This window comes from Aquarana catesbeiana, linkage group LG08 (assembly GCF_042186555.1).
Source record: "Aquarana catesbeiana isolate 2022-GZ linkage group LG08, ASM4218655v1, whole genome shotgun sequence".
NCBI classification, from domain to species: Eukaryota; Metazoa; Chordata; class Amphibia; order Anura; family Ranidae; genus Aquarana; species Aquarana catesbeiana.
The window spans coordinates 61,684,667-61,828,845 of record NC_133331.1 but is presented as its reverse complement, the minus strand read 5'-3'; the positions used below and the strand labels follow the sequence as shown (position 1 = coordinate 61,828,845).

Genomic DNA, 144,179 nt, shown 5'->3' with positions numbered 1-144,179 from the left:
AGGCACTGATGTTGGACAAGAAGGCCTGGCTCACAGTCTCCTCTCTAATTCATCTGAAAGGTGTTCTATCGGGTTGAGGTCAAGACTTTGTGCAGGCCAGTCAAGTTCCTCCACCCCAAACTCACTCATCCATGTTTTTGTGCAACAGTGTACAAAGCAAGATCCATAGTCATGTTGGAACAGGAAGGGGCCATCCCCAAACTGTTCCCATAAAGTTGGGAACATGAAATTGTCTTGGTATGCTGATGTCTTAAGAGTTCCCTTCACTGGAACTAAGGGGCCAAGCCCAACCCCTGAAAAACAACCCCCCTCCACCAAATGATTTTGACCAGTGCACAAAGCAAGGTCAAACATTCCCATAGACACACTCCTAAACCTTGTGGACAGCCTTCCCAGAAGAGTTGAAGCGGTTATAGCTGCAAAGGGTGGGCCAACTCAATATTAAACCCTACGGACTTATGCCCCGTACACACGGTTGGACATTGATCGGACATTCCGACAACAAAATCCATGGATTTTTTCCAACGGATGTTGACCCAAACTTGTTTTGCATACACACGGTCGCACAAAGTTGTCGGAATTTCCAATCACCAAGAACGCGGTGACGTACACCACGTACGACGAGACTAGAAAAGGCCAGTTCAGAACCAAGCGCAGCACCCTTTGGGCTCCTTTTGCTAATCTCATGTTAGTAAAAGTTTGGTGAGAGACGATTCACACTTTTTCAGACTCGTGGATTGTTTTCTGCTGTTCAGTCTGTGCTTGTGGGTTTGTATCTGCTATTCAGTGCGTGCAGCGAGTTACGCGTGACTCTTGTCATTGTGTTCTTGTTCGTTCGTTACTGTTTTTCAGGTCGCTCTTCACAGGCCTTGCTGTTCTTCAGTGCGTTCTGTTACCTCGTTCTGAGCAGCCAACCGTTTTCTAGCAATGTGGCGTATAGAGTTCGTGCTGTGCGGGGGCTTGGTGTTGGGGTCCTTACCTTGACACAAGTCCAGTCCATGAACAGGGTGGGGAGGAGTTCATGGACCAAGAATTGGTTGCTCCAGCGTGACCAGTTCTGTCATATGCCTTTGCTCCGTGAGATCCGTGAGAATAATCCTGATGATTTCAGGAACTTTCTCAGGATGACGGACCCCGTATTTCACAGTTTGTTGGCTTTGCTGACCCCTTATATTAGCAGGCAGGATACCTGCATGAGGCAAGCCATCACTCCGGAGCAGAGGCTCATCGCCACCCTGCGGTACTCGGCGATGGGGAGAAGCCTGCAGGACCTCAAGTTCTCAACAGGCATCTCCCCCCAGGCTCTGGGGATCATTATCCCAGAGACCTGTTCTGCCATCATCCAGGTCCTGCAGAAGGAGTATATTAAGGTAAGATTTTTATCCCTTAATATCACATTTTATTGTATTTAATGTTTGATAATATATTGTATTTCTTTCCTCATTCCCTAATTACCATGATTGTAATATGCTGTGAATGTCCCCTTTGTTCTCATGCATGCTTGATTTTCTGTAATTATTTTTTTCTCCTTCATACATATTTGCCTTCACTTACCTCCCCAGCATGGTCTCCTGGCCCTATATTCACCTCATGTAGTCACTTAACAATGTATTTTATCAGCTCCATAGTAGTGCTTTACCCCAAACACCCCCTAAAATTTTTTTAAATGTGATTTGTGCTTTAAATTCAGGCAGAGTGCCAGAGGCTTTTTTTGGGGGTCCCCAAATCATTTGGAACCCTCCCTCCCCCCAACTGCTAAGTCAGCTGATACCAATTCTCTATCTATCCTCAATCATCTATCTGCTGACTTTGCCAAACCCATACACACTATACCCGTCTCTTTAGCGGTCAGATTTATGGATGAATTCCCCAAAGCATGTAGTGCAAGGGCCTGCCTGTATACTTTCAATTGGTACTATTTAACCACTTGAGCCCCGGACCATTATGCTGCCTAAGGACCAGAGGTCTTTTTCCAATTTGGCACTGCGTCGCTTTAACTGCTAATTGCGCGGTCATGCAATGCTGTACCCAAACGAAATTTGCGTCCTTTTCTTCCCACAAATAGAGCTTTCTTTTGATAGTATTTGATCACCTCTGCGGTTTTTATTTTTTGCGCTATAAACGGAAAAAGACCGAAAATTTTGAAAAAAAATGATATTTTCTACTTTTTGTTATAAAAAAAATCCAATAAACTCAATTTTAGTCATACATTTAGGCCAAAATGTATTCGGCCACATGTCTTTGGTAAAAAAAATGTCAATAAGCGTATATTTATTGGTTTGCGCAAAAGTTATAGCGTCTACAAACTAGGGTACATTTTCTGGAATTTACACAGCTTTTAGTTTATGACTGCCTATGTCATTTCTTGAGGTGCTAAAATGGCAGGGCAGTACAAAACCCCCCCAAATGACCCCATTTTGGAAAGTAGACACCCCAAGGAAATTGCTGAGAGGCATGTTGAACCCATTGAATATTTATTTTTTTTGTCCCAAGTGATTGAAAAATGACAAAAAAAAAAAAAAAAAAAAATATTTACAAAAAGTCGTCACTAAATGATATATTGCTCACACAGGCCATGGGCCTATGTGGAATTGCACCCCAAAATACATTTAGCTGCTTCTCCTGAGTATGGGGATACCACATGTGTGGGACTTTTTGGGAGCCTAGCCGCGTACGGGGCCCCGAAAACCAATCACTGCCTTCAGGATTTCTAAGGGTGTAAATTTTTGCTTTCACTCTTCACTGCCTATCACAGTTTCGGAGGCCATGGAATGCCCAGGTGGCACAAAACCCCCCAAAATGACCCCATTTTGGAAAGTAGACACCCCAAGCTATTTGCTGAGAGGCATATTGAGTCCATGGAATATTTTATATTTTGACACAAGTTGCGGGAAAGTGACACTTTTTTTTTTTTTTTCTTTTTTTTTTCATAAAGTTGTCACTAAATGATATATTGCTCACACAGGCCATGGGCATATGTGGAATTGCACCCCAAAATACATTTAGCTGCTTCTCCTGAGTATGGGGATACCACATGTGTGGGACTTTTTGGGAGCCTAGCCGCGTACTGGACCCCGAAAACCAATCACTGCCTTCAGGATTTCTAAGGGTGAAAATTTTTGATTTCACTCTTTACTGCCTATCACAGTTTCGGAGGCCATGGAATGCCCAGGTGGCACAAAACCCCCCCAAATGACCCCATTTTGGAAAGTAGACACCCCAAGCTATTTGCTGAAAGGCATGGTGAGTATTTTGCAGCTCTCATTTGTTTTTGAAAATGAAGAAAGACAAGAAAAAACATTTTTTTTTTTCTTTTTTCAATTTTCAAAACTTTGTGACAAAAAGTGAGGTCTGCAAAATACTCACTATACCTCTCAGCAAATAGCTTGGGGTGTCTACTTTCCAAAATGGGGTCATTTGGGGGGGTTTTGTGCCACCTGGGCATTCCATGGCCTCCGAAACTGTGATAGGCAGTGAAGAGTGAAATCAAAAATTCACGCCCTTAGAAAGCCTGAAGGCGGTGCTTGGTTTTCGGGGTCCCGTACGCGGCTAGGCTCCCAAAAAGTCTCACACATGTGGTATCCCCATACTCAGGAGAAGCAGCAGAATGTATTTTGGGGTGTAATTTCACATATTTCCATGGCATGTTTGAGCAATATATCATTTAGTGACAACTTTGTGCAAAAAAAAAAAAAAAAAAATTTGTCTCTTTCCTGCAACTTGTGTCGCAATATAAAATATTCCATGGACTCGACATGCCTCTCAGCAAATAGCTTGGGGTGTCTACTTTCCAAAATGGGGTCATTTGGGGGGGTTTTGAACTGTCCTGGCATTTTATGCACAACATTTAGAAGCTTATGTCACACATCACCCACTCTTCTAACCACTTGAAGACAAAGCCCTTTCTGACACTTATTGTTTACATGAAAAAGTTTTTTTTTTTTGCAAAAAAATTACTTTGAACCCCCAAACATTATATATTTTTTTAAAGCAAATGCCCTACAGATTAAAATGGTGGGTGTTTCATTTTTTTTTTTCACACAGTAATTGCGCAGCGATTTTTCAAACGCATTTTTTGGGGAAAAAACACACTTTTTTTAATTTTAATGCACTAAAACACGCTATATTGCCCAAATGTTTGATGAAATAAAAAAGATGATCTTAGGCCGAGTACATGGATACCAAACATGACATGCTTTAAAATTGCGCACAAACGTGCAGTGGCAACAAAATAAATACATGTTTAAAAGCCTTCAAAAGCCTTTACAGGTTACCACTTTAGATTTACAGAGAAGGTCTACTGGAAAAATTACTGCACTCGATCTGGCCTTCGCGGTGATACCTCACATGCATGGTGCAATTGCTGTTTATGTTTGACGACAGACCGCCGCTTGCGTTCGCCTTAGCGCGAGAGCAGGGGGCGACAGGGGTGTTTTTTTTTTTTTTTTTTTTTTCTTTATTATTTTTTTGCTTTTTTAATCTTACTTTTAAACTGTTCCTTTCATATTTTTTTTTTTAATCATTTTTATTGTTATCTCGGGGAATGTAAATATCCCCTATGATAGCAATAGGTAGTGACAGGTACTCTTTTTTGAAAAAATTGTGGTCTATTAGACCCTAGATCTCTCCTCTGCCCTCAAAGCATCTGACCACACCAAGATCGGTGTGATAAAATGCTTCCCCAATTTCCCAATGGCGCTATTTACATCCGGCGAAATCTAAGTCATGAAATACTCGTAGCTTCCGGTTTCTTAGGCCATAGAGATGTTTGGAGCCACTCTGGTCTCTGATCAGCTCTATGGTCAGCTGGCTGAATCACCGGCTGCATTCTCAGGTTCCCTGTTGAGACAGGAGAGCCAGAGAAAAACACGGAAGACGGTGGGGGGGGGGCATTCCCTCCCACGGCTTGTAAAAGCAGTCTAGAGGCTAATTAGCCACTAGGATTGCTTTTACATGAAAGCCGACCGCTGGCTGAAAAGAATGATACCAAGATGATACCTAAACCTGCAGGCATCATTCTGGTATAACCACTCAAAGTCGTGAATGGCGTACCTGAAGACAAAAAAATGGTTAACAATGGTTAACAATAAAGCACAGTAAAGTGTAAATAATTACACACCTGAAAAACAAACATGATAAAACATAATAACAATAACAATAACAATAACAATAAAACATTGCAGAATAGAATACAGTAAAAAAGAGCAGAACAATAGAGAGAGAGAATAGAGAGAGAGAGAACAATAAAACAACAACTATTTTTTTTTATTTCATATTTTTTTTTTTTTTTACACTTTTTTTGTAACTAACTTTTATAACGGTAACCGGTTCCAGGTTCGGGTCTCTCAAAATGCGATGGCATCTTGGGAGACCCTGTGAAAGTGTGCCTAGTCTGTGCAATGCTGTACCCTACGCTAATACTCAACTAGTGAATGGTAGCGTTCAAAACATTCACCAATGCAAAGACCAGGATTGTCAGGACAGGAGGGACAATAATAGCGCGTGTCACGCCTATATCGGCGCTTGCTGCAGACACAACATCTTTTTTGGGGGTTCGTTGGGTAGGGGTACTCGGGAGGACATAAAAATGCCTCTCATGCAGCCGACTGCATTTCGTTGGGGATGTGAATGGGGGAAGTACGGGCGCTGCAGAAGCAGTGGGTTCCCAATTAGGATTGGCGAATGCAGCAGGAAGGGCACTATGGGCATGACGGGCCTGTGTTTGTCTTTTTGGTGGCAGCGGGACACTACTTGTGCTTGCCACCTCACCAGCTTCAACTGCACTTATGGGACTCGCCACGTCACCACGTGTTACTGCAGTGCTGGTTTGACTACGACCGGGGTGTACTAGGCCGCTGGCGCTTGCCAGTTCACCAAAACGCTACCAAAAAACGTTAGCGATCGCAGGGATCAGGCCTGACTCTGCGAACGCTGCAGTTATGCGTTTAGTGTTTTGTAAGTGTCAGTGATCGATCGATACTGCACTTGGGTGGGCTGTGCCGGGCCGGGCGGAGGGGCAAAACGCAGGTGCTAGCAGGTATCTGGGCTGATCCCGCTAACACTGCGTTTTTGGGAACCCTAAACTGCTGGGGACGCTAGTATAGATCTGATCGGATCAGATATTGATGCGATCAGATACTATACCACTAAGGGAGGTGTACGGTGCGTGCGTGGGTGTTAGCGGTACTGGCGCTAATCTGACGCTGCCTGGGGCTGGTGCTTGCCAGTTCACCAAAACGCTACAAAAAAAACTGTTAGCGATCGCAGGGATCAGGCCTGACTCTGCGAACGCTGCAGTTATGCGTTTAGTGTTTTGTAAGTGTCAGTGATCGATCGATACTGCACTTGGGTGGGCTGGGCTGGGCCGGGCGGAGGGGCAAAACGCAGGTGCTAGCAGGTATCTGGGCTGATTCCGCTAACACTGCGTTTTTGGGAACCCTAAACTGCTGGGGACGCTAGTATAGATCTGATCGGATCAGATATTGATCCGTTCAGATACTATACCACTAAGGGAGGCGTATGCTGCGTGCGTGGGTGTTAGCGGTACTGGCGCTAACCTGACGCCTGGGGCTGGTGCTTGCCAGTTCACCAAAATGCTACCAAAAAAACTGTTAGCGATCGCAGGGATCAGGCCTGACTCTGCGAACGCTGCAGTTATGCGTTTAGTGTTTTGTAAGTGACAGTGATCGATCGATACTGCACTTGGGTGGGCTGGGCCGGGCGGAGGCACAAAACGCAGGTGCTAGCAGGTATCTGGGCTGATCCCGCTAACACTGGGTTTTTGGGAACCCTAAACTGCTGGGGACGCTAGTATAGATCTGATCGGATCAGATATTGATCCGTACAGATACTATACCACTAAGGGAGGCGTATGCTGCATGTGTGGGTGTTAGCGGTACTGGCGCTAATCTGACGCTGCCTGGGGCGACGCATATCACCGCCGGGCGATCAGGGGGCTAAACCTTTATTCGGTAATAAACGGCGGGTGCCCTGACACTATAAAAAATAAACGAACTAACCAGCGTCATCCGTAACGGTTATACGGTGATCAGTGGTGAAAGGGTTAACTAGGGGGCAATCAAGGGGTTAAAACATTTATTAGGTAGTATATGGGGGTCCCTGACGCTATAAAACGCTGACGGCGAACCTAAATATTTACCTCACTAACTAGCGTCACCAGCGACACTAATACAGCGATCAGAAAAATGATCGCTTAGTGACACTGGTGACAGGGGGTGATCAAGGGGTTAAAACTTTATTAGGGGGGGTTAGGGGGGTACCCTAGACCTAAAGGGGGGTAATACTCACTGTCCCAACACTGTAACTGTCACAAACTGACACTATGCAGTAATCAGAAAAAAAAAAAAAAAAAACTGCTGGTGTCAGTTTGTGACAGGGGGGGGGGGGTGATTGGGGGGGGATCGGGGGGCGATCGGGGGGGGGATCGGGGTGTTTTGTGTGCCTGGCATGTTCTACTGTGTGTGTGTGTGTTGTGCACTCACATAGATGTCTTCTCTCCTCGGGCCGGAACGGAAAATACCGACCCGAGGGGAGATGACATCACTTCCTTTGCTGCTGTTTAGCATACAGCAGCAAAGGAGTGTTCTCATTGGCCGGCGGCGATCGCGAGGGGGGGGCCACGAACGGATGGTCTCCCCCTCATCACGGATCGCCGCTGGACAAAAGACGACCGCCTCGGGCACCGGGGGGGGGTCCGATCGGACCCCCCACCCGCGGAAGGCAAATCACGTACATGTACGTGATTTTGCCTGTCCGTGCCACTTTGCCGACGTACATCGGCGTGAGGCGGTCGTCAAGTGGTTAAAGTTTTTGTATACTATTATTATCTTGATAGGTAATAGCAGAATGTCCAAATGTGTACAGTATGTATTTATATCTTTGTATTATGACACTTCTTACCTGTCCAGTGGGCTGTCAATAGTGTAAGTAAGGAGGGGCTGGCCAAAGTAATACACATTATTTAGGCATTCATCTCTCAATGAAGTGGAGAGGGTTTCCTGTCCAAGAGCTCCCCCCCTATAATGTTAAAAATGGCCCATGAGAGGGGGGGGGGGATCTGATAGGTGTAACTTATACTTTGGTCTTTAAAAACTCCCTCAAATAAATGTTATCTTGATGTTGGCCAAGAATGTTTGTGTCTAATCTGCTTTCCCTGTTTATGTGCAAAATGACTATTTTTTTTTCTTGATTGACTCCATAGTTTCCTTCCACGCCACAGGAATGGCAGACTCTGGCTTCCCACTTTGCCCAGCGGTGGGACTTTCCTAACTGCGGAGGAGCAATTGATGGGAAACACGTCCACATCGTCCCACCACCCAACTCGGGGTCATACGATTTCAAATATAATGGGTTCAATAGTATTGTGATGTTGGCGGTGGTGTCGGCTACTTACGAGTTCCTGTATGTGGACGTGGGGAAGAATGGCCGGATGTCCGATGGTGGAGTCATCGCCCAGACGGAGTTCTACAGGCGTCTCCAGAATGGCAGCTTGGACTTGCCACCTCCAGAAGACAATGTGGAAGGACTCCCATTCGTCTTCGTTGCGGATGAAGGGTTTGTGCTGTGGGACCATCTTATGTGGCCATTCCCGATGAGGACCCTCACCCCGGACCAGAGGGTTTTTAATTATCGGCTGGCCAGAGCCAGAAGAGTGGTGAACACGTTTGGAATCATGGGCAGCCGGTTCTGCCTATTTCTTACACCCATACACATGGCGGAGTACAAACTGAATCATCCTGGCGTGCTGTGTTCTACACAAATTTTTATGGCAACATTCTGCCAACTATGCTGGCTCAGTTGGGCCTGAGGCTGGAATTCAAAATGAACCAACCCTGATGGTGCTTGAAAGTGGCCGTCCTGGCTTGCCCCCCCTGAGTGCCCGCGATGTCCATCTAAGATACCTTGAATACTTTGCGGGTAGGGGGGCTATCAATATGCCAGACAATGTCTGAAACCTTTTTCAAATAAAAAAAAAATTTAACTACTAAAATCTTTGGTGACATTTACTGCTTGTGTTTCTTTTAGCTGACCCTGACAGAAATATGGTGAGTCCTGAAAATGGCGTGATTGTGGAACATTACAAAGCATTGTTGGGTGTTATTTACTAAAGGCAAAGACACTTTGCACTACAAGTGCACTTGAAACTGCACTTGTAGTGCAAAGTGGATTTTCCCTTAGGAAATAACCCCCATTGTCACTGAAGACACCAATTAGAGCACAACAAAAGTTTTGGAGTGTTGAAACAATAATCCACACATTCTTGATTAACAATCTTTTTAATACCAGCACAATCACATGTGCATTTAGAAAAGGTTTTTAAAACAAGCCAACATGTTTGTTGTATAACAATTTTTGGGGGTCACATTAGAAAAAGTAGAAATGTCCATTTAAGATAAAACAGGCATGTTTAAAACCAACAAGAAAGACATAAATCTTGAACTTACAAAGTTCACATTTGGTAGACCTTGAAGGCAATATCAGACATGAGGATTTACAAACTGTGTTTGATATCGCAAATATGCCAAAAAATGGTAAAAATTTTTAGCTCACAAAAAGCACAAAAAAACCAAGGGATTTCGAGGTGTTTTAAACTCTCCCTAAAACATCAATGATGTTCTTCATTTTTTTTGAACATCATTGATGTTTTTCTAGATGTTTTCCAAGTCCCTATTACACCCCATGATCTCCCCGATCAGGATCTGTGCACTTTCAGACGTGAAATGCCCTGGATCCACAACATCATGATCCCCTAAAAAGATAGAAACAAAAACACATGTATTAAAAATATGCCGGCATCCATCTCTTACCTGAGCCTGTGGTCGCAGACACTCACCTGTTGTGGTGACTATTTCCACCACGTCTCCTTCCTCCTCCTCCTCCTGTTGACTTTGGGGTATTTCACCTTCTTCCAGAGGTGGGGGGTCTGTGGTCTCCTCGGATGAGGGGAGTCCTCCGAGTCTTTTATCCCCTATGTAAAAACAAATAGGTATTCTTAGCACACAGATATTTGATGGCAGAACTATAAATATGAAACATTACTTGGAAGTGGGGTACAATTATCTATTTTGGCAGAGTTCCAAGATGTTGAAATTTTATTGTCATTTGTCAAGCTTGAATACTTACCTGTTTAGTACAAGCTTACAGACGGAGTCACCCCTATATTATACACTGGAGCACCTGTGTGGACCCCCTAATAAAAAAGGGTGTTCTTGTGTCCCACACTCGTGCTCCAGAGTCCAGATGTGAAAACAGCTACTGAGTGTCCTCTCCTTACACAGAATCTAGTTTGCATTTCATTCTAGTTACAAACACATCTACACAACCAAATTATTTTCAGATAAGTAAGCCATAAAAATTTTTTTCAAATGCATATGGCCAAAACAATGGTGTTTTCTAGGCCGAACGAACAATGTTTCATACGAACGAATAATGTGCCCATGAACATGAAAGTTGCCATTGGACAACAGTTAAGAAAAGCACATGAAGCAGCACGAACATAATAAACATAAAGAATAGGAACACAGGACAACTACCGTATTTATTGTCGTATAACACGCACTTTTTTCCCCTTAAAATCAGGGAAAAATCGTGGGTGCGTGTTATACGCCGATCCTGATCGATCGGAGCGATCAGAGCGATCGCCGCCGACATCAACATAGCCGAGTGTAGATTTAAATATGGCGCTGGCGGACTCGGCAGAGCGGAACAAGCGCCGCCGAGATCACAGTGATTGGGCGGAGTCAAGATACACATAGCCGAGTGTACTTGGCTCTTTTCAGCACCACTCACAGTCACGCCCAGTCCCGCCATTGGACCTGTGTTTTGTCCATTATAGGGCGGGACTGGGCATGACTGTGAGCGGCGCCGAGAAGAGCCGAGTACACTCGGCTATGTGTATCTCAGCTCCGCCCAGTCACTGTGATCTCGGCGGCACTTGTTCCTCTCTGCCGAGTCCCTGCAATCTCGGCGGCATATTTAAATCCATCCACGGCTGCAATGGACACTGGGGCAAAACTGCACTGACAAGGCTGCACTGGGGCAAAGCTGCAATGACTACTGGGACAAGGCTGCACTGGGGCAAAGCTGCACTGACAAGGCTGCACTGGGGCAAAGCTGCACTGACAAGGCTGCACTGGGGCAAAGCTGCACTGACAAGGCTTCAATGGACACTGGGGCAAGGCTGCACTGACACTGAAAAGGCTGCAATGACACTGTCAAGGCTGCAGATGGACACTGATAATGCTACATTGATGAGCATTGTAATGTAAGTTTTTTTTCCTTAAACTTCCCTCCTAAAAGTTTTTTTCCTTAAAATTCCCTCCTAAACTTGGGGTGCGTGTTATACGCCAGCGCGTGTTATTCGCACTCTCCTGATCCTTCTGTACTGATCGTGCTCCCTTAATTTGAGGTCTGACCACCACTTCCTGAGCTGATCCTTGGATTGTTGTACCCCAAAATTCCGGTGCAGACTCTTGACCACTTTCACCATGATCTTGGCCTTTCTGACATTGGGGTTAGGGTAAGGTCCATACTTTCCATCATAGTTGGCCCTCTTCATTATGTCGACCATCTCCAACATCTCCCCAAAAGACATATTTGAGGCCTTAAATCGTCTCCTTCTGGATCGGGACGTTTCAGGCTCCAGGCTTTCCTCCTCCTCCTCCTTGTTGGTGTAATTATCAGACACCTGCTGTGTCTCCGCCATGTGCTCTTTCCCCCCACTGCAACAAACGAGAAGGGGCGGGGAATAGACTTGAAAGAACGCCAGGGGCGGGCGGAGTTTCACGCACGCGCAGTGTCTATAAAGCTTAACACGCGTGCGTAGTACGTACGATCTGTGAGCGGAGGAAGGAGTAACGGAGGTGCCGATCGTGATAGCGAAGGTAAGATTTAACATTGGGCCTATACTGTTTCTAGATTGAGGCCTGTATTTGCACAAGTTTAGAAGACTTTAGGTTGACATTAGGGTTTGTCTTGTGTTGTGTCTTGCAGTGAAAATGGATATCTTGAAGGATCAGGACTTTATGTCAATCTTCATTGATATGTTCAAGGAGCTACCTTGTCTATGGCAGATAAACCACCCTGAATATAAGAACCAAACAAAGAGGAAGGCAGCGCTAGATAATTTGTTGGAACTTGTGAAGCCGGTGATCCCCACGGCAGACATTACCTATTTGAAGGTTCTAATTGGTGGCATGAGGAGCACTTATCTAAGGGAGCAGAAGAAGGTCCAGGATTCCCAGAGATCAAGAGCTGCAGATGACATTTATCTCCCCAGGCTGTGGTACTATGACAGGCTGCTTTTTCTGTCAGGTCAGACTGAACCCAGGCCAGCACTCTCCAGTCTTCCTTCCACGCTTCCTTCACCCCCAGCTGAGGCTTCTGACACCCAACCTGGCTTCCTTCCAGGCAGCAACATGTGGAGGAGCCCAGCTTGAGCCAGGTATAGCATTCTTCTCAATATTTCTGGTTGTCCAATCAATGATGTTAAATAGATGTTAGTTTGGAGTACTAATTTATGATTGTGATTGATGATGCAAAAACTAAAACCATGTCCCTTTTTCACACACAGGGAAGTCTCAGCCAGGAGGTGGCCAGGCCAAGCAGACTCCCTGATATCCAGGTCCCTCCCCTCCACCTTCAAAGACAAAGTGGCAGGAAGAGGAGTAACCTGGAGGAGGCTGCCATAGGCCTCTTTTGGAAGGCTACTGAGGCCCTCAGAACACCCCACAGTGTGGAGGAGGACTTTGCTGGCATAACTGCCTGCAAAATGATGCAGATGGAGGAGGGCCAATGACTCCTGTGTGAGTTCTTAATTTTGGAAGCCCTAAATAAGGGGTTGAGGGGCCAAATCACATGTGCAACCCACATTTGTGACCTCACACATAGTCCTCCTCCTCCAGGTCCTACTTCTCCTCCTCCTCCTCCAGGTCCTACTCCTCCTCCTGCCACATCTCCAACACCAGAGCCACAGCGTGGAAGGAAGCGTGGAAGGAAGACCAGAGAGTGATGGCCCTGGGCTCAGTCTGGTTGACAAAAGATGCAGGCTCTTGTAGTACCACAGCCTAGGGACACAGATGTCATCTGCTGCTTTACAGATCTCTGGAACTTCTGGACCAGACTGCACTCCCTTAGATATGGACTCCTCAGGCCACCAATTTTGCTGTAAAAGAATTGATGTCTGCTCTGGGGGTCCAAGGCTTCACCAATTTCTGCTGTTTCTCCAGCGTTGCCTCCCTCTTTGTTTGGTTCTGAGCCCTTAATAAAGGATTTTTTGTTACAATACTTGCCAATATACTTGCCTATGTGTGTTTCCCTTCAAAAAGGACAGTTTTTTGGTGAGGAGGCAGGTACATTTCAAAAATACAATGTGAAATTAACAAGGGAAACTAACCAACACCAAACAATCTCCTTGAGATTAAATAATACAAGATAATAATGGTGTTGTGGTAACTTGACACACAAAACACACACAAAAATATTCTGGAGTAAAAAAAAAAAAAAAACATCAGCCTTGAAACAAATACAAAACCAAAAAAAATCAACCTTGCAAAAAAATGCAAAACAAAAATAAAAAAAACAAAAAAAATTTTTGTCAGATGTGACAAATCAAAATATATTGAGGGAATCACGATAAATAATAAAGAAATAAGTTTGTAAGAACTCTGTGTGAATATGAGTAGCAAAACTACTTCATTCTTCTAGCATTATAAAGAAGAAGAGAGTGCGCTGTATTAAACAATTTTTTACATTGCAGCTTGACAAAAGTGCTCTATCCATTCTGAATGCTAATTTTACCAGACCGAGCTGTTCTGTCTCGGAATTTCTTCTGAGTATGCGTGGCACTTTGTGTGTCGGAATTGTCCACACACGGTCGGAATTGACGCGATCGGATTTTGTTGTCGGAAAATTTTATAGCCTGCTCTCAAACTTGTGTGTTGGAAAATCCGATTTAAAAAGTCAGATGGAGCCCACACACGGTCGGATTTTCCGACAACACGTTCCGATCGCACATTTTCCGTCGGAAAATCCAACCGTGTGTACGGGGCATAAGACTGGGACACCATTAAAGTTCATGTGCGTGTAAAGACAGGCATTCCAATACTTTTGGTATTTTTAGTGTATTTTCTTCTTCTTTGGTTTAATATTTTCTGCTAAAGTAGACTTTAGACGCTTCAACTGCAGCATTTCCTATGCAGGGGACCAGACATCTGTGATTGCTGCATGGACAGAACGGGACCAGTCCCCTTTAATGCCCCATAAAGTTTTTTCTTATCTATTGCATTGACGCAGACACTCCAGTAAAGCCCCATACACACTATCAGATTTTCTGCTGATTTTTTGTCTTCAGATTTACCAAAACCATGTAGTGCAAGGGCCTGCCCGATTGCATACAAATTGAAACTCCTAAGGTTTGACCTCATACTATAATGTTTTGGTAAATCTGAAGGAAAAAATCAGCAGAAAATCTGATAGTGTGTATGAGACTTTAGATCCAGACTTTGGAACTTCACCGCTGTTCTGTTTCAAATGCTGCCGGATGCAGCACCTGCTGACTTGGCGCCATCTACAGGCAGCTAAACATTTCATCCATATTCTAAATGGTTGCATCTGTAAATTTCAAAAGTCAGTATAAAGGAATAGTAGTGGTAAACAAAAAAATGCACTTGTGGGTTTAACTAATTTGTTTTGTATAATTATCCTTTAGGGGGCATTGCAGGGGGTGTCCAATGCCTACATACTTTTGCTAACAGGTGTCCCTCGTTCCCATCTCAAAAAGCTGGGAGGTATGCTAACACTGACTATGGGAACATGGAAGAAACAGGGAGGGCCTAGTGTAGCACCCTCCCAGACAGGTTGTTAGGATGGTTAGGTAAATTTGGTTTTTGTTGGCTCCTCTGTAATCAGCTTGCAATTGCTTTGGGCTACTCTATGCTCTGCCATCTGGAGGATTCTACAATGTAGTGGGCTGGAAAAGCAAATCAGCAACCTGAATATTTATGTTGTCTCAACCCAGAAGGTGGCTGGGGAGTGGGGTCTAAAGTTGCTGGGTTCTCCAGGAGGAGAAGTTCCTAGCCTGAAGATACTGCCCTTCTAGGCAGCCTAGATGAAATTCTACCTGTGCTTATCGAGGTCCCAACTATTTAGCTGAAGAGCATTTTTGCTGAAAATCTCTGAACTAATCACGTGATGTCACAGAGGATCTGATCTGGAGAGTTCCCTGGGGAAAAGTTTGACTGATATTGGAAGGAGGCATCCAAATATCCAGGGACATTGTGAGTTCAGACCTGAGTGCAGGATCCCGGTGACTGTTGCTAGTGCTTGCCTGGTCTAAGATATTTCTGATGGTGTCTCGGTGCTGTCCATTTTCCGGGACTGTCCTAGGGATTATAAACAGGCAGTCCTCTCATTACTGTTCAGTGCTAATGGCGTATCCCACAGCTCTCTATGCCCTATCCAAGTTCATTTAGCAATAAATATAAAAAAAGGCAACCCCCTAGACTGTTCGCTGCGCCAAAAAGAGTGACTGCTGCTGTGTGCCTGGCTGCCGTTACACTAATCTGGGAAAGAAACCTCTGGCAAATCAGTGGCCCTTGCGGGACTGAGCACTACTTGAGCTAGGACCGAACTAACTAGCACTAAACAGAAGGAGAGAACAGAGGAAGATACCAAGTCACTTAAGTAAACATTTTAGTGGCTTTATACCACCACTAGATGTCAGCATACTACAGAAAAATAATAATGATGCAGTTCAATACAACACAAGAACAATACACACAAGGAGGGCAGAACAACCCCCTTCTATCATTTATTTTCTTTTCCTTCTTACTTGGTTTCCTGGTACTCTTCTGAAGGCCACATGTCACCATTAGGGATGAGCCGAACACCCCCCAGTTCGGTTCGCACCAGAACCTGCGAACGGACCGAAAATTTGCACGAACGTTAGAACCCCATTGACGTCTATGGGACTCGAACGTTCAAAATCAAAATTGCTCATTTTAAAGGCTAATTTGCATGGTATTGTCATAAAAAGGGTTTGGGGACCCGGGTCCTGCCCCAGGGGACATGTATCAATGCAAAAAAAAACTTTTAAAAACTGTCGTTTTTTCGGGAGCAGTGATTTTAATGATGCTTAAAGTAAAAAAAAAAAAAGTGAAATATCCCTTTAAATATCGTACCTGGGGGGTGTCTATAGTATGCCTGTAAAGTGGAGCATTTTTCCCGTGCTTAGAACAGTCCCTGCACAAAATGTCCTTTTTAAAAGAAAAAAAGTCATTTAAAACTGCTTGCAGCTTTAATGTAATGTTGGGTCCTGGCAATATGGATGAAAATCAGTGAGACAAAACAGCATGGGTACCCCCAAGTCCATTACCAGGCCCTTTGCGTCTTGTATGGATATTAAGGGGAACCCCGCACCCAAATTAAAAAAGGAAAGGTGTGGGGCCCCCAGGCCCTATATACTCTGAACAGCAGTATACAGGTGGTGCAAACAAGACAGGGACTATAGGTTTGTTGTTAAGTAGAATCTGTTTGTAATTTTGAACTGGTACATTTTTAACGTGTTTAGCTCCAGCCAAAAAATCTATTTTAAGCTTTTTGGAAAACATAGGGAAGGGTTATCACCCCTGTGACATTTGTTTTGCTGTCTGTGCTTGTCTTCAGAAGATTTCACCTCGCTTTTTGTCCCAATGACAAATGTTTTTTGAAAATTTGGGGTTTTTTGTGGAACAAGGATTGGTGATAAAGCATCAGTGGAAAGGAGAAAAGTTTTTCCCATATTAACTCTTACAGGAGAGAATTTCCCTTCCTAGGGGTAGATTTCATCTCACTTCCTGTTGTCTCCTTCCGTTTGCAAGTAGGAGTCGTTTGTATGTTGGATGTTTGAAAGTAGGGGCCTGCCCTATATACTCAGTAGAAATTTGGGCCTTAGGTGTTGTTGTGTCCACAACACTGTAAGCCCTCACAGGGCCCTGCTGTGAAATATTAGATCAAGAATTGCAATTACATGCCCCCGTTGAACAGGGCCAGAAAAATTGGGCCTTTGGTGGTGGTGGTGGTGCTAGTGCCACAACACTGTAAGTCCTCACAGATACTCTTGGTGGGCCCTGCTGTGAAATATTAGATCAAGAATTCTAATTACATGTCCCTGTTGAACAGGGGCTGAAAAATTGGGCCTTAGGCACTGGTGCTGGTGCCACAACACTGGAACCCCTCACAGATACTCTAGTTGGAGCGCAGGAACTAGCCCTGCTGCAAAGAATTGCATCAAAAATTGTAATTACACGCCCCTGTTAAACAGGGGCTGAAAAATTGGGCCTTAGGCACTGGTGGCAGGACTGGCGGCGCCCAGAACCAAAAATGTTCTTACAAGCTATCATCATGATCATTGAGGAGGAAGAGGATAATTACTCAGTATAACAGGATAGTCACTCAGCATCAGCATAGGCAGTCTTTGAAGGGATCTGACATTTCAAAAAAATTTATTAGGTTACATCAGCATCAGGTGCTTGGTAGCTGATGGTGATCCAAGACTGATTCATTTTTATGAAGGTCAGTCGATCGACCAAGTCGGTGGACAGACGCACCCTGTGATCGGTTACAAAGCCTCCAGCAGCACTGAATGTGCGTTCCAAAAGAACGCTGGATGCAGGACAGGCCAGTAGCTCAATTGCATACTGTGCAAGCTCTGGCCAGTGATCCATCCTCAAGACCCAGTAACCCAGAGGATTTTCGGTGGGAAAGGTGTCCAAGTCAGATCTTGCCCCTAGGTATTCCTGCACCATGTAAAACAGACGCTGGCGATGGTTGCTGGAACCGATCATACCTTGGTGCTGCGGACCAAAAAATTGTCTGAACGCATCCGTCAGACGGCCACCTTCTCCACCGCTCCTTCTTTGACTGACCAAAGCCTCAGCAACACGTTGTCCAGAAACAGGAGTTTGTAACCTCCCAGTCTCTGGGAACGCGTTGCACAGACCTTTCTGCAAGGCCTCCCGAAGATGTTTCATCCTCTGCTCCCTCTGCGATGGCAAGATAAGGTCCGCAACCTTACACTTGTAACGTAGATCAAGGAGGGTTGCCAGCCAGTAACGATCCCCCTCCTTGATACCACGAATAAGAGGATCCTTCTGCAGGCTTTGCAGGAGCAGGGAGGCCATGCAGCGTAGGTTTGCTGAGGCATTCGGTCCAGAGTCCTCTGGGTCACTAAAGACGACATGATCCGCAGCCACCTCCTCCCAGCCACGTACAAGTCCATGTGTTTCTTGGGACTGTAAATGATCCCTTAAAGACTGCTGCTGATGCTGAGTGCCAGGCTCCACCTCCATACTGACACAATCCTCCTCCTCCTCCTCCTCATCCTGTGTGATTGGGGGGCACACAGGAACACTGTCTGGATAAAGGGGGCCTTGAGAGCTAAGGAAGTCCTCCTCTTCCTGCCTCTGTTCTGCCTCAAGTGCCCTGTCCATTATTCCATGCAGCGTGTGCTCCAACAGGTGGACAAGGGGGACAGTGTCACTGATGCATGCACTGTCACTGCTCACCATCCTCGTGGCCTCCTCAAATGGTGACAGGACAGTGCATGCATCCCTGATCATGGCCCACTGGTGTGGGGAAAAAAAAACAAGCTCCCCTGACCCTGTCCTGGTGCCATAGTTGCACAGGTACTCATTGATGGCCCTCTGCTGCGTGTGCAGCCGCTGCAGCATGGCCAACGTTGAGTTCCACCTGGTGGGCATGTCACAGATTAGGCGGTTCTTGGACAGGTTAAATTCCTTTTGGAGGTCTGCCAGACGAGCACTGGCATTATATGACCGGCGGAAATGTACATAGACTTTCCTGGCCTGCCTCAGGACATCCTGTAAGCCTGGGTACCTGCCCAAGAACCGCTGCACCACCAAGTTAAGGATGTGAGCCAAACAGGGCACATGGGTCATTTGTCCCTGTCGGAGGGCAGAGAGGAGGTTGTTGCCATTGTCGCAAACCACCATTTCTGCCTTAAGTTGGCGTGGCATCAACCACCTCTGAACCTACCTCTGCAGAGCTGACAGAACCTCTGCCCCAGTGTGACTCCTGTCCCCCAAGCACACCAGCTTAAGCACCGCATGGCATCTTTTGGCCTGCATACTTGAGTAGCCCCTTGAACGCCTACAGAGCACCGCTGGTTCCGAGGACAAAGCACAGGAAGAGGCCATGGAGGAAGAAGAAGAGGAGGGGGGGGGGAGAGAGGTGTGTCAGAATCACCTATAAATGTCACCAATCAGTGCCTCATCACCAGTGCTGCCTATCAATACCACCTACCAGTGCCCATCAGTGTCCATCAGTGACATCTATCAGTGCTACCCATCAGTGCCGTCTTATCCAATCCTATCAGTGTCGCCTTATCTGTGCCTACGAGTGCAGCCCATCAGTGCCCATCAGTGCAGCCTCATCAGCGAATATCAACGAAGGAAAAAATTTACCCGTTTGCAAAAATTTTCGTCTTTTTTTGTTTGTATAGCAAAAAATAAAAACCCAAGTGGTGATTAAATATCACCAAAAGAATTCATTTGAGTACAGTGTAGCATGACTGCGCAATTTTCATTCAAAGTGTGACAGCGCTGAAAGCTAAAAATTGGTCTGGGCAGGAGGGGGGTTTAAGTGCCCAGTAAGCAAGTGGTTAAGAAATAATGGTATTGGAAGAGTGACACACGTTTTTGGGGCCTTACTGATTACAGAGTTGCATTAAATTGTATCTTTTATATGTGTCCGGAGTTCTGCTATAATGGGGAAAAAAAAGCAAAGAAAAAAAAAAAAGCGACACGGAACTTTAAAACAAAGCTGCTGCCATAGAGACTGTATTTGACCAGATCAGGTCACGTGACTTGGCTGCGGATAGTTTTAAATGGAGAGAGTCCCCGGTATGGACGCTAACAGCTCGGACGGTCTGCATGTACTCGCTGGTAATGGGACAGGCGGAGGAGACCCCGAGACAAACAGCGGGACACTCGGTAAGAAAAAAAAATTAACGAGAAAAAAATACATGAAGAAGGAAAAACTTTGCTTTAAAACTTTTGCCAAGTTATAGACAAAAGCGGATCCCTTCAGTGTTTTGTACTTTATTGAGCGCCTCAAATTAATTATGCAGCTATTCCCGGGAGCGCGGTCGCCAACTCTACAGCCTGGGGACAGCACAGGGGGGTTTCAGCATCTGCACGGTTTAAACAGGGTCCATACGGAGATTGTGAATTAATTCTGATTTTCTGCATGCTTGTTCCAGATCAGTGACTACAAAGATAGCCAGATAGTTTGCATTTACAGAAGGAATGGCATTTTCAGCTATTTAAATAAAGCTCAGTTTGATGTTCATTTGGCATCTCATCATGCCTGTCATCATGTCACAGGGGTGGTGCTAAACAATCATAGGCCTATAGGACCTCCACAATATCTTCAAAAATTGGAAAGAGAGTTTGAGAAAGTTTAACCACTTGAAGACCAGGCCCTTTCTGACACTTTTTGTTTGCAAGTAAAAATCTGTATTTTTTGCTAAAAAATAACTTACAACCCCCAAACATTATATATTTTTTAGCAGAGACCTTAGAGAATAAGATGGCGGTCATTGCAATTTATGTCACACAGTATTTGTGCAGCGGTTTTTCAAATGCAATTTGAAAAAATACACTTTAATGAATTTTATTGCAAAAAAAAAAAATATATATATATATATATATATATATATATATATATATACCCCAAAATATAAAGGTTGATGTTATGCCGAGTAAATAAATACCTAACATGTCACGCTTTAAAATTGTGTGCCCTCGTGGAATGATGCCAAACTATGATACCTAAAAATCTCCATAGGCAGCGCTCTAAAATTTTTAACAGGTTACCAGTTTAGAGTTACAAAGGGGGTCTAGCACTAGAATTATTGCTCTCACTACAAGGTATTCAGTGATACCATACATATCATGTGTGGTGCGAACACCGTCTACATACGTGTGTGCAACCTATGTTTGCGTCCGCCTATGAGCGCGAGCATGGGGGCAATTTTTTATTATCTTTTTTTTTTTTAACTGTGCCTTTAATATTGTTTTTTAATACTTTTATTGTTGCCTTAAGACATGTAAATTATGATAACAATAAAGCATGACAGGCCCTTTTTATGGAGACATATGGGGTCTCTGCTCTACCCTTGAAAGCATCAGATAAAGAAAAAATAGAAAAACATTGATCTCCCTAACCTAACTGGAAGTGATGAAATGCTCATTGCTTCTGGTCTCCTAGACCAGGGGTCTCCAAACTTTTTAAACAATGGGCCAGTTTATTGTCTTTCAGACTTTGGGGGGGGGGGGGGGGGGACCACTGTCCTAGACCATAGAGATGATTGGGGATGCTCTGGTCTTTGATGAACTCTATAGCCAGGTACATCAACTGCTGTATTGTATCCTGCACTCCTCGGTGGGACAGGTAGGCCTGGAAAACAAGAAAAACGGACTGGAGAGCTGCGGGAACAGAGGACACCCCCCAGTTAATACCAGGGTTATGGTTGACAGCTGCTGCCATGGCCCCGGTATAACCACTTGAACACAATGATGTATGTGTACAAGATTGTGGTTAAAAACAGAAGAAATTGAAAGAAAATGTTTAGTCAAATTTTTTTTTTTAGTTTTGGGTAAAGTAGGGAAAGGGTAAACCCCCCTGGTTTTGGATTTCTAATGACTTTATGTCTCAGTAACCTGGACAAATAGAGAAGGTGTAATCTACATAAGGGGGACACAGCAATGGAACCCCTCTCCAAGGAATCCAAACCCTTTTGTTTAAGAAGGAAACTTTTTTTTTTTTTTTTAATTATCCCCGGCTCCTTTGCTTATAAGGGTGTAGATTCCAGACATATAAGTGAACAGAGCCGGTAACATCATGTTAAGGACATGGCAGGGACTTCACACTCGGGTTGCACCGATACCACTTTTTTAAGAGTAAAAGGATTGATACTTTTTTTTCCAAGTACTCACCGCTACCGTTTACCGATACTTTTTTAATGTCATGTGACAGTGGCACTAATACGCAGCACTGATAGGTGGCACTGATGAGGCGTGGACTGTGTCAGTAGTTTTCTATTTTTATTTTTTTTACAATTTTACTTTTTACAATGTATTTTTCTTATTTTTTACAATTTATTATTTTTTGTTATTTTTTTTAACAATAATTTCTTTTTATTGACAGGGGGGAGAGATTGGACGATGTCAGTGGGTTTTTTTTTTTTTATCCATTTGCTTACTGGGCACTTAAACTGATTTTCAGCTTGTAGCTCCGTCACTCTTTGAATGACAATTGAGCGGTCATACAACACTGTACCCAAATGAAATTTTTATCATTTTTTCCCACAAATAGAGCTTTCTTTTGGTGGTATTTGATCACCTCTGTTTTTTTTTTCTGTTAAAAAAAATTAAAAAGACAGAAAAATAAAAAAACTTTTATATTTTGTTATTACATTTTGCAAACAGGTAGTTTTTCTCCTTCATTGATGTACGCTGATGAGGCTGCACTGATGGGCACTGATAGGCTGCATTGATGGGCACTAATAGCTGGCACTGATGGGTGGCAGTGATGGGCACTGATCGGCACTGGTAGGTGACACTGATAGGCAGCACTGCTAGGTGGCACTGATTGGCACCACTGGTGGGCATTGATAGGGGGAACTCATGGGCATTGATAGGTGGCACTGATTCGTGGCACTGTCATGCACTGTGGGCACTGGCAGGCAGCACTGGTGGGCACAGATGAGATGGCTGAGCATCTTCCTCTTCCGGACCGATGTCCCTTGCACAGAAGCCAGTGATCGGCTTTTTTTCTTCTTCTCACACTGTCAGCGTGAAGAGAAAAAAAAACGATTACCGATCTTCTGTTTACATCATGTGATCAGCTGTCATTGGCGATTGGTGATCTCATTGACTCGATGATCACAGCGCGGGGTGCATGCAAAGGGGAGGAAGTCTATTGACAGCCTCCAGGCAAAGTAGGTCCGCACTGTAGCCGTCATTCAGCTATAGCGCTGATCTGAAGGGGTTATTTTTTACAATTTAGCCTTTAAATATTTTTTTTTTTTATAAATTCTTTATTTGTGAAATACACGTTATATTGCAAATCATACAAATATAGTCAGTCAAATGTAATAAAACAGAGGTTACGACTTTATATTGGTTCCAAACCGATGCATCTCTGTTGTACTGGTCACCTCCCTCCCACCTTGAACGCATTTTAAGAAAAAAAAAGACTAAACCATCTTTGCTTGGGTAGACTATCTCAAGGTTAGGGAGCCCTCTGATTCCCCTGTGCGCTTAAACTCTTATATGTATGATACCTGTAACCTACAAGGTATGACCCAAGGGTCATTAGTTTCTATTATAGATTAAAAGACCCTAACGGTCCTATAAGTGCCAAGAAAGTTAGAGAAAATACAATAGACGAGAGTGAAGTGGAAAGAGAGGGGGTGAAAACAAAACCAAAATAAAAATTAAAGTAAATTAAGAAGGGGAAGGAGGAAGGGGAAAGAGTAGGAAGGGGAATGGGGAAGGGGGAGGGATGACCAGGGGAACCGACTTGATATCCCCTCCTCACCCCCCGGCCCCCCCGGACCGCCCACCAGACACTCCTGTTGCCTGTCTGTACCTCCCCGCCCTGTTTTGGTAAATGTTTTTTCTGTGTTTACGCTATCAGCCTAGCATGCTCCTCCGAGTAGAAAAATTCACGCCAATAGTACCATTTCTTAAGGAATTTTTCACTGTTTCCTTTGTCTGTTGCTATCAAGTCCTCCATTTCATAAATGTCGGCAATTTTCTTTAGCCACATCGCCACTGCCGGGGGTTCCATTTGCTTCCAGAGCAGAGGGATACAACTTTTTGCTGCTGTGCTCAACAGGGGCAAAATCGACTTCCTGTAAGCTTTGCTCGGGATTTCATGGTGATGTAATAAAAAGAATTCTGGGCTCTTGGGTAGCTCCCTGTCTGTGAACTTTTGAACAATTCTATGGACCTCGGACCAATAGGATGTCAAATGTTTGCAAGACCAGAAGATATGAAGAAGGGTGCCCACCTCCTCTCCACATCTCCAACAGAGATCCGAGCTCTGGGGGAACATCCGGTGCAGCCTAACTGGGGTGTGATACCATTGAGACATTATTTTAAATCCCGCTTCCTGCTGGTTCGAGCAAATTGAGGTTTTAAAAGTGAAAAGAAGTACTCTCTCCACTTGCTTCTCGGTAAGCTGTATACCCAAGTCTCGTTCCCATCTGATTATGTATGGGGGTTTATAGCCTGTGGGGGTTGAGAGCAAGAGTTGGTATGTAAGCGAGATGGTGTGTCGCATTGGTTCCTGGTCTAGGCTTATTTGCTCAAATTGGGTCAGGGGTCTCAGATACGGTGTCGGTGGATTTTGTGTTTTAATAAAGTGAGCTATTTGTAATTTTTGCCAGAAGGAAAGGCAGACTAAGAGTGGGTCTTCCATAATAGCTTTCCTAGACAACCACTGTCCATTCAGTATGAAGTGTCGGAGTTGACTCCTGTCACTGCCTTTCAGCTCCTGAAAACTGTCGTCTTGACACCCCGGCCTAAAGTCCAGGTTCCCAATTACCGGGGTAAGTGGGGAGGGGGCAGGTGCAATCGAATATTCTCGATTAGTCTTCTGAGTTATACTCCAAGTCTCTCCTATCGTAGGATGATTAGCTACATGAGCTGGTATGTTTTTCTGACACCAGGGTAAACCCTTTAACTCTACCCCCGAGAGAATTTGCTCTATTTGAATCCATTGTTTAAGTTTTCCATGTTTGCACCAATCCAGAATTCTCGACCAGTGGCATGCGGCGTGGTACAGACTCACATCTGGTAGGCCAATGCCTCCTGACGTTTTAGGTAGCCTTAGAATGGCCTGTGCTAACCTCGGACGTTTCTGGGCCCAGATGAACCTACCTATAGTACGGTTTATAGTACGTAAGAAGGCATTTGGAACCTTGACGGGAAGGGTCTGGAGGTAATATAATAAACGTGGCATAATGTTCATTTTTATTATGCTACATCTACCAAACCAAGAGAACATGCCTGTTTGCCATTTCAGTAGATCCTTTTTAATGTCTGATAGTAGTGGGGGAAAATTAATTGCGAAAATGTCTTCCACCTTACACGGTAGGCGGATGCCTAAATATGTAATGTATGACCCCGCCCACTTAAAGGGGAAGTCTAGTCTTAGAAGGTTAAGCAGGGAATCTGACATGGAAATATTTAATGCTTCCGACTTTTGGATGTTAACTTTGAAAGCCGATAAGGTGCCATAGGTCCGTAATTCAGACATTAAATTAGGTATAGAGACCAAAGGGTTCGTTATGAAGAAAAGTAAGTCATCGGCAAAAGCTGCCGTTTTAGGGGCTAGGGACTCACTTAAATGAACTCCCGATATGTTAGGATTGTCTCTAACTGTACGGAGGAAGGGTTCTAGGGATAATATAAAAATTAGTGGGGACAGTGGGCACCCCTGTCTTGTCCCGTTGGAGATAGCAAAGGGGGAGGAAAGCTGGCCATTGACTTTCACTTTTGCTGTGGGCTTGGAGTAGATGGCATGTATCCAATTCATCATCCGAGTCCCCAGACCTATCTGGCGTAGTGTCTCAAATATAAAGGGCCAATTCACTCTATCGAACGCCTTTTCGGCGTCGGTAGAGAGAAGTAGCAACGGGGTTTTCCGTATTCTGGCTGCGTGGATAAGATTGATTGCCTTTATGGTGTTGTCCCTCGCCTCTCTAGAGGGTACGAAGCCTACCTGGTCTAAATGGACCAGCGAAGGAATTAATTCTGACAGCCTCATGGAGAGTACTTTAGTGAAGATCTTTAGATCAATGTTAAGGAGTGAAATTGGTCTATAGTTTTGACATAATAAAGGGTCCTCGCCCTCCTTGGGGATAACTGAGACGAAGGCCCTTAGGGTATCTTCCGGGGGAAGTGCCCCCTCCCCGGCGTCGTTGTAAGCCGCTAGGAAATGCGGTGTCAGAATGTTGCTAAAAGTCTTAAAATACGTCAGCGTGTATCCATCGGGGCCTGGGGCCTTGCCCGTTTGCATACGTGCTATGGCTTTCAATACCTCTTCTCCCGTCAACGGCTCTTCCAAGGTCTGTAAGACCTCTTCAGATAGCCGAGGAAGGCCGGATTTCTGAATGTATTCCCTTATTGCTTCCCGTTCACGGGATTTCTCGAGTCCCGAGGAGGGGCGTTCAATATTGTATAATGCGGTGTAGTAGTTACGGAACTGTTCCAATATGCCCTCTGTGGTGTGCACTTTAGAACCATCTTCTGCCTTCAGTTCGGGGATAAAGGCTTGTGCCCGCTGGGTTTTCAAGGCCCTCGCTAACAACTTGCCACACTTGTTACTATGTTCATAAAAAGTGCGTTTACACTTTGCTAGGACTGCCTTAGCCCTGTCTAATGCCAGGGATCTCAATTGACCCCTAAGGGACGTCAGCTCCCGCAGTGTCTGTGTAGCTCGTGATTGTTTGTGGGTAGATTCCAGACTCCTGATTTTCCCCAATAGGTCGAGAGTTTGCTGAGCTCTCGCCTTCTTGAGACGTGTACCTATTTTTATCAAGATCCCTCTAATGGTGCATTTGTGGGCTTCCCACACCAGCAGGGGAGCGCACTCCCCTTCTGCGTTTGTTGAGAAAAAATTCCTAATTTCTCTCGCCACTTCCTCAATCACCTCCGGTGACTGGATCAGTGAGTCATTGAGCTTCCACTGCCATTGCTTGGGTCTATGGGGTAGTAAATCTATGTCTACAAACACCGGGGCGTGATCCGAAAAGGTGATGGAACCTATGGATGCGGACCGCACCTTAGATAGAAGAGATTGGGGCAACAGAAACATATCGATTCTGGTATATGAATCGTGAGGGTTTGAATAAAAGGTAAAGTCCTTCTGGGTCGGATGCAGTATCCTCCAGACATCTACCAGGTGAAAAGCATAGAAGTTCTTTTTCAGGCGTTTGAGTGCTGCATATGAGAGTTGGGAAGATTGCCTAGAGGTGTCTAATGAAGGGTCCATGGCGGATCTGGAGGACCAGGGCGGTCCGGAGGGGCAAGGAGGGAGGAAGAGAGAGAAAAAAAAAAAAGGGGGGGGGGAGTGAGGTAAACAGGGGAGGAAGTAGAGAAGAAGAGAAAGTGTTAGTGGAGGGTAAAGTAAGAAGAAGAAGCAGAAATAAAAATGGACGAGTTACTTAATTGTCAGTGAACTCGAGTAACTAATGCGCTCTAGGCGCAGAAGAGACTTAGTCTCAATACACCCGTGGAACTACCAAACAGAGCTCCAGAGGGGTGTCAACCTATGTGGGGTTGTGGCTGCACTAGACGGGATCGAGAGCTCCCTCTCCAGACCCACCACCAAGAAAACATACTGTAAGAACACACTAAAAATATCAAACAAACATAAAGGCAGCAAATAAGATGAACAACCTGGCTTACACAACAGGGGTTAACTGTGTCTAAGAAGTGTCCACTCCTAACAGGATCCATCACCCCTGTCCCACCTCCCCTCCACTGCATGGATACTCAGCACCCAGTTGATCTCTAAAAACGTACTTATTAGCTATCTAGGGGGCACGTGTGCAATATCATAAGCCTTACTTACACATAACTACTAATGCATGAAGACACATTTATACAATTGGCTTGGCTCAGAGTGTGACTTAGCATCAGGGGCTCAGAATCCTATCAAAGCCAACTTAACCCGCACAGACCGAAACCCCCGCTCCGAAGGCGGAGTGTCCTCTCCCTGTGCGTCGGTGGGGGTCACGAACCCGACCCAGTCATGTTTGGGCTCCACGTGACCCTCCCCCCGCTGCCCAGGAGGCAATAAGCCGAGATAGACCGCCGCTCTTCGGGTCCCATACTGCCACTTCCCCAAAGCTGGTCAGCCTCCTCCATGACTCCCTTCCACCTCCTCCCCGCCACCACCCACACCAATACTTTAGATCCAGTCATGTACTGCAGCCCAGATCCTGTAACAGAGACCAGGCTGTATCTACACAAATACCAGGGAGAAAAAAAAAAAAAAAACCCTTGGGGCCTAAAACAGAGCACAAAGGGGTTGTGCTTAAGTAATTGAAGGTCCTGAAAAGTATACCCTCAGTGTGCAGTGTTGATGTCCATATACTTCTCTGTAAGCATTCGGTCAAGGTGACTCATATCCTAGCAAGTGTCAGGTTAATCTCCTCTGGCATTGTTTCCACCATGTTTGGCAGTGTTTTCACGCACCTGTATGACCTCCCGCAAAGTCTCGCATAGCCTCCGGCCCCAAATGTTCCGGGATGCGAGAAACCATATATGCAATCCGCAAAATAGGGACACGCCGCCGGGAGGGGGGCAGAGGGGGCAGAGCAAACCGGCAGAGGGAGTCATTCGGAGGGCAACAAACAGAACTAAACAACGAGAGAAAAAACAAAAACGAAAAAAGAAAGGGGGGGAGCGGGGGGGATGGCTCATCAAACAAATCCATACACTTCAGGCTTGTTAATAAAGACCCAGTTCCATGCAGTCCAGGGGGTCGACATCCTGTCACTTACTTGAGGATAGTATGGGGTCTCAGGGTTCCAGGTCACCCCTTCCCAGGGGAGTGGGTTCCCTCTGACGTCGCCTTGCAGAACGGCGGGGAAGTCCCCCCTGGACGATCTGGGAAGCAGGTCGAGGATCGTTTTTTGGCAGAGGCCCCAGCCAATTCCTCAGCGGGATCGGCTCCATATTCAGAAAAGTAAAGAGCTCAGGAAGCTCTGAGTTGCGCCGGAGGGTGAAATAATCTGCGCCTTTTCGAATGGTCAGTTGCACCGGGAATCCCCACCGATATGTTAGCTCCGCTCTGTTTAATCTCTCCAGCAAGGGTTTGAGCATAGATCTTCTCCACAGTGTGGCTCTGGAGATATCTGGGAAAATTGCTATTTGCGCTCCATCAAAGTCCACCGACCCTTTGAGACGTGCCGCCCGCATAATCTGCTCCTTGTGTCTATAGCGGTGTAGACGGCACAACACATCACGTGGTCTGTCCGCATCTGCCAGTTTAGGACCGAGCGCCCTGTGGACTCTATCGAATTCCAGGGAAGCTGGTAAGTCTCCGTCAAGTATGGTGTGTATGATAGCTCTTACTGTTGCTAACAGGTCCTCCTGACCGGTGGCTTCTGGGATCCCTCGGAACCTTAGATTCTGCCTGCGGCTACGGTTCTCTAAGTCTTCGGCGTGCAGTTGTACTTCTGAAAGTTGTTCTTGGTGTCTCTGCTGGGCTCTCTCCAGCTGTGTCACACGTATCTCTAGCGATCCCACCGAAGCCTCCTCTCTTGTCAGTCTGTCATCAATCACTTGTACCTCCGTACGGATCTCCTGTAGATCTCTGCGGTGCTGCTCCTCCATTCTCATCACCAGCGCCTCCATGTCCGCCTTGGTGGGGAGGGCCTCCATGTCTGCTTTGGTCGGGAGTGCCTTCAGCAGGGCTCGTATGTCCGAATCATCTCCGGAGCTCCGTGCAGAGGGGCTGGTTCCCATCTGACTGCTCATGGACGGGTTTAATAAGGCTGGGATCCCTGTCAGGGGCTGCGGGCTTGACTGTTGAGGGGATGCCATTCCGCCTGTGGAGGAAGATGGACGGGTCCCGCCACGTGTTGAAGCCTCCGGGCTTTCTTTAAGCTTTTCTCTGAGAAAACGATCTATCTGTGAAGCCGGATTTGTCCTGGAAGATCCCCTGTGCTTGCCTTTCTTCCGAAAGCTCATGGCCGAAAAAAACGGTGCTGAAATGCTAGCATGACCGCCGTTGTAGTGGGTCTGGAGTCAGGAGCTCAAGCACTAAGCGTCCTCACTCTGCCATGTCCAGGCCACGCCCCCGGTGAACTTCTTTTTTAACCGCTTAGCGACTGCCCAACGCCCCTGGCGACCCGCTCCCACTGTGATTGGACCCTCCGATCGTTCGGGAGAAAGGCAGACCACTGTTCTGTGAAAGGGAAATGTCAACCTTTAAATATTTATTACAATTCTTTTTTTTTTTTAATCAGCCCTGACTTTTGAGACAGGGAAAGGGACTAAGGACACAGCTTCCCCAGTCCCTTTCTCAGCAGCCTCAGCTGCACTGAAGATGAATGGATAGGAGACAGAGCCTCCTGTCTATTCATAAACTGAAGCAGAGTAAACACAGTTTACAATGCTCAGTTATGAATGGACAGAGGCAGTGATCACGGACTCTTTGCATTCAGAAAAGGAAGGTGCCGCTAAATAACAGATTTACTGGCTCCTTCCTCCTGACAGATCTGGGATGAGGGGGGACCAGAGGAGGACCCCGGGAGCTGGAGGATAACCCGGGGAGCTAAAGAAGGTCACAGGGGGACAGTCAGGGATGATCAGTGTGGTGGTGGGGGCAGTTACAAGTACCAATCTCCCCGAATAGCTTTCAATAAAGCAGCTGGGAGTCGCGGGAGGGAGAGGAGGAGAAAGCTCTACAGGGAGATCGGTGTTTGTAACTGCCCCCAGATCACCTGTAAGGCTGCCTGGGCCCACCCCCCCCACCCCCTTTACTTCCAGGAGTGCCTATCAGAGTCCCCATTCATCCCAGAAGTGCCCATCACAGTCCCATCTTACATTCAGGATAACCTATCAGAGCTACCCTCTTACTTCCAGGAGTGCCCATCAGCAGCCCCACCCCCCCTTAAATCCATGAGTACTTATCAGGACCACCCCCGTACTTCCATTAGTGCCCATCAACATCCCCCCTCTTATCCATGGGGTGCCCATCAGGGCCACCCCCTTATATCTTATATATGAAAACTGGCTACAGGGGCGAGTTCAGAGGGTGGTGATAAATGAGGAGTACTCGGAATGGTCAGGGGTGGAAAGTGGGGTCCCACAGGGTTCTGTGCTGGGACCAATCCTATTTAATTTGTTCATAAATGACCTGGAGGATGGGATAAACAGTTCAATCTCTATATTTGCGGATGATACTAAGCTAAGCAGGGCAATAACTTCTCCGCAGGATGGGGAAAACTTGCAAAAAGATCTGAACAAATTAATGGGGTGGGCAACTACATGGCAAATGAGGTTTAATGTAGAAAAATGTAAAATAATGCATTTGGTTGGCAAAAATATGAACGCAATCTATACACTGGGGGGAGAACCTCTGGGGGAATCTAGGATGGAAAAGGTCCTGGGGGTCCTAGTAGATGATAGGCTCAGCAATGGCATGCAATACCAAGCTGCTGCTAACAAAGCAGAATATTGGCATGCATTAAAAAGGGGATTCATTTCAGAGATAAAGCGATAATTCTCCCGTTCTACAAGACTCTGGTCCGGCCGCACCTAGAGTATGCTGTCCAGTTCTGGGCACCAGTCCTCAGGAAGGATGTACTTGAAATGGAGCGAGTACAATGTAGGCCTCTTGAACCCCTTGGGAAAGAGAGCCCTGACTGATGGGGGCATAGCCAGGGCGGAGTAAGGTGACTATGGGGTCACTGCGGATTGGTGGTGGGATGGGACGGGGTTGGGCATGAGCTCACTAGTGTGGTGCCCCAGGGGATTCTGGGTCTTTTCAGAAGATTTGGTAAGAGCTGGACCTGACCCTGTTCCTCCAACCATGGATACAGAGCTCCTCCTGGCCAGGGTCCGTGAGCTGGCTCTCCAGGGTCAGGCTGAATGGCTCTTTGCCCTCCTGTCCCCTGAGGCGCCTTCTCCTGTCCCTCCTTCCGATCCGCCTCAGGATACCCCCCGGCATAGAGCCAGGAGGCGGGCCCGCCCGCCTTCCCGCCTGAGTCCTAGTCCCTCCAGGACCACGTACAGCGCCCCCCCCCCCCTTCCTCCCCCTCCGCTCCCCCTTCGGCGCCAGGTGTCAGGGCTTCCCCGGCGGGCCCCCCCTCGGCGGTCAGCATCGCCTATCAGTAAGGCCGTGACTCGGGCCTCTTCGCTCTGCCCCCGCTCGCGTAGCCCTCGTTCTAGTACCCGCCCCCCCCTCCCCTGCCTGTATCGTGGATCGGGGCTGGGCTGGAGCCGGAGCGCTCCCTGGCTCCTTTCCACCCGACATTCCAGTGAATGCACCTGTGCCCACCCTCACGGCCGGCGGAGGGGGTTCCGGTCGGCCGGTCACTGCGTTCCTCCGCCCAGAGATCCTCCGGGAGGTTGGCTGGCCACTTAGCCTCCTCCACTGCCATCAGTCCCGGCCCCCTGGATGGTGGTTCCCCTGGGGACTCTGAGCCGGATCGGCTCCCCCTGGTGGACAGTTCGTTCCCTGCGCCAGGCTAGGCGGGAGATTTAAACTCCACAGCATACCTGGCCGATTCTGGCGCTGGCGTGCAGCATCTCTCAGCGCCCTGCAGGGCGGGGGGTCGCAGTATGTCGCAAACTCTCCCTGCGCCTTCCCGGGCGGGAGCACCGTCGGACATAAGACCATCCCGTGTGCAAGGTTTATCGTTAGGGACTCCCCCTGCGCCCGCACGGGTGGGGGACCGGTTCTCCCCCCAGCATTTCATTTTGGTGCTGCGTCCAGGGTAGGATATGGCACCTCTGCGCCCGGCAGGGCGAGCAATGCGCTCATAACCCTCCTCCTCCACTCCGTGCCCACCGACATCCTCCTGCGCTCTGCAGGGCGGAGGACGGTCATGCGCCTTTGACCTCCATCCCGTCGCTGGGGCAGATGTTCCCCTACGTGCCCGACCAGGTCGGAGGTCCAGGTGGGATGCCTGCCACGGTTACCCGGCCTCGTCTCCCCACGCCCGACAGGGCGGGAGATTTTGGCTCCAGACCCGGGCTGGCGGCAGCACCCACCCCGGGTCAGCCGAATGGAGCCGGTAGGTGTTCCTGTCATTGCTCAGCCGCCGTCCTTGGCCAGTTGGACTCTTCCGGGTCTTTGGTTGGACCCCCGCCCCTGGACCTCTCCTTGGGTCGTGACAGTCCTGCGGAACACGGCCCCGCTGGTCATCAAAGTGCTGGCCGCCTCAGTCTCCAGCCTTCCAGAGTCGTTCCTGAATCGGATTCGCCGCCGGGCCCGGTGGCTGGTCGTCCATCATCGGTGATGCCTCCGCGAATAAGTGAGTATGACTGCGAGTTAATTTGGGGTAAGTCAGCTGACGCTTCCGTATCGGGCCCAGAGGACAGCATAGCGTCGGTCGTCAAATCGGTTCTTTCCAATATGGGAGTTTCGGACTTGGCGCCCAACCCCACCTCCGCTTACGGGGTGCTTTGTGGGCGGTTGCGCCTACTGGCACCCACCTTATGGAGGAGATGAAAGAAAAGATATGGCGACGCAAATTAGTTGACTTTCTCGCTCTCGTGCCGCCGGATAGGGAGACGATTGATAAATCTCGGCGGGTTGACGTATCGGCTCAGGGTGACAAACCTAAACAGCTTCCTAGGACTTTTGGGAACTGGCTGCAAGGGTTCTGCGCCTACGCGGGAGTGCTCTGTGAGTGGTTCCCGGAGTTGGCAACTTCGCTGTTTTGCTATTTAGATCTTATTTGGGGTGCATATAAGGTTTACGGGGGCCAGTGTTGGTTCCATTATGACACTCAATTTCGCCAGAAAATGGCGGCACGTAGGGAGTTTCGCTTTAATTGTCAGGACGGTAGCCTGTGGTTGCTGCTTATGTGCTCCCACAGGCCTTCGTCCTTTCAGTCCGCGGTCGGCGCTCCTCAATCCGGAGCGTCGGCTGCTTCAAAAAAGGGTATCTGCTGGCTTTTCAATGAAAGCCACTGTAAGTGGTACTCCGCCTGTCGTTTCAGGCATGAGTGCTCCAGTTGTGGGGGGGCGCACCACTTTCGTCGGAAAGTCAATGCTCAAGTGGCTAAGTTCGTTCATCAGATCGGGGGGGTTGTGGTCCGCCACAAAGACCTAGAAGGTGACAATACTGACTTGTTGAGAAGGGATGGAGTCCATCTCAATGATATTGGTTTGGACATCTTTAACCTGGGCCTTCAGAGGGGCGTGGAACAAGCGCTGGCTGCGGTGGGGCGCCCGTCAGTAGCTTACTGACAGGCGGGTTTTGGTTTTTTGGTGACCTTGCCAGCAAACATGGCTGTAATAGGTATGCCCTTGATGTTAATTGGGAGATAGACGGCCGGTCCGGCACTTATGGTAAGGACAGGCCCCTCAGTTATCTCCCTTTCCCCATTTGGAATTGGGTGCTCACAGTGCAACTGTGACTGGCACTGTTGAAATGTTTGATGTTATATGTTCAAGTTAATAAAAGCTGTGGCCTTGCCCTTTCCAACATTAATGGTTGTAAGCGGTTTTTATTGGATGGGACGAAGGGGTAAGGTTTAAAAGTTGGCTATAAAATGTTATGGTATGGGACCTGGGCTCATTGCACCTCAGCAGTCAAGAAGGGCAACATAGTTAATAAAGGGTCTGGAGGATATTAGTTATAAGGAAAGGTTGCGAGCACTGAACTTATTCTCTCTGGAGAAGAGACGCTTGAGAGGGGATATGTTTTCAATTTACAAATACCGTACTGGTGACCCCACAATAGGGATAAAACTTTTTCACGGAAGGGAGTTTAACAAGAAACGTAGCCACTCATTAAGATTAGAGGAAAAGAGGTTTAACCTTAAAGTACGTAGAGGGTTCTTTAGATAGAATTCTCTTCCACAGGCGATGGTCTCAGCGGGGAGCATCGATAGTTTAAAAAAACTGTTAGATAAGCACCTGAATGACCGCAACATACAGGGATATACAATGTAATATCCAGAAGTGCTCCCCCTTACTTCCAGGAGTGCCCATCAACATCCCCCCTAACATCCAGGAGTGTCTGTAAGACTCCCTCTTACTTCCAGGAGCGCTTATCAGTGTCCCCCCTTACATTCAGGACTGCCTATCAGAGCTATCCCCTTACATCCAGGAGCACCCATTAGTGCCCCCCTTAAGTTCAGGAGTACCCATTAGAGCCACCTCTTTATATCCAGGAGTGCCTATTGTACTCCCCCTTACTTCCAGGAGTGCCCCCCTTACGTTTAGAACTGCCTATCGAAGCAATCCCCTTACATCCAGGAGTGCCCATCAGTGTCCCTCTTACATTGAAGATTGCCTATCAGAGCCCCCCTTACAGCCAGGAATGCCCATAAATGTCTCCCTTATATCCAGGAATACCTATCAGAGTTCCCTTTTATATCTCAGGGGTGCGTATCATATTCCCCCCTACATCCAGGAGTAACCATTTGGGGGGACTGGGGGAGGGTCCTAGCTGGCTGTCAGTGGATGTGGCAGTCCTCATATTATGATACACAGATCAGCAACTAGGGGGCCAGATAAAATCTTATAGATGTGGCCATAGTTTGGAGACACCTGCCTTATAGTCAGTAACGGTGCGTCCATTAAGGGTGCTCGGGCTAGGCCCCTCTCTCCAACCACCCCCCATATGTATCATGGATAGATTCATGCATTGCATGAATCTATCCATGGCCGTCGCAGCCACCCCCTATTCAGGCATCCGGCCCCTTTTCGGACAATGGGTGCCTGAATTAGAGAGGCAGGTGTTTTTGAAGCACCTGATTAGAGCCATAGGCTCTAATAGGCTTCAAAAAAGGTGGACTGCGAGAGCAAAGCATTGCTTTTGCAGTCCACCCAGATGTGTTGGAAAAGCGAAAGTATATTTGCTTTTCTAACACTGAACCGCCTCTCAGCCAATCAGGAGGCGCGGGTCTAAAACCGTCACCTGATTGGCTGCAGGCACAAACGATCCCATTGACCGTCTAGCAGTAGGCAAGAAGAGACACACAGAGAACACAGGGGCTGCCACCTGACCCACGCTACCCGTCCCACAGCTTGCCGCCATCACCCGCTGCCTGACCCGCCACCACGATGGGGTAAATGCTGGGCAGACAGTGGGCGGGCGTCACAGTCGGCTACATATGATGGGCACAGTGAGGCTGCATTTGATGTTTTTGTTTCAGTATTTTTCAGTGCGTTTGCGCCCCCCCAAAAAATTTTGAGCACCAGCTGCCACTGCTTATAGTATTTCACTTAAACGCCTACATAAAAGTTGTAGGGAAGGAAAGGGAAGAGAGGAGCTGTGGCAGCACAGACAGCAATCAGCAACTCCCAGAAGAGGAAAGGGGTTTGACATGCAAGGAAGAATGGAGCTATGCTAGGAAACTGACTTTTCCTGAAGTGGTCAAATTTTCAGGCCACTGACATTGCAAGTCAATAAAAAATCATTTATGGAAAGAAAAACGCTTCAAGTATGGTGTAATACCGGATTTTTCTGTATTTTATATGCAATCTTTGGAGATAGTGACAGGGTCTCTTCAACAAGATAGTAAGAGAAAGTAAGAGTTGGCATTTTTGTCTGTTACCTGTGCATAGTGTGGTATGCATGGATGCCAACTTCAAGGCAATGGAGGGTCTATGCTGTACCTTCTCAATGCCGCCCCCCGCAGGACCCTCCTGGCAACGACTGTCTGTACTGGGTTGATCAATTCAAAGACTTTCCTTTTTTTTTTTCCATTGCAGCGCTCAATGTCTTTACCATCACATTGATGTCCTTTGCCGCTGTGATATTAATCATCACTGCCATCGTATGCACCAGAGCCTGGCACAAGCACAGCAGGTAAGTCACATGAATTCTTCTTGAACGATCCTCACCTAGTCAGTAGTTTTTTGTATCGTATGAGATTACGTGCATTCATGGTGCTGTGGCTGTAAGCTGTTTTCTGTATCAGCTTTAGTATCATATTTCCTGACTGGAGGACAGCCAGCATCATCTAGCTCTCATTTCCCCAGCCCCTCTCTTTCATTCATTGGATTTGAGTTTTTGCAATCATGGAGGCTAAAGCCTCATACACACGATTGGATTGTTGGCCAATAGAGCGTCAGACTTTCGTCAAAAAGGCGTGTGCCAGGAACTTGTCTCGCATACCAACGGCACACAATTGTCGGCCAACAAACATGAAGGTAGTGATTTACTACGTGGAATTTCAGCTCTTGAGCGCCACCCTTTGGGCACCTTCTGCTAATATCGTGTTTGGTGAACATTGATTTCGAGCATGCGTGTTTGTACTTTGGACTTTTGTGTGACGGACTTGTGTACAGATGATACGAAAATCTGACAACAGACCGTTGTCTGCCGAAAATTTACTAGCCTGCCATCCAACATTTGTTGGCCGAAAGTTGGACAATTGTCTGAAGGAGCGTACTATTGGTCGGATTTTAGGCCTGTCATCACACAATCCCCTGCCAACAATCGGATCGTGTGTACGAGGCTTTGGTATCACATGTAGATGTTTGGCATGCAAATGGGAACGTGCCTAGGAAAGCCCATTACTCCAGACTGACATCCACCCATCAAGGCATCTTTATTTTACATATCTCCTCCCAAGTGCCAGTCCACTGCTTGCATCAGGGCTAAGGGCTCCTGAGAGGACGACGGCAGGAGGGTGATGTGATGTTTCCAGGAAGCCAAGTACAGCACCCTGCCGGACATGATCTGCCTGCATTACATAGAGAAGAGCACCTGTCATTGGGTCTAAAATGAGATCTGTACTGAATATGGGAGAGTTTTATTTAAAAATTGCATTAGCATGTTGATGAGGAAGGATTAGTGATTGGGTTCCATCTAGTTCAGGGGTGGTTAACTTTCTAGATATGGGGCGCCTCAAGTGCGCCAAAGGGATACAAAATCCTGTGAGAATTCAGTGTCAGAGAGACAGCAGACACACAACTGGATATAGTCCAAGACTATGAGCACAATACAAGAAAGAGCCATAATACAGGAGAAGGTCAGTGATTGTGCACATGATACAAGGGATGGTCAGAGACTGCGAATATGCTATAGGAGTTGTTAGAGACTGGGGATATGCTCCAGAAACATACACTCACTGGTTTATTTACTAAAACTGGAGCACTCTGGTACAGCTGTGCATGGTAGCCAATCAGCTTCTATCTTCAGCTTGTTCAATTAAGCTTTCACAAAAAAAAAAAAACCTGGAAGCTGATTCCTATACAGAGCTGTACCAGATTTTGCACTCTCCAGTTTTAGTGAATCAACCCCTATTTTACCAAAAAATATTGGGACGCCTGCCTTTACACGCATATAACAGCTTCAACTCTTCTGGGAAGGCTGTCCACAAGGTTTAGGAATGTGGCTATGGGAATGTTTGACCATTCTTCCAGAAGCACATTTGTGAGGGACGAGAAGGCCTGGCTCACAGACTCCATTCGAATTCATCCCAAAGGTGTTCTATCGGGTTGAGGTCAGGACTTTGTATAGGCCAATCAAGTTCCTCCACCCCAAACTCACTCATCCATGTCTTTATGGACTTTGCATCAGTGCCTGACCTCACAAAATGCACTTCTGGAAGAATGGTCAAACGTTCCCATAGACACACTCCTAAACCTTGTGGACAGCCTTCCCAGAAGAGTTGAAGCTGTTATAGCTGCAAATGGTGGGCCAACTCAATATTGAACCCTACGGACTAAGACTGGGATGCCATTAAAGTTCATGTGCGTGTAAAAGCAAGCGTCCCAATACTTTTGGTAATATAGTGTATTACACAAGACTGCTAGGAATCACTCTTTTAACAGGGTAATGGGGAAACGCAGATTAGCAGAGGCTAATAGATCTAAGGGCTGCACAAAAAGTGCCAAAGGGCCGCAGTTTGGGCACCAGGGACCTATTTTGGAGCCTAAAACTGGGTCAGATTTCTCATCACCTCTCTTTGCTCTGTGCAGGCAGTACCGACGAGCCCGGGAGTATGAGGCCAGCGTCAAAGTCAGTTCCAGTAGCTCCCCCGTCACCATGTCCAGCATGAGGCGGCTCATCAACATCCACAGATCCATAATTCTAATGCGGAAACAAGAGAAGCACAGCCCACAGGTCTACTTCATCTACAGCAACTTGGCCATGGCTAGTGAGGACCAGGAGAAACCTCCAGAAGAAAGAGCTCCACCTGTCATCCCCAAAGACGCAAAGTCCAGCGGAGTCATCCTAAACCCTTGTGTGTTCTACGTCTGACGGGTGCAATTCCGCAAATCAACGTGGAAAGCTGCAAGCCAGTGCTTCTCACCTAGTGGGGCAATTCTGACAATTTTGAGGGGTAGCCCTGCTTGCTGCCATCGGTCTACTAGCATAAAAGAGTTTACTAAATACTAAATCTCATACACAACCAGCTGGACTGATTACTCTGAGGAGACCCGTCACCAGGCCCTTCATTTCCAGGACAAACTGAAATAGTACAATCATCAAATTTACAGGGTGAAAAATGGCGCAATGCCATATCGGGCTTTCTTCATCCTGTAAACTGACATTTTTTAAGTCCTCTTTACTATATACAGTCACTGGCCACTTTATTAGGTAAACCTGTTCAATTGCTTGGTAACACAAATTGCTAATCAGCCAATCACATGGCAGCCACTCAATGCATTTTAGGCATCTAGATGTGGTGAACATGACTTGCTAAAATTCAAACTGAGCATCAGAATGGGGAAGAGAGGGGATTTAAATGACTTTGAACGTGGCATGCCTGTTGGTGCCAGACGGTCTGGTCTGACTATTTCAAAAACTACTGATCTACTGAGATTTTCACACCAACCATCTCCCTGGTTTACAGGTAATGGTCAGAAAAAGAGAAAATATCCAGTGAGTGGCAGTTGTGTGGAGGAAAATGCCTTGTTGATGTCAGAGGAGAATGGGCAGACTGGTGTGAGATGACAGAAAGGAAACAGTAACGCAAATAACCACTCATTACATCCACGGTATTCAGAATACCATCTCTGAACGCACAACACATTGAACCTTGAAGTAGATGGGCTACAGCAGCAGAAAACCACACCAGGTGCCACTCTTGTCAGCTAAGACCAGGAATCTGAGACTATAATCCGCACAGGATCACCAAAATTGGACAATAGAAGATTGGAAAATGTTTTCCTGGTCTGACGAGTCTCAATTTCAGCTGTGAGATTCAGATGGTCGGATCAGAATTTGCTGTAAACAACATGAAAGCATGGATCCATCCTGCCTTGTATCAACGGTTCAGGCTGGTGGTGTAATGGTGTGGGGAATATTTTCTTGGCACACTTTGGTCCCCTTTGTACCAATTGAGCATCGTTTAAATACCACGGCCTACCTGAGTTGCTGACCATGTCCATCCCTTTATGACTACAGTGTCCCCATCTTCTGATGGCTCCTTCCAGCAGGATAATGCACCATGTCACAAAGCTCAAATCATCTCACCACTGGTTTCTTGAACATGACAATGAGGTCACTGTACTCCAATGGCCTCCACAGTCACCAGATTTCAATCCAATAGAGAACCTTTGGGATGTGGTGGAACGGGAAATCACATCATAGTTGTGCAGTCGACAAATCTGCAGCAACTGTTTGATGCCATCCTGTCAATATGGACCAAAATCTTTGAGGAAAGTTTCCAACACCTTGTTGAATCTATACCACAAAGAATTTAGGCAGGGGGTCCAACCCAGTACCAACAAGGTGTACCTAATAAAGTGGTCAATGAGTGTACATTCTCTGAACCCTGATGAAGAGGGAAGATCTTAGAAGTGGTATTAAACCCAAAACCAAAATAATATATTGCAGCTTTACCAATCCTTAGATGTGGTGTCTGCAATGGTTTTATTTTGTAGGCTTTTTAACATCTGTTTTCACCTGGTGATCCAGCCACTAAGGACTCGTTCATATTTGTGTTGGTCTCTGAAGAGCGATGTGTTTGGATGATGGGAGAGAGGAGGAACCAGGGAAGCAAAAATGTAATTAGATTAGACTGCAGCATTAAAAAAAAAAATTGGATTGAGGTAATTGTCACCCTTCCCAAGTGGGAGCAAAAGAGAAACACCTAATTACTTCCAGGAACAGGGTAGGGGGGGGCTTGTGACTTATTCCTTCTCTTCCCCCTGGGGACAGCACTAGTTCTTGGTGATTGGCTCATCGCCGTCACATTCACTGAACCATCAAAAACACTTCAGCGCTCAATCCAAGGCGCTTCAAAGGGTACTTAGGTGTGCAATGCTTCTTAAGGTTCAGTCCTACAGATCAGAAAGTCTCCAGTCAACTGTAAAAATACACACAAAAGGGCGCAACTCCTCGTGCATTACCACCATACAATTTATTGAGTCCCCAAAGACAATACTCGCAAGTGATTTAAAAACAGCAAGCATATAACAAATAAACGTCAACCTTGGGCAATGAGTCCCACCCTAAGACCACCTAATAGGAAAGCGAATGCGGTTCAAGAGTCAAGCCTCCTTACTAAGCGAACGCATTTCTGAGCCATCAGATGGTCTTACAGTGGGACTCATTGCCCAAGGTTGACGTTTATTTGTTATATGCTTGCTGTTTTTAATCGCTTGCGAGTATCCATTTGTCTTTGGGGACTCAATAAATTGTATGGTGGTAATGCACGAGGAGTTACGCCTTCTTGTGTGTGTTTTTACACCGCTGTCACATGAGTACAGATAGATTTTTCAGCCTCATGAAAGCTCTACGTTGTGTACATTCTCATAGGAGTGCCTTTCTGGCTTCTGACACCCCACAGTACACGATCCCTGAGCAGTTCAGCCCGGCAGCAGCACAGAGTACAGTGGAACCTTGATTTACCAGTAACGAGATTAATGAGCGTTTTGAAAGATGAGCAACTTTCTTTTTCTTAAATTCTGACTCAGTGTTGTCTCGCAAAAGGAGCAGAATTCAAGCTAATGAGCGGTGCAGTACCGCATTTGGCCAGAGGTGCGGGGGCACCGGGGACACTCGGAACGGTTAGGAGCCGTTTGGAAATACTCGGAATGACTCGGAAACACTCCGTTCCTGAGTGTTTCCAATGCTTTCTGAGCTGTCCCCGAATGTTTCCGAGGCTCTGCGGTAACCCCCCACCTCTGGCCACATGCAGTATTGCATGTAATAGAAGTCAATGCAGAAGGAATTATCTTTGTTTCTATTGACTTCTATGGGGAAACTCGCTATGATATGCGAGTGATTTGGATTATGCTCATAATCCAAGGTTCCACTGTATTTCAGATGAGCACACAGTAGTGGGTAGGCTGATATTCATTACTTACTATTTTATTCATTGCTCAAAAGTAACTCCCGCTGCACAGCTTCTCCCAAAAATAAGCAATAAAAGAGAACACAGAAATTATTTGCTTTGATTTAATTGTCTGCACTGTGATTCTTGTTTGTATAAATTCCAGATCATTACATCATTCTGGGTTCAATTGTCACCCGCCCCTCCCACTCAGTGAGCCGTTAAAACACGCCATTTAATTTGCCACATAAAAAGACCCGGCTGTAGAGGTCAAACTTGATGCCTTGGCACAGGCAACCCCCAGCATGCGCTGCACAAAATGACAACGCTGAAGTTAAAAAAAAAAAACACTTTAGAAAAGGGTTAATGGGATTTGCAAATGGGCTGTGTTTCCCGTATAAGCCACTGGAGGGCCTCGTGACGTCCTTGCTTCTCCAGCTCACCACCGACTACCTCCCGGCACTTCTTGTGGTAATCATTTACCCAATCCACCTGGAAAGCAAAGGACGGCGTTAAAAGAAATGTACAGTGGGGTGGTTTTATTAAAAGGCAAATAGACTGTGTAGTTTCTCTAGATCATGGTTGTCCAATCTGCTGCCCTCCAGCTGTTGCAGAAGTAAAAGTCCCATCATGCCTCGGCCTTTGGGAGTCATGCTTGCAACTGTCAGCCTTGCAATGCCTCATGGGACTTGTAGTTCCACAACAGCTGGAGGGCCACAGGGTTGGACACCGATGCTTTAGATCCTAGTAAATGAGGGAAAGCTCTGCTGATTTCTATCATCCAATCACGTGCAAGCAATAATACCGTTTTGTTTTTTGTTTTTATATTTTCCTTGCATATGATTGGGTATTCTTTGCAAAATGAAACTTTACCTCATTTACCGAGCTCTGGAGCAACTGCTTGGGGTTGATTTACTAAAGGCAAATATACTGCAGTGTCTTTTTGTATATGCTTATCAAGTTCAGGGTTAACAATTAAAATACGTATACCCTGTAATCCTGTATGCGTTTGGCAACCCGCACCCATCCGCATGTTATACTAGGACACATTGGCTGTGCCATGCAGCCATGTGTCCCAATAGAAATGAATGGGACACTGGCATGGGTATGTATGCAACAGATGTGCGTCCCTGTGTTAGTAAAATGGAACCCTGCATGGGAGACGCATGTCTGCGCCCCGTGTGAATGGGGCCTTACACGTCATTCCTCTACCCCCAGACCTAGAGAGTAAAAAAATATATGTACTAACATGAAACTGAACCAAAACCTTTAAACTGTATGTTAAAGAAACTCCACAATTCATCTGTCTATCCTTCCATCTCCTTATATCCATCAGTCTATTCATCTCTCTGCATCAGTTTATCTATCTATCTATCTATCTATCTATCTATCTATCTATCTATCTATCTATCTATCTATCTATCTATCACACTATGGGGGAGATTTACTAAAACTGGTGCATACAGAATATTGTGCAGCTGTGTATGGTAGCCAATCAGCTTCTAATTTCAACATGTTCAATTAAGCTTTGACAATAAAACCTGGAAGCCGATTGGTTTCTATGCAGAGATGCACCAGATTCTGTGCGCACTAGTTTTAGTAAATCTCCCCTCAATTTGTCCATCATCTTGTCTGTCCCAATATCGATCTATTCTGAAAGTGAAAGAAGCCACAACACTCATCCACCACTTTTCACCTTGGGAGGCGCCCTTTACTACTGTGTCAGTCCACTTTTTAACCCCTTCCCGCCGACTGTACGCAGATATGCGTACTCGGCTTTCCGGGGTTATACCGGGATGATGCCCGCAGCTGCAGGCATCATCCCGGTACCGTTGTTTACAGCAGGCGATCGGCTATCCGAGTATAACAACCGATGCGGCTAAAAGCCGCTCGGCTGTTATACCGGAGGAGCGGGAGTGGACATCGGCCCCACCCTCCCGCTGCTCCTCCCCGGGCCTCCCGTGCGATTGGGAGGCCCGGTGTCCAATCGGCTGCCTTCGGGCTTCTCATTGTAAATGCGGAAGCGACGTCATGACGTCACTTCCCGTTTACTCGGCTGCCAATGGCGCCGGTTTTAAAAAAATATACAGTATTCAGAATCGCCGTTTTCGGCGATCTGAATACTTTGAAGTGCAAAGGACGGATCGGGGGTCTTTTAGACCCCCGATCCCTCCATAAAGAGTACCTGTCACCACCTATTACTGTCACAAGGGATGTTTACATTCCTTGTGACAGCAATAAAAGTAAAAAAAAAAAAAAAAAAAAATTTTTTATAAGCACAATTTATAAAGTATAAAAATAAATAAATAAAAAAAATTTTTTTTTTAAAGTGCCCCCATCCCCGCGAGCTCGCGCAGCGAAGAAAACGCATACGGAAGTCGCGCCCGCATATGTAAACGGTGTTCAAATCACACATGTGAGGTATTGCCGCGATCATCAGAGTGAGAGCAATAATTCTAGCCCTAGACCTCCTCTGTAACTCAAACCTGGTAACCATAAAAAAATTTAAAGCGTCGCCTATGGAAATTCATAAGTACCGTAGTTTGTCGCCATTCCACGAGTGCGTGCAATTATAAAGGGTGACATGTTTGGTATCTATTTACTCGGCGTAACATCATCTTTCACATTATACAAAAAAATTGGGGTAACTTTACTGTTTGGATTTTTTTTTAATTCATGAAAGTGTCCCTTTTCCAAAAATTTGCGTTTAAAACACTGCTGCACAAATACCGTGTGATATAAACTATTGCAACAATCTCCATTTTATTCTCTAGATTCTCTGCTAAAAAAATATATATAATGTTTGGGAACTCTAAGTAATTTTCTAGCAAAAAATACGGATTTTAACTTGTAAACACCAAATTTCAAAAATAGGCTTAGTCATGAAAGGGTTAACATCCATTTACTTATGAGTCTTGTATACAATTAAATGTTTGTCCATCAGTCTATCCCCCCATCTAGCTGTCCGTCAGTCTATCCCCCCATCTAGCTGTCCGTCAGTCTGTCTCCCCACCTAGCTGTCCATCAGTCTATCCCCCCACCTAGCTGTCCGTCAGTCTATCTCCCCACCTAGCCATACATCAGTCTAACACGCCCACCTAGCCGTCCGTCAGTCTATCTCCCCACCTAGCCATACATCAGTCTAACACCCCCACCTAGCCGTCCGTCAGTCTGTCTCCCCACCTAGCCATACATCAGTCTAACACCCCCACCTAGCCGTCCGTCAGTCTGTCTCCCCACCTAGCCGTCCGTCAGTCTATCCCCCCCACCTAGCCGTCCGTCAGTCTATCTCCCCCCCACCTAGCCGTCCGTCAGTCTATCTCCCCCCCACCTAGTCGTCCGTCAGTCTATCCCCCCCCCCCCCACCTAGCCGTCCCTCAGTCTGTCCATAAACCTTGCTGTCCCATCAGTCTATTTGCCTACCCGTCCCTCTGTATTGTACATTAGTTTATTTATCCATCAGTCTGTCTGTCTGTCTTCCTACCTGCAGCTGCTATGTATAGAAATAAACAGGGGTCTGTTGCCCTTTGAACACCATCCAATGACATTGGACACTTACTTCTTTCTGTGTCAACAGGTCGACATTGATCATTTTGCTCTGTACAGGAACCAGTGTAATAGGCTCGAAGGTCAGACTTCCCCGATCTCGGAAGTTGTACTAAAAATGAAAAAGCACAAAAGAGCCGTTTACCATCATTCCTGGCAAATAACTCAGTTTCTATCCAATACAAGAAAAAAAAAAAGAAAGAGCGAGAAGCAGCTGCAAAAACAGACAGCTACCTGGGGAAGACCGCTTAACGCTACATTAAAAAAGTGGAAAGTAAACTGTTTTAAGAGTCTTCCACCCTGAGGAGCAACATAATAAGCCTTAAACAGCCAATTCCAGCCATCCCGGTGTATTCTGGAAGGTTAGAAACTCATTAGTATTTATTTAGGGCTGCAGATTCAATCTCATTTTGGGGTAATATATATATATATGAATAGGCCTCTCCTGAGACCCGGCGAACGGTAATGATACAGACTAAACCGCCATGGTCTATAAACCTTCAAGAGTCTGTTTGGGATAGATTGTGCCTCATTAGGCCTTACTGACAAGCAGGAGGATACTGGAAGATAAGAAAAGAACAATACGTCAATGTGGAAATACTCTTCTAGGTAAAGCGTGACTTAGCCCTTCTGTAGACATAAAGCTGGTCTCACACACACATGCAATCTAACTGTAACATTATTATTTTCTAATTCCCAGAGTTCAGCTTTAAATACATTGACTTATGATCAGCAAATCATAATACAAATAAACTAACGCCCTCTCAGTGGGGCCCCCTGCACTGCAAGCGTTAAATGCTCAGTAGGATTAGGGGTAAAGGAATCGGCTATAAAACTTATAATATTCCTTGCTCTGGTAGGTTCACTCCATGCTGTATTCTGACCCCTATCATCAAGTTATTGAAGATATCATCAAGTACAATGTAGGACCAACAGCCCTGCATTGTATGTTGAGGACGGTGAGGGCCTGCCTGAGTATTGGAGAGAAGAGGAGCAGCGGAAAAAAAAAAAATCTTATTCCTCTACCTCTAGATTTAATAAGCATTTAACCCTTGTTTCTTTTTATGCAAGTTAGTATTCTGGTAGGACACTATCTGCATGTTCTTCTTGTGCCTGTGTGGGTTTCCCCCTGGAACTCTGGTTTCCTCCCACACTCCAAAGACATGCTGGTAGGTTAATTGGCTCCTTTCCAAATTGGCCCTAGTATGTAAGGTAGGCTTAAAGGGTTGTAAAGTCTTAAGGTTTTTCACCCTAATGCATGACATGAAAGGGGGGGGGGGGGGCGGGGGCAAGTCCTGTTGTCTGTGTCAATGGACGCAGCAGCGGGACTCTTGAGCATGCCCACATGGGTGCCCACAAGGAAAGTCTCTCCCCGTGGGGGCACCCGATGAAGAGGAGGATCAAGGCTGCTCTGTGCAAAACCCTTACACAGAGCAGGTAAGTAGAACATGTTTGTTATTTAAAAAAAACAACTTTTACAATCACTTTAAAGTGGTTGTAAACTTCAGACATGAAGTATGAGCAAAACATATACCTTTATAGTGTGTACTTGTCTCAGTCCAGAGCACCAAGAGTAATTTCTGTCTGCTGCTTCGCTTCTCTGCTATCAGCAAGTTTTCCTGACACCAAGAGAAAAATGGTGACAGGGGAGGGACCTCCAGCTATTTGACAGCCTCAGCTCTGTTCCTACATGCTGTGTGAAGGGGGGGTGTGTCTCTTCCCTCTAATCAGCACATTGAGCTCTGTAGAGTGTGATGTCAGCTCTCTGCCCCCTTTGTTCTGATAGCTCAGACAAGCTTTATAAATTCTGGACTTTAAGTGGAAGAAGAGAAGACTGTAGATAAACAGGTATGATTTTATGTAGGAGGATTGGGTTAATCTCTGTGTATCACCTGAGGCCAGACACTTCACTGGGTATATGTAAGGGGATACAACCACTTTAAAGGAAACATCTAGAAATATTGTGTCCAAGCAGTACCCTTAAAAATCTTTTGTTTCAATTTCCTCCTAAAAAATAACCATGTACTTCCTGTGCCGGACACTCCTATTCTGTGGCCTTATAGCTGTATATTTTCATTTTCTCCATCTGATCATCCCCCACAGCTGTTACCTTTTGTTCCACTTGACCCTCCCTTCTGGATTGTAAGCTCTAACGAGCAGGGCCCTCTGATTCCTCCTGTATTGTATTGTAACTGTTCTGTCTGCCCCCATGTCGTAAAGTGCTGCGCAAACTGTTAGCGCTATATAAACCCTGTATTATAATAATGATAATATCTACAATGTGAGATTATCTAAGGCTCTGCTGCCTCTGACTGCTAGTTTCACCAGTGAGATTTGGTGCAGTCACTATTGTGCTGCCCACTGTTATCCTTGCTGGAGAGAAAGCTGTAGCTGAAGAACTGCATTGCAAGATTCTCCCAGTTTCATTTATTCTGGGGATCTATGCTTCCGCCTGCTGCTTCCCAGTGATCAGGGGGGCAACTGTGACACAAGGAGGCAAAACCTTGCTCCTACCACAATGACTGCCTCTATGAGACACCACAGAAATAGACATGGCAAGTCAGTAATAGGGAAAAGATTAGCTGCAGGGAGACCACAGCCAATGCTGGTGACTAGTCCTTTGTCCTCTTTTGGCATAGCTTTCACATTACAGGTCCTCTTTATTGATGCAATAATGAATATTGAGCTGCATTAATTTATGTCCTTTATATCTGTCAAGTTCAGTCTTTACCATGCTCACCTTGGTTTTAGCAGGGATCACCAGGACTAAATTCTCAATTCTGATCCCAAATGATCCATCTTCATAATAACCCGGCTCTGAAAAATACAATATATGATCACGTTAGTGTCTCTGAAATGTTGGTACAGGCCTATGTATAAACTGGTGGATGAGGCCTGCAAAGCATGGTTCAAATGTGGGCACAGGGCAGAGCATTAACTGGATGAGAAAATGAAAGACCCAGCAGGTGAGTATGGCTCCCAAAATGCATTTCTGGATTTAATTATTTTCAATTATGACTGGAGTGTACCTTTAACCACTTGAGCTCTGGAAGATTTTAGCCCCTTTAAGACCAGGCTACTTTTTGCTATTTGGCACTGCGCTATTTTACCTGGTAATTGCGCTGTCATGCAACGCTGTACCCAAACTAAATTTAAAGCTTTTTTTTTTTTTTTTACACAAATAGAGCTTTCGTTTGATGGTATTTGGTCACTTCTGGGTTTATTTTTTTAAAACAAACAAAAAAAGACAGAGAATTTTGAAAAAAAAAAAGATTTTTTACTTTCTGATATAAAAATATCCAATAAAAAAAATTTAAAAAGCGAGTTTCTTCATAAGTTTAGGCCAAAATGTATTCTGCTACATATCTTTGGTAGAAAAAAAAATACCAATAAGTGTATATTGATTGGTCTGCATGAAAGTTAGAGAGTCTACAAACTATGGTAAATATACTGGGATTTTTTTTTTTTTATATATACTAGTAAAGGCAGTGATTAGCAGCTTATAGTGGGACTGTGATAATATGGAAGCCAATCTGACACCAAGGCTCAATTCACACTAATGCGTTTTTAGATGCATTCTGCAGAAGTGCAGGGAATTTTTTTAACAAGAGATCCTATGAAACACGTTCACATCAATGCATTTTTGTGCCTCTGCGTTTTTGGAAAGGGCCGGGAAGTCCATCCCATACTGGCACTCCTGAGGCAGACGCGGCATCACCCACACTAATCCCCACAAAGCTTGAGCCGGACAAACTGTGGGTTACAGAGGGGACCGGGGCAGTGGGGAGGGTGCACGTTGTTAGTATACCTTTTCATTTTTTCTGAAAAGGTGAACATTTTAAATAAGACCAATGTTTTCACTTTTTTCATATCCTTTGTTATATCTCAATGCTACTGATCTCTTGCATGCATGTCCCATCTAAAATGTACTCTACCAAAGGCTGCATGACATGTCTCTGGGTCGAGTATCCTGGTGGTGACAACAGTGGACCATGCCCACTTGTAGGCTTCATCAGAAGAACCATGTGAAAGGATGTCATCGCAGGAGAAGAATTGGTAGATAAGGAGTGAGGGTTGTCACCATAATGGGTGCCTATGCTAGATGAGGGAGCACCAGAAACAAGGAGGAAGGATTGCCACATTACAAAACATTATATGGAGTTAGACGGGGGGTTCAATACCATCAGACAGAATCATCCCGGCTTCCAAGGGCTCATCTGCAAATGTTTTGTAGCTGATGCCGCAAGGACCTTCGTGGACATTAAGAAAGGATCCCACACCGTGACCCGTTCCATGTAGATAATCCAGTCCAGACTCCCATAATGCTGAGCGAGCAAAGGAGTCCAAAAGATGTCCTGAAAGATGAAAAAAAAAAAAAAAAAAAGACGTCACACATTTCCCAAGGGACAGTCACACCCTTGTGGTCTGATCTATTGCCATCACTCTTCTGACAAATTTGAACAGCTGAACGAGGTCTTGGCAATTACAAAGCCACATTGGTCCACTTTGGACCAATATCTGTATATGCACCATTCCTGTGGGATCCCTCGGGAAGCTGGAAATCATTGTACTAGGCACTACTACTAGAGTGATCTTCCCTAGCCTTTAAGTCCTGTGCCCATTGGCTGCATTAACACAGGAGGTTGCCCGCTCTGCATGGGGCATTTTAGAGAACATTTGCATTTTCCTAATAAATGCAAAGTGTTCCCTGCCTGGATGAGATTGAGAGTGCGGCCTCCCCACCTCATCCAATCAGAGAATGCTTTGCATGTCAATGAGAAAAAGCAAAGTGTTCTCTAAATGATGTCGGTGCAAAGTGGGCAACCTCCTATGTTCACAATGCAGCAGGGCAGCCAATCGGCACAGGACCCAGAAGCAGGTGGAGATCTCTGTAGTAGCAGAGCCTGCTACTATATCTTGGAAGAGCCATAGAACACCATCACCAATCACTGTCACTTATTTAAAAATGAATTCCAGGTATGGCAATTCTTACTAGGGCCACACCGATACATTTTATTTATTTTTTTTTAATAGCGAGTCCGAGTACCAATACTTCTGGTTAAGTACTCACTGATGCCTATATGGTGCGATTTGAGCAGGAATGTGGTGTGATTCCTGTCCGAATCACACGCGGTTTCCCCCATTGCTCCTGTGTGATCCCAGTATAGAAAGACAGGGAAGAGCCAACTAAGAAGTGCAGCAATGGGAAAACAAACAGTTTATTTAAAAATGTTATCACAACTCACATGGTAAAAGTACATCATATAACTTGCATGTCAAATCCAAACCCAGGACCGCTTGTGGTGCTCACAGGGCTGGAGGAGATGTAGGAAGTTCCGGGACCCCTGTGGGTATGGAGTGATGTCAGCTTGGGAGTGGACCATCTATACATTTCCTCCAGCCCGGCGAGCACTGCAAGCAGCCGTGGGTTTGGATTTGACATGCAAGGTATATTATTATGTACTTATACCATGTGAGTTGTGATAACATTTCTTGTAATGTATGTATGGACCATACCTGTGGGATCCCGCTAGAAGCTGTAAGTCACTGTAGCTCAACACCACTGAGTCCCCATCAGAGTCCCCTGCCACATCAGAGGGCATGATAAAATCTTGTAGTGGGACGTATTTGGCCCACGGGCAATAGTTTAGAGACCCCTGGTATATTGAAATCACAGATAAAGGCTTGTAAATACTAAAGTTTACAAATGCTACTAATAAACTATATGTGGATTTGGCTAGCTAGTAGTAATTAGTCCCACTTAACTTGTCTTGACGATGTCTTACAGTTTATCCCAGCAACTTTTTTAAGCCTTCAGCATTATCAAACAAATACATTTGAATGTGACCAACTACTGCAATACAATGCAAAGGAAAGAGGAGGGTGCGAGGACCCCCAACGCTAGGCCTCTTTCCCTACCTTCTTCCCTGCATTGGCTGGTGATGCGCACAGCTATGCAAACAGATGATTCATTGGTCTGCGAAGATGAAACAAAAGAGGTCTCCACCAATCAGTGCATACAGCAGGGCTAGGCTATACTGAAATCTCCTTTTATAGCTGCACTATATTGTCAAAAGTATTGTGACGCCTGCCTTTACATGAACTTTAATGGCATCCCAGTCTTAGTCCATAGGGTTCAATATTGAGTTGGCCCACCCTTTGTATCTATAACAGCTTCAACTCTTCTGGGAAGGCTGTCCATAAGGTTTAGGAGTGTGTCTATGGGAATGTCTGACCATTCTTCGAGATGCACATTTGTGAAATTAGGTACTGATGTTGGATGAGAAGGCCTGGCTCGCAGCCTCCGCTCTAATTCATCCCAGCAGACACACAACAGGATATAGTCAAAGATTATGGGTACGATACAAGAAATGGCCATAATACAGATGATGGTCAGTGATTGTGCATATGATACAAGGGATGGTCAGAGACTGCGAATATACTATAAGAGTTGTTGAAGACTGGGAACATGCTTCAGAAACACGCTATTACCAAAAGTATTGGGACGCCTGCCTTTGCAGGCATATAACAGCTATAACTCTTCTGGGAAGGCTGTCCATAAGGTTTAGGAGTTTGTCTATGGGAATGTTTGAACATTCTTCAGGCACTGATGTTGGATGAGAAGGCCTGGCTCACAGTCTTCACTCTAATTCATCCCAAAGGTGTTCTATCGGGTTGAGGTCAGGACTCTGCAGGCCAGTCAAGTTCCTCTACCCCAAACTCACTCATCCATGTCTTTATGGACCTTGCTTTGTGTACTGGTCCAAATCATTTGGTGGAGGGGGAATTATGATGTGGGGTTGTTCTTCAGGGGTTGGGCTTGGCCCCTTAGTTCCAGTGAAGGGAACTCTCAGATTTGGACAATTTCATGCTCCCAACTTTGTGGGAACAGTTTGGGGATGGCCCCTTCCTGTTCCAACTTGACTGCGCACCAGTGCACAAAGCAAGGTCCATAAAGAGTCCTGACCTCAACCCGATAGAACACCTTTGGGAAGAATTAGAGCGGAGACTGTGAGCCAGGCCTTCTCCTCCAACATCAGTGCCTGACCTCACAAAAACATTCCCATAGACACACTCCTAAACCTTGTGGACAGCCTTCCCAGAAGAGTTGAAGCTGTTATAGCGGCAAAGGGTGGGCCAACTCAATATTGAACCCTATGGACTAAGACGCTATTAAAGTTCATGTAAAGGCAGGTGTCCCAATACTTTTGGCAATATAATGTATATAAGAGGACCTTCACATGTGTATGGCACCCTCCTTCCTCCATCTGAGCAATAAAGACCTAATGGAGACTCTACCCCCTTCCTTACTCTATCCACAACAAACTAGCGTTTGGGTTGGAGTTGGACTTTAGCATGTTAAATATATAAATCTAGCAGGGAAAGTAAAACTCTGACATAGGATCTGCCCCCCACTCCTCTTATAATGTTTGGTATTGGGATAGCGATAATAGAGATATAACCTGTAGGAGAGAAAGTGCCACAAGACTAATTAGACTCACTGCATTCCCAGCAATACGCTATAGATCACCAAGTGTAATAATTCTAGTAAAATAAATTAGCCTTATAATAACTGCCAATAAATCCACTGTTCTGTAAACTGAATCTTCCGCCTACATTTTAAATTAGTTCCTCTAGGAAACATGATACAGAAGACTCAAGTCCTGAAACTGAATGAATTAACCTTCGTCTCAGTCACCGGCTTTTCACCTGAAGGCAAAATTTGGGAAAGGAACATTGCTAGTACACTCTAATTTGTATTTTCTTCCACTGAGTGTCTTAAAATACACCTTTTAGGAAAAATAAATAATTAATGCACATATGTTTGCAGGAACAAAATGTGCATTTATTGTTTTTGTGCATTGGAGCCTGCAAAGCATTGCACCCTGATCAGTGTATAGCGGGTGCAATGGCAGGCGCCAACAGATTATTTATCCAGCTTTATGTCTGTACTGAGGTGTATACAGGCTTTCAACTGGAGAGCTGGAGGAAGTGTCAATCATGATTACCACATTCGTGTTCCATTGAGAACCACAAGTCTGTCTGCCACTGCGGTGGGACTTGTAGTTCTTTCATTCACAGATCTCTTTAAATGAATGATGCGGATTTACAGGCAGAGCCCGCCGACTTCAAAAGTGACAGCTGCTGAGGGGGGAGATGAACTCTTGCATGCTGTCACTGGGGGGTCCCATTTGCACAATGTTACATCCAAAATATGGGTGTAGCATTTAACATTGGGCAAAAGGCAGCAGAAACTGTCCCAATTTCAATCCATGAATGTCAAGGTGGTTGTACAGAAGTCAATTGACGAACCAACCTCTGTACAACCACCTTGTCGAATTTATGCCATTGTATCAGTGATGCAGACTATAGCTTGCAACACTTATCAGTGTATTCTGACATCAGGGAAGTCTCCACACTGTCAGAATACAAAAGCTCATTGGGGAGGATTCCCCCATCCGCAATGGGCGAGTCAGGCTTCCCCCATCCGCAATGGGCGAGTCAGGCTTCCCCCATCCGCAATGGGCGAGTCAGGCTTCCCCCATCCGCAATGGGCGAGTCAGGCTTCCCCCATCCGCAATGGGCGAGTCAGGCTTCCCCCACTCGCAATGGGCGAGTCAGGCTTCCCCCACTCGCAATGGGCGAGTCAGGCTTCCCCCATCCGCAATGGGCGAGTCAGGCTTCCCCCATCCGCAATGGGCGAGTCAGGCTTCCCCCATCCGCAATGGGCGAGTCAGGCTTCCCCCATCCGCAATGGGCGAGTCAGGCTTCCCCCATCCGCAATGGGCGAGTCAGGCTTCCCCCATCCGCAATGGGCGAGTCAGGCTTCCCCCATCCGCAATGGGCGAGTCAGGCTTCCCCCATCCGCAATGGGCGAGTCAGGCTTCCCCCATCCGCAATGGGCGAGTCAGGCTTCCCCCATCCGCAATGGGCGAGTCAGGCTTCCCCCATCCGCAATGGGCGAGTCAGGCTTCCCCCATCCGCAATGGGCGAGTCAGGCTTCCCCCATCCGCAATGGGCGAGTCAGGCTTCCCCCATCCGCAATGGGCGAGTCAGGCTTCCCCCATCCGCAATGGGCGAGTCAGGCTTCCCCCATCCGCAATGGGCGAGTCAGGCTTCCCCCATCCGCAATGGGCGAGTCAGGCTTCCCCCATCCGCAATGGGCGAGTCAGGCTTCCCCCATCCGCAATGGGCGAGTCAGGCTTCCCCCATCCGCAATGGGCGAGTCAGGCTTCCCCCATCCGCAATGGGCGAGTCAGGCTTCCCCCATCCGCAATGGGCGAGTCAGGATTTCCCCATCCGCAATGGGCGAGTCAGGCTTCCCCCATCCGCAATGGGCGAGTCAGGCTTCCCCCATCCGCAATGGGCGAGTCAGGCTTCCCCCATCCGCAATGGGCGAGTCAGGCTTCCCCCATCCGCAATGGGCGAGTCAGGCTTCCCCCATCCGCAATGGGCGAGTCAGGCGTCCCCCATCCGCAATGGGCGAGTCAGGCTTCCCCCATCCGCAATGGGCGAGTCAGGCTTCCCCCATCCGCAATGGGCGAGTCAGGCTTCCCCCATCCGCAATGGGCGAGTCAGGCTTCCCCCATCCGCAATGGGCGAGTCAGGCTTCCCCCATCCGCAATGGGCGAGTCAGGCTTCCCCCATCCGCAATGGGCGAGTCAGGCTTCCCCCATCCGCAATGGGCGAGTCAGGCTTCCCCCATCCGCAATGGGCGAGTCAGGCTTCCCCCATCCGCAATGGGCGAGTCAGGCTTCCCCCATCCGCAATGGGCGAGTCAGGCTTCCCCCATCCGCAATGGGCGAGTCAGGCTTCCCCCATCCGCAATGGGCGAGTCAGGCTTCCCCCATCCACAATGGGCGAGTCAGGCTTCCCCCATCCGCAATGGGCGAGTCAGGATTCCTCCATCCGCAATGGGCGAGTCAGGATTCCCCCATCCGCAATGGGGAGTCAGGATTCCACCATCCGCAATGGGCGAGTCAGGATTCCACCATCCGCAATGGGCGAGTCAGGATTCCACCATCCGCAATGGGCGAGTCAGGATTCCCCCATCCACAATGGGCGAGTCAGGCTTCCCCCATCCGCAATGGGCGAGTCAGGCTTCCCCCATCCACAATGGGCGAGTCAGGCTTCCCCCATCGGCAATGGGCGAGTCAGGATTCCCCCATCCACAATGGGCGAGTCAGGATTCCCCCATCCGCAATGGGCGAGTCAGGATTCCCCCATCCGCAATGGGCGAGTCAGGATTCCCCCATCCACATTGTGTGTGTGAATCGGCAAATTGATTCAGTATTTTTTGTTCACCCTGCCGTTTACATGAAAAGAAAAAAAAACAAACAGACTCGTGTATAGGCTGCCTTATTCTTTAAGACCCAACTGAACTTTGAGTTTGTTTCCTTTAGCAAAGCAGCCACAGTGTAGAAAAGCCTCTCCTCCTGCCAGCATGCTGCAGGAGAAGGATCCTCGCTCTTTGTGTAGAAAGATTGGTCTCTCTGCAGCGGCTAGTCACACCCCCTGAGAGCTAGAACTCTCCAATCAGCTGGGAGAATGAGCTTTTCTGAGTTCTAGATCTGACTCAGTGGAGGTTGGCTCTGAGGAAAAGGCAAGTCCTTGAAACGCGTGAGCCTGCTGTATTGTTGAATTGCATCTGTTGTGTGACGCAAGCTCTAAGAGCTTCAATGCAGCTGAAAATTATTTAGTTGCTTTAAATTGAGAGTTTAGTTAGGCAATAAAAGTGACTTTGCTGCCATGTTAAAAGTGATTGTAAAGTCTCGTCATAAAAATAACAAACATGTTATACTTACCTGCTCTGTTGCAGTGGAATTACACAGAGCAGCCAGGATCCTCCTCTTCTCAGGTCCCTCTTCTGTGATCCTGGCCCCTCCCCTCCTGTTCATTGCCCCTACAGCAATCATCTTGCTATGGGGGCACCCGAGCTGAGCCACATCTCCCTGTGTCCATTGAAACACAAAGTCCCTCCCCAGCTCGCCCCCTCTCTCCCCTGATCGGCTAGGTGACTTTGATTGACAGCAGCGGCAGCCAATGGCGCCGCTGCTGTGTCTCAGCCAATCGGGAGGGAGAATCTCGGATGACAGACACTCGTTGATGTTGCTGGACAGAGAGGGACCTCAGGTAAGTGTTAGGGGGGGCTGCTGCACACAGAAGGCTTTTTCTCTTAATGCATAGAATGCATTAAGATAAAAAAAAACCTTCTTACTTTACAATCCCTTTAAACATTTAAAAAAAAGGGTCCCTGCAAAAGAAGATTAGCAACACTTGTCCTGCCACCTGTGCCTCGAAACTTCCTTCTCTTGAAAAGTTAAAACAGGGTACAGAATCTCCAGCATCCAACAACACTTCTGGGTGTATCAGATGCTCGATTCCCCACTGTGTAAACCAATGGGGGTCATGCGGCCATAATAAACTTGGCTGGAGTTATAAACAATAACTGTAATTGCTTAGTACAGAAGCCCTACATGAGGCCCTCCTACCCGGTCTGCACAATAATAGCATGCAAATACATTCAGGCAAACGTTACCATAACTCAGACTACAGAGAAATGCACTAAATGTTTCCTTTAAGAGAGAAAAGTACCTACCTTTTGTCCCATTTGGGAAAACAGCAGAGCTGACGGCTATGTGGCCTTTCAGAACATACGTGAAACATTCCTATAGACAAACAACATAAGAAAAAACTGCGATCAAAGAAAAGTAGGGAGAGCAGGGAAATCTACCATAGACATGGGCAGAAAGGAACAATTTGTGTTCCCAATAACAGCCAATGAGCACACAGCTGTCTATGAACTCTTCCACCATCACTGTGAGAGGAGGATATCCCTTACCTTCTCGTATTCCGACGGAGTACCGAAATGCATCGTTCTGGTCACATCTGTGGTACCGTCCCTAATAATCAACAAAGTCAGAGGTATACAGATTCTCTTTTAAACACACACAAAATGGAAAAAAAAAATTATTTTTATTTTTATCTATCTATCTATATAGATAGATGAGTATATATATATATATATACATATATATATATACATATACATACATACATACACACACACACACACACACACACACACACACTATATCTATATACACACACACACACACACACACACACTGGTTTTACACAAGAGCAGCACTGATCTTCCTCAGCGGTCCCACGTTGGCACTCCTGGCTCTTCCTCCCTGCCCATCAAATCCATACTAGATCCGAACAGCCTGGTATGGACCTGGGAGGGAGGGAGGAATTATGGGATTATGGGAGACCCCATTCTGTTTTTTTTTTTTAGTTATTTTTTTTGCCGGCAATTTATTTTATTTTTTTACATTCAGCTGTCAGCGGGGAAGCCCGGTGACAGCTGATGACTCATTGGTTAAGGTCGCAGCGGTCGGCTTCCCCGCCCCCCACTATATACAGCGTTTAAACAGAAAAATAAAAGGATGCAAAATACATATAAAATTGCATTACAAACACAACACTTGCATTTCTGGTGTGATTTCATTAAAGTCTATTACACGCAAAAACGCATAAAAAAGTTCCCGACCTTATCCAAAAATGCACTGGCTGAAAAACAAATAGATGTGCATGTGTACCATAGGAAACCATGGTAAATAGACTGTAGTGCATTTCAGCAAACTGCAAAATGCACTAAAAAAACGCATAGGTGTGACCCTAGGGTAAAAGTGGAATGCTCAGAAACTGGTGCAGCTGTGTATGGTAGCCAATCAGCTTCTAAGTTCAGCTTCTTCAATTAACTACTTGAACTCCGGAAGATTTGCCCTCCTTCATGACCAGGTCATTTTTTGCGACACGGCACTGCGTTACTTTAATTGACAATTGCGCAGTCATGTGACGCTGTATCCAAATAAAATATATGTCCTTTTTTCCCCCACAAATAGAGCTTTCTTTTGGTGGCATTTGATCACCTCTGCTATTTTTTTTTTTTTGCACTATAGTCAAAAAAAATTTTGAGAAAAAAAAAAAACAAACAGTGCTTTTTACTTTCTGCCATAAAACATATCCATCATAAAAAAAAAAAAAAAATCAAAAATTTCTTTAGAGATTTAGGTCAATATGTATTCTGCTACAAACAGTATTTTTGGAAAAAAAAATCCTAATAACCGTATATTGATTTGTTTGCGCAAACGTTACAGCGTCTACAAACTATGGGATTTAAAAAAAAGAAAACATTTTTTACTAGTAATGGCGGCGATCAGCGACTTATAACGGAACAACAATATTGTGGTGGACAATTGGACACCAAGCGACACTTTTTTGGGAACCAGTGACACTAATACAGTGATCAGTGCTAAAAATTTGCACTGTCACTGTACTAATGACACTGGCTGGGAAGAATTAAACATCAGAGGCAATCAAAGGGTTACACGTGTGCCTAGCTGGTGTTCTCTCACTGTGGGGGAGGTGCTTGTACTAGGGGAAGACATGGATTTATGTACCTGCTTTGCAGAGACACAGGATCCAGGTCTTCCCTCCTGACCGAACTGCAATCTGCCTTGTTTATATAGGCAGACTGCGGTTCTGTCTGTGTACCAAATGAATGGCAGGTGCCGGCAGACATCGGGTCCGCGGTACCGGCCCTTCGGGCTCCTGCGGTGAATAATCAAAGCGGGGGGCGAGCCGCCGGTAGTGCACACTCACACCGCTACCCGGAACTCCAGGATCAGGTATATATATGTATATGTGTGATCCTGCACACAACAGCCACCCTGTAGCAAAAAAAACAAAAACCTGGAAGCCTTTCCAGTTTTAGTAAATCAACCCCCATGTCTTTATAGAGCTGGCTTTGTACACAGGGGCACAGTCATGCTGGAGCAGAAAAGTCTTCACTTAAGTGTTACCACAAGGTTAGAAGAGGTCAATTTTGTAAAATGTCTTTGTATGGCGTAGCTCTAATAGTTCCCTTCACTGGAAACACCTCAAATCAATCACTTGGAGGGGGGTCCCCGTACTTTTGGCCATATGGGTAGATGCGATGGTCAGGTGTCAAACATTTGGCCTTATAGTGTATTTTTTTTTTAGGATGCTAACCCCATCAAAGCATGTAACAAAAACCTGTAGAAACATAAAAACATCCTCTTACTTGTACTGGGCACCAGAATCCAAGAGGAAAACTTCATTCACACACAATTTTCTGTTTGTCTCAGCATCCGGTCTAAAAGAAAAAAAATATATAAAGAAATTAGTTATATATTAATAACATACAGGATTTATATAGCGCCAACAGTCTGCACAGCACTTTACAAAACAAAGGGAGACATGAGGGTGAGGCGGCCCTGTCCGTGAGAGCTTACATTTTAAAATGAAGCACTGAGATCAGTGTATAATAAAGGTTGTTACTTGTTGCTACTCTTTAGAAATGCTGCTGAGAAACAAATTCAGTAAATGACACACTAGCAGCATATCTGTCCAATTCAGATCTGACTTTAACCACTTGAGCCCCGGATCATAATGCTGCCTAAGGACCAGAGGTCTTTTTCCAATTTGGCACTGCGTCGCTTTAACTGCTAATTGCGCGGTCATGCAACGCTGTACCCAAACTAAATTTGCGTCCTTTTCTTCCCACAAATAGAGCTTTCTTTTGATGGTATTTGATCACCTCTGCAGTTTTTATTTTTTGCGCTATAAACGGAAAAAGACCGAAAATTTTGAAAAAAAATGATATTTTCTACTTTTTGTTATAAAAAAAATCCAATAAACTAAATTTTAGTAATACATTTAGGCCAAAATGTATTCGGCCACATGTCTTTGGTAAAAAAAATGTCAATAAGCATATATTTATTGGTTTGCGCAAAAGTTATAGCGTCTACAAACTAGGGTACATTTTCTGTAATTTACACAGCTTTTAGTTTATGACTGCCTATGTCATTTCTTGAGGTGCTAAAATGGCAGGTCAGTACAAAACCCCCCCAAATGACCCCATTTTGTAAAGTAGACACCCCAAGGAAATTGCTGAGAGGCATGTTGAACCCATTGAATATTTATTTTTTTTGTCCCAAGTGATTGAATGACAAAAAAAAAAATATTTACAAAAAGTTGTCACTAAATGATATATTGCTCACACAGGCCATGGGCCTATGTGGAATTGCACCCCAAAATACATTCAGCTGCTTCTCCTGAGTATGGGGATACCACATGTGTGGGACTTTTTGGGAGCTTAGCCGCGTACGGGGCCCCGAAAACCAATCACCGCCTTCAGGATTTCTAAGGGTGTAAATTTTTTATTTCACTCTTCACTGCCTATCACAGTTTCGGAGGCCATGGAATGCCCAGGTGGCACAAAACCCCCCTAAATGACCCCATTTTGGAAAGTAGACACCCCAAGCTATTTGCTGAGAGGCATGTTGAGTCCATGAAATATTTTATATTTTGACACAAGTTGCGGGAAAGTGACATTTTTTTTTTTTTTTGCACAAAGTTGTCACTAAATGATATATTGCTCACACAGGCCATGTGGAATTGCACCCCAAAATACATTTAGCTGCTTCTCCTGAGTACGGGGATACCACATGTGTGGGACTTTTTAGGAGCCTAGCCGCGTACGGGGCCCCCGAAAACCAAGCACCGCCTTCAGGATTTCTAAGGGTGAAAATTTTTGATTTCACTCTTCACTGCCTAGTGCCTATCACAGTTTCGGAGGTCATGGAATGCCCAGGTGGCACAAAACCCCCCCAAATGACCCCATTTTGGAAAGTAGACACCCCAAGCTATTTGCTGAGAGGCATGGTGAGTATTTTGCAGCTCTCATTTGTTTTTGAAAATGAAGAAAGACAAGAAAAAACTTTTTTTTTTTTCTTTTTTCAATTTTCAAAACTTTGTGACAAAAAGTGAGGTCTGCAAAATACTCACTATACCTCTCAGCAAATAGCTTGGGGTGTCTACTTTCCAAAATGGGGTCATTTGGGGGGGTTTTGTGCCACCTGGGCATTCCATGGCCTCCGAAACTGTGATAGGCAGTGAAGAGTGAAATCAAAAATTCATGCCCTTAGAAAGCCTGAAGGCGGTGCTTGGTTTTCGGGGTCCCGTACGCGGCTAGGCTCCCAAAAAGTCTCACACATGTGGTATCCCCGTACTCAGGAGAAGCAGCAGAATGTATTTTGGGGTGTAATTTCACATATTCCCGTGGCATGTTTGAGCAATATATCATTTAGTGACAACTTTGTGCAAAAAAAAAATAAAAAAATTTGTCTCTTTCCCGCAACTTGTGTCGCAATATAAAATATTCCATGGACTCGACATGCCTCTCAGCAAATAGCTTGGGGTGTCTACTTTCCAAAATGGGGTCATTTGGGGGGGTTTTGAACTGTCCTGGCATTTTATGCACAACATTTAGAAGCTTATGTCACACATCACCCACTCTTCTAACCACTTGAAGACAAAGCCCTTTCTGACACTCATTGTTTACATGAAAAAGTTTTTTTTTTTTGCAAAAAAATTACTTTGAACCCCCAAACATTATATATTTTTTTAAAGCAAATGCCCTACAGATTAAAATGGTGGGTGTTTCATTTTTTTTTTTCACACAGTATTTGCGCAGCGATTTTTCAAACGCATTTTTTGGGGAAAAAACACACTTTTTTAAATTTTAATGCACTAAAACACACTATATTGGCATCTTGGGAGACCCTGTGAAAGTGTGCCTAGTCTGTGCAATGCTGTACCCTACGCTAATACTCAACTAGTGAATGGTAGCGTTCAAAACATTCACCAATGCAAAGACCAGGATTGTCAGGACAGGAGGGACAATAATAGCGGGTGTCACGCCTATATTCGCGCTTGCTGCAGACACGACATCTTTTTTGGGGGTTGGTTGGGTAGGGGTACTCGGGAGGACATAAAGAAAATGCCTCTCATGCAGCCGACTGCATTTGGTTGGGGATTGCCAGTTCAATAAAAAGCTACCAAAAAAACTGTTAGCGATCGCAGGGATCAGGCCTGACTCTGCGAACGCTGCAGTTATGCGTTAAGTGTTTTGTAAGTGACAGTGATCGATCGATACTGCACTTCGGTGGGCTGGGCTGGGCGGAGGGGCAAAATGCAGGTGCTAGCAGGTATCTGGGCTGATCCCGCTAACACTGCGTTTTTGGGAACCCTAAACTGCTGGGGACGCCAGTATAGATCTGATCGGATCAGATATTGATCCGTTCAGATACTATACCACTAAGGGAGGTGTACGGTGCGTGCGTGGGTGTTAGCGGTACTGGCGCTAATCTGACGCTGCTTGGGGCTGGTGCTTGCCAGTTCACCAAAATACTACCAAAAAAACTGTTAGCGATCGCAGGGATCAGGCCTGACTCTGCGAACGCTGCAGTTATGCATTTAGTGTTTTGTAAGTGTCAGTGATCGATCGATACTGCACTTGGGTGGGCTGGGCTGGGCGGAGGGGCAAAACGCAGGTGCTAGCAGATATCTGGGCTGATCCCGCTAACACTGCGTTTTTGGGAACCCTAAACTGCTGGGGACGCCAGTATAGATCTGATCGGATCAGATATTGATCCGATCAGATACTATACCACTAAGGGAGCTGTACGGTGCGTGCGTGGGTGTTAGCGCTACTGGCGCTAACCTGACGCTGCCTGGGGCTGGTGCTTGCCAGTTCACCAAAATGCTACCAAAAAAACTGTTAGCGATCGCAGGGATCAGGCCTGTCTCTGCGAACGCTGCAGTTATGCATTTAGTGTTTTGTAAGTGACAGTGATCGATCGATACTGCACTTGGGTGGGCTGGGCGGAGGGGCAAAACGCAGGTGCTAGCAGGTATCTGGGCTGATCCCGCTAACACTGCGTTTTTGGGAACCCTAAACTGCTGGGGACGCTAGTATAGATCTGATCGGATCAGATATTGATCCGTACAGATACTATACCACTAAGGGAGGTGTATGCTGCGTGCGTGGGTGTTAGCGGTACTGGCGCTAATCTGACGCTGCCTGGGGCGACGCATATCACCGCCGGGCGATCAGGGGGCTAAACCTTTATTTGGTAATAAACGGCGGGTGTCTGTCGCTATAAAACACTGACGGCGAACCTAAATATTTAGGTCCCTAACTAGCGTCACCAGCGACACTAATACAGCGATCAGAAAAATGATCGCTTAGCGACACTGGTGACAGGGGGTGATCAAGGGGTTAAAACTTTATTAGGGGGGGTTAGGGGGGTACCCTAGACCTAAAGGGGGGTAATACTAACTGTCCCAACACTGTAACTGTCACAAACTGACACCAATGCAGTAATCAGAAAAAAAAAAAAAACTGCTGGTGTCAGTTTGTGACAGGGGGGGATCGGAGGGGGGGATCGGGGTGTTTAGTGTGCCTGGCATGTTCTACTGTGTTGTGTAGTGTTGGTGCATTCACATACCTGTCTTCTCTCCTCGGGCCGGAACGGAAATTACCGAGCCGAGGAGAGATGACATCATTTCCTTTGCTGCTGTTTAGCATACAGCAGCAAAGGAATGATGTGATTGGCCGGCGGCGATCGCGAGGGGGGGGGCCACGAACGGATGGCCTCCCCCTCACCTCTGATCGCCGCTGGACAAAAGACGACCGCCTCGGGCACCGGGGGGGGGGGGTCCGATCGGACCCCCCACCCGCGGAAGGCAAATCACGTATATTGCCTATCCGTGCCACCTTGCCGACGTAAATCGGCGTGAGGCGGTCGTCAAGTGGTTAAAAGCTACAGAGCCACTTTTACCGACAACAAAGCTGTAATTCAAACTTAGGATGAAAACGTACATTCCTGGTAAAATAGGGGGAGCAAGAACCCTTTGCTTGGACTGTAACAGGAAGAAAAGCCTACTGATCTCCAAAAGCCCCTGTGAAGACGTGTTTTTGGACGAAATGCGTAGGATGGAGCTAAAGCAATTAAGTCATCATGCCTACTAGGGTGTTTGGCAGACTGTTTTTGATATGCTGTGTTCATTTGCTTATATGTGAGAACATGTCTTGTTTTACATAGTCAGGGTGAAAAAAAAAAAAGACACAATTCCATCTAGTTCAAACAAAAAAAAATACAATCCCATATATACTATCCTATACCCACAGTTGATCCAGAGAAGGTGAAAAACCACAGCAAAGCATGATCCAATTTGCTACAGCAGGGGAAAAAAAATCCTTCCTGATCCCCGAGAGGCAATCGGATTTTCCCTGCATCAACTTTACCTATAAATGTTACTACCCAGTTATATAATGTACATTTAGGAAAGAATCCAGGCCTTAGAAACAAATGTATACCTCAATGTGGGATTTTTAAGGCAATGTAGTAAAGAAAAAATTATATATCAAAAAGAATAAATTTATTGATACATAGGAAATATATAACACATACAAAATACTTTTGGTGATCATGCGATTAAAAATAAAAACCATCAACCAACATGAAATGGACAAGGAGCTAGAGCTCCTACATCGTGATACATCCTGCTACAAGATACAATCACCACCTATAGCCGTGCGATGGCGTCAAGTAGCGATATTCCAACGCGTTTCAACTTATGACATCAAAAAAAGTCTTCCTCAGAGAAAGATTGCATCATGTTCTAAAGTTTCAAAAAATAACAATGTTACGTACCATATATATATATATATATATATATATATATATATATATATATATATATATCACATATATGTCATTAAACGCATACATTCAATAAACGCAACTTACATTTTTCATGTAGCTGCAGGAAAAATGCATTCCCAATGCTTAAAAAGAAAGGAAGGATCTCCAACATTTGTTGCCCATGCTGTCCAAAATCCTCTACAGGACGACAGGATATATTTTGAGAAAAGCACCAATCATAGGCAGCCAATAAGTAAAGTTTCTAGAAAAACAAAAAGTTTTTGGGATAATAGTAGTAAGGACAAGATTCTTTCAGAGACCAGTATTCTCTGAGGATTTTACGATTAGAGCGTATATAGAATTACCTTCTAATGTGGTAGAATGTAGATCTTGTAAAAAATGCAGAGAAGCCTGTAGTGACGAGCCTGGGTTGTAGAGTACTTCTCGGTTGGAAGCCGAATGGGAAGTGCTGCCATAATCCGTCCCTGGCATCCTAATAAAGGGGTGTGGGCGTGGCCAAGCTCTGGGCGTTGCATCTCCATGGTGATGCCCCACCACCAATTGGTGCAACCATGGGAGGCGCGGTGCCGACAAAGCGGCGTCTCACCCCTCAGATGAAGGGTGTGGGTGTGACCAAGCTCCGGGCGTCGCATCTCCATGGCGACGCCACATCGCTCATTAATATAACTGTGAGGGGCGCGGTGTCGGCAGAGCGAAGTCCCGCCCCTCGATCAGGGCTCCACGCCCCACATCCCCATATCCTATGTGGTGTGGGCGTGGCTCACCGAGACTGGGGAGGGAAGCGTCGCATCGCCTAGGCGACAGCGCGCATTTCCACTGTCCGACGGCGGCGCATGCAGCATCAAAATCATGTGACTGGATACTGCAGTGATGCCGTTTCTCCTAGGAAAAAAAAAATAAATGTAAAAGAAAGACCTTCCCAGGATGCAACGAAGCAACCATCTCATGAGTGAGCAGAAGTTGATCTAACTGTAACATGGGGACACAAACCCCGCTGCTGAGTAAAAATATTGAAGAATTAATTTGTGCTCCATGGTCTAGTGGGACATGGTACATAAATAAAAGGGGAAAAGAAATGAGGAGAGGCAGTGGGAATCATTATGTCAACTTAAAACGTTGTATGTCAAAAAACCAAGAGAGACAACACCATTGGGGATTATTTGCTGTGCGGGATGCCTGAACCCTTTAGACGGTCCGTGTCTGCCTTTGCTTCAACTATGGAAGCTTGGGAGGAGGGGGCCTATTAGGACTAATAACCACCAACACAGTGAGAAACCCCCGGCCCAGAATACTACTCGGAGTCCGGGGGTACATAGGCCACGGTATTTCTAGCGTGGCCCCCCTGTGCCGGGTAGGGATAAAGGGACAGAAAGGACAACCATGTATGGAAACCTGTAACCTTAGCATTGGGAAGCAAATATAAGAATTGTTGTTATAAAAGTGCATTGATAATGACAATAAATATACAGTAATCATGTTAATAGATGAAAAACCAAATTATCCCTTATAAAAGGAGACCCCCAGTCATAACTGCCTAGATATTGGGCATACACTTAGTCCAAGATGGAAATTTCTGGAGAGTTTTTCTTATTTCATAATATGATTATCTTATATTTCTAACTTGGGTACTAAATTTATATTTTCCCTTTTTTTTATAATGGATAATTTGGTTTTTCATCTATTAACATGATTACTGTATATTTATTGTCATTATCAATGCACTTTTATAACAACAATTCTTATATTTGCTTCCCAATGCTAAGGTTACAGGTTTCCATAATGACATAATGATTCCCACTGCCTCTCCTCATTTCTTTTCCCCTTTTATTTATGTACCATGTCCCACTAGACCATGGAGCACAAATTAATTCTTCAATATTTTTACTCAGCAGCGGGGTTTGTGTCCCTGTGTTACAGTTAGATCAGCTTCCGCTCACTGGTAAGATGGTTGCTTCGTTGCATCCTGGGAAGGTCTTTTACATTTATTTTTATTTTCCTAGGAGAAACGGCGTCACTGCAGTATCCAGTTACATGACTTTGACGCTGCACGCGCCGCCGTCAGACAGTGGAAATGCGCGCTGTCGCCTAGGCGATGCGACGCTTCTCTCCCCCGTCTCGGTGAGCCACGCCCACACCCCATAAGATATGGGGATGTGGGGCGTGGAGCCCTGATCAAGGGGCGGGGCGGGGCGTCGCTCTGCCGACACCACGCCCCTCACAGTTATATTAATGAGCGATGTGGCGTCGCCATGGAGATGCGATGCCCGGAGCTCGGTCACACCCACACCCTTCATCTGAGGGGCGGGACGCCGCTTTGTCGGCACCGCGCCTCCCAGGGTTGCACCAATTGGTGGTGGGGCGTCTCCATGGAGATGAGACGCCCAGAGCTTGGCCACGAACACACCCCTTTATTAGGACGCCAGGGACAGCTTATGGCAGCACTTCCCATTCGGCTTCCAACCGAGAAGTACTCTACAACCCAGGCTCGTCACTACAGGCTTCTCTGCATTTTTTACAAGATCTACATTCTACCACACTAGAAGGTAATTCTATATACGCTCTAATCGTAAAATCCTCAGAGAATACTGGTCTCTGAAAGAATCTTGTCCTTACTACTATTATCCCAAAAACTTTTTGTTTTTCTGGAAACTTTACTTATTGGCTGCCTATGATTGGTGCTTTTCTCAAAATATATCCTGTCGTCCTGTAGAGGATTTTGGACAGCATGGGCAACAAATGTTGGAGATCCTTCCTTTCTTTTTAAGCATTGGGAATGCATTTTTCCTGCAGCTACATGAAAAATATAAGTTGCGTTTATTGAATGTATGCTTTTAATGACATATATGTGATATATATATATATGGTACGTAACATTGTTATTTTTTGAAACTTTAGAACGTGATGCAATCTTTCTCTGAGGAAGACTTTTTTTGATGTTATAAGTTGAAACGCGTTGGAATATCGCTACTTGACGCCATCGGTGGTGATTGTATCTTGTAGCAGGATGTATCACGATGTAGGAGCTCTAGCTCCTTGTCCATTTCATGTTGTTTGATGGTTTTTATTTTTAATCGCATGATCACCAAAAGTATTTTGTATGTGTTATATATTTTCTATGTATCAATAAATTTTTCTTTTTAAATATAATTTTTTCTTTACTGCATTGCCTTAAAAATCCCACATTGAGGTATACATTTGTTTCTAAATCTTCTAAGGGATGATGGCAATGACACATCCAACCCTCTGAGTCACCTACTTCTAAGTAGAATCCAGGCCTTTTTTAAAGCAATCTACGGAGTTTGCCAGAACCACCTCTGGAGGGAGTCTATTCCACATTTTCACAGCTCTTACTGTGAAGAAACCTTTCCGTATTTGGAGATGAAATCTCTTTTCCTCCAGTCGTAAAGAGTGCCCCCTTGTCCTCTGTGATGACCTTAAAGTGAATAACTCAACACTAAGTTCACTATATGGCCCACTTATGTATTTATACATGTTGATCATATCCCCCCCCCCCCCCTATTCTCCTCTTCTCAAGAGTGAATAAATTCAGTTCCTCTAATCTTTCCTCATAGCTGAGCTCCTCCATACCTCTTATCAGTTTGGTTGCCCTTCTCTGCACTTTCTCCAGTTCCCTGATATCCTTTTTGTGAACTGGTGCCCAAAACTGAACTGCATATTCCAGATGAGGTCTTACCAATGATTTGTACAGGGCCAAATGATATCTCTCTATCTCTCTGGAGTCCATACCTCTCTTAATACAAGAAAGGACTTTGCTCGCTTTGGAAACCGTAGCTTGGCATTGCATGCTATTATTGAGCTTATGATCTACCAAAATCCCCAGATCCTTCTCCACCATTGATTGCCCCAGTTGTACTCCCCCGTAGTATGTATGATGCATAAATATTCTTAGCCCCCAATAGTAAATGGTGTTTTAATATACTCCACTATAGCGATTGCCCTTCCCCTTTCCTTTGTGTAATTGGTTAATACTCTGACTGGCAATCTATGCTGAACTGAACCTGGAGCTGTGTGAACACACAAAAAAGCTGTGTTTTGAGATTGATCATCCACCATCCATCCATGAGGGTTTTTCCCTTAAAGCACCGTTAGCCCTCCCTGCATCTGGAGTCTAGCTTTCTGGTAAGTAGTGGTGTGGATCCTTGGTGGCTGATACACAGCGGTGGTGTGCTCTCTGGGTTATTAATATGGTCCTTAATTGTGATTTGCACTTTCAGTAATATTAATTTATTTACTTTATTCACGTAAAGTAACAGCACCACACGTTTTTATATTAAAAACCAACGCATAACTTTTTTTATGTTATGGGACATAAAACTGCCCATTGCATGCACAGCAGTTCTATTCCTCCTCTAAGTAGAAAAGTAAAGATGGCACAAAGATCCAATGATGCGGGCGCCAGTGGGGCGGAGCCAAGTCCTGCATTTGGCCTCTATGGACGCCGAATGCTAGACTCAGGAGCGGGCCCCTCAAGGTAACCCCCTCGAAAGAGCGCTTCTCTAAGTGGGTTATCTAATGCGGGGAGGAGCCGCAAGAGCCGCCGAGGGACCCCAGAAATGGATGATCGGGGCCACTCTGTGCAAAATGAGCTGCACAGGAGGCAAGTATGACATGTTTGTTATTTAAAAAAAATTAAAAACGATCCTTTAGTATCACTTTAAGGTCTGGGGAGTTTCCTCGTCATGGACCCAAAATTTCAAGGTTTTGCTCTCCAAACCACTTATCTATCACTCTTGGCTTATGGCAAGGTGCTCCATCCTGCTGGAAAAGGCATTGTTCCTCACCAAACTGTTTGGATGGTTGGGAGAAGTTGCTCTCAGAGGATGTTTTTGTACCAGTCTTTATTCATGGCTGTGTTCTTAGGCAAAATTGTGAGTGAGCCCACTCCCTTGGCTGAGAAGCACCCCCACACATGAATGGTCTCAGGATGCTTTACTGTTGGAATGACACAAGACTGAAGGTAGCGCTCACCTTTTCTTCTCCGGACAAGGCATTTTCCGGATGCCCCAAACAACCGGAAAGGGGAGTCATCAGAGAAGATGACTTTACCCCAGTCCTCAGCAGTCCAATCCCTATAACTTTTGCAGAATATCAGTCTGTCCCTGATGTTTTCCCTGGAGAGAAGTGGCTTCTTTGCTGCCCTTTATGACACCAGGCCATCCTCCAAAAGTCTTCTCACTGTGCATGCAGACGCCCTCACACCTGCCTGCTGCCATGCAAGCTCTGCACTGGTGGTGCCCCGATCCCGCAGCTGAATCAACTGTAGGAGACGATCCTGGTGCTTGCTGGACTTTCTTGGGCACCCTGAAGCCTTCTTCACAAATGCAGTGGAAATTCTTTGATGGGATCAAGTTCATTTTTCATGGCAAAGAGGGACTTTGAAATGAATTGCAATTCATCTGATCACTCTTCATAACATTCTGGAGTATATGCAAATTGCCATCATAAAAACCGAGGCAGCAGACTTTGTGAAAATAATTTTTGTGTCATTCTGAAAACTTTTGGCCACGTCTGGATATAGATAGCAAAAAGTAGATCCTATAGAAGTTAATTACACATTTTCACAGCTCTTACTGTGAAGAATCCTTTCCGGGTGGGTAGGTGGTGCCTATTTCAAAGACCCCGTATCAAATGAGGCTGAAGAGCAGTTTAACTAGATCATTGTACTCTTATATGATAGTTTAAATAAGTAAGCGTTCCTCAACCGCTACCTACCAGGCAAGTACACTAACTAAACAATCCACACCAGCTCTGCAGAGACTAACAGCTTTAGCGGTCAATCTGCAGTCCTACAGGTGGGAAAGCAGTAAGTATCCATAAAAGGCAGACACACATAAATGATAACTACAGGCTCCTGCAAAGACTGACTGCTGTCAAGCCACAGGCCAGCAGATAGGAGCTGCAGCAGAGCAGGACCCAGGACGCGGCTCAGCAGGAGCTGCAGCATAGACCTTTTACCTCTGCAGCAGCCTGCACAGAAGCAGGAGTTGCTGGCACCCTAAAATAGCAGCAGGCATGTTGTAATTATAACGGGTAATCCAAGGAGCTGATAGGGGACTTTGCTGTGAAGTTGAGTTGGTAGGGATTAAATCCATGGTGTTGGTATGGGGGATTACTGAAGAAAGGTATTGAAGGGGGAAGATGCTACCGGGTGATAGTCTCTTTGCCCAATTTGAAATTCATTTTACTCTATTTTTTTTACTGTTGGGGCATAGCAGCAGCTTTTTTTCCCTTTTTTTTTTTTAATTTATTTATTAATTTATTTTTAAAAGGTATCTACCAGGACCTACTATCACAAATGTTGAAAAACACTGACCTAAAGCACACCCTTCCCCTCTTACCCAAGCAGTATATTTTTTTATCTTCTACTTACCTTTTTATGACGTCCTCTGGCTTGTCATGCGCTGCTGCTCTGAATCCTGTTCAGTTTTCTCCCGTGGTTGGCCGTTCCAGGATGATACAGAGACAATACCGATGCAGATAGCAACCAATTTAAAGTAGAAACCCAGACTATGCCGAACAAATCTTAAAAACTCTCCCTCCCCCTTCCTAACAACTATGCTGACTAACCTGTGTAAGAAAGATGCTTATACTTACCTATTTTCAGGCCGCTCTTGTCTGGTCATGTGATCCCAAATTTCAGCCAGTGGCAGCTACAGGGGAGAGGAAGGAGTACTCGACAATGGCTGGTAATGTCCAGGATTGGTGACGTCACCCATAGGCTCCTATGGCCCATTTGATGTCAGTGCTCCCTCCTCTCCCCTGCAGTCTCTGCCAACTGACACAGGAGAGCCGGACAACATTATCAAGCCAGAGAAGCATGTAAATAGGTAAGTATATACATCTTTCTTAAACAGCTTAGTCAGCATAGGTATTAAGAGGGGCGAGGGAGCATTTTTCAAGATTAGCTAGGTATAGTCTGGAATACCACTTTCGGCAACTCAGCAACTTACTAACGCACAGCAGAATCCCCTCTCCTTTCAGTGCATCAACCCTGAGCTACTCCTTGAATTTCCGCTCCCTGCATCAAAACACCAAGTGTACAGGACACCCTGGTGTAGACACAGTGGTGTAGTGGGTAGCACTTTCGCCTAGCAGCAAGAAGGGTCACTGGTTCGAATCCCAACCATGACACTACCCTGCCTGGACTTTGCATGTTCTCCCTGTGCCTGCGTGGGTTTCCTCCCACACTCCAAAGACATGCTGGTAGGTTAATTGGATCCTGTCTAAATTGTCCCTAGTATGTATGAATGTGAGATAGAGACCTTAGATTGTAAGCTCCTTGAGGGTAGAGACTGATGTGAATGTACAATGTATAAGTAAAGCGCTGCGTAAATTGACAGTGCTATACAAGTACCTGAAATAAATATCTTAGATGGTGGGGCCACAATGCCCTGCATCAGTATGTCCCCAGTCTTCCAGGGTGAGTGATGTTGGGTGTCATTCAACCTGGAAGACTGAGGACATCTTGTGGTTTAAAACAGGTACTGCATGGGGAGAAGTTCCAATTAAAGCCAAGTATCATAGCTGCCAAATCTATTTTCTTTAATAACCCCAGGAGGACATAAAAAAAAAAAAATAAATAAAAAATGTATACTCTGAAAAGAAGGTAGGTCATATAAAAATAGGACTGAATGGTTTTCTTACAGCTAATGGTATCCACAGGTATTGGAACTAAAGAATAAAAAGGAGAACGTTTTGATCTAGGGCTTTAATCTCACTGTCTTTGTGTGGTGTAAAAAAAAAAAAAAAAAAAAAAATATTCCTCCCTGACAAGAGGTACAATTAGTCCCAGTAGCACAAGGGATTTTTTTCCGCTTTCTGCTCAACCAAAAACTGCTACCACTTATCTTTATAAACTTTGCCTCTTATTAACCCCTTCAGTACAAAGGTAAAATAATTCTTAATGCCTGTGTTACAATATGGGGTTTATTTACTAATACCGGAGAGTGCAAAATCCGGTGCAGCTCTGCATAGAAACCAATCAGCTTCCAGTGGGTTTTTGGTTAAAGCTTAAAGCGGCGCTCAACCCAAAAAGGGGAAGCTCTGCTTGTTTGCACCTCCCCTTCACTGCCACATTTGGCTTTTTTTTTTTTTTTTTTTTTAGATGTGAGCAGGTACCTGCTCCCACGTCCGGGTAAGATCTACAAGCATTTCCGGTCCCTCCTGCTTCCCTCCTGTCGCCTTCTGGGACACACACAGGTCCCACAAGACAGCAGGGCCATATAGAAAGCACAGGGCAACTGTGTTGGGTGAGCACTGAGCTGCGCGCTCCCAGCACAAACAGAGCAGTGCACATAAGTAGCCCCATGGAAGACGACCCACTTCATTGAGGCCGCATATGTGCATACACTCGGCAGGAAGGGGTTAACCAAGATAACCCTGTAAATATAAAGAAATCTTTACCCAACAATAAATAAAAAAAAACACCAGTGTACAGAACATGATATTATGAAAGGATATATTTTCAGTTTCCTTTGGGCTGCAGGTGTGGTGTATGTTGTGCTGAGCTGCACTGGCTGCCCATTTATAAAGGTGGCCTTTGGCAGCACCTGTATTAAATTTAAATTTACAGCATTACTGACCTCCTTATGAAAATGCCAGTTGCCTGACTCCAATACCTTCTGAGCTACTGATCCAGAGCAAGGAAAGCAATGGCAGTTTGTATATTTTCAGTACAGATCTCCCATAACCATCAAGAAATGGAAGCAAAGCAGATCTTACTTGTAATGAATGATTGCCCCATTCGGTCCCGTACTGGAGATGGTGGGAAAGCTGAGCTCTTTGAAGTCATGTTGTTGGCTGAAACACAAAAAAAAAAAAAAAAAAGCGTAACATTCTTCTCTCTGCTGTGATAACAATATATATACCCATTACATGAAATAAAAAAAGAAATTACTAAAACTTTATAAAATAAGGATTTTATTTTCACAGAATTTACCAAATGTGTAATAAGTTAGTCCATATTAACCCCTTCTCACCCAGCCCCACTTTAACCACTTATCCCCCTTCATGACCAGGCCATTTTTTGCGATACGGCGCTGCGTTACTTTAACGGACAACTGCACGGTCGTGCGACGTTGAACCCAAATAAAATGTATGTATTTTTTCCCCACAAATAGAGCTTTCTTTTGGTGGTATTTGATCACCACTGCATTTTTTCTTTTTTGCGCTATAAACAAAAAAAGAGCGATAATTTTGAAAAAGAAAATTTTTTTTTGTTTTGTTTCTTTTCTGCTATAAAACACATCCAAAACATAAAAAAAAAAAAAAAAATCACATTTCTTCATAAATTTAGGCCAACATCTATTCTGCTGCATATTTTTGGTAACAAAAGAATCCCTATAAGTATATATTGATTACGCAAACTCTATAGCGTTTACAAACTATGGTATACTTTCATGGATTTTTACAATTTTTTTAAATAATGGTTTCGATTAGCGACTCATAGCAGGACTTTTGACACTTTGTGGGAACCAGTGACACTAAGGCCCCTTTCACACCTGTGAGACTTATCCTGCGACTTGACATTGCTTCAAGTCACATCAAAGTCGTGGCAAAGTTGTATCAAAGTTGCGCGACTTTCAGGTCGTACAAGTGTGAAAGGGGCATAATAGAGTGATCAGTGCTATATGCACTGTCCATCACTTACCCCATCAGAACAGAGATCTCCCTTGTTTACATAGGCAGATCTCTGTTCTCTGTGTTTTACCGAGGATTGGCAGGTGCCAGTGGACAGCCAGTGCCCGGCACCCGCAGATCAGCTTCTGTTGTGATTTTTCACAGCAGAAAAAGCCTGCTGGCGGCACGTGATCCTGCACAGGAGGGTCGCCCTGTAGCAGTATATCTGCTATGGGGCAGTCCGGAACTGGCTAAAATAATTAAGTATGATATACCTTCCTATCTATTTACTAATGCTAGCAGCATAAGAATTAAAAATAGTTCAGGCTGATTATGAGAGTGAAGTTCCGCTTTAACCCAATAAAGCAACTTATTTAAACCTGGCTCCTCCCCCCTTATTCTTCCACAATTAAATTTAAAAAAAATGATTCTTTTTTTTAAAGCGTTTGTAACACTTTTCTGAACTAGGGAAGAATGATGTCGTGTTCTGGATTTCACACATGTGCAGGATGTGCTGCAGAACTTCAGGACATGACTAAGGCCCCATACACACTATTAGATTTTCTGCAGACTTTTGTCTTCAAATTTACCAAAACCATGTAGTGCAAGGGCCTGCCTGATTGCATACAAATTGAAACTCTTAAGGTTTGGCCTCATATTATATGGTTTTGGTAAATCTGAAGACAAAAATCTGCAGAAAATCTAATAGTGTGTATGGGGTCTAAGACGACACAGATAAGAGGTCTCAGGGTGTCTGCACATGTGCAGGAACCTCTTCCCCCATGTACAGATGTGCCGCAGGTCTCTTCAAGGTCCCGAAGGCCAGACAGATCCTTTGAGCGAATGCACAGATAAAAATTGTGGGGAAGTGGGCTAAATTACAGGGGACTAAGTTCCTCCTCAAGAAGAAATGTAGCTGCAATTATGGGATTTTACCTTCGGAATTCTTCTGCTTTATCCGAAACTCCTATCTCTGTAATACTGTCACTGTGGATCTGTAACGGAAAACAGACATCAACAATAACGCAATGATTTCCCATAGAAGAGGGAGGATGATCACATCCCCAGTATTAGTATTCTTACCTCTTTCTCCAGCCAGCAGAACAGCTCACAGAGGGCCACGGCGTCCTTAATCTAAAACACAGACAAGTGATATCCTAATGGCACAAACTAGGCGACAATACCAAGGTTATATGTACAAGAATTCATTAACAGAGAGAGAGACACTTTTTTCTTCTTTTTTTGCTCTCTCTGACTCTAAAATGGACTTTGTCACTATGTTCCTTCAGCACAAAGTAGAACAATAGTTTAAATTAAAATTATATTTTATTTATTATATTTTATTTATTTCAATTACAAATTTCAATAATTATAAAATTTAAATTGTCAAGGGTCGCCAAACTGCAGCCTGCTACACAATTCCATCTGGCCCACAGTTGATGTCTTCGCTCCGTTTGGGACCCTAATGTAAGGGGGAACTCTGACATAAGAGGGGACTCTTCTGTGGACTCTGATAGGGAGCATTGCAGTAAGGGGGCATTCTGACTTGAGGGACTCTGGAATGGACTCCGATGGGATACTGATGTAAGGGAGACTGTGAAGGGGACCATGATTTAAAGGTTCGTTTTTAAAACAAACATGTTATACTTACCTCCTCTGTGCAGTGGATTTGCACACAGCAGTCCCGATCCTCCTCTTCTCGGGTCCCTCTTTGCTGCTCCTGACCCCTTCCTCCTATCGAGTGCCCCCACAGTCAGCAGCTTCCTATGGGGGCACTGGAGCAGAGTCACAGCTCTGTGTGTCCATTCAGACACGGGGCTTTGACCCGGCGCCGCCCCCTCTCTCCCGATTGGCTGATCGACTGACAGGCGCAGGAGCCAATGGCGCCACTGCTGTGTCTCAGCCAATCAGGAGAAGTGTCCTGGACGGCTTAGACATTCATGGACATCGCTGGAGAAAGATGGGGCTCAGGTAAGTAATTAGGGGCTACACACAAAAGGTTTTATTATCTTAAAGTGGATGTAAACCCGAATTTTTTTTATCATACTGTAGAGTATAAGATTTCCTATCATTTGAGCCCAGTCTTGCCACACAGAGTTAATCCAGCTCTGAGCAATCCTCTTTTATTATTCAGTGAGAAAAATCTTGACAAACTGAGAAAAACTTTGTCAAATACTCCCCCTTGCTGTGAGTGACAGCCTAAGACACATGCATGATTTTTTAATTCCCTCCCCCACTCCTTTCTTCAGCAGCTCTGTAAGGATTGGCTGTTCCACACCTCACCATGATTTGGCATGCTGAAGTCATGTGGTTACTTTCCTGTCTTTTCACTGGATGTTAGAGATCATAGCAGAAGTTCAGTGTAAGAAATACACAGGAGAAAATGCATGTTGACAAGGGGAGTGTAGAGGTGGGCGGGGAGTCTACTGACATCATGACTCCACCCACCGAGCTCCAGACAACAGACCCACCCACAGAATCTGCAGTTTTTCGGGTCTCATAACAGACAGAGGGGAGACATTTGACAGGTAAAGATACATGCAGGAGGCATGTATATCCTTATAGATAACCCCTATGGCAGTAGTTTAGAAAGGATGACATTGGGTTTACATCCACTTTAATGCATAAAATGCATTAAGATAAAAAAACCTTCTACCTTTACAACTCCTTTAACCGCTTCAGCCCTGGAAGATTTTACCCCCTTCCTGACCAGAGCACTTTTTGCGATTCGGCACTGGGTCGCTTTAACTGACAATTGCGCGACGTTGCATCCAAACAAAATTGACGTCCTTTTTTCCCCCACAAATAGAGCTTTCTTTTGGTGGCATTTGATTACCTCTGCGGTTTTTATTTTTTGCACTATAAACAAAAAAGAAGGGCGACAACTTTGAAAAAAAAAAAAACACATTAAAAAAATGATTTTTTTTGCTCAGTTTAGGCCGATATGTATTCTTCTACATATTTTTGGTAAAAAATAAATAAATAATAAAATCACAATAAGCATATATTGATTGGTTTGCGCAGTTATAGCGTCTACAAAATAGGGGATAGTTTTATGGCATTTTTATTTATTTATTTTTATTAGTAATGGCGGTGATCTGCGATTTTTATCGGGACTGCGACATTATGGCAGACACATCGGACGCTTTTGACACTATTTTGGGACCATTGTCATTTATACAGCGATCAGTGCTATAAAAATGCAATGATTACTGTGTAACTGACAATGGCAGTGAAAGGGTTAACCACTAGGGGGCTATGAAGGGGTTAAGTGTGTCCTAGGGAGTGATTCTTACTGTGGGGGGGATGGGCTACAAGTCACATGACAGCGATCACTGCTCCCAATGACAGGGAGCAGTGATATGTGTCATGACACAAGGCAGAACGGGGAAATGCCTTGTTTACATAGGCACTTCCCGTTCTGCAGCTCCATGACACGATCGCTGGGAGACCGACGGACATCGAGTCTGCTGGGCACAGTCACGCTGTACGCAGCCGGCGTGCGCCTGCTATCCCCGCCTCTTAAAGGGGACGTACAGGTACGCCTATTTGCCCACTGCTGCCATTGTGCCAACGTGTATCGGCGTGCAGCAGTCGGCAAATGGTTAAAGCAGAACTTCCCTCTTTTAATCAACATTGACTATTTTTAATCCTTATGCTGCTAGCATCAGTAAATAGATAGGAAGGTTTATTTATTTGTTTTAAATTTTTTTGTAATATTTCTTCAGTTCACTTCCTGGTTTCTATGCCTAGGCAAATGATATCATACATCCCAGGAGTCTTCAGGAGCACAGGAGGGGTTTTCTCAGCTAAGCACACCCTCCTGCCAGCATGCCTGGGCTAAGGGCAGATGGATTCCAGGAAGTAAATTCTACAAGAATCATCTGCCCTCACTCAAGATGGCCATGACAAAAAATGCTAGGAGGGGAGGGTTCAAAGTGATTTATCGGCAAAATAAAGCACTGAGACAGGAATGGATGGATGTAGGAGTTTGCTTTGAATAATAACAATGAATTAAATAGAGTATTTGGTTTGTAGTGCTTAGATGCAGTTCTGCTTTAAAAAGGACTCTGATAAGAAATGTGCAGACTGAAATTATTTTTGTTGGACCTTTATTAAAAAGGTTCTAAATGCTTCAGGTGTTTTTTTTTTTGCATTAAGGTAAAAAACAAGAGTATCAGCTCACCTCTAAAATCCCCCCGACTCCTCTTTCGTTCATCTCTGCTTTCTCTACTCACTGGACATGGAGGCAGCAGCGGAAACAATTGGCTCCTGCTGCTGTCAATCAAATCCTCTGAGGATGGAGACACATACATAGACACAAACAGCCTGGTGTGCCCCATAGCAAGTGCTTGCTATGGGAAAAGACACAGAAGAGGAGGAGAGGAGGAGAGTGCCAGGAGGGGACCCTAGAAGAGGAGAATCGGGCCACTCTGTGCAATACCATCGCACAGAGCAGGTAAGTATAAAAACCGGAGTTACTAGTACTAGTTACGGGTAACTCTGTTTCCAGGACAGCCCATGAGAGAAGCCCCTCCTCCCGACAAGAACAGGAAACACATCACCAATACACTTTAAAAAGGCAGTTCCCTCTGCTGAACTGGTCAGTTTTAAACAGGAACTGAAGGACAAAACCTTAAAGCATATACAAACATAATATCCATTAACATAAGGGCGGGAACCTGGCTGTCCTGGAAGACTCCTGGAAATAGAGTTACCAGTAAGTCTAACTCCAGGTTTTCCCCAGTCATCTTCCAGGACAGCCCATGAGAGGATTAGTAAGAATTTACTGTTAGGGAGGGTCATTAAAAGTCCAAAGACCTTTACCACCCTTGGAAATACCATCATTTTCATAGATATGGCGGGCCTAGTTATCCTAAATTCTCAATAGAGACTAGCCCCAACTATGGTGGAGATAAAAAAAAAAAAAAAATTACCATCCTATATAGAATATAAACATAAGGATCTGCTACAAAGGCATACGACTAGTGACTTTTCCCCATCTACAACCTTATATATATGAAATGTGACTAAGCTCGTGCCTTGAGACATACATTATCCCTTCAGGGACCCGTGTTAAAGTTCCACGAACATCATGTTATATACAACAGCTTTGTTACATGGAGGCAGCACTGATACCCGAGATAGTGCTGATACTCCAAGCTATGGTGCACCCACTGCCACCTGAAAAGACTAAGCAGTAAGGGGGGGTTGCCTAAAATGCCGACCTGACTACTGTACTTTACAGATTATGAGATGCCAAAAATCCACTAGAACAAGCCTCCAAATGCTCCCCTCTTTCTGCTAATTTGGAGCGCATACACCCTTAATTGCATGTGCGTATTTTATTCACGCCTGCAACCACCTCCCGTATTGCAATCATTGCTGAAGATGAGAAGGCGCTGCTGCTGGCTGTGTTTGTCAGAAGGTAAGCAACCAAGTTGTTGCCCTTATGTTCTGCCTTTGCCAGCCATGGCTTTTAGTGCCACTTGCATACTTGGAAAACATGCAGGACTCTGATGGCATGGTTGGATCTGAACAGATAATCCCAGGGCCACCTGGTAGAAACACCAACCACCAAGCCACTACGTTGCCCATGCAAAATATGGTTATACCCCTGTATCAACATTTCTTGTGGCACAAGGACACACACTACATAAATGCAGCAATATAAACCATCATATCCTCTACACATGAGGCCATGGAAGAGGTAGAGCATTTTGATACAGGATAAACACCACCCCAAAATGCATAAGTACAGCACATGACCTGCAGACCTAGGGTTGCAAAACTCCACACTAAGTGAAGCAAAACAAAGACATTCCATTCCATAAATGCCTTAAAACATTGGAGAAACCGAGTTTCTAACCATTAGCAAGGAAGCTCTGAAGAGGCAACCACTGTGGTACAAGACAGATAACCCCAGCACTCATAAGTAAAGCACATGTAAAAAGCTGTAGCGTTATTGGTTCTAGCATTACACTAGTGCTGCAGAGTAAACCCATGACAATCTCTAGATGTTTAAATAGAGGACACATTCACTACAAGGAAGTCATTCAGAGGTCTAAAACCGGTGTCTTGCCGAGAAAGTTCCCCCGGCGGATAAGGACCCCCCTGTACTGCGCAGGCGCAGCGCTTGCGCAATACGAACGACTAGGAGCCGCCGAAAATAGTCGAAGATGAAAAACTTCAATCAGCTGTACACGGCGCCTGCGCCCTGGGTCCAGGTTGAAGCCCCACCATCCAAGTGGACCTAGAGGGAGAATAAAAAAGTGCCGAGCAAATCGAGGCCGTGCCCGAAGCGTGGTGAGCGAAGCGAGGCCGTGCCCGAAGCGTGGTGAGCGAAGCGAGGCCGCGAGGGGCCCTCTTACAGGCGCCGTGTACAGCTGATTTCTATTGTATTCGGCTTCGGCTATTTTCGCCGGCTCCTACTGCGCAAGCGCTGCGCCTTATCCGCCGAGGGGAACTTTCTCGGCAGAACACCGGATAACACCAGAAGAGCACAAGAATCACACATGGCCTGTCAGTCCTAATGGTAAAACACTAAATTGGCTGCAGAACTCTGTTACCAAGCTGTATAAACCATTACCTAGATCAGGGATCTTCAAACTACGGCCCTCCAGCTGTTGAGGAACTAGACGTCCCATGAGGCATTGTAAAACTCTTGACATTCACAGACATGACTAGGCATGATGGGAATTGTAGTTGCTGAACAACTGGAGGGTCATAGTTTGAAGACCCCTGACCTAGATGGAAATTCATATATCAAATATCTCATGACACATATCCTGGGAAAGGGCCTATAGTGTAACCGGCTGCAACACCAGACTAAACCAAGTGCTGACATGCAGTAGGAGACATTACATAAATATAAAATCTTAGGCCCAAAAGAGACTTATGCTAAGGCTGTACATTTTCCCTGACACAGATTTCTATCACAGAGAATGTGTATGGCAGGATAAACCCCACAGAACTCCTGAGGCTTGTAAGGTCAAATCCCAAGTGAGTGAAGGCATATTACATCAGGAGAAAAGTCCTTCATCAAAAAGCTCTGGAGTTTACACTTCCTCCCTCCCAGCTCTGCACTAGTGGGAATGGAGGGCTCTGTAAGACAAGTGGAGTTGAGTTGTTAATCAACTGCAGATTGCACTGTGTGTAGGAAGGCAAGGTCAAAACACTTGGGAACTGACTGGGAACCCATGCTGCCTGTGCTGGTTCCTGTCAAGGGGGTATGACTTCCAGTCATGGCCTTCGCCAGGCACAGAAGGAGAAAGGGAACCAAGCTTGCACCTTCCACCTTCCTCTCCGGAGTGGTCTTGGAGGGCCCTCTTGAAGAAAATCCTACTAGCTACTCCCAGTGGAGCCAAGTGGGTAGAACAAAAAGAAAGCCAGGCGAACAGAGGCCTCCACCACCCAGGTTCCAGGTGATGCATCTCCTCCGTCCGGAGGAAACACAAAAAACTGACCAGTTCAGCAGAGGGACTGCCTTTTATAGTGTATTGGTGATGTGTTTCCTGTTCCTTTTCGGGAGGAAGGGCTTCTCTTATGGGCTGTCCTGGAAGACGACTGGGTAAATGTTTGTTATATTAAAAAAAATATTGCCTTCATTAAATGGCTCGAGTTTATTTTGAAATTCTTTTCTTCGTATCACTTAATAAGGTTCTTTTCTGTTGTTGTAAATTATATCATGCCGATTACAAAAGAGCTCCAAGTAAAACGTATTCCTTCATTTATAAAAATGCCTTTTTTCGGCCCGCAAATTTTTATAAAAATATACGATACCGCCCTCATCGCTCCCTGATCGATGTGGTGGAGTGTAACATTCCTATGTCTTTGATGCTAATCATTTTAAACCATGGGCAATTGTTCCACCAAAACACCAACGAGAAGTGAACAGCTGCACCTCAATGGAGGTCACATCCTGCTTTATTGCAAAAACCTGCAGCAACAAGTTGCCACCTAGAGACTGCCCCGTCCATTGAATTTCATAGGTCTCCATACTTAAAGTGTTACTAAAACCAGGACCTGGAATTCACTATATCTGGTCTCCTGCAGTACACAGAACATGGAAATGCAATAGTTTTAGTAAAAATAAACTGCTAAATACCTTTTCTCATCATCAGTATATAAAAGTCTTGTGACTCCTATCAGTGTCTGGTTAAATCTTATAGAGGAGTTTTAATTCCCCCCGGATTGTCCTATGAAGCTGCAGGACCCCTGACCCTCTGTCTGGACAGTGACAATTGCCCCGGTTCTGATCACATGTACTCTCCCAAAAAAACAAAAACAAAAAAACAACTCTCTATCAATGTACACCAAACTGAGCCTGTGCTGCTTGCCCCCTAGCCTCTGTTCTATCAGGAGATGGTTTGGGGGACAGTGAAAGAAGGGGAGGATCATAGAAGACAGGTTGAAACAGTCTTTTTACACAGAGGATTAATCCCTTAGGTTCCACAGTGAGTATAACAAGCATGCTTTACTGTATATACAGGCTGATTTTACTGTTGTGGGTTTAGTAACACTTTAAAGGCTCTCTCCACATTTTGAACCATATTACACCCATACTTAGAGCATCTGATCCTCAGGAAACCGAGAGCAGTGCACACTTTGGAGTGGAGGACAATTCTATAGATCCCAAAAATACCCAATTAACCTGCTAGAGAACAGCAAGGCACCTCATTGAGATCAGTGGCTACATTGCAGCATGTTGTATGAATTACATCCATCATAACCGTCCATCCTGAAGTGCTCCAAGTATAGACGACAAGTGTTCACAATCACATACACTGCGTCCAAAGGTCCAGTCTGCATCCACAGCTGTACATTTGTATGCATGAGTCATGAGTGCATTTCCACACATATTGGAGTATACTAGCGTACAGCCATTTATTTCTATGGGCAGCTGTATGCAGCACCTGCAACTCCATGGTGGGGAATACACCCGTATTTCACATCATACAGCCCCAGGTGCCTATGTGCATGAGGCCTAAAATAATAATAAAAGTTTCTGAAGGTAGTATGATCTCCTTGAAAGGTTCTCCTGAAAGAACAACCCCCCTTACCCACTAATGCTACCATGCTTCTCCTTCAGAGCTGGAAATCCAAACAAGGCAACAGTGTTTGGGCTTGGAGAATGGCCACTGCGGCCTAAGCACTGTATTCTGGGAGGAAGGGGGCGAGTCACATGTATCCCCATACCAGGGGATTGTATTAAAAAAATTTCCTGCATGTTCCAAACATGTCACGTCACAGGTTCACATTAGAGCCCATCTCCAGCAACACACAAAGACCCTCCTTTCCCACCCATTTATAAAAAGAAACCCTAAGGGCTGTTTCACATTACAAAAACGCACTCCAGATCTATTCCAGATGCGTTTCTGTATGTACGTTTTTAACGCAATTTTGGCACGTTCCTGTGCGTTTCTGGATGTGTTCCAGATGCTTTTTTTCTTTTTTCCTGTTTTTTTCACTGCACTGGGGTCCGGTGTGTTTTTGATGCGTTTCAGTGCATTCTGGGCCATTTTTGATGTGTTTTACTGCGTTCCAGTAAAATCCAGTGAAGAAAAAATGCAGCTTGTTCTACTTTTTTTTTCTAGAACTGGAAAGCCCTGAAACTGACTACACTGGTGTGGACTATGCCATAGGAAATCATATAACCTACTTTCCATGTGTTTTTGATATAGAAAAAAGAAAAAAGAAAAAAAAAAAAAAACGCACTACGTATGGTATGAACTGGCCCTAATTGCATTTTTCCTTTCCTCAGTCTGTCGTACATAAACCTTGCCATACCAGCTTTCAGGAGTGGATGCCGGTAATCCAGTGCTGCAATGTGTACCCGCACTGACCATCCCTAGCTTAGTGACATTATTCTGTGCAATCTTCTGGAGCAAAAGACAACCCTGCAGCTGGACAGCCAATAGGACATGTCCATGTCATCCAAGCAGCGATGTGGACAATGGAAGAAGGTGACTCGCTGGGGTAGATTTACTAAAACTGGAGAGTGCAAAATCTGGTGCAGCTCTTCATAGAAAGCAATCAGCTTCCAGCTTTTTTTTGTTGAAGCTTAATTGAAGAAGCTGCAGTTAGAAGCTGATTGGCTACCATGCACAGCTGCACCAGATTTTGCAGTCTCCAGTTTTAGTAAATTACCCTCATTGTTTGTCAAGGTGCAACATTTGGACTTTAACAGTTCCTGGTACTTGTTCCTAACATTCACCAAAAAAGACTTACATGGGCTCTCCGCATTCCTTCAATCTCTGCAGAGTTTTTCACAGCCTTTGCCAGACATATCGGCGTGTACTGCGACAGGTACCTTTGAGTCTGAGTATTATGAAACAAATAAACAATTAGTATTAAATACAGAGGTTATAGATAAGGGACAGTTGGCCATACATATGCCCTTGTAGAATATAGCATGTACCTTTGGAATAGCTTCAGATAGTGCGTAGCTGGCCTTGTCACTAATCCACACCTTCTCCTTGGGGGAGAGCCCAGTGCAAACACCCTGCAGAGCACTCAGTATTGACCCGTATGGCTCCAGCTGGATCCTGAACTCAGCGGCTGGAGATGAGTCCAGCTGTAAGTGCGCCCGGACCGCTGGGTCAGCCAGACGCTCACCGTCAATAAAAAGCCTGTAAAAAAACAAAGAGGGCACAACATAGAACGTGATGGAAGATCAATGCCAAAGCTCAACATATCTAAATGCAAAATAATGCAATTAGGGAAAAATAATTCTCTGATAGAGTACACTATTGGGGGTACAATTCTACCCAGAAATACAGAGGAAAAGGATTTAGGGGTTCTTTTTTTCAGATGATTGCAAAATGAGCAAACTGTGTGAATTTGTTGGAGTGCCTCACCAGAGGGATCTTCTTTATAGATCTTTACTTATCACTAGAGGAATTGTCAACAGGACAAAGAAGGTCCCGATTCCCCTATAGAGATCTTTATATCACTAGAAGGGTCACCAGCAGGAGGAAGGAGGTCCTGATTCCCCTATAGAGATCTTTACATCACTAGAGGGATCACCAGCAGGAGGAAGGAGGTCCTGATTCCCCTATAGAGATCTTTACATCACTAGAGGGATCACCAGCAGGAGGAAGGAGGTCCTGATTCCTCTATAGAGATCTTTACATCACTAGAGGGATCACCAGCAGGAGGAAGGAGGTCCTGATTCCCCTATAGAGATCTTTACATCACTAGAGGGATCACCAGCAGGAGGAAGGAGGTCCTGATTCCCCTATAGAGATCTTTATATCACTAGAGGGATCACCAGCAGGAGGAAGGAGGTTCTGATTCCCCTATAGAGATCTTTACATCACTAGAGGGATTACCAGTAGGAGGAAGGAGGTCCTGATTCCCCTATAGAGATCTTTACATAACTAGAGGGATCACCAGTAGGAGGAAGGAGGTCCTGATTCCCCTATAGAGATCTTTATATCACTAGAGGGATCACCAGCAGGAGGAAGGAGGTCCTGATTCCCCTATAGAGATCTTTACATCACTAGAGGGATTACCAGCAGGAGGAAGGAGGTCCTGATTCCCCTATAGAGATCTTTACATAACTAGAGGGATCACCAGTAGGAGGAAGGAGGTCCTGATTCCCCTATAGAGATCTTTACATCACTAGAGGGATCACCAGTAGGAGGAAGGAGGTCCCGATTCCTCTATAAAGATCTTTATATCACTAGAAGGGTCACCACCAGCAGGGGGAAGGAGGTCCTGATTCCTCTATAGAGATCTTTACATCACTAGAGGGATCACCAGCAGGGGGAAGGAGGTCCTGATTCCTCTATAGAGATTTTTATTAGAAATGCACCGAAATTTCAGCAGAATGTCGATAATGGAAAAGGTGCCGATAATGGCACTGAAAATGCACTGAGTTTTTGCTACGATTTTACAGCGAATTCATAGTGATTTTAGGCTGACTTTACCATGATTACTGTGCTTATGGTGTGTTTTTCATAGGTCATGTGACTCAAAAACCACATCAAAAACGTAACTAATTTTTATATTACTAGAGGGATCACCAGCAGGAGGAAGGAGGTCCCAATTACGCTATATAGATTTAGTTAGACCTCATTTAGAATACCGTGTCCAGTTCTGGAGATCTCACCTACAAAAGAGATATTAATAAGGAAGAACAGTCCAGAGATGGGCAACAAAAATGGTGAAAAGGTCTGGGGGATAATATATTGAGAGCGTCTTCAGGAACTTAATATGTACAAGTAATTTCAATATGAAGCCAAGATCAAGAACAAAGGGACGTGACCTCAAAATATCAGAAGGAAAGTTCAAACAACTAACCTTATTTTATTAGGAGAGTAGTGGATGCCTTGAAAAAAAGGAAGTTAACAGATTCCTCCATCCACACTAAATAGTGGAGATCGTCAAATTGTATTCTGACAGTTTCCGACGGCTCTAAGAATAGCCAACCAGTGGCTGCACCTGATTGGACACAGCTGCTGTTTGGACAGTGTTTTTCTAGCAGGCTGCTTCTATAAAAGTCAAACGATCTGGCTTTTGTTGAATGAAGCCGGGCCTCCCACAGAGCGAATTTCGTCTGGTTCCTGATGGACTGGTGTATGACCACCATAAAACGTGTCTCCATGTAAAAAAATCAAAGCTCAGACTCACCTGATTGCTTCTGTTCCCACAATGGCATAAGTGAAGAATACCGGGTTATACTCCACATCAGAGCCTCTGAGATTAAACAGCCCTAATCAGAGAGAAGTGAACACATGCTGAAAATCTCAATCAGGAGACACACACATCACTAAATATACTAGTTTATCTCTATCAGGGTGTTGGTGTTTTTGTGCTGTTCTGAGTCAAATTTGAGCTACTGGAACAGCAGCCATAAACATATTCACCAGCACCGATACTTGATGGATATCCCTGGTCAATCCTGTACTACATTTGTCCTACAACAGCAGAGGGTGACCAACTCAATTCCCTTCTAAGGCAGGGGCCTCCAAACTACGAACCAAGGGCCACATCCAACCTGCAGATAGGGTCAGTAGTGTGCATTGATTGAGGATTAAGGTCAGCAGAGGCTGCTTATGGTGCCTGCTTCTGATGTAGGGGGGGACTCTGATAGGGATCCTGATGCGGGGGGGGGGGGGGGGGGCTCTGATGGAGAAACCCATGTAAAGTGGTGGGTTGGGGGGGACTGATGTAAGGCGGGGGGGGTATGCTTGGATGGGGAACAGGATGTAAAGGGAGGGGGACACTCTAATGGGGAACCTCATATAAGGGGGAGGGGAGGAAAACAGACTGATGGGGAACCTGATGTCAGGGGATGGTGGGGGGGCTCGGATGGGGAACATGATGTAAAGGGGGAGGGACTCGAATGGGGAACCTAATGTAAGGGGGGGGGGGGGGGGGACTTGGATGGTGAACCTAATGGGTAACCTGATGCAAAAAAGGGGGGGCTCCAGTGGAGACTTTTTACTAGGTTTGCACTGATACTAGTATCGGTACAGAGTATTTGCACAAGTATCGGTACTTGTGCAAATGCACTGATAGCTGAAACCAATACCTTCAGGCTCGGTTCTTTGAGCTGTCAGTAGGTCTCCCCTGTTTACAGCTAAAGTCTTAAAGTGGTTGTAAACCCTTACAGACCACTTTAACCTACAGGTAAGCCTAGATTAAGGCTTACCTGTAGGTGCAAGAAATATCTCCTTAACCTACACAGTTAAGGAGATATTTTCCTGAAAACGGGCACCGATGTCTACAGCGCACACTGAGCGTGTAGTTAGTGAAGGCGATCATGCCGTCACTGACGGCTCCCGCGCGCATGCGCCAGAGTGACGTCAACGCTGCTCCGGCCAGTCACAGCGTCGGAGCAACGATACCCGGAAGGAAGATGGACGCTTCGTGGAAGAGGGGACATCGGTGGCATCGCGATGCATAGTAGCCCATTATGCTTTACCTTTGCAGGGAAACAAAGAGGAAGTAAACCCATCAGGGTTTACTTCCTCTTTAAAGAAGTCCGATAATTGGAGCTGTCAAAAAATAAATAAATAAAGCAGCCGCAACATTGCTCCCGCTGAAACACTAAAATAAAAAGAAACATTATTTCTTTTTGTATCTTTCTGTTTCTTCATCTGCAGATCAAAGGGATAAACAAAATTTCCCTCTGTTTAACCTTTTATTAACCCTTAATTTACTGTAATCAGCCTTAATTAACTCCCTATTCTCCTCCATTTAATTATTATTTTCCTGCTTTTTTTTGTTCACGTCTATTTTATAAACGATAAACAATTAAAACATTTTTTTGTTTGCTTTGTTGTTAGTGAATATTTTTACACATATATATTAACATATATTTATTCATTTCACGTTGAAATAGCGCAAAATTTAAAAATAAAATCAATTTATTTAATTTGTAAATAACTTTTCAATGCTTTGTACCATTGCCGACAGCTGAAGTGAAACAGTTAAGGTAGGTATCGGTAATTGGCATCAGCGAGTACTAAAAAAAGTATTGGTACTTATAAAAAAAATGTAAAAAAATGGCATCAGTGCATCTCTACTTTTTACCAACAAATATTTGTAAAATATATGATATGACCCTCGTATTGAAAAGTTTGTAGACCCCTGGTCTAAGGTTTGACTGTCAATTGGCAATTATAATACAACAATAAAAACACTATCTCCCTCCCTCGCTGTCACTTTCAGACATATTAGTCACGGGCACACCACATAATGATTGTTACCTATACACTCAACCTTAGAATATAGAAAAACTCTTAAAAAAGAGAATATATATAAAAAAAGGGGGGGGGGGTGCAGAAACTGAACATTTTGCATTATAGACTCTCCCTACAGCATAGATATTTTTTGGATGACCTTTGGATTTTCATTTTATACTGCCTGTACTGACGTCAGACATCTACTTCCAACAGCAGAGATGGCACTGCTGGAAGATCTTGTGTGTATGCCTAGTAAGATCTACCATATGAGAGAAGGACAAACATCTTACATGCAACCTCATCCAGTGCAGTCAGGACGATCCATGAAGTTTTTCTCTCTGCCATCTTGGCCCGAAGTGCCACAATCTTATCCTGCCACGACACACCTGTAATAACAGTGCAAAACTTCTTAGTATGAGGTTGTTTTTCTCCTGTGAGTGAGAGACATCATGGAGGGTGTTCCAGCATCACCAGCAGATGTGTTCCAGGATCATCAGATCACAGGCAAAACAGAGTCCTGTCCAAAGCCGGCCATGCACGAGTCGAAATTCAGCCTGTTCAGCAGGAACCAATTGAATTTCAATCCATGTAGGGGCACCCTGCTTATACAGAATTCAATATACCGATCAGTGACACTGGCTATAGCGAACGACACCGATCATTGCATTCAGGTGGAGGTAGGCTTTCCGTCATTAGAACACAATAGCAGTGGGAAGATTCCCCACACTGAATGTGTGGATGGAGGAATCAGGTAATTTTTTTCCATTCAACCCACTGGTTGAACGAAAAAAAGAAAAGAACAAACGTATGGGCTGCCTTAGTGTAGATACTGCAATGTACCTGCTATTTTCTTTATTAGCCAGAGAGCTCTGTGAGCCCTGTTAAAATTGATTTCACTTCGTTGCTAAGGTGGACGGAACGATTTCCTGTCCTGCAACCAGAGGTTGCAGGAAAGTAAATTGCTAGATCCTCCCCCCCCCCCCATACAGTCAGTGTTAATGGGGAATCCCTCCGGCGGAGCCACTGTGTTCGCCCGGTGGAGGGGGTTGGGGGGCGGGGGAGTCGCCCATGCCGGGAGAACACAGTGATTATTGCTAATCACTTTAACAGCTGCTAGCAAAAATCGCATGTAAAATCCGACAGACTGGTTGTACCCAAGTTGATCCAGCATTCAGCCTGCCCATTCATGCTTCGAATCTCAGCCAGTCCCTGCTGAACTGGCCAGGATTCGAACACTTTATGGTCAGCTTAAGGGCTTGAATTCCCTGACTTCGGGGCCAGGCTTTACTCACCTGCCATCTCCTGTCTTATAGCAGCATCAGCATCCCTTTTTGGTAACTGGAGCACTCCCATTGGACAGTGGAATGTAAGGCAGGCAGGGCATAGCCTCGATTACATTACAGCTGCACGGTCTCTTAGGCAGGATTTATTTAATTTAAACCCAAGAACAAAAGCTGACTACATTGCAGATTACCAGTCCTTAGTCGGGGGGATTGCATTAGTTTTGTTTTTCTAACGCTAAGGACATTTTCGGTAAGTACAGGGAAAAAAAACCCTACATCACATCAACAGAGTTATAGCCATGGCCTTTTTTTAGGGCATATAGAAATGATACTACATGGGCAATTATATTAAGACACAAACTTTATTGTACATAAAAAGTAAAATCACATATAGCACCATGTCCATTGTAAGGTTCACACATTTAATCCAAAAATTCAAATGTGGGCTTGTTGCGTTTCAAATGATCTTCCTCAGGAGTACATGTAAATGAATATCTACAAATATAACCTATAGTTACAAATATCATATTACCTATATAACGATATGTTAGATTTGTAGATAATCATTTACATGTGCTCCTTAAAAAGATAATTTGAAGTGAGTTGAGTCCACATGCGTATTACTGGATTAAGGAGTGGCCGGGATATTTGGAGTTAGTTTGCCTTTCCAATTTTCATGAAAAGGTAAACTTACCCTTTAAGCTCAGACGCCTGGTATTGGATTAGCGAAGGCCATAACACGAACCTGTGTAGTTCAGACCCAATGTTATCAGAGGCTGACACGGCCTTTCTGGGCGGTCTGTCCAGATGGCATCTATGAGGTTTTCCTGCACAGGCACAAGGAGATGTCCGGCGTTCTTCAATGCCATGGACATACTCTTCCACTGGTCTAAAGAAAAATGGAAAAAAACACATCAGCAATAATATACCTGCAACGTTCCTTTAATTTACTTCCAATAAGCTCCTCCCACATCCCATGTTAAAAGGGCACTCCACTAAGAATATAAACTAAAAGAAATTTAATTTTGTTTTTTTGACCCCTGAGGCTTCATCTTAAAACACAAACTTCCATCCTACATATTGTTTTGAAAGGGATAGTCACTCCAAAAGTGATATCTAAGCAAGGCATAGATGATGCAATTTTCTTTCCTGCAAAATCACTCGATTGCCCCATCAACACTAATCCCTCCCGCAGCACTATTGTGTTCTACCAGTGGGGGAGCCTTCCCTGCCAGCAGAACACAATGTTCACTGCTAGTGGCTACAGCCACCAGCAGTGATTGCATACAAAAAAATCTGACATGCTGGTTGTACTGAAGTCAAATCAATGGATCATCTTCAGTACAACCAGCCTGCCCATAGATGGGTCGAAATTTTGCTGGTCCCTGCTGAACCAACCAAGATTCGATCCATCTAAGGCCAGCTTTAGTGTCTGATAGATGAAAAGATAAACCACATAATCGGTCACAGACTGTATTTGTGAGTTCCCAGGTCTGTACACCTGCTGTGCCCATTACGAAAGGTTCCCACTATCCCTGGGTCTACACCTCTGCTGTTCCAATTATGAGGGGTTCCCATCTTTCCTGTGCTGAGTTCCAAGGTCTGCACATCGGCTGCGCCCATTATGAGGGGTGTCCACCATCCCTGTACCGCGTTCCTGGGGCCACATACCTACTGTTCTCATTATAAGTTTTTCCCACCATCCCTACACATAATTTCCAAGTCTTACCCCTGCTGCACCTATTATTGGGGTTCCTACTATCCCTGTGCTGAGTTTCTGGGTATGTACACATTTTATGTAGGTTACCTGCCAGCAAGTCAGTGGATGCCAAGGGGCAAACCGAAAAGACCCAGTCTGGGAGAGTGCCAAGCCTGCCACCAGTGAATCGGAGGGCTGGCAGCACCTGTAACATTCAGCAAAACATGTTACCTGTTTGAATAATAAAGGGGTCCACAGCGACCCGTGAGCCTTCAGGAAGCACACTGATTAGCCAGTCCTCCTGTGTGGGTGTGTCCTTTAAACCTGTAACAAGAAAGAACATGTTGTGTATGTCCAGCCAAAATTTTGTGGGGTTATTTGCTTTTTTAGTAGAGTTGGAAATGATGAGAACAGCAGCCTTTCCTGCTTTCCAGGGCTTTATTAAACAGTCCTCCCTTCCCTTACAGCTCTGGTGCCTAACCTGCAGCCCTTTCAGCACTTGTTTTGTGGCCCTCTGGGCGCCCCTTCGGTCACTAATCTGTGTTTTGGTACTTACTCAAGCCAATAAAAGAAAAAAAAAATTTTTAGACTGGCTTTTAGTATGTAAGTAAGAAAGAAAACGAATGCAACCACCACATCTAATGATTGGTAAGCTGCAATATATTATATTTTTGGTTTTGGGTTTAATAACTACTTACCTACCGGGCACTTTTACCCCCTTCCTGCCCAGACCCATGTTCAGCTTTTAGAGCTGTCATAATTTGAATGACATTTGTGCGGTCATGCTACACTGTACCCATATGACATTTTTATCATTTTTTTAAAGAAAATAGAGCTTTATTTTGATGGTATTTAATGACCACTGGGTTTTTTTTATTTTTTTGCTAAATAAATGTCTGTTATAAAATTTTGCAAACAGGTAATTTTTCTCCTTCACTGATGTGCGCGGATGAGGCTGCTCTGATGGGCACCAATAGGCTGTGTTCATTTTGGTATTGAATTTTGATTTCGTTTTCGTTATAGTCTTTTGAGTTTTAGTCCCATTTTAGTTATCTGCAATGGTTTTAGCTTTGGTCGTATTTTAGTCAACTAAAATCTCCCAGTACGTTAGTCGAATAAAATCATTTCAGTCAACTAAAATCTAATGTGTTTAGTTAAATTGTAATGCATTATTTAAGAATTTCCAAACTCCATATATACTCCTGGAGTAAAAAAAAATAGGATTGTTTTGTCATACTTACCTGTAAAATCTTTTTCTTTGGAGTACATCATGGGACACAGAGTCAGGCTAATATTCATTACCTACTGGGTTATACTCCATCTCCAGGTGAATGGACACTGGTAGATCAAAAGGTCACATAGGAAGTAATCCCCTATATAACCCCTCCCACACAGGAAGCGCTTCAGTTTTGTAGCAAGCACTGAATCCTCAAAAAAGAGGGGAGGGATCTTTGTGTCCCATGATGTACTCAAAGAAAATGATTTTACAGGTAAGTATGATGAAAAAAATCCTATTTTCTTTTTCTTACATCATGGGACACAGACTCAGGCTAATATTCATTACCTACGTCCCAGAGCAATAGCCTTGAGCGGAGGGAGACACCCTGCCAAACAATAGCCATCAGAACTTATACGGCAGCCTGCAGTACACTGCGGACGAAAGCCGAATCCTCGGCTGCTTGAAACATCCACTTGATAAAATTTTGTGAACGTATGCACTGAAGACCAGGTAGCAGCCCTACAAATATGAGCCACAGATACCTGATGGCGAAAAGCCATGGTAAAGGGAGGAGCTTTATGTTTCAGACATTAGGCCTGAATTATCAATTGACAGACCCAATTGGCAATGGAAGCCTTGGAAGCTGCCTGCCCCTTCTTGGGTTCTTTTGGTAAAACAAAAAAGGAGTCTGATCCTTGGATCTCTGCAGATCTAGACAAATAAACCTTGACTGCCCGGACAACGTCCAATGAATGCAGTCATCCCTCTTCCCCCGAGCGAGGTTGAGAGAAAAGAGGCGGCAAAAAAAAAGTCCTGATTTAAATGAAAGGCCGACACCACCTTTGGAAAAAAGGATAGAACAGATCGTAACGCAACTCTATCGTAGTGAAGGATCAAGTATGCTTCCCCTTCATGAAAGGGCCGCCAACTCCAACACTTCTAGCCGAGGTGATGGCCATCAGGAAGGCTAGCTTGTGTGACATCAAGGAAATTCCATTAGACTTGCTAGGTTCAAATGTTTTTTTCTGTAACACAGACAGCACCAAGTTCAAGTCCCAAGGACACATAGGTGACCTAATGGGGGGAAGCAAGCGAGTTGCCCCCTGCATAAAGGTTCAGATCAGTGAATGGGAGGCTAAAAGCCTTTGGAAGAATACGGATAGGGCCGAAACTGGACCTCTGATTGTACTCAAAGCCAATTTGATTTCCACAGCTGACTGTAGAAAATAGAGAATTCTGCCAATCACGTATTTCCGAGGATGGCATTTTCTGGCTTCACACCAAGCAATACAAGTCTTCCAGACCTTATGATAAATTTTCCTAGTGACAGCCTTTTCTAGCATTCACTAGGGTAGACACTACTGATTCCGAGTTGCCACGGTCCTTTAACACCCTGACTTCAATAGCCATGCTGTCAACTTTAGAGACTGTAAATTGGGGTGGAATATAGGACCTTGAGACAGTAGATCAGGGCAACGTGGAAGTGTCCATGGCCCGTCTATCGTCAGTCTCACAATCTCCGGGAACCAGGGCCTTCTGGGCCAGGCTGGTGCCACCAGAATGACTGGAATCTCCTCTTTCCGAATCTTGTGCAACAAATGTGGAAGGAAAGGGATCAGAGGGAAAGTATAAACCAGGGAGTAATGTCTCCATGGAACTATCAGAGCATCTGCTCCGATTTCCAGAGGATCCCTTGTTCGGGACACATAGCTTTAGCTTGTTGATGAACCTGGATGCCAATAAGTCGACCTCTGGCCATCCCCAACGCTGGCAAATTTCCTGGAACACCCCTGGGTGTAGGGACCATTCCCCCGGGCAGATCTGCTGGCGGCTGAGATAATCTGCCTTCCAGTTCTCTACTCCCGGGATATGGACTTCCGATATATAAATCGGCACATGTCCCTCTGCCCATTGTCGGACTGAACTCTGATAGGGGAGTCCTGGAGCTCCACTGTCCAGGACTGTAGGGCCAGATGTACTGCCCGTAATTCCAGGACGTTGATGGGCAGGATCTGTTCTATCCCTGACCATTTCCCCTGAGCTGCAAGCCCTTCTATAGTCACTCCCCAGCCTGAGAGACTGGCATCTGTAGTCAGTACTCTTCAAGTTACCGGGAGAAAGTATTTTCCCTTTTGTAGGTTCTGATCCTGCAACCACCAGTTTAGGCTTAAGCGTGCCCGAGGAGATAAGCACATTGGATAATCCAAGGCTTTTCCTCTTCTGATCCAGGCCAACAAGATGTCTTGTTGTAAAGCCATGGAATGGAACTTGGTATAGGGCACTGCCTCGAAGGAGGATACCATCCTCCCTAGAAAACTCATACAGAGCCGAATGGAGGGTTGTCTGGTGCCCCTTATCTGACGCACCTGAACCTTCAGGGCACAGATCATTACAGGTGGCAAGAATACTCTTGCTTGAACTGTATCTAGGATCAGACCTAAATACTTTAGACTTTGAGCTGGTTTCAAGGCTGACTTTTTGGTATTTATGATCCAGCCTAAGCTTTTCAAATACCACACTGTGCATATTATGCTCTGTTCTAGAGCCTGTAATGAGTGATCTTTGGAGTAGGAGGTCGTCCAGATACCCGAGCACTAGGATCTCGTGGGCCCTTAAAAGACCTAATACTGGTGTTAGGACCTTTGTGAACACTCGGGGGGCTGTAGCCAGCCCGAAGGGTAGAGCCACAAACTGAAAATGACGTTCCTCTACTGCAAAACATAGGAACCTCTGATGAGGCTGAAAGATAAATGTGTAAATACGCATCTTTTCTATTGATGGAGGCTAGAAAGTCTCCCCTTTGGAGTGAGGCTACTACTGAGCGGACAGACTCAATCCGAAAGGACTGTATCAGTAGATACTTGTTCAGGGATCTTAAGTCCAAAATGGGCTTTGTGTCCCCATTTGGTTTCTGAACCGTAAACAGGTTTGAGTAAAACCCTGTGCCCCTTTCGATTACCGAAACCGCTACAATCACTCTTTGATGCACTAGATGATGTAGTGCCTGAAGCAATTAGTTTCTTTTTGGAGGATCCGAGGGAATGCTGGATGTTAAAAACCCCTGAGGGGGAACCCCCCGCAACTCCAGCTTGTAACCGTGAGATATAATTGAGGTGACCCATTCGTCCTGAATTACTGTTCTCCAAATGTCCGCAAAGTGCAGCAGCCTTCCCCCCACTCGATGGAGTGGGGGAGTCCCCTCAAAAGGAGGGCTTGGTGCTGGGTTTAGAAGAATCTTGGACTCAGGGCTTCTTCTGGCCCTGCAGCTTGCCCCTGACCCTAGTACCCTGTTGGCGGCGGAACCGCCTTGACGCCGAGACATTGGAGGAAGCAGTCCCTGAGATTTTAAACAAGGGACATCTGGTGCTTTTCTTCACAGAAAGTAGAGAACTCTTACCTCCGGAAATCTTTTGGATATATTTGTCCAAATGATCACTAAATAAACGTTCCCCATGAAAAGGGAAGCCTGCCAATAACTTTTTGCAAGGAAGCTCGGCTGACCAGTTCTTAAGCCACAAGAGTCTGCGCATATGTACAGACGAGAGAACCAAACAAGAAACCTGCTGTATTGAATCCTTTAAGGCGTCAATAGCAAAACACTGCGCTCGAGAAATATCTGTCTTACTTTCAGGCAGATCATCCTCCTGGTTAGACCTATCAGGCCATTTGACCTGATCCTTTATGGACTGGCAGATACCAATTGCTGCAACAGCTGGCTGAATAGCTGAACTGGCCAAAGAAAATGAAGCCTTTAATAATAACTTCAATTTGTCAACAGGGTCTTTCAAACCCTGTGTGTTATCTACCGGACAAGTTAAGTTCTTGTTTAAGGAAGACACTGCTGCATCTACTGCTGGCATGCTCCATTTTTTAATTAACTTTTCATCCATGGGATATAAAAGGGAAAACCCTCTTCTTAGGAGTAACAAAAATCCTGTCAGGAGGTTTCCAATCAGCATGCACCAACAGGGGGTGTAGTGGGAAAGCCTGTGCGGCCTGAAGAGGCCTCAGGGATCCCAAAGAGGACCAGGGGGGCTCAATTACCTCTGCAAGAGGCAACTTAAAGGCAGAACGAACCATTTTGGTCAGAGTCAGGATCAAAAGCCTCTGCGACTGAGGCAGACATCAACTGGATATTTTCTTGTCCAGATTGCTCGGAAGCAGACCCATCTGCCGGGCCCTCCACAGAGTCCTGAGGTTTAAGCTCTTCCCCATCCACAACCCATTCCTGCTCCAGACTAGGAGGCTCCGGGAGGGGGATCTGTCACACTTCCTGCCACCCTGCGGGATGGAGGCAATCATGCCAGCAATCCTGTGCTTTAATCCAGCTATCGCCAAGGACAGTTCATCCTTAGTGATAAAAGGGTGAAGTAGCAGCGTTGACTGTAGGCACAATACCAGATAGGCGCAGCTGCTCAGATTGCCCGGAAACCTCTGGTCTTTCAGGGGATACAACACTAGGGATACGACTAGGTTCGTCAGGAACTACTGACGACATCGGTCCCAGCAAACGGGCGTGGCTGTATTCGTGTAAGACGCAAATTCTCTTGCGCCCAGATAAAAGGCTACTGCGCATGTGCAGCGAAGCCGCGTGCGCTATGGCCGCCAAACAAACTGCTAACTGAGCATAGCAGCACTCTTGCGAACATAAAATGCAGGAACTAGTGCGCAAAACCACAAACTAAATAGATAAAAGATAGTACCAGATAAGAAGCTGCCAACATAGATCAGTGTACTCTCACAACCCTGACAGACAAGCATTCAAATATGATAAATATGTGGCGCTAGCTTATCCTTGTGTACCAATTCCAAATACGGGAAAACCACAAAATGCTGCAAAAATATATAAATAAATATAACTTCCTCTTACAAGTGCAGTGTGCATATATGATAGCAATACCCTATGATGACCAGATGAGGTCTAATTCAATATATAATTAATTTACCATAAATCCAAACAAATACAGTGCATCAAAATATTATATTATGATTCCTCGTGCTCATAAACATACAAAATATAGCACGGAGCACTTTAATATATTTTGTATGTTTATGAGCACGAGGACTCATAATATAATATTTTGATGCACTGTATTTGTTTGGATTTATGGTAAATTCATTATATATTTAATTAGACCTCATCTGGTCATCATAGGGTATTGCTATCATATATGCACACTGCACTTGTAAGAGGAAGTTATATTTATTTATATATTTTTGCAGCATTTTGTGGTTTTCCCGTATTTGGAATTGGTGCACAAGGATAGGCTAGCGCCACATATTTATCATATTTGAACTCTTGCGAACATACGTGCGCCCTGGTGAACCAAGGTGAAATGGTGGGCCATCATACAGGTAAGAAACAGCCAGACACAAGCAAAAAAAGGTACACTTTGCAAACACACACAGCTAGCCCAAAACTCCCCCGTCTGGTCACCGCACACAGGTGTCCAGCCTCTAGCTAGCTTGACTGATTGTTATTATTGTGGGGTGTCACAGTAATTTTAAGTAAAGGGGTTTCACTTACTTGTCCAGGCGCAGGGCAGCTTAGAAACTAAGAGCCCAATCTTCACCCTTCACGGCGGGTTCCTGTCACTTGAGGAACTTCAAGGACTGGGTACCCTTTTCATGTTTAGGGTCCACTCCCTTGGACCTGTACAGCATCCTGCTGGAATGCCTTAGCGCTGTGGTGTCCAGGATTCCACGTCGCAGGGTCCAGCGCCTGGAGGCCGCATTACAGGAAAAACCTTGCAGGATCTTGAGTCTTCTTTGCAAGGCTCGGGTACCATTTATCTAAGCATATAAAGCCTGTGTCAAATGGATCCGATCGGTCAATCCCCTGATTCATTTAAGAACAGTTTGTGGGACTAGAGACCTGGAGCTTAGAGAGCTCAAACAAACCGTGTCATCCAACTTGCAGACACTGGTAAGAAACTGAAGTGCTTCCTGTGTGGGAGGAGTTATATAGGGGATCACTTCCTGTCTGAAGACCTTTGGTCTACCAGTGTCCATTCAACTGATGTTGGAGTATAACCCAGTAGGTATTGAATATTAGCCTGACTCTGTGTCCCATGATGTATGAAAAAGAAAAATCGTATAGGTTATTATTTATGGTTTTAAAGGTTTGAACAAACTCACAGATACAGATTTAGCCGCTCTGGACGGTCTAAGGAGGCCTGTAATGCACACGGTGCTCTGGACGGTGGTCTGAAGAGGTCTGGAATGCTGCGCACAGTGCTCTAGACGGTGGTCTGAGGAGGCCTGTAATGCTGCGCACAGTGATCTAGACGGTGGTCTGAGGAGGCCTGTAACGCTGCGCATAGTGCTGGATGGTGGTCTCAGGTTTGAGGGATGGCCTGTAATGCTGCGCACAGTGCTGGATGGTGGTCTCAGGTTTGAGGGATGGCCTGTAATACATAGTGCTCTGGATGCCGGTGGTCAGAGGAGGCTTGTAATGCACACACAGTGCTCTGGATGGACGGTGGTCTGAGGGGAGGCCTCGGGCCTTTAAATACACACTCACAGTGGGTGCTCTCTGCTCTGGACGGTCGTCATTGTGACTTGGGAGTGGGACTCTCTTTGGGACTCGGGAGACCTGTAATACACAGTGCTGCTCTGTGCGGTTGTTTTCGGATTTGGAGGCCTGTAATGCTGGCTGTACAGTTGCTTGCTTGCTGGAAGCAGAAGCAGGTGGAGCTCCGTGCAAACCGGAAGTCAGGGCCGGACTGGCCTACCGGGACATTTCCCAGTAGGCTGCCTGCCCTGGGGCTGCTTTGATTGTGGCTGTGGCTGCAGCACAGCGCTCCCCTCCCTCCTCCTCCTCCCTACTTGTCACACACAGCGGGAGACCGCTGTGTCACAGAGCTCAGTGTTAAATGTTCTGCCGTGCTATGACAAAAGTCCCGCCCTCCTCCTAGAACAGCTCGTGTGATAGATGCAGTGTTCTGTCTATCACACGAGCTGCTCTAGAAGGAAGGGGGGACTTTTGTCATAGCGTGGCCGAACATCAGAGTCAGCTCCGTGACACAGCGGGAGATGCCTGCTGACTGGTGTGTGTAATTCAGGCAGTAAGGTTGCAACGACGGTAAGGCTACAATGAGGGCATGGTGAGGCTGCGATGAGGGCACAATAAGGTGGCAATGATGGGCACAGTAAGGTGGCAATGATGAGCACAGTAAGGCGGCAATGATGGGCACAGTAAGGCGGCAATGATGGGCACAGTAAGGCGGCAATGATGGGCACAGTAAGGCGGCAATGATGGGCACAGTAAGGCGGCAATGATGGGCACAGTAAGGCGGAAATGATGGGCACAGTTAGGCGGCAATGATGGGCACAGTAAGGCGGCAATGATGGTGAAGCTGCAATGAGCGCATGGTAAGGCGGCAATGATGGGCACAGTAAGGCGGTAATGAGGGCATGGTGAGGCTGCAACGATGGTGAGGCTGCAATGAGGGCACGGTAAGGCTGCAATGAGGGCACGGTAACGCGGCAATGATGGGCACGGTAAGGTGGCAATTATGGGTACGGTAAGGCTGCAATGAGGGTACGGTAAGGCGGCAATGATGGGTATGGTAAGGCGGCAATGATGGGCTCGCTGAGGCGGCAATGATGGGCTCGCTGAGGCGGCAATGATGGGCTCGCTGAGGCGGCAATGATGGGCTCGCTGAGGCGGCAATGATGGGCTCGCTGAGGCGGCAATGATGGGCACAGTAAGACTGCATGGACGGGCACAGTAAGACTGCATGGACGGGCACAGTAAGACTGCATGGACTGGCACAGAGGCTGCATTGATGGGCACTGGTGAGGCTGCATTGATCTCTTGTACCATGTCTGCAGTCTCTGACCATCTCCTGTATCATGTCTACATTCTCTTAACATCTTTAGTATCATGTCCTCAGTCTCTAACCATCTCCTGTAATATGCCTGCAGCCTCTGACATCTTGACATCTCCTGGACCATGCCCACAGCCTCTGACCATCTCCTGGACCATGCCCACAGTCTCTGACCATCTCCTGGACCATGCCCACAGCCTCTGACCATCTCCTGGACCATGCCCACAGCCTCTGACCATCTCCTGGACCATGCCCACAGCCTCTGACCATCTCCTGGACCATGCCCACAGCCTCTGACCATCTCCTGGACCATGCCCACAGCCTCTGACCATCTCCTGGACCATGCCCACAGCCTCTGACCATCTCCTGGACCATGCCCACAGCCTCTGACCATCTCCTGGACCATGCCCACAGCCTCTGACCATCTCCTGGACCATGCCCACAGCCTCTGACCATCTCCTGGACCATGCCCACAGCCTCTGACCATCTCCTGGACCATGCCCACAGCCTCTGACCATCTCCTGGACCATGCCCACAGCCTCTGACCATCTCCTGGACCATGCCCACAGCCTCTGACCATCTCCTGTACTATGCCACAGCCTCTAAACATCTCTTGTCTTATATCATGTCTGCAGTCTCTAAAGGAGTCAGGAGAGGAGTCAAGAATGTGAGCACCACTGGGATGGGGGATCATGGAAGAAGTCAGACATGTGTGGACTGGGAGAGGAGACTATAGGATAAAACCAGAGCCACCAAGCTGGAGCCGACTCACGGAACCCTGCAAGGTGCACTTGAGAGGTCAGTGACAGTGCCGTCAGGCCAGTCTGAGGGGGGGGGGGGTCACTGATGTAAGGGGGGAGACAATACAATAATGTAAGGGGGCACCGATATAAAGGTTTACCCCCTATATCAGCACCACCCCCTTACCTTAGTGTATTTTCTGCGGAAGGTGGTCTCTGGTCACCAGAGTCCCCCTCCCCCCCTCACATTCCCAGAGTCCCAGGTGTCCCCCTTGATGATCGCTTCACTTTTACTACTTTTAACTGAAATTTGTTGTTTTATTAACATATCTATATATCCCTAGCCCTATGTGCTTTCATATCTGTCTTATCTATATATAATATGCTCTTCAAATGTGCTTTAAAATGCATGGTTTTCCCTATTAAGAACAATAAAAATAATTACGTTGGGCTGGTATAATAATGCTATGGGGCTGGTATGAAATTTTTTCCAGGGCTGGTTCTTATTCCCAGCCCTGTCCTGCCGGAAGTTAGTTCACGAGGGTAAATGTCCCTGCCTCACATTTTGTTTTGTTTTCGTTCGTTAACAAAAACAGAATTGATTTGTCATCGTTTTCGTCAGTGGACAAAAACGTGGTGTACTTTTCGTCACAGAAAAAAATGCCGCTGACGAAAATTTTTTCGTTGACGAAATTGACACTGCAGATAGATGGCATTGGTAGGCGGCACTGCTGAGTGACACCGATGAGCAGGCACCGATAGACACGGAATCCCCGTTAGGACTGCACTGATAATCAATGCCCCCATTAACAGTGTCCCTTTTACACAAGCCGGTTATCAGCTCTCCTCCCCGCTGTCAGCACAAGGGAATGAGTGCTAATAACGGGCTTGTTTACATTGTGATCAGCTGTGATTGGACACAGCTGATCACATGGTAAAGAGCTGCTGATTGGCTCAATCTGTTATCAGCAGTGTCCCGAGGACATTGCAATCCCAGAGCACACCACCCACTCTGAACTGGCCATCCTGTGCTGTAGCTGTCATTTGGCTATAGCGCGGTCGGCAAGTGGTTAGGGTGACAACGCTGCTCCTACATAGAGTACATTCAGCCTAGAACAGGGGGTGTCTTTCTGGCAGGAACACTGTGATAAAATAAAGGAAAACAGCCTGAGAAAAGTTAGGGAAAAAAAGCTGAACTCCAGGCAGATATAAAACACACAAATGTGCAGCTCCTTACTCATTAAATGTATGTTTTGAAATGCAAGAATTTACATTGGAGTTGGTTATCAACAACTTAAAGTACAGCAAAGCTTCTAGGGGGAAGCAAACAGAACCAATCAGGTGTGCTGTAGTGCACAGAACATGCTCATAGAAGGAGAGAGCAGAGTAAAAATAATAAGCTCATCAGTGACTTGCGTCTCCTTTTTGCTGCCCAGTAACAAGGTTGGGGTGAGGAGGGGATTTGTAAGAGAAAGTGAAACTGTAGAAGAGCTAAACCAGGTCCCCTCCCCTGCCAGACTGGATAGACAGAAATGAAAATCCTTTGGCAGGTAAAATAGCTCTTTTATATGCATGCTCATCTGTGTATTTAGTGGTTTGCCTGGAGTTCAACTTTAGTCTGAGATGTAGCAAACCGGGATCCACCTCACCCATCTTCATTAGTGTCCAGTTGCTGTCCATCTGCTGAGCAGCCTGCAGGAAGTAGCGTCCGTCCGTCCACATAGCGGCGCTCTGCTCCGTCACTATTGCTGTCCCTGCAACCACCAAGGAAATCATCATAAAAGAATTCAGGTATTCATGCACGTTTTTTAAAACAAATTTCTTATCCCTCTGTATTATAACTGAGCGAGGTAATGCGCCTGCATTTGTGATGGTGGCGGGACAGCCATATAGTCGCTCACGGTGATCAACAACCGTTTATACTGCACGCTAGGGCAGAACTCATCCAACTTTTATTTAAAGTGTACGGCTAACTTTTAAGCATGAGCCAGGCAAGGCATATCCCCCATATCAGTGTACTACAACGCATGATGAGCAGACGGGTTTGTGTTTTCAAAGACATTTTATTTTCAAATCTAAAAAAAAAAAAAAAAAAAAGAAAAACCTTTATAGCATGTGACCAAACTTTACAAAAAAGAAAAATAATTGTACTTGAAGAGTCAGCATTGTTCTGCTGCCAAAGTCTGAATGGAGTTCTAATCACCTTATGCAATATTACCATCCGCCTGTCAGCACCCAGGAGACCGGCCAGCCAGCAACTTGATTTAGAATTATAACAAAAAAAAAGCCATTAGTGGAAACCAGTTGCAGAACTATTTATTGTTCCAGAAGCCATCAGGTCAAAATCTCACACACTGGTCAGGAAAGCCGGGTATTGACAAATTAGGACGGTTGTCACCAGAACAGGTTTAAGATTTTTCCCATCACTTTTAGTCCTTGTAAAATATGGTGAATCCCCACAGCAGGGATACAGCAATAAAAACTTGACAGAGAGATTCTAAAAATTCTCTGCTCTAAATCGGAAAAAAAATGATGATCCTAACTTTATTTAAATGTTTAGAATGTATAGAGAGATTTCCATTAAAGCAGTTATTGAGGTGCAACTGCTGTACTGCAAGTCTACTACACTGACACCAATGATGGGGCACTATTCCTCCCACTGACACCAATGATGGGGCACAATTCCTTCCACTGACACCAATGATGGGGCACTATTCCTCCCACTGACACCAATGATGGGGCACTATTCCTCCCACTGACACCAATGATGGGGCACTATTCCTCCCACTGACACCAATGATGGGGCACTATTCCTCCCACTGACACCAATGATGGGGCACTATTCCTCCCACTGACACCAATGATGGGGCACTATTCCTCCCACTGACACCAATGATGGGGCACAATTCCTCCCACTGACACCAATGATGGGGCACAATTCCTCCCACTGACACCAATGATGGGGCACAATTCCTCCCACTGACATGAATGATGGGGCACTAGTCCTCCACACCTACTGACCATAGGCTCTATGTAATTTTTTTTTTTTTACTTCCACTGACCACCAAGCCTGAGGCATCATTTACTCTTATTAGAATTATTGTTTTATTGATTAGAAAGTTTGGACACCCTCGATCTTCAAGTCATTGTAAAAGGTAAAAATTAAAAAAAAAAAAAACATATCATACTTACCTCCACTGTGCAGCTCGTTTTGCACAGAGTGGCCCCGAACCTGCTCTTCTGGGGTCCCTCGGGGGCTCTCGTGGCTCCTCCCCACACCTGATAACCACCTCAGAGAAGCACTTCCCCGAGGGGGTTACCTTGCGGGCACGCTCCCGAGTCCAGCATTCGGCGTCCATAGAGACCGAATACAGGAATCGGCCCCGACGCTCGCGTCATTGGATTTGATTGACAGCAGCGGGAGCCAATGGCTGCAATGCTGTCAATCTATCCAATCAAGAGACGAGAACCCCGAGCAGAGAGACAGCACATCCCCGTGGGTCAAGTTGGAGGGTTCAGGTAAGTAAAACGGGGGGGGGGGGCGGTCACCGACAGGTGTTTTTTCAGCTTAATGCATAGGATGCATTAAGGTGAAAAACGCGAAGGTTTACAACCCCTTTCAGAGATCTCAGCTGGTCTAATAATATACACGTTTAATATAATCTGCAAAGAACACACTAGTCCTCGTATGACTCCACAAGCTCATTAAGGTGTCAGCCGTACAGACACAGAGGGTTTTCAATGTGGCGCCACATTCTGCTGCTTGTACCAAATTTTGGACAAGCATAGAAAAACAGATTCCGGGGGTAGATTTATTATAGCGCGGGATAATGAGGCCCACGCCATAAATTCTAAAGTCCGATAATAGCCGGCTACAACAGTGAAAGCAGACATAAAACTTCCACAAATGGCTGTTTACTAGACCCCAAAGTGATGTGTTCCTGTTCCCCTCGGCAGGGGGGTTCCCACTATAAATTCCAAACTATATATATCCCTGATTAAAAGGGTGACCAGACAACGAAACGCCTAACATTCTAAGCTCTGTTTTTAACCACTTTCCCTCCTTCCTGCCCAGGCCAATTTCCAGCTGTCGCACTTTGAATGACAATTGCGCGGTCATACAAACAAACACTGTACCCAAACTAACTTTTTATCATCTTCCTCCTCACAAATAGAGCTTTCTTTTGGTGGTATTTAATCATCACTGAGGTTTTTTATTTTTTGCTAAACAAAATGAAAAAAAAAACTAAAATTTTGAAAAGAACTTTTTTTTGTTTGTTTAGCTTAAAATAAAAACCCCAGTGGTTAAATATCATTAAATACCACTAAAAGAAAGCTCTATTTATGTAAAAAAAAAAGATAAAAATGTCCATTTTGGGTACAGTGTTGCATGGCCGCGCAATTGTCAAAGTGCGACACACTAAAAGCTGAAAAAAGGTCTGGGCAGGAAGGGGGTATAAGTGCCCGGTAGGCAAGTGGTTAAACACCCCCCCCCCCCCGACTGACAGCGCTGCTGTGCCTCCTGTTGTCATTTCTCCAGAGTTGTCTCTCACTAATATAGGAGGTGTGTTTTCACCTGGCCAGATCACTAGGTGAAAAACAGAGGGAAAAGAAAATGAATGCAGCCGCCGCATCCAATGATTGGTAAGCTGCAGTACAATAAATTTTTTGGTTTTGGGTTTAAAGGGGTTGTAAAGTCAGAAGGTTTTTTTTTTTTATGCATTAAGATAAAAAAAAACCTTCTGTGTGCAGCAGCCCCCCTAATACTTACCTGAGGTCCCTCTCTGTCCAGCGGTGTCCACGAGTGTCTCAGCCATCCGAGATACTCCCTCCTGATTGGCTAAGACACAGCAGCGGTGCCATTGGCTCCTGCTGCTGTCAAAGTCAGCTGGCCAATCAGACGGGAGCTGGGGGGGGGGGCAGGGCCGGGTCGGGGCTCCGTGTCTGAATGGACACACGAAGCTGTGACTCAGCTCGGGTGCCCCCATAGCAAGCTGCTTGCTTTGGGGGCACTCAACAGGAGGGAGGGGCCAGGAGCACCGAAGAGGGACCCTAGAAGAGGAGGATCTGGGCTGCTCTGTGCAAATCCACTGCACAAAAGGAGGTAAGTATAACATGTTTGTTATTTTATATGAAAAAAAAACAAAACTTTACAATCACTTTAATACCGCTTTAATATCCCAGCACATTGTGTTGTGGGATGAAACCAAGTCACCCAAAATGAAGCCCACACAGACAGGAGAACATACAAACTCCATGCACATAGAGGCTTGGTGGGAACTGAAGCCAGGATCCTGAAGATACCTGAGTGCAGGGCTGACCATGACATTCACATCCATGCACAAGTGAAGAGCTTTCATCCAAAATAACCAACCAAATAACGCGGCACCTGATCTGACATGACATAAGAATAAACTGAATTATAGTCACATTCTGGGAAAAAAAACATCCAGCACCGTACTCACCGGCAGAACCGTTGAATCCGGATATAAATTCCCGTCTGCAGTCACATGGGGCGATGTACTCACTCTGCAAACCGATGACAACACACACAAATTACATGAGGACCCACACTGCATTGTATATACTGCATACATGGTAGGACACATTCACAATAACAATTATGATACTCGTTAAAAATAGAGTACATATTCACTTTAAAGTGACCCTGTCACCTTACGCATTTGGAGTCTCTTTAAAAGGCCCACCATTGACGACCTTAGATAAAAGCTAAATACATAATAGGATTTTAAATACCCCTCCAGTGAACACAAAAAAAGCAACACAATCATAAAAAAAATGTAATATTTTTATTTCATCCAATAAAATGTATAAAAAAAAAAAAAAAAAAAAAAAAAAACAACACATTTTACATATGCTTGCAAAATTGATACCAACAAACACTGTCCAATGAAAAGACTTGTGGTTTTTGTCGCGATAAGGAAATTGGGTCGGTTGGGTTTCGTGGAAATTCCCGCTTTCTCAGGACCTCTCTCACAAGTACAAGTGACCAGAAGAGTTTCTTCTTTCCATGAAGTTATTGTGTCCACAAATTCTAAAGTTCATCTATACCAAACACTACATAGAAGTGCAATAATGGGTAGCCCCACATGGTATGATCCTGCCGGCCCTTAGGAGAATGACCAGCCCCGGGGTGTGGTTCTGATGGGTAAAGGACTGCCGTGTAAGCAAAAGGTGCTGCAGCCTATCAAATCCAAGGGCAAGTAATTAAAGCAGGAGTGGAAGATAGTTATTCCACACTTGATGTGAAAGCACAGCGAGCCAGTATTGGAGGTCTCCATAGTGTGATGGTATGAAACAGCAAGGCTCCTATAGTCACTGCAGAATACCCGGTGACATCTCATCCCCAATATCTGACAGTTCTTGGGTCTAACAACTGGCTGCTAGGTTAAAGCACTGCATCATTGGAGGGGGATCACATGCTCTCCTACAGCTGAAATCATCTCATAATTGGCAGTGGCAGCCATATAGTAAGGAGTTGCGTGTAAAGTTAAGTATAGGCAAGTGTGTGGGCTTTAAGCAAGCCTTGTCACTATGCCTTGAATGCACAAGGTGACAGGGTCTCTAATGCTGAGTACACACGGTCGGACTTTTCGTCTACAAAAGTCAGACGGACGCCGACGGACCAAAGCCGGCTGACAATCCGATCGTGTGTGGGCTTCCCCGGACTTTCAGCGGACTTTTCCAGTCGCAAATCTGACGGACTTTAGATTTGGAACTTGCTTCAAATCTTTACGTCGTAACTACGCCAGACCCAGAAATCCGCTCGTCTGTATGCTAGTCCGACGGACAAAAACCCACGCTAGGGCAGCTATTGGCTACTGGCTATCAACTTCCTTATTTTAGTCCGGTGTACGTCATCACGTACGAATCCGTCGGACTTTTGTGTGATCGTATGTAGGCAAGTCCGTTCGTTAGAAAGTCTGCCGCAAGTCCGCCAAAAGTCTGTCGAACTTTTGCCGAAAAGTCCGACCGTGTGTACGTGGCATAAGACAAAGGTGTCGAGGAGCCAGTCATCATTCCCAAGTAAGGTTTGACTTGAATAAACTTGAAGCTTACACATGCTTCCTCTCCTCACTCCCGATGGAAAACGAATGGGCAGGGGGGTGCAGGCAAGGTTAGTATGTGCAGCTGGTGAGGCTGCAGTTAAAGTGCGCCAGTTTCTTTACCCTGCCTAAGTAAAACACATCTTCACATCAAACGGGAATGAAATCTAGTTTTGTACATATTGTATTTTCTTTTTTTTTTTTTTAAAGGCAAGGAGAATGTACAAATTTATGCAGTCCCCTATCCAGCCAGCAAGTGGCACTCTAGTATCTTTTTCACGATATGCATTGTAACCTTTTCATCTTTGCTGACAGAATCCCATTGTTAATAGAAATCAGTGAGTTCCAGCTTTTATTGAAGCAGCAGTGGTCATCCAAGGAAACGTAATGCAGCAGATGAAAGACACATCATGCTTACTTCCCCTTTCACATCGGAAGATGTCCAACAGGGCCACCAATACAGAACTGGCAGAAACCAGTAGGACCCAGGTACACCCATCTACTGTCTAGAGAAGTCTGGCTAGAAGTGGTCTCCATGGAAGAATTGTGGCCCAAAAGCCATACCTGAGATGTGGAAACAAGGCTAAGCGATTCAACTATGCAGGAAATCAGAGGAACTGGAGGAGTGCAGAAAAATAGCAGCAGGTGCTCTGGACTGATGAGTCAAAATGTGAAATATTTGGCTATAATAGGAGACAGTTTGTTGGTGAAGGGCTGGAGAGCGGTACAATAATGAGTGTCTGCAGGCAACAAAGAAGCATGGTGGAGGTTCCTTGCAAGTTTGGGCTGCATTATTGCAAATGGAGTTGGAGATTTGGTCAGGTCCAATGGTGTCCTCAATGCTGAGAAATACAGGGAGATCATGCCATACCTTCAGGGAGACATGTGAATGGCCCCAAATGTATTCTGCAGCAGAACAATGACCCCCAAACATAAAGCCAATGTCATTAAAGCAAGCAGTAAATAGCTGCCTTCTTTTTTTTTTTTTTTTTTTTTTTAAACCTGCAAGGCAATGTCATAATGTGCTTGCACATTATGTGAAACTTATCTTAGAACCAAGCCCTCCAGTGGCAAGTTGTCACTGCTTAAGTCGCTTCCATCTTTACCCATTTTTTTTTTTGGGTTCGCGGATTCCGGCTGTGTGAGTGGCTGGAGCCGCGATGACGTCACACAGGACTCTGAAGGAACAACGCAGTATGCTGTTATGCTGCGCGACTCGTGCATGCGCAGTGCGCACCCGGCTGTGAAGCCGCAAGCTGTCACAGCCAAATGCCCACACTTGCTCTGCCAGCGCCGCAGAGAGACGAGGGAGAGAAGCGGGGCTTCGGGCGGCCGCATCGCTGGAGTGTGTGTTTATTAAAAGTCAGCAGCTACACTTTTTGTAGCTGCTGACCTTTAATAAACAGAAAAATTAGTGGAACTCCGCTTTAAAGTGCCTCTGATTAACCCTAAATAAAGTTCAGCTGTTTTAGTAGGTCTTTCCCGACATTTTCTTAGTGGCATCCTAAAGCAAAAGCCATGGTCTGCAGAGAGCTTCCAAAACATCAGAAGGATCTCTTTGTTAAAGGGTATCAGTCAAGAGAAGAGTACAAAATTATTTCCAAGGCATCAGATATACCATGGAACACAGTGAAGACAGTCAACATCAAGTGGAGAAAATATGGCACAACAGTGACATTACCAAGAACTGAACGTCCCTCCAAAAACTGATGAAAAGACGAGAAGAAAACTGGTCAGGGAGGCTGCCAAGAGGCCTACAGCAACATGTTACAGGAATATCTGACAAGTACTAGCTGTGTGGTACGTGACAACAATCTCCCGTATACTTCATATGTCTGGGCTATGGGGTAGAGGGGCAAGACAGAGGCATTTACAAAGAAAAACATCCAAGCCTGGCTAAATTTTGAAAAAGCACATCTGAAGTCTCCCAAAAGCATGTGGGAAAAGTGTTATGGTCTGATGAAACCAAGGTTGAACCTTTTGGCCATAATCCAAAAGATATGTTTGGCGCAAAAACAACACTACACATCACCAAAAGAACACCATATTCACCGTGGAGCATGGGGTTGGCAGCAGCATGCTTTGGGGCTGTTTTTCTTTTGCTGGAACAGGGACCTTAGTCAAGGTAAAGGGAATTATGAACAGTTCCAAATACCAGTCAATATTGGTGCAAAACCTTCAGGCTTCTGCTAGAAAGCTGAACGTCATCTTTCAGCATGACAACGACCCAAAGCATACATTCAAATCAACAAAAAGGAATGGCTTCCCCAGAAGATTAAAGTTTTGGAATGGCCCAGCCAAAGCCCAAACCTGAATCTGATTGAAAATCTGTGGAGTGATCTGAAGATGTCCTCGCAGATTTGGAGTGTTTTTGCAAAGAGTGGGCAAATATTGCCAAGTCAGGATGTGCCATCCTGATAGACTCATACCCAAAAAGACTGAGTGCTGTAATAAAATCAAAAGGTGCTTCAAAAAAGTATTAGTTTATGGGTGTGCACACCATATTATTCTAGTTTTTTTTATTTTTACTTCCCTCCACCTAAAAGATTTCAGTTTGTTGTTCAACAAATTGTACAGTTTATAGGTCACATGAAAAGGTGGAAAAAGTTCTGAAATGATTTATCTTTGTCTAATTTTTTATATCACAGAAACCTTTAACAGGGGTGTGTAGACTTTTTATCTACTGTATATACAGTATCTTACAAAAGTGCGTGCACCCCTAACATTTTTGTAAATATTTTATTACATTTTTTCATGTGACACTGAAGAAATTAAATGTTGCTATAATGTAAAGTAGTGAGTGTACAGCTTGTATAACAGTGTAAATTTGCTGTCCCCTCAAAATAACTCAACACACAGCCATTAATGTCTAAACCGCTGGCAATAAAAGTAAGTACACCCCTAAGTGAAAATGTCCAAATTGGGCCCAATAATTAGCCATTTTCCCTCCCCGGTGTCATGTGACTCGTTAGTGTTACAAGGTCTCAGGTGTGAATGGGGAGCAGGTGTGTTAAATTTTGGTGTTATCGCTCTCCCTCTCTCATACTGGTCACTGGAAGTTCAACATGGCACTTCATGGCAAAGAACTCTCTATGGATCTGAAAAAAAGAATTGTTGCGCTACATAAAAGATGTATAATAAAATGTGCAATCAGTGCAAAAATTATATATATATATATATATATATTTTATCCCCCCCCCCCCCCCCCAAATGCAAGCTGAACACTAAAAGACTTTCACAAAAATCTGTAGTAAGTAATAAAATAATCAAAACGAATGGTGACAGACCCTCCACCTCCAATCTATGTTCAGAGCATGGGCCCCTGAGCTAATAGATAGTCATGCACACAGGTCCCACACAAACAGGTAGGCAGCAGAAATAAGTCTGTTTGAACTTCTCCTGCAGATTGGTCAATTAATGGGGGCATCAAACGGTTAGAGGACACAGGCTGCCCCGAGAGGTCACACCGGTCTGTGTGCTCTAACCCTTTGATGCCCCCATTGAGTGAACTTCTCCTCCAGATCGGTCAAACACTTATTTCTGCTGCCTACCTGTTGTGTGGGACCTGCATGCATGGACTACCTGCTATCTCAGGGGTCCATGCTCTGAGGTGAGCGTAGAACATAGATTAGAGGTGGAGGATCTGTCACCATAAATTTTGATATTGTTGATCTTCACTGGTGGAGTCATCTTATCTTCTGGGACTTGTAGTTCCCCAGTTTATTGGACTGTATTTTACTGCGCTGCACTTTTTATATTTTTACATAAAGATGGCCTAGGCTATAAGAAGATCACCAAGACCCTGAAACTGAGCTGCAGCACAGTGGCCAAAACCATACAGTGGTTTAACAGGACAGGTTCCACTCAGAACAGGCCACGCCATGGTCGACCAAAGAAGTTGAGTGCACGTGCTTAGCGTCATATCCAGAGGTTGTCTTTGGGAAATAGACGTATGAGTGCTGCCAGCATTGCTGCAGAGGTTGAAGGGTTGGGGGGGGGGGTCAGCCTGTCAGTGCTCAGACCATACGCCGCACACTGCATCAAATTAGTATGCATGGCCGTCATCCAAGAAGGAAGCCTCTTCTAAAGATAATGCTGTTAGGGATCAACAGCTAAGGAGACCAGACACGTAGCTACACAAGGGAACTGAGACCAAACAAAGTATATATCATTAAAGTGATATTTATTTACAGTGAACACACACCAATAAACATACACAGCAACCAGTAAAAACATAAACCATTCCAGCAAACAAGAACGAAAATAACTAATGAACCTAACATCTATATACAATATCTACAATATAAGGGACAAAGGTAACAGGGATGCAAGGAAGGGAAACACAACTGGGTACAAGAGAACAATGCCACCAGCAGGTGAACTCAACCCTGGCAGATTCCCCCCTTAAGGTACAGCCTCTGGACGCTCCATAGGGCCCTACCACCGGGGTCTGCAAGCCGACTGAATACCCCAATGTCAACATCCGAAGGCACAGTACAGTATTCCATAGTCCCTCAAGACAGTGGGTACCTCAATGCTGGGGTTCCACAGGTTATCTGCAGACTTAGCCCTGGGGTCATGTGACAGTACTGGAACCCAGACACTGAAGTGTCTCATCAGAACCCTGAAGCTTGCCTGGTTTCCAGGACTTGCTCCACACATCAAAAACCACCTCTCTCTCTAAGGCACTGGTTACCCGACCCGGGTCCCCTAGTACACCTGTAGCTGTGGCAATTGCATCCGGATCATGGCAAGGCACAGATTGTACTCTGCCCTTCCCCAGGATCTTACCACGACCAGGGCCATGAAGGCAGATGCCGCTACCAGTTACCAAGGGTATATCCGGACCACCAGGCTTTGGCACCATAGAAACAACACACTGCCAGAGGGACTCATTTGAGCCAACCGTCAAATGAATCTCTAGGCCCAGCAGATGACCCATTAGCAGGTGGACACTCAGCATTTGCATAACAATCCAACTGAGCAGCTGGCATAGAGTCAATAGAACCTGGTAGGGTGGTAGGGAGAAGATATCGAAGATCAATGGTAGACTTGTCATTGGACAGCAGACCCTCAGAGGCCGGCAGATTGTTGGGCACAGGACATTTAGAGGCAGATTGGGAAAAAAGGCACCGAATCAGTAGGCTGAGCAACAGGCAGAGGCACATCAGACTGGGTAGCGGCACAGGTATCGGCATAGTCCAGCTGGGCAGCACCCCGCAATCAGCATAGTCCGGCTGGGCGGCAGGCTTGGCAGAAGATGGTAGGTCACCCATGGCAGGTAGCAGCATGGAGGAGGCCTGGACACCATCAGCAGTCGGCATCAGCATGGAGGAGGCCTGGACACCATCAGCAGGCGGCATCAGCATGGAGGAGGCCTGGACACCATCAGCAGGCGGCATCAGCATGGAGGAGGCCTGGACACCATCAGCAGGCGGCATCAGCATGGAGGAGGCCTGGACACCATCAGCAGGCGGCATCAGCATGGAGGAGGCCTGCACACCATCAGCAGGCGGCATCAGCATGGAGGAGGCCTGCACACCATCAGCAGGCGGCATCAGCATGGAGGAGGCCTGCACACCATCAGAAGGCGGCATCAGCATGGAGGGGGCCTGGACACCATCAGCAGGCGGCATCAGCATGGAGGGGGCCTGGACACCATCAGCAGGCGGCATCAGCTTGGAGGGGGCCTGGACACCATCAGCAGGCGGCATCAGCTTGGAGGAGGCCTGGACACCATCAGCAGGCGGCATCAGCTTGGAGGAGGCCTGGACACCATCAGCAGGCGGCATCAGCTTGGAGGAGGCCTGGACACCATCAGCAGGCGGCATCATCTTGGAGGAGGCCTGGACACCATCAGCAGGCGGCATCAGCTTGGAGGGGGCCTGGACACCATCAGCAGGCGGCATCAGCTTGGAGGAGGCCTGGACACCATCAGCAGGCGGCATCAGCTTGGAGGAGGCCTGGACACCATCAGCAGGCGGCATCAGCTTGGAGGAGGCCTGGACACCATCAGCAGGCGGCATCATCTTGGAGGAGGCCTGGACACCATCAGCAGGCGGCATCAGCTTGGAGGAGGCCTGGACACCATCAGCAGGCGGCATCAGCTTGGAGGAGGCCTGGACACCATCAGCAGGCGGCATCAGCTTGGAGGAGGCCTGGACACCATCAGCAGGCGGCATCAGCTTGGAGGAGGCCTGGACACCATCAGCAGAGGGCATCAGCTTGGAGGAGGCCTGGACACCATCAGCAGAGGGCATCAGCTTGGAGGAGGCCTGGACACCATCAGCAGAGGGCATCAGCTTGGAGGAGGCCTGGACACCATCAGCAGACAACACAGATAGGGAAAGACTTGTAAGAGCAGGAGAAAAGTTTGGTTTCTTTTTGGGCTTAGATACTGGAGTCCTGCATGTAGTTGCATTGTGCTGACCAGAGTGTACTGCTGATGGGAAGGTAGTAACAGTACTGTGGAGAATAGAGGGAAGAGTAGCAGAAGTACAGGAAGAGGCCTGAGACGTTACCATGGGTAACAGCATTGCAGGGGGAGCTTTCAATGGATTGCATACAGAGGAGGTGTGATTACTGGTTGGAGGTTACTGATCTACAAGAGGTAAGGAACACATTCAGTAGCAGCAGAGGTTGCTAAGGGTAACAGAGGAACAGATTCTTGATTTTTGGCAGCAGATCTGACTTTATGTGACTCATCTAGTACTGGGAACATGATCTCTGACCAAGCTTGTAGCAGAGGGTGAAATAAAGTTAGTTTGTCTCTCCCTTGCTCACACTGCTCAATTAAACAGTGCACAGAAGCAATACAAAACACCACCTGTTGTGAATAGCCTGAATACTGCTGGAAAAAAGAACCTACACAATGTTTCAGCAACCATCCCAAAAATCCAGCCTGGTGTATAGTAAATGGAGGAGTAAAAACATCATGGCCCTGAGAGATACACTGAAATAGTAGCTCAGAATAGTCCTGAATCAAGGGTTGCACTTTACTAAGAGTGAATCTGCCCTCAACAGCTAAAGCATGTGCTGTCAGAATGCTTCCCAACAGCTCCTCCTCAGTGAGATCTTGCCAAAGTGAACGACACAAATCTTTATATCCCCTACTGCAAGCTGCACATGACAAATAACCTTCACTCTCAGCATTCTGACAAAGGCAAAAAACTCAAGTAACTGGCTCTCAGTCCCCAAGTGTAGTGGATCTGGTTGTAGTGAGCATCACTATTATGTCAGGGATCAACGGCTAAGGAGACCAGACATGCAGCTACACAAGGGAACTGCGACCAAAGTATATATCATTAAAGTGATATTTATTTACAGTGAACACACACAGCAACCAGTGAAAACAAACCACTCCAGCAAACATGAGCCTAACTACTATCTATATACAATATAAGGGACAAAGGTAACAGGGATGGAAACACGACTGGGTACAAGAGCAGGGAGCAAGGCAGAGGGGTGCAGGATGGATCAGGATACATGAAGGTTTAGGATCAGTATCAGGCACAATCTGGTAGCAAGGAGGTGATCAGACAGGATAGTGACACCCTGGGGGAAAGGTAGAGCAGCCTTAAATATCCACCTGGCAGCTAGAGCCAGGTGTGTCTGATCAGAACCTGCCAGCTTTTGGGAGACACCTGCTGGTGGACACTGGAAATGCAGTCATCGGCCCAGAGAACCACAGTGCCACCAGCAGGTGAACTCAACCCTCACAGATGCACAAGAAAGCCTGCAAGCAGTTTGCTGAAGACAAGCAGACTAAGGACATGACTTACTGGAACCATGTCCTGTGGTCTGATGAGACCAAGATACATGTATTTGGTTCAGATGGTGTCAAGCGTGTGTGGCGGCAACCAGGTGAGAAGTACAAAGACAAGTGTGTCTTGCCTACAGTCGAGCATGGTGGTGGGAGTGTCATGGTCTGGGGTTGCATGAGTGCTGCCGGCACTGTGGGAGCTACAGTTCATTGAGGGAACCATGAATGCCAACATGTACTGTGACATACTGAAGCAGAGCATGATCCCCTCCCTTCGGAGACTGGGTCGCAGGGCAGTATTCCAACATGATAACGACTCCAAACACACTTCCAAGACGAGCACTGCCTTGCTAAAGAAGCTGAAGGTAAAGGTGATGGACTGGTCAAGCATGTCTCTAGACCTAAACCCTATTGAGCATCTGTGGGGCATCCTGAAATGGAAGGTGGAGGAGCGCAAGGTCTCTAACATCCACCAGCTCCATGATGTCATGGAGGAGTGGAAGAGGACTCCAGTGACAACCTGTGAAGCTCTGGTGAATTCCGTGCCCAAGAGGTTTAAGGCAGTGCTGGAAAATAATGGTGACCACACAAAATATTGACACTTTGGGCCCAATTAAGACATTTTCACTTAGGGGTGTACTCACTTTTGTTGCCAGCAGTTTAGACATTAATAGCTGTGTTTTGAGTTATTTTGAGGGGGACAGCAAATTTACACTGTTATACAAGCTGTACACTCACTACTTTACATTGTAGCAAAGTGTCATTTCTTCAGTGTTGTTACATGAAAAGATAGAATAAAATATTTACAAAAATGTGAGGGGTCTACTCACTTTTGTGAGATACTGTGTATATATATAATAAAATGTTCATATTCAAAATCATTACATATTCTCATTAACAGGAATGCACCATAAAAAAAAATAAAAAAAGGAGCATTTCCCTGAACCTTGGAGTGACAGGTGTTTACATACAGCTACCTGTACAAATCAATGACAGGCTGCATCTATAATCTGGTAACTGCACATCCAAGCATTTGTAGTACTTGTCCTAGAGCTGCACCATCAATCGTTAAAGAATCAAGTTTGCGATTCTAACCCCCTCGCATTTCCTTGATTCAGTGCAGAGCATTCTCTGCTCAAACCGACAGCTGTCAAAAAAAAAAAAAAAAAAACCACAGGCAGCCTGCCAAGTTTATCACAACATTGCTTAGGCAGAGATAAAGAGAAACATTGTAACATTTCATTCTTTCATATCAAAGGGATAACATTCTGTCTGTAAATGAGGGCAGTTTAACCACTTAAAGACTAAACCTTTTTCTGGAACTTGGTGTTTACAAGGTAACATCAGTATTTTTTGCCAGAAAATTACTTAGAACCCCCAAACATTATATATATTTTAGCAGAGACCCTAGAGAATAAAATGGCGGTTGTTGCAATATTTTATGTCACACTGTATTTGCGCATTGGTCTTTCAAGCGCAATATTTTTGAAAAAAATACACTTTAATAAATTTTAAAAAATCTAAACACTTTTTTTGTACAATGTAAAAGATGATGTTACATGAAGAATCGAGAGAGAATTGTGATCTTTATTCTAAGCAAAAGAAAAAAAAAAAAAAAAAATCGGGATTCTCATTTTAGTCAGAATCATGCAGCTCTAATATAAGGATGAACGCGCTCCCCTGTACCCGAGGATGTACGGTGACCAGCATACCGCCACAGCCTGTCACTGATTTATACATAAACACAAGCCCGTCACCCCGGGGTGCAGAGAGAGGCTCATTTTTCATGACGTATGGCTCTCTGCACTCCTATGAATGAGCTAAAAAAAAAAATAATCAGATCCCTTAGTTGCCAAGCCTGACTCGTGGAGGTGACATTGAAGTCACAATACCTGGTGTGCGTCTCCAGAGGGAACAATGTACGCCTGGATGGGTTCCACCACGCTGCGGGAGGACCGCATGGTCTGCCTCAGTTGCCGCAGCAGCTCTGTGGTTATCTTTGGTGCCATTCTTAATGCCTAGAAAAGAAATAAATGAGAAGTATATGAACTTTCTACAATATACAGAACTGACAAATTCCCTTTTTCAGGAGGAAGATTTGTAGACACCTGCAAGCCAGTCTATCATAGGCAGGACAAGCTGGGAGATCTCAGACCTGTTGTTATGGACCCATTATGCTGTGCATTCCATACTACGGACTGCCCCACTCTGCTGTATATTATATACTATGAACTATGTTACATAATACTTACCATCACAACTCTATACACTGTGCTATACATAACACACTACCGACTGTCACACTCTGCACACCGCTAGGAATTGTACAATACCAACTGTCTTGAACAAATTCTAAAGGTAAAACATAAATAAATAAGTACATAAAAACAACGACAAACATGTTCTACTTACCTGCTGCGAGTATTGATTTTGCACACAGCAGCCCCGACCCTCCTCTTCTGGGGTCACCTGCTGGAGCTCCTGCCCCCTCCCCCTTCCTTAATGCCCCCATAGCAACCCGCTTGTTATGAGGGCACTCGTGCGGGATCACTCCTGAGCCGGCTCTGTGTGCCCGTTAACATGCAGAGTATGGTTGAGCCCCGCCCCCTCCTCACTGGCTGCGACCGACAGCAGCAGGAGCCAATGAGGAGGGCGAAAGAGAAGAGATTCCATTCTCACACACATTGCTGGACTGAAATTGGGCTCAAGTTAGGGGAGGGGAGCTGCACATAGTTTTTTTTTTTTTACCACAATGCAGAGAATAAACGAAGGTAAAAAACCTTCAGCCTTTAGAACTACGTTAACTCTGTACACTGTGCTGTTCATTACATACTACTCACTGCCCCACTCTTTTAGTTACTTACAACTGGCTGCTCCACTCTGTACACTGTGCTATACAATACATACTCCTGACTAAAGATGGGCTCAGGCGTGTTCGCAGCTCCATGTGCCCGAGCCCCCCAGGAAGCTGACACTCCGCAGTGCTAATCACAAGCAGCGAGACATTTCCCAATCCGTGGCTGTACAGATTGGGAAATGTCACACTTCCTGCGGAGTGTCAGCTTCCTGGCGGGCTCAGGCACATGGAGTTGTGAACACGGCTGAGCCCATCCTTACTCCTGACTGCCCCAATCATCCATACTTCTGACCACTGCACTGTACAATTTATATAACTGACCGCTCCGCTGTCTACCTTGTGCTGTACATTCCCTACTCCTGACCATTTCACTGTGTGACTAGTGCTACATCATTTAGACGACCCAAGATTGCACACTGTGTTATACAATACATAGTTCTGGTAACCCAACTCTGTACTGTAGGTTACATATTCCTAATTGTCACACTTTGTATGCTGTGCTGTAGATTACATACTCCTGACCAGGGCCGTTTTTAAGGCAGGGCAAAAGGGGCAGCTGCCCTGGGCCCTGTCATTGTTGTGGGGCTCAAAGCAGCTGCCTCATACTTGGCAACTATCCCAGTTTAAATTCCCTTGTCCTTTGAGGTTTTAGTCACATGCTGTGTCCTGATATCTCGGTGTGAAGTTCTGTTACTAATGCTGCCCAGCTCTGCCCTATTGTTGTGTACAGATGACTCACCTGCAGACCCTGTGTCTATATGTAAATACCAACATTGATATGTAAATAGTGACAACATTCATATGTAAATAGCGGCAGACTGGCAGGATTCATATGTAAATAGAGGCAGTATTCATATGTATATCATGCCCCCCTGGAGGTCATATCCACCATCACCTATACTGAATGCTGTCCACTGGGGAGGTAAAGGGGCATGCTTGAAAGTCCTGCCTACAACTGGTCATTAAGCCTACCATCAGTCTGTTCTGCAAAGGTAAGCAAATTAGTGGGGGGAGGGTAGTGTTGGCTGTGCAGAGATAGGACAGGTGAGCAAGGAGGGGATGTGTAGAGGTAAGGAAGGTGGGTGCAAAGATGAGCAGAGGAGGCAGGTAGAGTTAAAGGGGGGGGGGGGGGGGGGGGTGTGGAGAGGTTAGCATGGGTTTAAGGATGCAAAGGTGTACTGACAGGGTGGATAAAGCTGTAGGTCATATGTAGGGCAGCCCATTTTATTCAATGGGCTCCTCTATGCGCTACAAATGCAGAAGAAACTCCCAAACCCTTTTCCAAAATCAGTGAGCAGTACTGATGTACAGTAATCTCTAGCAACCAATCAACAAGCATAAATTATGTGCTGTAACCTCTAGCAACCAGTCAGTGAGTGGTAATGATACACTGTAACCTCTGGCAACCAATCGCGATAGCTGTCTGATCTGATTCAGTAAACTGATTTTGAGGTCTAGCTGCTATTTATTTTATGTCTCAAAGCAGGTGGAGAGCGAAACTGCATGGAGGGGGGCCCAAAAAAATGGTTTTGCCCAGGGTCCAATCAATATTAAAAAGACGGCCCTGCTCCTGACTGCCCCCAATCTGTACCCTGTACTGTACACTCCATACCCGACCTGTGTACATCGTGCTGTACACTCCATACCCGACCTGTGTACATCGTGCTGTACACTCCATACCCGACCTGTGTACATCGTACTGTACACTCCATACCCGACCTCTGTACATCGTGCTGTACACTCCATACCCGACCTGTGTACATCGTGCTGTACACTCCATACCCGACCTGTGTACATCGTGCTGTACACTCCATACCCGACCTGTGTACATCGTGCTGTACACTCCATACCCGACCTGTGTACATCGTGCTGTACACTCCATACCCGACCTGTGTACATCGTGCTGTACACTCCATATCCGACCTGTGTACATCGTGCTGTACACTCCATACCCGACCTGTGTACATCGTGCTGTACACTCCATACCCGACCTCTGCACATCGTGCTGTACACTCCATACCCGACCTGTGTACATCGTGCTGTACACTCCATACCCGACCTGTGTACATCGTGCTGTACACTCCATACCCGACCTGTGTACATCGTGCTGTACACTCCATACCCGACCTGTGTACATCGTGCTGTACACTCCATACCCGACCTGTGTACATCGTGCTGTACACTCCATACCCGACCTGTGTACATCGTGCTGTACACTCCATACCCGACCTGTGTACATCGTGCTGTACACTCCATACCCGACCTGTGTACATCGTGCTGTACACTCCATACCCGACCTGTGTACATCGTGCTGTACACTCCATACCCGACCTGTGTACATCGTGCTGTACACTCCATACCCGACCTGTGTACATCGTGCTGTACACTCCATACCCGACCTGTGTATATCGTGCTGTACACTCCATACCCGACCTCTGTACATCGTGCTGTACACTCCATACCCGACCTCTGTACATCGTGCTGTACACTCCATACCCGACCTCTGTACATCGTGCTGTACACTCCATACCCGACCTCTGTACATCGTGCTGTACACTCCATACCCGACCTCGGTACATCGTTCTGTACACTCCATACCCGACCTCTGTACATCGTGCTGTACACTCCATACCCGACCTCTGTACATCGTGCTGTACACTCCATACCGACCTCTGTACATCGTGCTGTACACTCCATACCCGACCTCTGTACATCGTGCTGTACACTTCATACCCGACCTCGGTACATCGTGCTGTACACTCCATACCCGACCTCTGTACATCGTGCTGTACACTCCATACCCGACCTCTGTACATCGTGCTGTACACTCCATACCCGACCTCTGTACATCGTGCTGTACACTCCATACCCGACCTCTGTACATCGTGCTGTACACTCCATACCCGACCTCTGTACATCGTGCTGTACACTCCATACCCGACCTCTGTACATCGTGCTGTACACTCCATACCCGACCTCGGTACATCGTTCTGTACACTCCATACCCGACCTCTGTACATCGTGCTGTACACTCCATACCCGACCTCTGTACATCGTGCTGTACACTCCATACCCGACCTCTGTACATCGTGCTGTACACTCCATACCCGACCTGTGTACATCGTGCTGTACACTCCATACCCGACCTCGGTACATCGTGCTGTACACTCCATACCCGACCTCGGTACATCGTGCTGTACACTCCATACCCGACCTCGGTACATCGTGCTGTACACTCCATACCCGACCTCTGTACATCGTGCTGTACACTCCATACCCGACCTCTGTACATCGTGCTGTACACTCCATACCCGACCTCTGTACATCGTGCTGTACACTCCATACCCGACCTCTGTACATCGTGCTGTACACTCCATACCCGACCTCTGTACATCGTGCTGTACACTCCATACCCGACCTCTGTACATCGTGCTGTACACTCCATACCCGACCTCTGTACATCGTGCTGTACACTCCATACCCGACCTGTGTACATCGTGCTGTACACTCCATACCCGACCTGTGTACATCGTGCTGTACACTCCATACCCGACCTGTGTACATCGTGCTGTACACTCCATACCCGACCTCGGTACATCGTGCTGTACACTCCATACCCGACCTGTGTACATCGCGCTGTACACTCCATACCCGACCTCTGTACATCGTGCTGTACACTCCATACCCGACCTCTGTACATCGTGCTGTACACTCCATACCCGACCTCTGTACATCGTGCTGTACACTCCATACCCGACCTCTCTACATCGTGCTGTACACTCCATACCCGACCTGTGTACATCGTGCTGTACACTCCATACCCGACCTGTGTACATCGTGCTGTACACTCCATACCCGACCTCTGTACATCGTGCTGTACACGTGCTGCTTTAAGACAGTGTACAGAGAAGGGTGGTCAGGTGTACACTGTCTTAAAGCAGCCCTGGACACCCCTCTCCCATATGGTACAGACATTTCCTAGGTTACCATATAACACCCCCCATGCGGTGAGGTGGTTCCCCCTCCTCCACCCGATACAATACAGTGGTGTGTCCCAGTTATCGTATAACACAGATCCCCCTATTGGAGTTCAGTGGTCTCCCCCGGTTTCCACCTCCCCCATAGTGTACAGTGGTGTGTCCCGGTTGTTACCATACAGTGCAGTCAGCGTCCCCGAGTGTTCGCGTGCTGTGCTCAGCACTCTGTCTAGCGATCGTTGCCGGGGCCGCGGAGGGTGCCGGGAAATGTAGTCCGCTCTCCTCCTCTCTACACCGCATGAGAAGGAGCAGAGCGAGCCCAAGGAACTACAACCCCGGCATCCTCCGCGGCCAGCCCGGACTGTCAGCACCCTGTCATGTGACGGCAGAGATGTCAGCTGAGTCTTCCCAGTCATAGATGATAGAGTATCGTACAACCTACTTACCGTCATCTACTGTGTACACCTACCTATGTGATTATACAAAGTACCTACCACTATAACAACACCATGCACACCTACCTCTGTGAGTCTAGTATTGTGTATCTAGCCATTTGGAAATACCATATACCTGTGTACCTACCTCTATGATACTACAGCGCACCTACCTCTACAATAACACCATGCACCTAAATGTAGAATTCCACCTACCTCTATATTAATGCTGTGTACCTACCACCTCTATAATACTACAGAGCACCTACCTCTATAATACTACAATGTACCTAGGTTTATAATTCCACCCACCTACCTCTATATTAATGCTGTGTACCTACCTCTATAATACTACAATGTACATACATTTATAATTCAATCTACCTACCTTTGTATTAATGCTGTGTACCTACCTCTATAATACTACAGCGTACCTACCTCTACAATAACACCATGTACCTAAATTTATAATTCCATCCAGCTACCTCTATTTTAATGCTGTGTACCTACCTCTATAATACTTCAATGTACCTAAATTTATAATTCCATCTACCTACCTCAATAATAACACTGTGTACCTACCTCTACGATAACACCATATTATACCTCTATAATGATACCATTTACCAACCACTATAATAATGTGTACCAACTGCTATACAGCAATACTATCTACCTATCTCTAAAATACTTCCATGGACCTACCTTTCTAGTAATACCTGTACCTACCTGACTGCAATAATACCATGAACCTATAATCATCCGGTCTACCTACCTCCTACCTTTTGATACCATACATCCAACTAACAGAAAATGCAAAAACCATGTGGGTTTTTTTTCGTGCTGTCAGGAAAAGCCAAGTGTGAAGGCGGCCTTAGGGCCAGTTCACACCACATGCAGTTCAGTGCATTTTTTTCTGCATTAAAAATGCATGGAAAGTGGGTTATGTGGTTTTTAATGGCATAGTTTACACCAGTGCTTGCAGTTCTAGTGCGTTCCAGTTCCAGAAAAAAAGCAGAATATGCTGCATTTTTCCTGCACTGTACTGGAATGCTGTAAAAAGCATGAAAAATGCTCAGGAATGCATGAAAAACGCACGGGAACACACATGTCCTTATTTAAGGTTAAGAAAAAAGAGGGGGGAAAAATGCACTGGTTGCATGCTGGATAATGGTCTGGTATAGATTTTGGGGGGGTCCCCGCACTTTTTTTTCTAATTTTTGGCTTGCTGTTCAGCCCTAAAATCCAACCTCGGGTCTAGAATGGATTTAACGGGGAGCCCCATGCTTTTTTTTATTTTTGCTTGGAGTCCCCCTTGACATTCATACCAGACCCTCATCGAGGATAAAGGCCTGACATGTATTTATGATGATCATCTAGGATAAAGTCAACCATACATGGATCAAAATTTGACCAGTCCAGCAGAGACAAGCCATATTTTGATCCATGTATGGGCAGGGTGGTTCTACCGATTCTGTACAACCACCCTGTTAAAAACAAATTTCCGCTCGATCAGCGTCGCTGGCGTTTATCAGTGTATTCTGCCGGCGGGGAAGTCTCCCTGCTCTCAGAATACAAAGGTTTAGCTGGAGGGATGCCCCCATCCACATGGAATTAAGTAATTTTTTTTGTTTAACCTGCTGGTTGAACAAAAAAAAAAATGAGATCATCTATGGGCTGCCTAGGGCCCCATTCACATATCTTGTAGCGGGAAAAAGCATTCCTGCTCACAATTTTGTGAGCACGATTTCCATGGGATTCTGTGTGTCATGCATAGGGTTGCCCATTCACTTTAATGGGCTGCCTGATGCATGTTTGTCGTCCAAAAGAAGCTCCAGAACCAAATTTTGCCCCTGAACCAGGTGCGATTTTACACCGCGTTTTTCTGCGATTTTCTGTGCGATTCCTGGTGTGAACTGGTCTTAAAGGTCAGTGCTGCTGCAGGAGGTTGAATACATCATACAGATCTGCCACTTCACAGGGAGGGTCAGGGCATCCCCCAGGCATGGTATTTAAAGTGGAAGTAAACTTCCATCACTACATTTTTCCTATAGGTAAGCTTATAATAAGGCTTACAGGTACCTCTATAAGTAGTGTAAATATCTCCTAAATGTGCACCATTTAGGAGATATATACTGTACATGCAGCCAGTGACATCACTGGCACATGCGGTCTAAAGGAACGGTCACCCGTGCCATTCCTTCAGAGCCCTGTGCTGTGAATGGTGGCTTCCACGCGCATGTGCGGGAATGATGTCATAGCGGCTCCGGCAAGTCACACAGCCGGAGTCCATGAACCCGGAAGCAAGACGGATAACAATGGGGCGTCTGCAGCTCTGGCATCTCGGCACTGGAAGAGCTTTGTTTGAGCCCTCGCCCCTCGTTCACACCAGGCCGATTTGACATGTCAAATCGCATGTCAAATAGGAGCCTACTGCAGGCAACGGCACCGTCCAAATCAGTGCGGAGCCAACTTTGCGGCGCCGCAACAATTCCCAAAGGTAGTTCCTGCACTACTTTTGGTGACTTCGGATGGATATTCACACCCATTTCAGAACTCTCATTGTCAATTCACTCGGCGCAGGGGGGGGGGGGGGGGGGGGCGTTATACGTTCGTTTGACATGTTCGGTCTTCCCATTTCCGGCATCTATAGAGCCGGTTCCCATGGCTACCATGAAGCCGGACTGCGCCGCGAGACCCTGATGCGGGTCGGCGTAGCCTACACATCACATCTGTAGATTCTGCTTCTTATTCAGTAGCTATGTGAGTTTAGTTACATTTGGACATGTATGTGTGTGTATATATATATATATATATATATATATATATATATATATATATATTATATATGAACTTTCTATGGGGGGTACATATTTAGCTCAGCACTCACTATTATATATTTTTACTCATTTGCAATCCTCTGTTCCGTCCTTTCTTGGGAGAGTGGGAACAGTCTACCGTTTGTTTTCTGAAGCTTCGCTTCATTCTATAGCAATCAGATCCCTCTCCCTCACATACCTCGCAGCCTGTCTGGTATATTTTTGCCCATTCATTAGTCTAGTTGTTATGACTTTGGGGACACTTTGTGTAATTCCCTGGTACTCACACCAAATAATTACCCAATTGTTAGTTACTCCATTTTTAGCAACTTTGGGCCGTCTACAGGGCTTATTATCTGGCTCCTCCAGGGGGTGCTGCCCAGAGCGCCCTTTGTGAATTGATGATTTCTCTGAGCAGTCTGGCTTTTCCATCAGAAGTGTGTCCATCCCTTCCGAGCTCCTATGATCGCCCTCAAGGCCGCAGCATTTCTCAAATTGTTTTTAATCTGGATGCAATAAGATGTGGCAAATCTTCATGCAATTTGCAGGGTCAGTGTTTGTTCAATTTTTGAATATAGACCTAGCAAATTATTCTGTTGTTATCATTTCAATGTCATGATTATGTATTTTTACACTCATGTTTTTTCAATTGTATTGTATTGTACGATAGATTTGAAACGCGTTGGGCTATCTCTTTTGTTATAATTGTTTCAATTGAGTATTGGTTTACATGCATTGTAATTCTTACCTCTGTATCTGCCCCTCTGCATCCTGTATTTTCATGTCTTGCACAATTGTGATATCTTTTACTTCACTTAACAAATAGGAAATATTTTGATAATAACATTGCATAACTTTACTGAAGCAGCGTCCTGTTCGAAGTCCCAATTAGAGGAAACCCATTTTCAGTGATTTATCATACAATTTAGGGATGGGGTCAGCTGACTTCATTTGCTAAAACGGAAACACCATAAATCCATATTTTCCTTCAGAGAGATTTCAATAGACGTCTGTACATGAACCCGCATACATGTCTCTCAAATCGCCCCCAAAGTCAGACTGAAATGCCGGTTCAACTGAACACGCATAATTTCAAACCCGCATTCAGTGTGAACAAAAGATTAAGGTAAGTTTAACATAATGTGCTAGTATGGGGTAGATATTATAAAAATGACAAAAATCGCTGACAGGCAGGGTTTTTATAACAGGAGAGACCCTAGAAGTCTCTTCTGTCATAAATCTCCCCCCTGCCTGTCAGAGAGTGATGTGATCTGAGCCGTACATGTGCAGCTCAGACCACATTTACCACCCACCCTGTGTGCTGCTACAATGTGACTTCCGTGCCATTGGCTGAGAGCGCTGATCAGGAGCCGGTCAGCTGCTGGTTTTCCAATGGCCAGCTTCTGTCAGACCGACTGTCATAATGTCGGCCTGTTTTTATTGAACCGGTCGATGTCGCCTGGCATTCGGCCTGCGTGTACTAGGTTTTACAGGAAGCATTAGTGTTGGGGTACAGGAAGGATTGTGTTGGATCAGTGTTAGTATTACAGGGTGGATTAGTGTTAGGGATACGGGAAGGGTTAGTTTTAGGGGTACAGGGAGGGTTAGTGTTGGGGTACAGGGAGGGTTATTGTTGGGGATAGAGGAAGACTTGGTGTTGGGGTACAGGGAGGGTTAGTGTTAAGGGTACAGGGAGGGCTAGTGTTAGGATAACAGGGGGGGCGGGGTTAGTGTTGGGGTACAGGGAGGGTTGGTGTTAGGGATACAGGAAGATTTGGTGTTGGTGTACAGGGAGGGTTAGTGTTAAGTGTACGGGGAGGGCTAGTGTTGGGGTACAGGGAGGGTTACTGTTAGGATTACAGGTGGGTTACTGTTGGGGTACAGGGAGGGTTGGTGGATACATAAGGATAAGGATACAGCAAAACTTTGTGTTTTGTCGTACAGAGAGGGTTGTTGTTGGGGCACAGGGAGGGTTAGTGTTTGGGTACAGGGAGGATTAATGTTAGGGGCATAGGGAGGGTTGTTGTTGGGATTACAGGGGGGTAGTGTTGGGGTTCAGCAAGGATTGGTGTTAGGGATACAGGAAAGGTCAGTGTTGGGGTACAGGGAGGGTTAGTGTTGGGGTACATGGAGGGTTTCGGTGTTATGGATACAGGGAGAGATAGTTTTAGGATTACAGGGGAGTTAGTGTTAGGGTCTGGCCAGGTCACACAAAATCTATTCTTCTTACCTGACTGAGGAGTCTCGTAGCTTTGCTACCTCAGTGTTCAGCTGCTTGGAGAGAAGAGATTTGCACTTTAATCCTTCGTAGCAGAAATACCTGTTGTCTGATAGTTGTAGGTGAACCTTGATCCAAAGCCTCATTACAGTGGCCTGGAGTGAGTGGAAAGTAATAGAGCTAGCAGAGGGCCGGCATGACAGGATTCAGAAGGGGACATCAAGGGGTTAAGGAGAACAGGGTAAAAGTGGGGAGAGGTGGATTATAAGAAAAGGAAAGAGGGGAGGGGGTAAGTTTATTTATTGGATGGGGGGTTCCCTGGGCAGCATTGCAGGGAGAAGTCTAGACAGGGAACAGTTTGCAGCCTAGTAGCTTAGAGCAGTGGCACTTGTAGTTCACCAGCCATGGCCGACGTGGACCTGCTCTTGGCCCAGATCTGGGCAGCCGCCGCTGCCAGGGGCCCTGAGTGGCTGCACAGCCAGGTGGCCCCATTGCTCTGTGACCAGGAATCCAGCTCGGCGACAGGGGTACAGGAGCTTCCACATGCTCAGAGGTCTAAGCCTCCGGAGCATTTCTCCCTGGGAGCTTCCCGCCGAGCTTTGCGCCATGGCAGGAGCCCCGATCGGGACCCGTCAGGCCCACCGGCAAAGCCCCAGCCTGCTTCTGCCGTGGTGGGGCCTGGACAGAATCCTTACCACCGGAGAAGCTCGGTGGGTGGGGCTACGGTGCGGGCAGGTGCCTCACCCCTGCCTGATCGGCGACACCATCGGGAATGAACGGACTCTCCCTCTTTGGTTGTGCTGGTGAGGGGGGAGTCTCGGCGTGGGAGGAGTTCCATTATGGCCGCCGGGCCTTTACCAGTCCTGGCCGGCGGCCCCGGGTCACCAGAAGTGCCCACTGCCAGAAAGGTCGGGCAACAGAGCGGCGACAGCGGAGGACGTGCAGCGGAGGCACAAGGCCCAGGCTGCAAAGTACAGAAGACCAGGTCGCTGGGCGGAGCTAGTGCCGGGAGGTGTGGTCAGCAGAGGCAGGCATCTTTCCTTACCGGTGACCCACAAAAGGCCTACTTTGACCTCCTGGCTGAGCACATCAGCGACTATGAGAGTCTGAATGCAGACATCCTGACCCACCTGGGAGTGACCACAGCTGTCCAGGGTCAAAGGGTACACCACTGGAGGTATAAACCTGACTGACCACCCAGGTCCCAAAAGCACGAACTGGTACAGCTGGTCAAAAAATGTCTGCAACCAGAGAAGTTGACAGGCCCGCGGGGTAAACCATGGAGACCCTGCAACTGCTGACCAGCTGGAAGAGTTGGTCGAAAGGTACATCGTGGTGGAGGACCTGCTCGGGCCTGCCAAGCTTCGGGAACCCACACCAAGGGCAACTAGGCCAGCCACAGTACCTGGAAGAAAGCCCTGCCAGATGTTGGAAACCTGCATCATCTTCCATAGAACCACGGAGGATGGTTCCTGTCCCAAGGATGGGGGACATACAGTGTTGACGATGTCGGTCCTGGGGGCATACCCGGGCACAATACCCACTTCAGGAGGAGCCTATGGATTGAGGTTGGAGAAGCTCCTTCTATGTGCATAAAGCATGTGCCACTCATCTTGATCTGGCTGCAGGATGGTTTGAGTGTGAAGTGTGGGTGAACCACCTTCCTGCCAGGGCTCTACTGGACTCCAGTAGCATGGTGATGCTGGTACATGCCAGGGTGATCGGAAGACTCGGCCCCGTAAGTAAGACTCTACGGGTAGTGTGTATACATGGGGACACCAACCAGGGAGTACCCCCTGGTTCTGGTGACTGTTTCTTATGGCTGTACCTCGGTGACACAAGAGGTTGGGGTGCTAAGAAGTCTGGTACATGACATCATAGTGGGGCGTGACTGCCCGTTGTTTATTGTACTGTGGAACCAGGTACAGACAGGGCTGCCAGGAGAACTGAGGACACTGGGCCTTTTGGGGACAAACCTTGAGGGGTCTGGTCCAGAACCAACCGCAACACACACCCATAATGTTGAGATACCTGTCACTGATAATGACATTTCAGAAAATACGAATATAGTTGATAATGCTCATCTTTCAGGTCTCAAGACCGAGTTGACCTCTGGGGGGGGGATCTCTCCGCTACAGGTCATGTTGGGGTAGGACGAAGAGGAATCTTCCCCATTGCAGACCTTGGTTGAGGAGGATGAGGGGGAAACTTCCTCTAGGCTAGTGCACCCAGATTTGGGGGTGTCCAGGGGTGTGTTTGGCACCACGCAGCTACAGGACCCCACTTTGGTCAATGCACAAGAGCAGGTGTCAGTTATTAATGGAGTCCCACAAGTGCCCGGGGCCGAACAAAGGTTTCCACGCTTTGTATTGAACAGGGACTTGCTTTATAGAGTAGCTGAAAGCCGAGGGGAAACTGTGGAGCAGTTGCTGGTTCCCCAGTCGTATCCGCGGATGCTCCTTGATTTAGCCCACAACGATGCACTGAGGGGACACCTGGAGGCTGAAAAAACAGAAGCCAGGATAACTGACAGGTTTTACTGGCCAGGGGTAAAGGCTAAGATGAAGAGGTACTGTGCATCCTGCCCCACTTGCCAGTTAACCGCCCCAGTGTCCCACTACAGAAACCCCCTGGTACCCCTGCCCATAACTGAGGTGCCGTTTGAACAGATTGCTATGGATCTGGATTACCCAACTAGGTATACTGAAGCGGTCCCTTTTAAGGAAAACTTCCTCTAAATCCATCTCCCAGGAGTTGTTTCAAATGTTTTCACAAACTGGGTTCCCCAAGGAGATACTGAGAGACCAGGGGCACCCCTTTCATGTCAAAGGTGATGGCGGACTTGTGCAAACTGTTTCAGATTAAGCCATTGCGGACGTCGTCTATCACCCTCAGACAGATGGCCTTGTTGAGAGGTTTAATAAGACCCTAAAGTCAATGTTAAAAAGAGTGGTTCAGAAGGATGGAAAGGACTGGAACACGTTGCTCCCTGCCCTGTTATTTGCCATCTGAGAAGTTCCACAGGCATCCATGGGGCTTCTCGCCGTTTGAACTGATATACGGACGAAGACCCCATGGAATGCTGAATCTAGTGAAGGAAACCTGGGAAAGTGAGTCCTATCACTCAAATGCAGGAGAGGTTGGCTAGAGTGATGCCATTAGTGAGGGAGCATCTCCAGAAGGCCCAGGATGCCCAGAGGGGGGTGTACAACCGGTCCGCTAACATCAGGCAGTTTCAAGTGGAGGACCGAGTGGCTGTTCTGATTCCCACAGAAAGCAAATTTTTAGCCAAATGGCAGGGTCCCTTTGAGGTGGTGGAAAAAGTGGGTGAGGTGAACTACAGGGTGCACCAACCTGGTAAAAGGAAACCGTACCAAATTTATCACATCAATTTGTTAAAACCCTGGAGAGATCGAGAACAGGTGTCCGCAGTGGTAGGTGTCAATGCAGGAGACCCTGCCGGAATTGACCTGGTGCAGGTTGCTGCTACCCTCTCTAAGCCTCAAACTCAACAAATAAAGGAGTTTGTGCAGGAAACAGAGCAGAGCCTCCACCCCTGACTACAGGGATTCCAGCACACACGGGGTTAAGAGCCTCGGGATAAAACCTTGGGATAAAGACCCATCCACGAACTGTAGGTGCCTTTTTTACTTTTACTTTGTGCTGAATAGGGATGAGCTTCGTGTTCGAATTCCAAACGTTATGGGCCGTTCGCGCCAAATTCGTGTGGCGCGTCACGGCCCATAATTCACTGCGGCATCGCAGTGCATTGCTGGCTGATGATTGGCCAAGCATGCACTATGACCCGCATGTTTGGCCAATCACAGCGTCGTCGGTAGAGAGAGCTGTAATTGGCCAAAGCCAGGGTGGCTTTGGCCAATTATGGCTCAGGGGGTTTAGAACACGCCCCACACTATATAAGGCCGCCTGCACGGCATGTAGTGTGTTCCGGCGTGCTTAGATAGAGAGAGAGAGACAGTGTCATTTCATTTGAGTTAGCTAGATTAGGCAGGACAGTCAGTGAGTTAGCTGCACTTACAGTGTATTGTGTATATATATGCATCCCAGGTGTTGCATATATATATATATATATATATATATATATATATATATATATACACTGTATTCAGTTTAGCTAGATCCGTTCCTGTTATCTTCTTACTGACAGCCAGGCTTGTCTTGTTACAGCATTTACAGCTACCTGAAGAAAATTGCTGGTGTTCTTTTGATCCTATTAGTACCACAGTCAGGCAGCTAGACTATTTACAGGTAGTGTAGTGTGTCCTGCTCACAGTGTTCAGCTAAAACTACAAGTTAGTGTAGTGAGACCTCTGCACAGTGTTCAGCTAAAGCTACAAGTTAGTGTAGTGCGTCCTGCTCACAGTGTTCAGCTAAAACTACAAGTTAGTGTAGTGAGACCTCTGCACCGTGTTCATCTAAAGCTACAAGTTAGTGTAGTGTGTCCTGCTCACAGTGTTCAGCTAAAACTACAAGTTAGTGTAGTGAGACCTCTGCACCGTGTTCATCTAAAGCTACAAGTTAGTGTAGTGCGTCCTGCTCACAGTGTTCAGCTAAAACTACAAGTTAGTGTAGTGAGACCTCTGCACAGTGTTCATCTAAAGCTACAAGCTAGTGTAGTGCGTCCTGCTCACAGTGTTCAGCTAAAACTACAAGTTAGTGTAGTGAGACCTCTGCACAGTGCTCATCTAAAGCTACAAGCTAGTGTAGTGCGTCCTGCTCACAGTGTTCAGCTAAAACTACAAGTTAGTGTAGTGAGACCTCTGCACAGTGTTCAGCTAAAGCTACAAGCTAGTGTAGTGCGTCCTGCTCACAGTGTGCAGCTAAAACTACAAGTTAGTGTAGTGAGACCTCTGCACCGTATTCATCTAAAGCTACAAGTTAGTGTAGTGCTTCCTGCTCACAGTGTTCAGCTAAAACTACAAGTTAGTGTAGTGAGACCTCTGCACAGTGTTCAGCTAAAGCTACAAGTTAGTGTAGTGCGTCCTGCTCACAGTGTTTAGCTAAAACTACAAGTTAGTGTAGTGAGACCTCTGCACAGTGTTCAGCTAAAGCTACAAGTTAGTGTAGTGCGCCCTGCTCACAGTGTTCAGCTAAAACTACAGGTTAGTGTAGTGAGACCTCTGCACCGTATTCATCTAAAGCTACAAGTTAGTGTAGTGCGTCCTTCTCACAGTGTTCAGCTAAAACTACAAGTTAGTATAGTGAGACCTCTGCACAGTGTTCATCTAAAGCTACAAGTTAGTGTAGTGCGTCCTGCTCACAGTGTTCAGCTAAAACTACAAGTTAGTGTAGTGAGACCTCTGCACAGTGTTCATCTAAAGCTACAAGTTAGTGTAGTGCGTCCTGCTCACAGTGTTCAGCTAAAACTACAAGTTAGTGTAGTGAGACCTCTGCACCGTGTTCATCTAAAGCTACAAGTTCGTGTAGTGCGTCCTGCTCACAGTGTTCAGCTAAAACTACAAGTTAGTGTAGTGAGACCTCTGCACAGTGTTCATCTAAAGCGACAAGTTAGTGTAGTGCGTCCTGCTCACAGTGTTCAGCTAAAACTACAAGTTAGTGTAGTGAGATCTCTGCACAGTGTTCATCTAAAGCTACAAGTTAGTGTAGTGCGTTCTGCTCACAGTGTTCAGCTAAAACTACAAGTTAGTGTGGTGCGTCCTCCTCACAGTGTTCAGCTAAACCTACAAGTTATTTTTTTGCGAGCTCTGCACAGTGTTCAGCTAAAGCTACCTGTAGAAGGTTGGTGGTGTTTTCCTGATCCTATCACTACCGCAGGCAGCTAAATAAGTTGCAAGTTATTTCTTTGCGAGCTCTGCACAGTGTTCAGCTAAAGCTACCTGTAGAAGGTTGGTGGTGTTTTCCTGATCCTATCACTACCGCAGGCAGCTAAATAAGCTGCAAGTTATTTTTTTGTGAGCTCTGCACAGTATTCAGCTAAAGCTACCTGTAGAATGTTGGTGGTGTTTTCCTGATCCTATCACTACCGCAGGCAGCTAAATAAGCTGCAAGTTATTTTTTTGCGAGCTCTGCACAGTGTTCAGCTAAAGCTACCTGTAGAAGGTTGGTGGTGTTTTCCTGATCCTATCACTACCGCAGGCAGCTAAATAAGCTGCAAGTTATTTTTTTGCGAGCTCTGCACAGTGTTCAGCTAAAGCTACCTGTGGAAGGTTGGTGGTGTTTTCCTTATCCTATCACTACCGCAGGCAGCTAAAAAAGCTACAAGTTAGTTTTTTGCGAGCTCTGCACTGTTTTCAGCTAAAGCTACCTGTAGAAGGTTGGTGTTGTTCTCATACTACAGGCAGGCAGTTGATTTTGCTAGCTGCAGTATCAGTACATATATATATATATATATATCCCAGCTTAGTGCAGCTACAGGCCATTAGTATGTCTGGAAGGCCAACAAGGAGAGGCAGACAGTCACAAGCCAATAAAAGAGGGCAAGCAGGCTCTGTGTCTAGTGCTGGTCGTGGAGACGGTGCATCCTCATCAGCACGTGGCCGTGGGACACGCTTGGCCTTTTTTTCGGCAGCTGGCCATGTTAAGCCGCAACATGTGGAAGACTTGGTCGAGTGGATGACCAAGCTGTCCTCATCCTCCTCATCCTCTCTCACCCATGCTCAGGGTACTTTGTCTGGCAAAGCTGCGGCCTCTTCCCTCAATGGCATCAGTGACTCCTTCCCTAGCCCCACCATGTCCTCCTGAGGAGTCCCTCGGACTGTTTGACCACAGTGTTGGGTACATGCTCCAGGAGGAAGCCCAGCGTTTGGAAGGCTCTGATGATGATACTGAGCTAGATGAAGGCAGTAACGTGAGCACGGACAGAGGGGGTGCCCAAGAAGGACAGCAATCTGGCAGTCATGCTCCCCCTGCTGCAGCATACTGCCAGGTTTGCTCCAGTGATGAGGAGGGAGGGGATGATGAGGTCACTGACTCAACGTGGGTGCCTGATAGGAGAGAGGAGGAGGAGCAGGAGGAGGCGGCACATCACCAACGAGGCAGGATGCCCTCCAGGGGCCAGCCTAAGGGCAGCACACTGACTGCATCACATCCCAAAGCTCCACATGTGCAGGGCGCTGCAGTCTCTGCGCGTTATTCAAAAAGTTCTTTGGTGTGGGCCTTTTTTGAGACGAGTGCATCAGATCGCACCGCTGCTATTTGCAACATATGTCTCAAGCGTATCTCACGTGGCCAAAACATCTCCCGCTTGGGTACCAAATGCTTGACCAGACATATGTTGACCTGCCATGCAGTTCGTTGGCAAGCGTATCTAAAGGACCCACACCAAAGAACAAAGAGGACCTTTCCTTGCTCCTCATCAGCTGAGATCTCCAACCCCACTATACCTTCAGTCCTCTCTGAGACCTGCACTGAGAGGAATGAAGGTGTAGAATTAGGTGTGTCACAGACAAGTACTTGTGGGCAATCTTCTTTCGGTACACAGACGTCAGATTGTACCAGGCAAATTTCCCTGCCCCAGCTGCTGCACCGCCGAAAGAAGTTTGCTCCCAGCCATCCACATGCCCAGCGGTTGAATGCTAGCTTGGCAAAATTGCTAGCACTTCAACTGCTGCCTTTTTAGTTGGTAGACTCTGCCCCCTTCCGTGAGTTTGTGGAATGTGCGGTTCCTCAGTGGCAGGTACCCAAACCCACTTTTTCTCACGGAAGGCGATTCCGGCTCTCTACCGGCATGTGGAAGGCAATGTCCATGCCTCGCTGGACAGGGCGGTCAGCGGTAAGGTGCATATTACCGCTGACTCATGGTCCAGCAGGCATGGACAGGGACATTACCTAAGTTTCACAGCGCATTGGGTGACTCTGCTGGCAGCTGGGAAGGATGCAGGACAAGGTGCAGTAGTGTTGGAGGTTGTTCCACCACCACGCCTCCAAAATGCCACTTCTAATGATTGTGACACACCTCTCTCCTCCACCCTTCCTCTTCTTCTTCCTCCATGGCCTCTTCCTGTGCTTTGTCCTCGGAACCAGCGGTGCTCCGTAGGCGTTCAAGGGGCTACGCAAGTATGCAGGCCAAAAGATGCCATGCGGTGCTTGAGCTGGTGTGCTTGGGGGGCAGGAGCCACACTGGGGCAGAGGTTCTGTCAGCTCTGCAGGGGCAGGTTCAGAGGTGGTTGACGCCATGCCAACTTAAGGCAGGAATGGTGGTTTGCGACAATGGCACCAACCTCCTCTCTGCCCTCCGACAGGGACAAATGACCCATGTGCCCTGTTTGGCTCACGTCCTTAACTTGGTGGTGCAGCGGTTCTTGGGCAGGTACCCGGGCTTACAGGATGTCCTGAGGCAGGCCAGGAAAGTCTGTGTGCATTTCTGCCGGTCATATAATGCCAGTGCTCGGCTGGCAAAAGGAGTTTAACCTGCCCAAGAACCGCCTAATGTGTGACATGCCCACCAGGTGGAACTCAACGTTGGCCATGCTGCAGCGGCTGCACACGCAGCAGAGGGCCATCAATGAGTACCTGTGCGACTATGGCACCAGGACAGGGTCAGGGGAGCTTGTTTTTTTTTCCCCACGCCAGTGGGCCATGATCAGGGATGCATGCACTGTCCTGTCACCATTTGAGGAGGCCACGAGGATGGTGAGCAGTGACAGTGCATGCATCAGTGACACTGTCCCCCTTGTCCACCTGTTGGAGCACACGCTGCATGGAATAATGGACAGGGCACTTGAGGCAGAACAGAGGCAGGAAGAGGAGGACTTCCTTAGCTCTCAAGGCCCCCTTTATCCAGACAGTGTTCCTGCGTGCCCGCCGATCACACAGGAAGAGGAGGAGGAGGGGGAGGAGGAGGAGGATTGTGTCAGTATGGAGGTGGAGCCTGGCACTCAGCATCAGCAGTAGTCTTTAAGGGATCAGTCCCAAGAAACACATGGACTTGTACATGGCTGGGAGGAGGTGGCTGCGGACCATGTCGTCCTTAGTGACCCAGAGGACTCTGGACCGAATGCCTCAGCAAACCTACGCTGCATGGCCTCCCTGATCCTGCAAAGCCTGCGTAAGGATCCTCGTATTCGTGGTATCAAGGAGAAGGAACAATACTGGCTGGCAACCCTCCTTGATCCACGTTACAAAGGTAAGGTTGCGGACCTTATCTTGCCATCGCAGAGGGAGCAGAGGATGAAACATTTTCGGGAGGCCTTGCAGAAAGGTCTGTGCAACGCGTTCCCAGAGACTGGGAGGTTACAAACTCCTGTTTCTGGACAACTTGTTGCTGAGACTTCGGTCAGTCAAAGAAGGAGCGGTGGAGAAGGTGGCCGTCTGACCGATGCGTTAAGACAATTTTTTGGTCCGCAGCCCCAAGGTATGATCGGTTCCAGCAACCATCGCCAGTGTCTGTTTTACATGGTGCAGGAATACCTAGGGGCAAGATCTGACTTGGACACCTTTCCCACTGAAAATCCTCTGGGTTACTGGGTCTTGAGGATGGATCACTGGCCAGAGCTTGCACAGTATGCAATTGAGCTACTGGCCTGTCCTGCATCCAGCGTTCTTTCGGAACGCACATTCAGTGCTGCTGGAGGATTTGTAACCGATCACAGGGTGCGTCTGTCCACCGACTCGGTCGACCGACTGACCTTCATAAAAATGAATCAGTCTTGGATCACCACCAGCTACCAAGCACCTGATGCTGATGTAACCGAATAATTTTTTTTGAAATCTCAGATCCCTTCAAAGACTGCCTATGCTGATGCTGAGTGACTATCCTGAGTAATTATCCTCTTCCTCCTCAATGATCACGCTGATAGCTTGTAAGAACATTTTTGGTTCTGCGCGCCACCACCAGTGCCTAAGGCCCAATTTTTCAGCCCCTGTTTAACAGGGGCGTGTAATAACAATTTTTGATGCAATACTTTGCAGCAGGGCTCGTTCCTGCTTTCCAACTAGAGTATCTGTGAGGGGTTGCAGTGTTGTGGCACCAGCACCAGTGCCTAAGGCCTAATTTTTCAGCCCCTGTTCAACAGGAGCATGTAATTACAATTATTGATCTAATATTTCACAGCAGGGCCCATTTCTGCGCCCACCAAGAGCGAGTGAGGACTTACAGTGTTGTGGTACCAGCACCACCACCACCACCAAAGGCCCAATTTTTCTGCCCTTGTTCAACAGGGGCATGTAATTACAATTCTTGATCTAATATTTCACAGCAGGGCCCATTTCTGCGCCCACCAAGAGCGAGTGAGGACTTACAGTGTTGTGGCACCAGCACCACCACCACCACCAAAGGCCCAATTTTTCTTCCATTATTCAACAGGGGCATGTAATTACAATTCTTGATCTAATATTTCACAGCAGGGCCCATTTCTGCACCCACTAAGAGCGAGTGAGAACTTACAGTGTTGTGGCACCAGCACCACCACCACCACCACCACCAAAGGCCCAATTTTTCTGCCCTTGTTCAACAGGGGCATGTAATTACAATTCTTGATCTAATATTTCACAGCAGGGCCCATTTCTGCACCCACCAAGAGCGAGTGAGGACTTACAATGTTGTGGCACCAGCACCACCACCACCACCAAAGGCCCAATTTTTCTGCCCTTGTTCAACAGGGGCATGTAATTACAATTCTTGATCTAATATTTCACAGCAGGGCCCATTTCTGCGCCCACCAAGAGCGAGTGAGGACTTACAGTGTTGTGGCACCAGCACCACCACCACCACCAAAGGCCCAATTTTTCTGCCCCTGTTCAACAGGGGCATGTAATTACAATTCTTGATCTAATATTTCACAGCAGGGCCCTGTGAGGGCTTACAGTGTTGTGGCCACAACAACACCTAAGGCCCAAATTTCTGCTGAGTATATAGGGCAGGCTCCTACTTTCAAACATCTAACTTAAAAACGACTCCTACTTGCAAACGGAAGGAGACAACAGGAAGTGAGATTAAATCTATCCCTAGGAAGGGAAATTCTCTCCTGTAAGAGTTAATATGGGAAAAACATTTCTCCTTTCCACTGATGCTTTCCAATCCTTGTTCCACAAAAAAACCCAAATTTTCAAAAAACATTTGTCATTGGGACAAAAATTGAGGTGAAATCTTCTGAAGAGGAGGACAGACAGCAAAACAAATGCCACAGGGGTGATAACCCTTCCCTATGTTTTCCAAAAAGCTTAAAAAAGATTTTTTGGCTGGAGCTAAACACGTTAAAAATGTACCCGTTCAAAATTACAAACAGATTCTACTTAACAACAAACCTACAGTCCCTGTCTTGTTTGCACCGCCTGTATACTGCTGTTCAGAGTATATAGGGCCTAGTGGCCCCACACCTTTCCTTATTTTAATTTGGGTGCGGGGTTCCCCTTAATATCCATACAAGACCCAAAGGGCCTGGTAATGGACTGGGGGGTACCCATGCCGTTTGTCTCACTGATTTTCATCCATATTGCTAGGACCCGACATAACATTAAAGCCGCAAGCAGTTTTAAATGACTTTTTTTCCTTTAAAAATGACATTTTGTGCAGGGACTGTTCTAAGCACGGGAAACACGCGCCACTTTACAGGCATACTATAGACACCCCCCAGGTACGATATTTAAAGGAATATTTCACTTTTTTTTGTACTTTAACCACTTAAGGACCGCCTCACGCCGACATACGTCGGCAAGGTGGCACGGGCAGGCAGAATCACGTAAATATACTTGATCTGCCTCCCGCGGGTGGGGGGTCCGATCGGACCCCCCCCCCCGGTGCCCGAGGCGGTCCTCTTTTGTCCCCCGGCGATCGGAGGTGAGGGGGAGGCCATCCATTCAAGGCCCCCCCCTCGCGATCGCCGCCGGCCAATCAGAACATTCCTTTGCTGCTGTATGCTAAACAGCAGCAAAGGAAATTATGTCATCTCTCCTCGGCTCGGTATTTTCCGTTCCGGCGCCGAGGAGAGAAGACATCAATGTGAGTGCACAAACACACACACACTCAGTAGAACATGCCAGGCACACAAAACACCCCCGACCCCCCCCCCCGATCGCCCCCCGATCGCCCCCCGATCACCCCCCAATCACCCCTCCCCCCTGTCACACTGACACCAAGCAGTTTTCTTTTTTCTGATTACTGCATGGTGTCAGTTTGTGACAGTTAGTGTGTTAGGGCAGTTAGGGTTAGCCCCCTTTAGGTCTAGGGTACCCCCCTAACCCCCCCTAATAAAGTTTTAACCCCTTGATCACCCCCTGTCGCCAGTGTCACTAAGCGATCATTTTTCTGATCGCTGTATTAGTGTCACTGGTGACGCTAGTTAGGGACGTAAATATTTAGGTTCGCCGTCAGCGTTTTATAGCGCCAGGGACCCCCATATACTATCTAATAAATGTTTTAACCCCTTGATTGCCCCCTAGTTAACCCTTTCACCACTGATCACCGTATAAGAGTTACGGGTGACGCTGGTTAGTTCGTTTATTTTTTATAGTGTCAGGGCACCCGCCGTTTATTACCGAATAAAGGTTTAGCCCCCTGATTGCCCGGCGGTGATATGCATCGCCCCAGGCAGCGTCAGATTAGCGCCAGTACTGCTAACACCCATGCACGCAGCATATGCCTCCCTTAGTGGTATAGTATCTGTACGGATCAATATCTGATCCGATCAGATCTATACTAGCGTCCCCAGCAGTTTAGGGTTCCCAAAAACGCAGTGTTAGCGGGATCAGCCCAGATACCTGATAGCACCTGCGTTTTGCCCCTCCGCCCGGCCCAGCCCACCCAAGTGCAGTATTGATCAATCACTGTCACTTACAAAACACTAAACACATAACTGCAGCATTCGCAGAGTCAGGCCTGATCCCTGCGATCGCTAACAGTTTTTTTGGTAGCGTTTTGGTGAACTGGCAAGCACCAGCCCCAGGCAGCGTCAGGTTAGCGCCAGTACCACTAACACCCACGCACGCACCGTACACCTCCCTTAGTGGTATAGTATCTGATCAGATCAATATCTGATCCGATCAGATCTATACTAGCGTCCCCAGCAGTTTAGGGTTCCCAAAAACGCAGCGTTAGCGGGATCAGCCCAGATACCTGCTAGCACCTGCATTTTGCCCCTCCGCCCGGCCCAGCCCAGCCCACCCAAGTGCAGTATCGATCGATCACTGTCACTTACAAAACACTAAACTCATAACTGCAGCGTTCGCAGAGTCAGGCCTGATCCCTGCGATCGCTAACAGTTTTTTTGGTAGCGTTTTGGTGAACTGGCAAGCACCAGCAGCCTAGTACACCCCGGTCGTAGTCAAACCAGCACTGCAGTAACACATGGTGACGTGGCGAGTCCCATAAGTGCAGTTCAAGCTGGTGAGGTGGCAAGCACTAGTAGTGTCCCGCTGCCACCAAGAAGAAGACAAACAGGCCCGTCGTGCCCATAGTGCCCTTCCTGCTGCATTCGCCAATCCTAATTGGAACCCACCACTTCTGCAGCGCCCGTACTTCCCCCATTCACATCCCCAACCAAATGCAGTCGGCTGCATGAGAGGCATTTTCTTTATGTCCTTCCGAGTACCCCTACCCAGCGAACCCCCCCAAAAAAGATGCCGTGTCTGCAGCAAGCGCGGATATAGGTGTGACACCCGCTATTATTGTCCCTCCTGTCCTGACAATCCTGGTTTTTGCATTGGTGAATGTTTTGAACGCTACCATTCACTAGTTGAGTATTAGCGTAGGGTACAGCATTGCACAGACTAGGCACACTTTCACAGGGTCTCCCAAGATGCCATCGCATTTTGAGAGACCTGAACCTGGAACCAGTTACAGTTATAAAAGTTAAATACAAAAAAAGTGTAAAAAAAAAAAAAAAATATATATATATATATATAAAATAAAAAAAAATAGTTGTCGTTTTATTGTTCTCTCTCTCTCTATTCTCTCTCTATTGTTCTGCTCTTTTTTACTGTATTCTATTCTGCAATGTTTTATTGTTATTATGTTTTATCATGTTTGCTTTTCAGGCATGCAATTTTTTATACTTTACCGTTTACTGTGTTTTATTGTTAACCATTTTTTTGTCTTCAGGTACGCCATTCACGACTTTGAGTGGTTATACCAGAATGATGCCTGCAGGTTTAGGTATCATCTTGGTATCATTCTTTTCAGCCAGCGGTCGGCTTTCATGTAAAAGCAATCCTAGCGGATAATTAGCCTCTAGACTGCTTTTACAAGCCGTGGGAAGGAATGCCCCTCCCACGGAAAGCATTTTATCACACCGATCTTGGTGTGGTCAGATGCTTTGAGGGCAGAGGAGAGATCTAGGGTCTAATAGACCCCAATTTTTTTCAAAAAAGAGTACCTGTCACTACCTATTGCTATCATAGGGGATATTTACATTCCCTGAGATAACAATAAAAATGATTTAAAAAAAATGAAAGGAACAGTTTAAAAATAAGATAAAAAAGCAAAAAAATAATAAAGAAAAAAAAAAGCACCCCTGTCGCCCCCTGCTCTCGCGCTAAGGCGAACGCAAGCGGCGGTCTCTCGTCAAACGTAAACAGCAATTGCACCATGCATGTGAGGTATCACCGCGAAGGTCAGATCGAGGGCAGTAATTTAAGCATTTTAGCAGTAGACCTCCTCTGTAAATCTAAAGTGGTAAACCTGTAAAGGCTTTTAAAGGCTTTTAAAAATGTATTTATTTTGTTGCCACTGCACGTTTGTGCGCAATTGTAAAGCATGTCATGTTTGGTATCCATGTACTCGGCCTAAGATCATCTTTTTTATTTCATCAAACATTTGGGCAATATAGTGTGTTTTAGTGCATTAAAAT

The 144,179-nt window shown here is 46.0% G+C and overlaps 1 protein-coding gene across 3 annotated transcripts; it reads right to left on the bottom strand.

The window, feature by feature from the left end:
- Positions 1–42,044: 42,044 nt before the first annotated feature.
- Positions 42,045–129,580, bottom strand: XPNPEP1 (X-prolyl aminopeptidase 1). Of its 3 annotated transcripts, none has more exons than XM_073595913.1 (20): positions 129,427–129,580; positions 119,002–119,127; positions 107,746–107,809; positions 103,930–104,034; positions 92,721–92,813; positions 91,536–91,679; positions 89,798–89,893; positions 87,448–87,529; positions 85,232–85,442; positions 85,042–85,131; positions 75,895–75,945; positions 75,748–75,806; positions 73,915–73,992; positions 59,682–59,753; positions 57,411–57,471; positions 57,168–57,237; positions 49,750–49,923; positions 48,309–48,385; positions 45,582–45,680; positions 42,045–42,514 (listed from the first exon to the last, which is right to left on the bottom strand). In XM_073595913.1, the coding sequence occupies exons 2-20, from the start codon at positions 119,116–119,118 to the stop codon at positions 42,386–42,388; spliced, it is 1,872 nt and encodes a 623-aa protein (XP_073452014.1). In that variant the 5' UTR covers positions 119,119–119,127; positions 129,427–129,580; the 3' UTR covers positions 42,045–42,385. The 3 variants fall into 3 exon arrangements, with proteins under 3 accessions (XP_073452014.1, XP_073452012.1, XP_073452013.1); XM_073595911.1 differs by lacking the exon at positions 129,427–129,580 and adding an exon at positions 124,124–124,272; XM_073595912.1 differs by lacking the exon at positions 129,427–129,580 and adding an exon at positions 124,119–124,255.
- Between the last annotated feature and the right edge of the window lie 14,599 nt (positions 129,581–144,179).

Coding starts and splice junctions, on each gene's coding strand:
- XPNPEP1 (XM_073595911.1), bottom strand. CDS start 124,243: ATGCGGTGTAGAGAGGAGGAGAGCGGACTACATTTCCCGGCACCCTCC. Junction 87,530..89,797: donor TGCACTGGATGAGGTTGCAT/GTAAGATGTTTG, acceptor CTCTCTGATTAG/GGCTGTTTAATCTCAGAGGC. Junction 48,386..49,749: donor CGGGATGATTCTGTCTGATG/GTATTGAACCCC, acceptor TGTATTTTTCAG/AGCCGGGTTATTATGAAGAT.